Source organism: Peromyscus eremicus, chromosome 8a (assembly GCF_949786415.1).
Source record: "Peromyscus eremicus chromosome 8a, PerEre_H2_v1, whole genome shotgun sequence".
NCBI classification, from domain to species: domain Eukaryota; kingdom Metazoa; phylum Chordata; class Mammalia; order Rodentia; family Cricetidae; genus Peromyscus; species Peromyscus eremicus.
Genome location: NC_081423.1, coordinates 51,042,469 through 51,186,647, shown reverse-complemented (window position 1 = coordinate 51,186,647; position 144,179 = coordinate 51,042,469). Strand labels below are relative to the sequence as shown.

Sequence of the window (144,179 nt, the reverse complement as noted above, 5' to 3'; positions counted from 1 at the left end):
CACATTTAGAAAGAGCAGGTTAATAAAGTTACCCAAAACGTGGGCTATTCCACTTCCTGTCCCAACACCCGGAGCCAGAGGCCGGAGGGCTTGCGAGGGGCAGAAATCTCAGTGGAGGAGATGCTATGGCTTGGGGATGCTCCTAAGCAGCAAACAGGGCATGCGCTCACACCCAACCTGAGCAATGAGTGCAGCACATTCTCAGGGACAAAAAATACTTTTCCTGACTGAACACAGCTTTCCTTGGCAAACAGCAACGACAGGAAAATCCACTTGTATTAGCGCTAGGCAGTGCTCCCAGAAAGCATGGCTGCCGCAGAGCGAAGTGCTGTGTGTGAGTTGTGAACTCCGCATTACGCTGCATCGCTTTCCATCAGACACACTTCCTGTCAACACACAGCAATGGGTGAAGTACGTGAAATTAAAGGCACAGAGCGCCAGTGTTTTGTTTACTAGGTAATTTCATTGTGAAGAAGAGTTCAAAATAGAATTAGACTCCTGCTTATGGCCAAGATGGACTGACAGGAACCAGATTTCCCTCTGGCCTGGATGAACACGGAGCAGAGAAAACAGGCAAAATATTCGAATCCACTGTTTCAAGAAACACACATCAGCAGACAAGGCAAGCTCTCTGAGAGGGAGACAAATGAGATGCACACTAAGTTTGCCCAGCCTGCTGCTTGTGAATGCTCCCGTCATGGCAGGGGGGCTGGATTCCCAGGTGGAATCCAGTGGACATCTTGAATTGAGTCCAAAGGGGTGAACAGCTGAGTGCTAGCGAGGAGAAAGTTGCTCAGAGAGAGCACTGTGGTCTGGCAAGGCACGTGCACCAAGTCCTCAACGAGCGTCGCTCAGGGCTCATAAGACGCGCGAAGGAGACCCAGGGCTGAGTCACTTCAAAGGGCAGAAGGAATCGTGTTCTAAACTCAACCATGGTAAGACACTGCCTGAATTCCCATTAAGCACCATGCAGAATATTCAGAGTGGTTTAGGCTCAGTAGTGTAGTAAATTACCTCTAGACCGGAGGCAAACATGTTCTGTAGGGGCCACATAGGAAGCATTCGAGGCTTTGTTGCTCAACACGGTCCCTAAAGCAGCTATTCAGCTCTACCACTCCCAAGGGGAAAAGCATCTATGAATATTGTGTAAGTGAGTGAGCATGGCTGTGTTCCCATAAAACTGAATTTATGAGCCCTGAACTTTTAATCTCATATCATTTTTACAAGTCACAAAATATTCTTTTGATTATTTTTTTTTATCATTTAAAAAAATTTAAAGCTGTTTTTGACTTGCACACCATCACAAAAAAATAAGATTTCGTTCATAGGCCAGGGATGGCTGATCCATGCTCTGAAATATTTTAAACATCTCTTTCATCTGTCTTTAAAAAACAAACCCAGGGCCAGTGAGATGGCTCAGTTAGAAAAGGCACTCGCCTCGTGGGTCTGATGATCTGAGTTCGACTCCAGAGCCCACGCAGAGTTGGAAGGTAAAAACTGACTCCACAAAGTTGTCCTCTGACCTCCACATGGGCACCATGGCATGTATACCCCTATACATTGTACATACGTATATCCATACATATATGCAATAAAAATAAAATATTTAAAATATATAAAAATCAAAGCATGACCCAAATAATACAGCTGTATCTCACAACAACTCACAAAAAATATTTCTAGAAAATTCAAAAATATCCAATATTGGAAAAAAAAAAAACACCACAAAACTTGGATCCAAATAAACATTTCCTATTAAGAGCGAAACAAGGCAAGGATATCTATTTTCAACATTGTTCTAGGTCGCAGCAGGTACAATAAGGTAAGAAGAATAAATTAAAGGTATCTATATTAAAATTAAAAAATATAATTGTCTTACTCATAGATAATAATTATTTGTGTCAAAAAAATCTACAAGCAGGGCAGTGGTGGTGCACACCTTAATCTCAGCACTCAGGAGGCAGAGGCAGGTGGCTATCTGTGAGTTTGAGGCCAGCCTGGGCTACAGAGCGAGTTCCAGGACAGGCTCCAAAAGCTACACAGAGAAACCCTGTCTCGAAAACCAAAAAAAAAAAAAAAAAAAAAAAAAACCACACACACAAAAAAAACCATTCAACAAAAAAGCTACTAGAGCATATTGAGGAGAATAAGCAAAGTTGCACGATCCAAAAAGCAATAAAAAGATAAACAGCTGTATACATGAGTAGTAATCAGATACTGAACATTTTAAAATGCTATTTATAATAAAAGTGTCAAATATATAGGGATAAGTCTGACCAAAGGCATATAAGGTGTGCACAGTGAAAACTAAAAAGTAATGCTAAGAAAAATTAAATAAGTGAAGATTTATTTAGTGATAAGTCCATCTTATGGATTCGGAGATGCTTGTTGAGGTGATATCAGTTCTCTCCTAAATAATCTGAAAAAAATGTAACTGCAATCAAAATTACTGCAATCAAAATTACAAGTGCCATTGTTTTCAAAAACTCAAAGCTGAATTTAAAGTTCAGATAGAAGTACGAAAATCCTGGGAATACCCAAAATTACTGAGAAAAAACAAAGTCTGCTGGTCTGTGTGGCTTGGTTTAGTGATCTATCAGAAAGGCACAACACTCAAGGCCCCGTAAACACAAACTAACGGAAAAGAACAGAGCATAGAGATAGGGTTATACCTATATACCACTTGATGCTTTTTGACAAAGGTAGAGAAATTCAGTAGTGAAAGCAGTGTTTTATTTTTAAATGGCTCTAAGCCAAATAAGATATCCAACACAAAAAGAGCCTGTCTAACAATTCAACAAGATCACAGAGCTAATGTAAAAACCTAACTTCATAAAACTACTAGAAGAAAAAGCAGTAAATCTTGCGGCATTTGGCCGACTGAATGTTTTCTTAGATATAATCAGAACAGAAATCCTACAAGAAGAAACTGGTCAACTGGACTTAAGAACTTCCACAGTTTGAAAGACGCCACTGAGAGGGAAAGAGGAAGCAGAGACGCAAGGAAACATCCATAAAGCACGTGTGTGACCATGGGCCACACACTTGGTATCAGCCAGCCAGCTGCCCTTGCGGGGCCCTACGTAAACCTGTTCTCTTTCTACAAACAAAACTCAGAGGTGTCTGCCAAGGGAACTGAAAGGACCTATGAAAATATCTTCACGTTAATAAAAGAGTAAACTATTTCAAAAGACGTCTTAGGAAAAAAAATCAATGCGTGAAGATTCACGTGACAGTCCAGATGCATTAAAAAATTATCCATAGAGAAATAAGCCAGATCCCCTTCCCAAGAGAGTAAATACTGGATGAGTCTACTCACATGAAACTGTGGAAAACAGAAACCAATTAGGAGTGACAGAAAGCAGATCAGCTGTTGTCTAGGAATGGGGGAGAGACAACAGGAAGACTCTCCAAGAGACACGAAGGAGCCTTCCGAGGACTGTGTTCACTCTCTTGATTACAGCAATGTGTGTGTGCTGAAGTCCATCCAACCATGCATATCAAATATGTGCTGCTCATGATAATGCCATTTATACTTCAATAAAGCTGTCTTTAGAAAGAACGGCATACATATTGACATGGAAAAATATAAGTTAAAAACTATGAAATGGTCATATAGTAAGATAGTCATGTGTCTCATGGTTTACATAAAATATATGTATTTATACTAAATATACTCATATATGTATATACAAACAAGACTGAGGACACACATACTAATCTACTTCTAGTTTTGAGACTGGAGAAACAGCACAGAGCACTTCCCATCTTGTCTGTCCCTGATCTTGCTTTATAATGCATTACTTCTGAAATTAAAAAAAAAAAAAAACAAAAACAAAAAACAAAAAAACCAAGAAACTTAAAAATAGCACATTAAGCCGGGTGGTGGTGGCGCACGCCTTTAATCCCAGCACTCGGGAGGCAGAGCCAGGCGGATCTCTGTGAGTTCGAGGCCAGCCTGGTCTCCCAAGCGAGTTCCAGGAAAGGCGCAAAGCTACACAGAGAAACCCTGTCTCGAAAAACCAAAAAAAAAAAAAAAAAAAAAAATAGCACATTAAGCAAATGTGGTGGAACCTACAAATACAAAGGAAAAATTCTGATGGTCCAGACAGACCTGAGGGTAAAAGACAAACTGATGATGGCCAAGTCAGTGGTGCCAATGACATCTTTTCCTCAAGCATCCTGAGGCCAAAAAAGGAAAAAAAACAAAACAAAAAAAAAACCACAGGAGGTTTACAGCAACAATCATTTTGAGTCTAGTTTTCAATGGAGATAAGGAAAACAGTCGAGGCCAGGGTCAATGAGGCAGGTTGGTGACCCGCAGTCCTGGGGTGATCAGTACCTTGGATAATTTTCTGCTGCTGTTGCCGGATCTCGTCAAAACCCAAACCTCTGGTCTCCTCGGGCTCCTCGCAGAGCCAGGGGTTGGGAGTTCCTCGCTTCATTTCTTCGCTCATCAGGCTGGACCTTGGAACAATAGTAAACGCATTACATATCTCACAAAACACAGCTTGGCTGAAATCACTCCCACAAGCACGCTGGCCAGCGTGGCATGCTTCGAAAAGTCATCTCCACAATTTATTGCACTCTTAGTTTATCCTAAGAACCATGTCCAGGGCTGTAAGAGAACTGAGGCTAAACACAACATGGTCCCTAGACAATTACATGGTATGATGAAGATGGGGGAGAGCCCAGCACACTACTAATCGTCCAAATTACCCTGGACTCAAAAACCAGCCAATTGGAAGTGGTCTGTTTATTACAACAAATTTTGTTGTTTCACAGACTTGGGAACACACAAAAAAAAGGCACCAATATTATTTTTCATGCAAATATAATACGGTGCTTACAGATTATAACATAAAAAAATAAAATTTCCCATTAAAGGGTGCTTGGTTGGCTACAGAAACACATGCAGAGTTTCAAATCCAGTTTTATGAACACAATCATAACAATCACACTCTGAACTGTCAACTGTGATCAGTTCCCCCTTGAAGAACCCACATTTGGCTCTTACACAACACATACAGGTCTCCTGTTTGAGAACAAGGAATATAGTTCTTGCCACTGCCTCCCTGTCCAAAGGATGAGAGAATCATGTTGCCCAGGAAACTCCTCTGACTCCTCCAACATGGAGCTGAACACTCACACTGGTGCTCTTTAGGAACCTGGGAGAGGAGGATGGGGGCGTGGTAGGAGTATCACAGCCTAACAGCTAACTCGGATTAAGGGACTGCTATGTGCAAGCACTCTCCGGCTGATTTTGTGTGTGCTGTTCATTTCTCCATTGTTTATCAGTCTTCAAGCCCTGATGGCATCTCTTGTATTGCCTAAAAGTAACTGCTACCCTACTGCTTGGCCTTCACATAGTTAAGCCTTCTGACCTCCAGGTAGGAAGGAGGGCACGAAAACCACCTCCCTATGCTGCACCCCATTTCCCAGTGGAGAGGAATAGCCACCACCATGTCACTTAGTGGCAATATATGGGCAGTAACATCTACCCCAAGGATTAAACAGAGTAATTTATGTATTCAAAAACTATTTCCTCAGCACTTGTTATTTAGTAGGCACAACTTTAATCAATAGAGAAAATAGAAAAAAAAAACTCTTCATAATCTGACCAAAATCTTTATCCTGACAACACACAGCTTCTCCATGTAGGTGCTGTCCTCATGCCCTCATGTGTACCTGTGTATGTTTGTGTGCATGTGTCTGTACATGTATGTGTGCGTGTGTATGTGTGTGGGATGCTAACAGTGTGTTCAAAATGCTGAATGTAGTGTTTGGGAAATAACACCTTTTTCAATAAATTAACCATTTTCATTATATCAATTACTACATTGTTTATTAGGCAGCATTAAGACTATTTTAATAAGTTTATATTTAATAAGTATTAATTTCATATTTTGTCACTTTAAAACTAAAAAAAAAAATCCTTCAAGAAAACCTAGGTCAACTACAGAGACTGTTTTTTGATTCTTTGGACTAAGATTTTATGCACAGGTCTGGTCTCTTATTCAAATGTACCAATTAACATGCCAAACACAAGTATGACTTTCTTCCAGTCTGTCAAAAAGACAGACGTGTTCTTCAAGGCCTTACTTTTCATGATTGGCCCCCAGAACCTGGGATGCCGAGGCTTCAGACTCATTCCCCATGATAATCACTTAGCTTCACCCAGCTTTGAAGACAAGGAGGAAGGCAGAGAAAAAGGAAGGCAAGCAGGCAATTTGCAATCGAAGCATACTCATCAACTCCCAAGTCATCTCGCCAGCGCCACGATGAATCTCGTATAGTTGTGTGTGGCTCACTGCAAAAGCCTGGGTCAGAGACTGAAAATAAATCACCTGAGACTCACAAGTGCATCAGTGGCCAGCTTCCAACAGTCGTTCCCATGAGTGTATGCAACTGACTGATACCGCTCCAAGGTGTTAAGATGCTCTGCTTTGAGTCCTTGTGATACACACACACACACACACACACACACACACACACACACACAGACACACACACACTCACTATTAAGGTATTATTATTAAGGGACAAAACCCAACAAATGTGAGGTGTTTTTTAAACAGTCTTAATAAATGGCAAGTTAGGACTACAGCTGTGTTTATGTGTGTAGTGTGTGTGTACTTGTGTGTGTAGTGTGTGTGTGTGCTTTAAGTACCTATTGGGTAAGAGTGAAAAGGTGGACACCAGCTAATATCAACTGTAAACATGACACAGAGGAAAGACTTCCCAGTCTGACCTAATTCCCAGAGCTCCGCTGCGGCCCTGTCCCTGCTCATCTCTGAGTGGGTGTTCTTTCTTCACTGGTGTCAAAGGCCTGCCAGGAATGCACCTTAAGTATCCCAGTATGCCAAATGTCTACACGCCATTCTCCTCATGAGTGTTTCCACTCCACTTCACAGATGGCTGATATCATTAGGTAGTACTGTTCTACAGACAGCGGCCTTGGTAGAATCAAGATCAGACTCTGGAAGTCAGGGTGAAGAATGGCACATGATTAGGTAAAAAGAAACTGAGTGGCCAGCCCTGAAAGTATGTATACATACAGGTACCAATATGATAATATGGACTGAGCAGGCTGTATTTACATATTTAGGAATATATATATATTGCATTTACACACATATACATATGTGAAATAATAATTAAAGAAAAAGGTAAAGAATCTGGTGGGGATATATGGGAGAGGTTTAAGGAGGATTATTTGAATTTCAAAAAAAATTATGAAATAAATATGTTAAAAAAGGAAGCCCTTCAAAAAAGTAAAAATTAAAAAAAAAAAGGAAATCTATCAAACGAAAAATTTTTAAAAAGCAAGGCACATCTTCCGTCCCTTTACCCTGCAGGAAAACCATCACCAAGTTGAAGACTTTCTAAGGCATGGCTGCCCATGGCACTCCCCACAGGTGCTCTGCTGCCGTCTCACCTAAGAATCCTCAAGCAGTGAGCGTGTGCAAGGTCAAATTCACTCCTTTGCCCTATAGCCTGTCCCCCCCCAGTTCCTGATTCTGCTTAGCGAGCCAGACCTTCAGGGCACTGTGCTATCAGCCCTCTGCCGGGTCTCAGCAGTGACCAAGGTCTCCCTCAGAGATGGTTCCCAAGTTCCTGTCCGCACCCCCCTTTTACAGCCTAGGTGACCCTCCAGTCACCCTCATCCAATCATCTTATTTTCTGCTGCTAGAATGATTGAAGACTAAAGCCTCCCCGTATCATCTCCTGAGTTTACAACTTGACTCCCTGGAACTATAGGTTAAGTGTGAGCTTTAGAAGATGGTCCCATGGTCTCAGCTCCCAACATCCGCCTTCCATACCCTTCTGCTTGAGCCCTACATACTGCTCACTACCACTCAGACAAAGGCACAAACTTTCACACTCTCATGTTTTTGCATGAGTCTGGAGTGTCCCCACCCCCACCCCTCTGTCCATCTGGCAAAATTCTATTCATCCCTTAAGGCTCAACTCAAATGTCACTTCTGCTGCTGAGTCCTTCCTGATCCCCACTCCATCCCCCTTTCCTCAAATCAATCACTCGCAGGCGCTCCCATGGCACTCTGTTCACAACCTCTAACGTGACATTTATCAAGCAGGATTGTAGTTAGTTATTTACTCATCTGTCTCCCTTCCTAAATTATGAGCTCTGTGAGGAAAGAGGCCACAGGACAGTCATGTTTATATCCCCAACACCCAAAAGATGGAGCCCCGGAATATGCTGGAGAAGCAGCATTCAGGAAATGCTTACACAAACAGAGCTGGGAACCCACGGAGGGCTTTAGCTAGAGGGAGCCAAAATGAGAACTGTGCTTAACATTTTCGTCTTGAGAAATTAAAACAAAAACGTAATCAACAGCTACCTGCCTTCACGACTTAGCAGTGAAGACGGATGCTCTCAAGCAGATGGAGAGAATTACTTTGAAAGGGAAATCTGTCAGTAAAACACCTTCCAGCTCAACCTCACATTCTCAGTGACAAGTCAGGAGATCTCTGAAGTTAAAGAAAGGACATGCTAATTACTATGCTTCTGAGATGGAACAGGCTTGATTTTCCCTTTTCAATTACTGTGGATCAAACCCAGGGCTAGTCAAGCATTCCCACAGAGCTACAGCAACAACATCTCCTGTTGTCTTTTTTGAGCTGAAGCCAAACTGGCCTTGAATTCTTGGGCTCAAACAACCCTTTGGCTTCTACCTCTCCAGGTGCTGGGGGGAGAGGGGGTACAGGCCCACACAATGGATGGTGTGTGTGTGTGTCTTTGCTTTTTAATAAATCAATAATTTCTGTACATGTTCTTTGAAGGTAGACCTTATCTATAATAATACAAAACTAATAAACATGATAGTATATTAGAGTCCTGAAAATGTTTCATGATCACTTATAAGGACATAACATGATTGTACTTTCAGCATCCAAAGAAAATAGTGTATGTTATTAAATTATAATAACATGGGGGGGGGAGCACACAGATAATCCATCTCCCTGCTGACAAATTCAGTTGGAACCTGTCAGAGTTCACAGGGAGGGCATTCTTATCAACTGAACAGAGAGCTGAAAAGAAGTGAATTCCAAGAAGGAGCTTTTCTTAGCATTTCAAAAAGATGTCAACCCGACTAGGGAAAATGTTTGTTTTGTCTGGAAAAAAATATCAATGTTTGAGCATTCACAGACCACAGGGAGGTTTACAGTCGGGAGCAGTGAAGTTCTTTCTAGAGTGTCAGTGAACTGGGCTGTATCGACAAAGGTTTCTAGCTGGCCTTACCCACAGACGAGAAAACGCCCCTGTGGTATGAAAGGCCAATTCCTTTCTCAAAATGTTTCGTGTAGTTTTGCTCTGTGGATATAAAGATGCACAGAGGCTCAAATTTCAATCAGAAATGGACTCTGACATAATTCTTTAGAGACGCACTCTGGCAACAACGTGCAGACTGGATTACACTGACGGGGGGGGGGGGCTGCAGAGGTGGGGGGCCGAAGAGCTAGTGCGGCAACTGAGGTGGGTGGCCAAGGCGGTCAGGAGCGGGAAGGTGACAACAGGGAGCAGTGGGGACAGATAATTAGACACCCATTTAATGCCACCAGTCCAAGGGCGCAGTCTGGATGAAGGGGGTGAACATTTCCAAGTCCGCTTTCGTTGAATCAACACAACTTAGGGAAAAGGAAATGTCTCATTAGCATTCAGAGTTCAACACAGCTTCTGAAAACCACCCCCAAATCACACTGCTCATTCGAGACGAATGTGCTGGTGTGCCAGCACCAGGTGCTAATCATCTATGGGTGCCGGGTAGGTACTTCCTTCAGCCTGGTACGCCACACTGTCCTTGTTTGCCCTCTGTCCATGTACCTGCTCACACACTCATCCATCCCACAACTAATGGAAGCTCCTGTAGAGGACACTAACCTAGGGGCTGAGAAGTCAGCAGGACACATAACCCTGGTCTCACAAAGTGGACACACTAGGGATGGAGAATGCCCAATTCTGTGCCTAGCCCGAAGCTGATTCCCAAAATATTGTCATGGTTAATTTCAATAAGTAATCCCCAGTGAGTTCAAGCCCAGAATAAATAACTCATAGACAGACAATATTTCCTTACCTGTCATCAAAAGACAAGTCATCATAGTGCCCTCAAACCTACTGTAATCAACTAGTTTTCTGTTTTGTTTTGCTTTTGTTTTTCTTTTCCCCTTAGTGATGGGGATCAAACCCAGGGCCTTATGCATGTTAGGCGCCCACTCCACCATGGGGCCATATCTCTGATTGTTTCCCCCAGTTTTAAACCAATCCCATTGTTCTCCTGACGAACTGCTTGCCGAACTTAGCTGGGTGACTTGGGGGAACCGACACAGTCTAAGAAAGGGTATTTTTCCATTACTTTTCACACTTCAATACAGCCGCCATAACAACTGTGAAGTACAGTGCCGTTTTAAGATCATGATCTACGGTGGGAGGGCTCTGGCGGCCCATATACTAGACCTTCGGCTTCTTCCAGCCCAGCAATCTTCCCTAGTCTTTCTTTAAAATCCCATCAGTTGCCTTTTTAATATTAATAAAAAATTCCATATTAAATGAAAATCTTAACAGCTCACAGTAGAAGAGCCACACAGGGCATTGACAGGTCATCAGAGGACATTATTTTGGCCTCCAATCCAAATACTGGAAGTCAAAGTATTATCCCCGAGGAGAATCATCCCTGTAATCTAAAATCGGCACCAAAAGAAAGTGCTCTTTGAATGAATTGTTTGATCACCACAGGTACACAAAAACCTAAGCCTTCCGTTCGGAGTAGCAATCACAATACCAGCTTCATGGTGACTGAGCGCCTCCTGCTGGTCAGTGGGGGAAGTTCAGCTACAATAACGGGCCAACCGTCATTGTAAGCATTTGTGAGCCAACTCTGTACTTTATTAACACAAAACGTGTGCTTGTAAACACGGTTAGAAGTAGAAATGCGCAACAGTGACCAAGATGCTCACACAATATGAGGAGCCACATCTCTGTTCCTCGTTCACACAGTTCTTTATAACCCAACAGTTTCGTTATCTGGTGAGGGTCCAGATGAGATGAACAAGACGTGTTTTGCACTTAGGAATGTCACATGTCTAACATGTACAACTAACTCTGCCTCAACATTATCCTTCCCCCCCCCCCTTATTCAGAATGCTTGTTTCCACTCCATTACTTTAGAAACACTCAGTGGATTGTATACACCAGCTCCGTTCCAGGAACAAACACGCTAGGTGCAGTGTCACCAACTCCCTGGCTGGCAGGCAGCAGTGGTACAAATCTGTTTGGCAACCACTGTATAAGAATGCAAATATGGCACTAAAAGGCTAATTAAGGGTGTCAAATGGTGATGTATATACAATCAATACACACGGCCAAGGACCACCTACATGGCCATCATTGAGCCTCAACAGTTCAATTTTTATTGCACTGAACCAGCCAACTCCCGCCTAAAGATGCCAATTAGTGAGATGGAGGCCCATACGTTTAACCACGGTACCCTTTTGCTGTGGGGACACAACCCAGGAGTCTGTAAGGCACCTCGGGTGACTTTTTAAAATACCTTAATTTTATGTGCATTGGTGCGAGGGTGTCAGATCCCCTGGAACTGGAGTTACCAACAGTTGTGAGGTGCCACGTGGGTGCTGGGAATTGAACCTGGGTCCTCTGGAAGAGTAGCCAGTGCTCTTAACTGCTGAGCCATTTCTCTAGCCCCTCAGGTGACTTTATGCAACCAGATTTGCTGGACACCAATCTACAGACTGGTGCAAAAGCTACTGCTTCAGGGGCCATAGAATCCAGGAAAGCATGAAGTGGGCAGGGTGGCACACGCCTCTATCCCAGCACTTTGGAACCGAGGCAGGATTCTGCAAACCCGAGAACATACAGGTGAGCCCAGTGGCCAGCCAGGGTTATAGAGGGAGAGAGACCTGACTTAAAAAATACATTAAGAAGTTCAAAACGGAACGAGGTGCCTAGTGTATAGACTCCACTCATCTCTCAGGACTACTCAAGTCTCAAGTCTTCCAGTGCCTCCTCGGCCTCTTTCCTACTGCACCCTTCTAATTTCCTACACAGCCTTTAGGGCCCATGCCACACGATTCTGTACAACATCCTCTGCAGTGTGTTGTTCTCTGGTCACTTTGTGAAAAGACAGAAAGACCTTCGCACGGCATGCCATCGCCTCGTCTTCTGCCAACATCACTGAGAGCGAGCACTCAGTCCTGGCTACGGGGCGCTTTCCAGTTCACAAAGGGCCTTCGCATGTACCCGTCACATGTGAGCTTCACAAGCTGCAAGAGTCGTGGTCATCTTCATTTTACAGGAAATGAAATGGGAATTAAAACTCAAACCCAGGTTTTCTTATAATCATTTGTTTCCTTCACACGTGCGATGCTGACAATATGGTGCTATAGGGGTCCTACTGTCCCCAGGTGCCAACAGCAGGAGAAAGGACAAAGTACTGGAAGCCAGTGAGAAAAAGACAAACCACAACCCCTACAGGCAACGGTGGTGGGAAAGCAAGATCAAGAGAGACAGGAGACAAACCCAGAGCAAAGGATGCTGCCTCCCTCTCTCAAACTGGTTCGGCTCCGACACGGTAACATGAAACTCGGCATCTTCATCTGTAAACCCAACGAGAAAGCCTCCCTTGGCACCTCTGGAGACTGTGAAGGTAGACAAAGACTGACCGATGGACTGATCTGTCTACCTACTCACCTACCTACATTTTCATTTCTTAATTTGTATTTATTAAAAAATTGAACTTGGGAGACTGTGGAGATGGCTCATGAGGTAGAGTACTTGCCACACAAACATGAGGATCTTACTTCAATCCCTAGCAGCCATGTTAAAACAAACAAAAAAAACACAGGGTATTGCAGTACATGCCTATAATCTCAGTCCTGAGAGGGGGGTGGGGGGGTGGGGGGGAAGGACATGACTGAGGCAGGAGACTCCCTGGGGCTCCCTGGACAGGCATTCTAGCTGAATCAGTGAGATACAGGTTCAATGAGAGACCCTGTGTCAACAAAATGAGGTGGAGAGTGGTTGAGGACAACACCAGATATTGATCCATGACCTCCACATGCGCGCACTCACTCTCACTCACACACACACACACACACACACACACACACACACACACACACACACACGGGGGGGGGGGGAGAATGAGAAGAAAAGAGAAGAAAAGAGAGCAAAACTTGGAAAGTACTCAATATATTTAAAAAACAAAACAAGACAAAAAAAAAAACAGGCAATGAACTAAAATACAGTGTGCACAGTAACTCTTCTTTCTTCCTCCTGCTTTTTAATGGACTGAGATTTTTCTCCTTTTCAATTCCCAAATGACTTTTGTAATTTAAAATTAATACATGCAGCTGTAGAGATCTTTATTTTCCATGCCCAAAGTCATCACTACACCATTATAATACCAAGTACTGAAATGCAAAACAGACTTTTTTTTTTCACCCATAGATTAAGAAAACCCACCAAGTTCTGGGACACCCACTGATGACTAACAGGTTGGGAAACGGGCCCTCCCACACCCTGAAGGCAATGCAACTTTTAAGAAATACACAGGGCAGTTGGTTCCTTTAAACTCCCAACACGCATATCTTGGGGGTTCCGTGCTTTAAGAACAGAGGCCCAGTGCCCATAGCATTCGCCTCAGCCATGTATATAATCACAAAAAAGGAAACAAAACAACCCGACAACAACATATGGACAGTGGTTACAAGAATGGCTGCATGTTTATAACTGCAAAGTACTCACTGTTGCGTCGAGTGTGTTAACCCTATTGATTCAGAGGAACAACCAAACTTAAATGAAAACAGTAAATTACAGAGAAATATATATAACAATACTGTTTTCAGAAAAAAATACATTTCTAGCAATATACTTGTAAGTATAAACAACAGAAAGTGGGATCAAGAAAATTCTCCACCATTAACACTGCTGACTTTCGGAGTCTGGTGTCAGGGAAGGGAGAGACAATATTAACAACCACAGTATAACGGTGAGGTTTGGTATATCAGCTAAAAAAATACATTTAAAAAAGTGTGACAGCCTATGTGGAGACCATTAGGAAGACATATTGAAAACATTTCTCTTACTTAAAATCAAGAATATAAGAGCATCAGAGGCAGACCTGGTAACACATATGTACAATCCAGCACTTAGGAGGAAGAGGCAGGAGGATCAGGAACTCAAGGTTGTACTGTGGTTGTTAAGACCAGCCTGAGCTACTTGAGACTCTGAAGAGGGGGAGGAGAAGAACAGGGAGAAAGGGAGGAAGGGAGAGAGAAAGGAAAATGAGAAGAAGGGGAGCAGAAGGGGGTTCAGGGTGTGTGTGTGTGTGTGTGTGTCAATTTTTCCAAGGGGAAAAAAGCAATGAATGAAAAAGATACCTAAGTAAAAAAAACCAACCAAATAAACAAAAGACCAGCAATAAGCAGACTGGGCCTGGAGCAGAGTCTGGAGCCCATGAAGGAAGACATGAAAGTGACCGGCAGGCTGGCAGTCCACACAGAGGGAGGGAAAGGCTAGGGCGGGAGCAGGAGGTAGTGCGACTGCTTTCCTAGCATTCAGGAAGCACAGACAGTGTCCGAATTCTCTCCTTGCTCTGAGGGAAGGAAGCAAAGGGAAGCTGGGTGTGCTTCCTCTTCTGCTGACTTATATCCCCACCATGTGTTCTGCTCAGGACGTCGTTTTCTGCTTACATATATATGTATGTGTTAGAGCACGTATGTGAACCTGTGTGTGTGTATTATAATTTGTATTTATACACACATTTAATTCAAGTAGAACATAAAATGAAAGACTGTAAGCATATAGGTCAAAAATACTGCAGTGAATACCTTCAATTAACTGCTACTGGGGCAAGAACCAGCAGCATCCAAATCCCAGAAGCCACTTCACTGACCTATGTACTGAGTGTGGTGGGGGCAGCAAACACGGCAACTCTGCACACGGAGAGCAGAGAGGAGCCTCCGGCAGTCGGGTCTCCAACTTCCATCGTACTGGGGCAGGATTTCTTGTTTCTGCTTGCATCTCATACTCCGGGCTAGCTGGCCTGCAAGCTTCCAGAAGATTCTCCCAGCTCCACCCTCCATCTCGCTGTACTTGAGTCTTGAGATTACAGATGTGCAACACCACATCTGGCTTTTTACATGGGTTCCCAAGATCAATCTTAGGTCATCAGCCTTGCATGGCAAGCGCTTTTACCCGATGAGCAGTCTCTCTGGCCCAGAAGCCCCTGTTTGTTCCATTCCGTTCACTTCTTCCTCCAAAAGGAACCACTTACTTTTGTGACTCATAACACTATAAATTTCACCTTTATAGGAATGGCAGCATACATGTGTACTCCTGTGTCTGGCTTATGTCACTCAGCATGTTTGTGAGATCCATCCACAGTGTGGTGTGCACCTGTAGACAGTTCATCTGTAGCCGCTGTGTAATATCAATGTCTGAATACACCATTATACTACAGAGAACACTGACTGGGATGTTTCCAACAGGAACGTTTTAAGAATGGCCCTGCCGTAAACATTCTTCCCGGGTCTGTGGGACAGTTCCATTTGAGTGGGCGCACAGTTTCTAGAGAGACTGTACTTAAGCAGTCCCGCCAATAGTATATGAGAATTCCAGCAACTCCACATGCTAGAAACATTCGATAAGCCTGGCATTGTATCTGAGCTGCTCTGGTAGGTATAGTGGTATGATATCATGATTACAGTCTGCGATTTCCTGACTAACAAAAGCCTTTGCATACATTCATCACAGTCCAAGAGACTTTACATCCTCTGCTACTGCCTTTCTAAGGGACCATCTGCCTTGGAGGCTCTTTATTTATGGTCAATAGAGTTCCCATATCAGATGAGTATCTGAAGATACTGACTTCCACTCCAGTTTGTCTTAACTCTTGGTATTTTCTTTGAAAAACAGATTTTTTTCCTTTTTTCTTTATGTTTATTTGTTTGTTTCGAGATAGGGTTTCTCTGTATAGCCCTGGCTGTCCTGGAACTCACTCTGCAAATCAGACTGGCCTCAAACTCAGAGATCTACCTGCTTCTGCCTACCGAGTGCTGGGATTATAGGTATGCACCACCACCACTGGGCTTTTTTTTGGGGGGGGGAGAATAGGGGTGGGGGAAGCAGATTTAGTAGTGGCTTTGAAATCTGTGTCTATTCCATGGTCATTGTGTGACCTTACTTTTAGGTCCACAATCCCTTTGGAATGGCTTGTTACTTGGGTGACAGCAGAGGGCAAGACTCCTTTCTCCCCATGTGGACATCAGTTGACCTCATGCCATTCCCCGAAAAAGCCACCCTTCCACTGCATTGTGTCACCTCTAGGGCAAGTGAGGGGACAACCTGTGTGTGGGACTGACCCTAAGCACCCTGTGCTGTTCTCCTGGTCCACTTGTCTGTCCGTGTGTGACACCCTGCTGCAGCCGGACTTCAACACTGCCGCTGTGTCTTCTCTTCAATGCGGCCTTGGTTTGGCTGGGTTCTTCGGACTGTCATATAAACTGTGACAGAAGCCAGCTTGTCACGTGACAACACAGAAACAAAAATCCGGATGGGGACTCTAAGTGGGTTTGCTCTGGATATACAACCCAATCTAGGAAGGAAGCTGGCCTCTTACTCACACTGACCTTTTTAGTTTCTGAACACATCCAGCCCTCTACTGGATTTTCCTTAGCTTCTCTAGCTGATGTTTTATGGTATTTGGTGTGAAGTTCTCATTAGGTTTATGCCCACATATTTCAAGTAATTGGGGGCGGGGGTTGTGTGGTTGGGTGTTTTGCCTGTTTGTATATCTGTGCACCAACTGTGAGCCCAATGCCTCTGGAGGCCAGGAGAGGGCGTCGGATCCTCTGGAACTGGAATTACAGATGGTTGTGAGCCACCATGTGGGTGCTGGGACTCAAACCCAGGTCCTCTGGAAGAGCAGCTAGTGAGTGCTCTTAACTGCTGAGCCATCTCACCAGCCTCTGTTTTAAGTTATTTTAATGAACTTCGCTGCAGGGCAGTTAGAGGGCTAATACAGAGCCTTGTGGGTTATAGGCAGGAACCCTGCTACTGAGCTACACCCCTTGCTCAGTTATTTTAAATAGCAAAAAGAAGAGCAACTTTCAACGTTGCAGATTTTTGTTGTTGCTCTGTGGCCTGTAAAACCTTGAGAAAGCCCCAGGTTGCTGCTTCTAACCACCTCCTGACACACTGCTTTCTTAGATTCCCCATGTAATAATGGATACATCAATGACTTGATCAATGACCTGGAGCTGCAACAACTAAAAGTCCTTCAAAGTTCCGGGTCTTTGGTTTCACTGCTTGATCAATCATCCAAATGGATAAGGTCTCCTCATTGTTAGCCTTCCTTTGGAAGTCAACTTGACCTTGTGGGGGAAAAACTAACCCAGAGTAATGACTACAGAGAACCCTTCAAGCAACAAACAGTCTCAGAAGTACATACAGAAGCTAACCGCTGCAGACAGTTACTCTGCCACGTTCAGAGTTGGCTGCAGGACGTCAAGAGCGACTTTAAACTCTGCTTCATCCTCTCTTCAAGGCAAAAAAAGGTAACACACAATTCAGAGTGCAAAGTACACTCTGTGTGAGAAGCAGAGGTTAGAGACGGGAGCCTGGAGGCATGTGTGCAGCCCCATGTGCAGAATCTCTCCAAAAGGACACCCAGTGTTCAAAGTGGCTGCCCCAGGGAGAAACAGGAAAGTGTGTCGGGGCTGGGAACCTTCATTTTCATGGAGAGTTCTTTCTACAGCTTGACTTTTTGTCACAACACAGTGCTTTCAATTCCACATGTAAATCTAGAAGTGATGCAAACATATAAGCAATAGTATATATTTTAAAATAGTCTTCAAAAACAAATATTCCATTAAATTATCATAAGCCACCTCAATATCCCAGAGTTTCAACATTCTGGTCTAATAATCTCAACCAAACTGCTTATTTCAAAAGGGTCCCAAGGACGAGGCTGTGGCTCAGGGGTGAAGCATTTGTCTAGCAAACCTAAGGCCTTGGGTTCGAGCTCTGGTACAAGGGAGTGGAAACTATGAGTCATGAAAAGTACTTTGCCGAATGACGTATGCAATTTTCCTCCCCAGGAAAACATGGTCCCTAGCTGGGGCAGTAGCTCTGTGGCACAGTGCACTGCCTAGTGTGTGCAAGGCCCTGGACATGATTCCCAAGGGCCCAAGGCAAAATAACAAAACTGTTCACCATGTGCACTGCGTGGCTAATGTCAGACCACTGGTTACTACAGAACAACAAGAACAGGTATCCTAGGGGCAGGATGGAACTTAACTGGCTAAGTACTTGCCTAGCACATACAAAGCCATACAAAATTCCCAGAAGAGCATAAAAAACTAGGCATGGTCACATACACCTGTCATCCCAGCACTCAGGAGGCAGAGATCAGGAGTCCCAAGGCCATTATCGGCTACAGAGCAAGTAAGGCCCAAACTACATGATACCCTGTCCTGAAACAAAAGCAAAACAGAGGTACCGATCAAGGTATGTCCCAGATTTTTAAGCCCCTCCCTTTTTTCAAATACTCCTTTTTACTGTAATATTGTATCAGTCCATGCACCAAATTAATCCATTATATTTCTCCCACTTCTGAAGACAAAGTCAGAAACTGCTATTTCTCAAAACAGAGTTAAACAAGAATTAACACCCAATGCACAAGACCAGCTGTCCAAAGAAGAAACTAGCACTATGAAACTGTGTGTGTGTGTGTGTGTCTGACTGTACATGTGCATATGTGTGTGTATATGAGTGTGATTGTGTTTGTGCATGTGTGGGCATGTCTGCATGTATGTGTGTGCACATTACATGTCAGGGGTGCACATGTATGAGTGTGTTACAAGTGTGCATGTTGCATTGTACAAGTATTCATCACCTCTTGAGGAAGAGGTGGAAAGTGGAAACAGCCCAGCTTCTTATAAAGACAAATTTGGGGTGAAAAGTAAGGATCTAGCCAACAGATTTTAGTCTAAATACAATAACCCAAAGGCCAGTGAGCTACCACTTCTCCAGGACAGAGCAGCAGGAAATAAAAGTTCCTTCTGAGGCCAAAGATCGGGGATGAGCCTCTGGCTCTTCGGGAAACTTCATGTGGTTGAGAGCTGTTCCCAGGGAGCTAGGGAGAACACCCCGGAGCCACCAGAGTCCACTAATCCAGCATCCTCCCATTCCTTCCCATTTTCAGAACATCAACCCTGGTCAAGGCTCCTCCCCTGGAGAACATGACTGTCTTCATTTTCAGTTCAGAACAGCATCTACCAATCCAACCACAGCAATCTGGAGCCTTCCTGGGTTCTGTGTAATGGCTCACGGGATACAGCCGACTCTCTTTCGGGTTTAAGCTGAAGCTAATTGTGAAGCTCCCAGGAAGTGGTTTGTGACTCTTGCACTGGAGAGAGGACTCAGTGGCTAAAAGCACTTACTGCTCTTGCAGAGGAGCCGAGTTCAGTTCCCAGCGTCCATGTTAGTGATCTCACAGCTACCTGTGTATAACTCCATGGATCTAACACCCTCCGGCCTGCATGGGTTCCTGTTCACACATGGTACACGTAAAATCATCCAGGCACATACACATAAAACCTAACTAAATTTTTTTTTTTTAAATAATAAAAAGTAGGGAATAAGGTGATGGCTCCCTGGGTAAAATGTTGGTCATGGATCGTGAAGACTGGAGTTCAGATCCCCAGCACCCATATCAATGCCAGACAGGTCTGGGATTCACCTTTAATCCCAGTGCTTACTAGGCAGAGACGGGACGGAGAGGGACACACACACACACACACCCCTAGAAAATATAAGAATTAACAGAAAAACTACTAACAACAGAATTAAGAAAGTGCCCGTGGTATTAGCAGCAGACATAAGGTATCAAAGGCTTGCATGCAAACGATCACAAACCATAACTGAACAAATATCGAGTGTAAACCACAACAGAAAGATGAAGTGAGCAAGCACAGGCTCACCAGGAGCTGTAACCTTCTCTAGAGGGAATACTGCAAAAGCCCAGGAACACGGCTGGAAGGAACGAAGGGGGTCTCTGTGCTGAGGAGGGGAATTCAGCACCGAGGATGGGATTCCAAAATTTAACAGAATCTCAGAGAAAAGGAAAAGAGTTCTTTCCTCCCTTTGGGTCAGATCAGCGGATTGTAAAGTTTATTTAAAAATGAAGACATAGGGGCGGCCATGACGGCTCAGCAGATACAGGCTCCTGCGGCCAAGCCTTAAGACCTGAGTTCAATCCTCAGGGCCCACAGGGTGGAAAGAGAGGACCCATGCCTGACCGTGGTTCTCTGACCTCCACACATGCACCATGGCATGCATGCGCACGCGCACACCAACAAATAAAAAGGCAATTCTAAAAAAGCAAAGCCTTTTTAAAAGTTGCTTGATGACAGGCAACAAGCCCCACTTATTGCGTGCTGACCCTCCCTGGAAGCATCAGCGTCTGCAGAGCCGGCCCCACCAGCAGAAAGAACAGAGGTGGCTCCCAGGAACTTGTCACATAACAAAGCCACCACCTCCACCCTGAAAAGCTGCAGCCAGACACAAACACAGGACGGCCAAGTTAGAGAAGAGCGGGGTTCGAACTCTCTATCAGTAAATGCCAAATAAGCCAGACACTTAACAGTTACAATTCTTTTAAGATTATCATTATTAATTATTATTACTATTGTGTATATAATGCGGCCAGAGGACACTCTGCAGGGTCAGTTCACGCCTTCCTTCCACTTTTATGTGGATTCCAGGCTCAAACTCAGGTTGTCAGGTTGTCAAACTGACGGATGCTTTATCCACTGAGCCATCTTACCAGCTCACTTGTTTTTAAATACTAAACCGCATTTCGTTAGACCTTGGGTCATATAACTCCATGGAATATTGCATGCAACTCTACTAAGAGTATAATAAAACTCTATTGCTTTGGAGAAGAATGCAAAACAACAACTCTCCTTGGGGAAGCTAAGTGCATAGGCTAACAGGTGCAGGAACTGAGGGTACAAGTCTAAACTGGTTCTAACCCGCTGGGTGACAATTTCCAAATTATGGTATGTTTGTATGACAAAATATACTAAGACTAAAAAAATCACACACAAAAAAACCCCCACAAATCTCCTGAATGGGAAAAAAATCTAAGATACATAATCAGGTATAAGAAGTTATTGTCAGCCAGGCAGTGGTGGTGCACATCTTTAATCTCAGCACTCAAGAGGCAGAGGCAGGTAGATCTCTGTGAGTTCGAGGGCAGCCTGGGCTACAGAGTGAGTTCCAGGAAAGGTGCAAAGCTACACAGAGAAACCCTGTCTCGAAAACAAACAACAACAACAACAAAGTTACTGTCAAATGAAATATATAATATGCTCCCACCTGTATGAGAGATGGTAGATAATAAGAGCATATAGTCCTGTTTATTGGTATAAGCTTCAGAGAATCCTAGAAGGATATGCAAAAACAGTTATTACTTTGTGTGAGAGTAGGAGACAGAAGGAGAAGACCTTCCCTGAATCCTGGTAGATGAATATTTTCCTCGTGCAAAGTATCTTCTTCCTCTCCTATGGCTCTGCCCGGAGTGCGGCTAGAAGCTGCTGCATCCATCTGGAAACCATGAGAGGATTCCGGCTGAAAGGAGGGGGACACTCGGAGCAAGGCGAAGGAGACAAGCCTAAGGACGGCAGCAGCAGGCGGCTGAACTGGCCCGCGTTCTAATGTGGAGCCTCCTACATGGGACGGTTTTCTTTAAGCGGCTTTGGTAGCATTATGTTCCCTGTGGCCGAGAGAATCCTAACTGCTAGACCAGCAGAGTGAACCAAACTCATGTCCTCTGTGGGCACCTGAATTCACATGCAAACGTGTGATTTCATTTTCTTGTAAACAGCCTAATTTCATTCAACTTATGGCTTACAGTGTTTTGATATATTCTACTCACCCATAGCCACCTAGGCTGATTCCCAAACACAGCCACATGCACAGTGCTGAGATAAACTTAGGTATGCAAGCACCTAGTGTATGGCCGATTGATTCCTCTGGGTATGTACTGAAGGAGGGTACCACGGGATCAAATGGTGGCTCTATTTTTGTTGTTGTTTGGGGCACCTCTATAATGCTGTCCACGACAGCTGGAGTCATCTACCTCCCCCCAGCAGTTCCTCCCATCCTTGTTCTGTGTGCTTTCCAGATGGCAGCCATTAGGGTGAGCCTGAGTCTTAAGAATTTGATTTGCATCCCCCTGAGAACTAAGGATGAAGAACCTTCTTTTCTTCATGTTCGCTAATCAGTTGCCTTTTCTTAACGGGACTATTAACTATTAGTTCTTTCAGTATTTACATCTCTGTCAGAAGAAAAGCTGGTAGGTTCTCTCCCATTCTGTAGGCTGCACCATCACGGTCTCCCTTCCTGTGTGGGAGCTGTTTGTTTCTTTATTTGGGTGCTAGGAGCTGAACCAGGACTTCAGACTCTTATCCACACACCCAGCCACCACCAGCCCCTTATTTCAATGCGTTCCCCCTTGTCAAATTGTGCTATCTCTAAGCTATTGGAGTCCTATTTACAAAGTCCTGCCTATGCCTATATCTTGAAATGTTTTCTTCTAGATGACTCAGAGTTTGGGTTCTAAAAGTTTTCGATCCATTTTTAATTGATTTTTGGGCCGGGTGAGAGACAGACATCTAGCTTCTGTCTTTGAAAGGTGGGTATCCAGTTCTCCTAGCACCATTTGTCGAAGAGGCTGTCTTTTCTCGGGGTGGAGAATCAGATGGCTACAGCTGTGTGGGTCTGCTTCTGGACCCTCTATTCTGCTCCACGGGTCCGTGTGTCAGTTTCCGGGCAGGTCCCATGCTGGTTTGCTGGTGTGGCTCTGGAACCTAGGTCTGATATTGATACTCTGCTGACTGCTGCCTAGAACAGCAGCAGGACTGCATACTTATCTATCATCCCTCAAAATAACCAGGGAGGCACAGACAAAGTACACACTTCCTCCAGCCCCAGTTCAGTATCTTACCGAGCATCCATAGGCATTACAGTCCCCAGCTTCCCTCACAGGAGGGTCGGAGCCACCTGACTACCTCTGGCCAATGGGCAGAGTGTAAGCTATCTGCAGGTCAGATCATTGAAGAGGGTGTAAATGCTCCACATTCTCCCTCTTCTCCATCCACAGGGCACATGGAGACCTTGTGTTATAACAGCACAGCCCTGTGATTAGATGACCTGGACCTCTGAGTCGCTGTTTGAATGAACAAGTCAGCGGAATAGGAAGAAAGCACTTGTGTGAACGAACACACCTGATATTCCCCTCTGTTTAGTTCCCAAAGCATTCTATCACATCTTGGATCGGCTTTTCGATGAACAAAAATTTGCTGTGTTAAAGTGCGCCTGCTGTATACTCCACTCTAGGATAGGTCTTTGAGGAGACACACAGGGAAGCAGAGGGGTGTTCTTTCATTCAGCAGAAACTCTTTAAGCACTGTGTACTCTTTGATCCCTGTCATCAGGATACTTAAAATCCCCATCAGGAGACAAAATGCACACTTGCTAGGGGAAAGGCGGATGATGAGTGCTGAACCTGTGGCCTTGCCAGCTCAACAGACGTCCCACCGACACAAGTGCGATGCGCTTGTCTGCCGAGTTCACTCTACCGTGGGTTTCTAACTTCCTACCATGGTGTGTGTCATGTCACTGGATGGACACCCAAGGGGGCAGCTCACTGGACTGTGCCCCACTAGGCTACAGAAAGTAGGTGCTCTCTGCCTGTGCCTGCTTCAGGCTGCCACATGCCCAGGAGCAAGGATGGCACCGGGCACACACTAGGCATCGTGTGCTTTATCCTGGCATTCTTGCATCCTTACCCACTGTTTCTTACACTGCCAGGAACTTCAGTGTTCTTAGCTGCCCTTTGGAACCCTGGGCCTGTCTACCCTGGGTTTACTTAAACAGAAAAAAGCAAAGCCTCACTGAGGTCAGCACACCCTTCCAGAAAAGCTAGGGGGCTACCATATTTCTGGGCATAAATAAAAGGGGAAAATGTTCAGTTTACACACTGTCTGAGCCAGCTAGTGAAGTGAGTGCATATTCCTTAGCAACTTCCTACTGACTGATGTGTTAGCATCAGTACTATAAAGCTTAAGAAAGCAATGTACTATTGGGTACAAATCCTTCTTACAAGCCTTTAAACTGATATAAAACATTCCATGATCAAAATGAGAGCCAGGATATATTTTTCCAACCTGGGCAGGTTCACTCCTCCTTGGGCAACCTGGAGGTCCCCCACTACCAGGTCACCATAATGACGCCAAACTTAATGCAGACACTTGATTGGCAATAGCATACTCAGCCCAGAACTCCTGGACTCCAGCAATTCTCCTGTCTCAGCCTCCTAAGCAGTTGGGACTACAAGTATGTGCCATCATGCCCTGCAAGAAAGGTTTCATTCATTCATATATATATATATATATATATATATATATATATATATATATATATATATATATTTTTTTTTTTTTTTTTTTTGCTTTGTTTTGTTTTTTGTTTTTTGAGACAGGGTTTCTCTGTGGAGTTTTGGTGCCTGTCCTGGATCTCGCTCTGTAGACCAGGCTGGCCTCGAATTCAGAGATCCGCCTGGCTCTGCCTCCCAAGTGCTGGGATTAAAGGCGTGCACCACCACCACCCGGCAAAAGTTTATATTTTTAATGTAAGATTTAATGTAATTTTTCTTGTGCATACTTGGGCTGCCCACACAGTGATAGAATACATACTATATGGTCCATACATTTTTCAGTAGCTCAAGAGAAAAGTGTATGTCTAAAATTAAGGTGCTTGCACTCGAAGAAAACATGACATTTCGCTATCACTGCCTTTTGATTCTAGACGGCAGCCATCTTGTAAGTATCCCCTTCCAGACATAAAACTACCAACACAAACCCCAAATAACTTCCTATTCCCCATAATCCTCTGTATGGTTGGTGGTGTGAAGATTTAAGCTCAGCCAATTAGCCACCCACGACAGTCGAGTTAATCGCATAATCTCAGAGACGGTCCCGGCGCAGTGGAGTATGCGGTGATTCTCCTTTCTCTTCACAAAGCTCTAGCTAATTGTGAGGCTCGCGCAATGCTCCAGACGCAAAGGGCAGCGGCCTTTCAAGTCAGCAGCTGTGCCGGTGCCCAACGCCTTCCGGGGACACTGTTGCACAGAGGCTTCTTTAACAACTGCCCAAATACCTAAATTAGCCAACCATGGCTGATTTAGACCCAGGCTTACTGCTCTAGAGTAATGATGGGTAATCGGCGAGGTAAAAATGAAGACTCTGTCACATGATGGCTACACATTCAATTATGTGATCAGCAAATTAATGTCTGCTTAAAGGAAGTGTTAATCCAAACTGACATTTGACAATATGCTTCTCTCCTTAATAAGCTCTGTCTGTGAAGAGGAGAAAGGAGAGGGGCACAGTAGGAGACTCCTGGGAATGAGGGACAGGGGGTTCACAAAGCACATAGCAGCAGGGAACTGCGGCTTCAGCATCCCTTCACTCACGCGATACCCTTAAGGTTTCTACATCAGCAATGGTGCCATCTCCCTGCCTAGGCAGGGCAAGGCAACCGACCTGGGAGGTCATTTTCATGACCCTGCAGCTGAGTTCCCAGGGACTTTCCTGATAATATTGTGGAGTAGCTTCTATCTGGTATGCATTTTCTTACTGGCTGGATCTTCCCAGACTGTCTACAGGACTTGCACTTTTTGTACAGGTGGCACAGAAATACTCTCCTGCTAAGGTGGGCACCATCGAGCTAGCTAACCCCAGCCTAACAATGATTTGCCAAGGAAGTAAAATTGCTTCCTAATCCTCTACCATTCTCTTTCCTTTGTGTTTCTTCATCTCCAATGATTTTATGTTTTCATGGTCACTGGCACCTATTTGCCACATTGATTTCTTACACAAGCTGGGGGTCATGTTCTGTGAAATGGGCCACCCCTTCTTGATAGTGCTTATGTACTTTTTTTTGGTTTTTCGAGACAGGGTTTCTCTGTGTAGCTTTGCGCCTTTCCTGGAACTCGCTTTGGACTTTTTAAACACAACTTCTCTGGAAGCTTACTGAATGGAAAACTGCATGCGTGCATGTGAGCATGTGTGCATTGCCCTTGGCTCTATCAGCCAGTGACCTTAAATGTTGCAACCTCAGGAGTTCATTTACTGATGCTTCCGCTTCTTCTCGGTCTGGTCTCCCAACCATTTACCAACAAACTAACAGGTACTTACTTCAGGTCTCAGTGGATCAACCTTAATACACGAGACCAATAGGAGCCGGTCCTAACGACAGGAATTCAAAAGTCCTCAGGCAGAGGCAAGTGGATCTCTCTGAGTTCGAGGCCAGCCTGGGCTACAGAGTGAGTTCCAGGACAGGCTCCAAAGCTACAAAGAGAAACCCTGTCTTGAAAAACAAAAAACAAAACAAACAAAACAAAACAAAATGGTAAAAATAAAATTTTAAATAAAATTAAATGGTAAAAATAATTTTTTTCCTTTTTTTTTTTTTTTTTTTTTTGAGACAGGATTTCTCTGTGTAACAGCCCTGGCCATCCTGGAACTCACTTTGTAGACCAGGCTGACCTCAAACTCACAGAGATCCATCTACTTCTGCCTCCCGAGTGCTCGGATTAAAGGTGTGTGCTACCACCACCTGGCTAAACAAACCTTTAAAAAAAAAAAAAGGTTTTATATCTAAAATCCAGCCTCTCCAACAGACTGATGACCCCTCCTGCCTCCTTCTGAAGGTAATGCTGTAAAGAGCAGCGTCTGGTGCCTAGAAAGCAAACAGAATATTGTGTGTGCCATTACTGTATTCTCTGACAGGAGACAGAGGGTCTAACCTGTTACCTCCTAGATACCTCATGGAGCTTCCCCAGCCTCGCTGCCATCCAGACCTGGGTGAGCGCATGGCAGACACCTGCACTTTCCCCTTTTCCTTCTGTTTTCGGTGAGCCTTTTGGGTGGCTCTGATGCACAGTGCCACAGTTATGAATAAATGATGCAGAGCTATTAGATATGGTGGCACAGGTGCTTAATCCCAGCACTCCAGAAGGCAGAGGAAGGAGGCCAGCCTGGCCTACATAGAGTTCCAGGTCTTCGGGGACTACAGTCAGACTCTGGCTCAGAAAAATCGGGGGAGGGGAGGGCACAAAGCAGTAATTTTCAAATCACGCAAGACCCTGCGAAAACAGATACTAATCCACAAGCTGGGACCTGTGATTCTGAATGTTAACCTGTGACCAAGGTGCTGCCACTCATGCTCTGACATAGATTAGAGATACAGGGGCACAGAGATGCTGAGACATGAAGATGCAGGGACATGGAGAAGCAGAGATGCAGAAGCAAAGAGACACAGAGACAAAGAGACACTGAGACAAAGAGACACGGAGACAAAGAGACCCAGAGACACTGAGACAAAGAGACACCGGACCACATCCACCATGATGACATTGGGCTCCTTGGCCACCATTCTACATGAAACACATCTCCCACCAACTGCCTCTACTAACTTCTTGTTGAGATGGTGTCTGCCTCTGTGGCCCAGGCTGGCCGGCAAACCCCAGGGCTGCTCTTCTCCTAAGTGCAGAGATTACGGGAGTGAGAAACTCTGCCCGGCCTGTTCTCTTCCTCACAGTCAGACTCTTATTGGAAGATGCCATTTCTTCTCACCGTGAATTCCTCTGCTTACCTGTCTTGGTTGGCCCACCTGGATCAACGTCTGCATCACTTCACCCCCTTGCAGCTACAGGACTGAATCCTGCTGGAGAGCACTGAAGAGCCTAAGCTGGCCCCACAAGCTTCTGCCTGCATTTGAAAGCCTTGCCCAGGTACCACGCCTCATTCCCTAACCCAAGCTTTCGTCCTTCACAAAACCTACTTAACTTCACCTAGCTTCCTCCATTTTGTAAATTCTGTCTGACACCTCAGCTTGCCTGCTCCTGAAGGGCTGCTCCCCTCCAGCTCATCCTAGGACAGTGCTTTGCAAGCCTGGCTGTTTATGACAATCACCTGGGACCCCACCTCGACCCGCCCGCACTTGGAGTGAAGTTTGAGGTGGGGCCTGGCAGTGTGGCCCTTGGGAAGCTACATCATTCCTAAGAACTAAGCAGAAAGCGGATTCCCCCAACTCTCCAAGATGGATCCCCTGGTCGTTGCTAGAGGACAGAAAAGGAGAGTTTCTCTTCTGGGCTTGTTTCTGTCTAGGATGTTCCCAGCCATGAACTTAAGTTCCAGAAGCAGGGAGAGGCCAATGCTCAAGATGTAACAATTTCTCCTTCATTGGCCCCAGCAGTGGAGGCCGAATTCAGAGCAGCTGTCAACTATACGCAGTGCCGATCACTGGCTGGCAGAGAACCTGGAGAAGCCAGCCCTAACCCCTCTCTCTGTGGCCCCGCCCTTGTCTCACCAGGACACCGTTTTTCAACAAGCCAACTAAAATGTAGCAACTTCAACAGTTTACAAGACAGAAAACTCAAAATTACAAAAGGAAACTTCTGACTGTATTCTCCGTAAGTATGCCCCACCTAACATGAGCTTAAGCTGAACACCCAGGCTTACTAAATCTGGAAAATTAATGAAAACTAAACTCAGTAGGAAAATAGAGTCAGACACTGTAAACAAGCAGACTTTATGCGGAATGGAAGCCCTGCAGAAAACAGCTGCAGTGACGGCACGGAAGTCCTCGGGGCCGGGTGTGCCTGTAAAGGAAAGCGTCCTACCTGATCAGATCTGGCTCTGCACCCTCGCTCTTAAACGATGCCAGGAGCAGTCGCTCTCGGGTGACAAGGTCATCCAGCAGGTTCTGTCTTCGATCCCCCTCCAGTTGTGTTCTGCAGACGCTGGTTAAGGTCCAACAGTGGGTGGCTTAGCTCACGCTCCCTATGACTTTATTAACTCTGCGCATCACCTGCAGCCACTACGGGCTCCACCTGCGACCACCCAGAAGAGGCTGTTTTCTTTTCCTGACTTCCATCCTTCAGGGGAAGACTGTACCGCAGTAGATGGATGCAGAAACATGACACAGATTGCTGTCTGAGTCCTTCCACTGAAAACTACACCAGGAAAAGCTCTACTTTGTATTTCTTTTGCCAGTGAGCAGTAGACCAGGGCCAGGGCAATCCGGCTGCAGGAGTCCTTAGGCTAGAGCTACAGGTGTTAGCTTTCAGGGACATCTGCATACTCATCAGTCCCCTAAAATGGGGCCTGCTGGGATGAGGCTTGCCGAGGAGGAGTGAGGCCTCCAGTGACTGATTCCTAGTTAATCAAAAACAAACCCAAAACACCCTCCCCGAGAAGCCTAAGGTTTGGAGAGAGGGAGGGGGTCTCCACCCTGTGTAATAGCTCGGACAGAGGCTTCCTGAAGGCTGTTTTTATGCAACTGTGTTCTCTAAAAGCTGTTTCTGTCAGCTCATTAGTTTAAAAGTTAGTCTAGAAAATGTGGCAGACTGAGGGTGAGGAGGGCCGAGTTCACCGTTGGAGCCGGCTGCTCCTTAACGGTGTGCGTGTGTGCAACACACACACACACACACACACACGCACACACACACACACACACACACACACACACACACACACGCACACACGCACGCACACACACACACATATGCACACCAAAAAAAGGAAACAAAATGTGAAAGAAGAAAACACCACCACAGTTCAGGGTACAGGAAGTCAACAGTTTTGAAAGGATCTGTCTGACTTCAGACACAAACAAGCCACTTCAAATCTGTTGTATCTGGCTTTCATTTTTTTTTTTTTTTTTTTTAAACCAAATGGCTGTTTCATCAGATCTGAAGGGCTGGCCACTGATACCAATCCGAGCAACAACAGTAAACACAAGAGATGGCTGCTGGAGATTACAGAGTCTCCTCTCTTTTAAGGGGCTGGCAAGATGGTTCAACAGGGAAGGGTGCTTGCCACCAAGCCTGAGGACCCGAGTTTGATTCCTGGTACCCTATGGTAGAAGAGAACTGACCCCTTCAAGGCCTCTAACTGCCCCAGCGCACCATGCTATGAGTGTGCCCACACGGGCATATCACACTTACACAAATAAATAAATGTAATCAAAAATGTTAAAGGGGCTACAAAACGTTGTGTTCAGGCCCCCAAAGTTTCTGCGGACTTGACAGAACCAAGGATTAGACTCATTATTGCCTGTGAGGGAAACGCACCGCTCAGGGATCTACCAGTTCTGCTGTTAATTTTGTACAGAAAAGTGCTGGCTAGCTGGTGGGAACAGTAAACAAATCCAGGCGAAAAATCTCCCTCAGTAACGGAGTTATTAGAAAAACCATAAATCTCCTAAACCCGAGTCTTTGAGCCGTAGTCACTCTGCATATTAAAAAATAATAATAATAAATGAATTCTCTCAACATCCCAGCATGCCACACTTCCCTGGGTCAAACCACTTTTCCATTTTCCACTGACGGCAGTGGCAGTCACCAAGCACCCCATCTTGGAAATCATGAAGTAGCAACTGTAACTAAGAAACAGAAACCTCAAATATTCCTCTTCTTTAATAAAAAGGGCCAATATTAGCCTTTCGATCAGTGCCAATTAAGAACGAGTATCTATGTCTTTCAAATTATTGATAAACTGCCAATAAAGCAGGAAGCTTTCATTCAATTTAAACAAAGTTCCTTGGGTGACAGACAGGGCAGGGAGAAAACAGAAGCTGCAACAAGAATTATACAGAACAAGACAAAATGGAAATTCGAAATTGTAGGGCTATTGGTTGGGGCCCAGTATCAGCTAGCCTCGCCTACATGCTCTGCTCAACTACCCTGTCAACCTTTCATTTTATAGAGATTTCAGCATCCAAACACTCATGCAAACATACACTGGACATGTGCTGAACAAAAATCCAGTGTCAAAATTATGCACAAATTCAAATGGTTCTGGAATTTAAACATTAAAAGACAAAATTGTAGAAGCATTATTAGGAGGATACGTAGGGGAATATTTTAATAATCTTGAGTGAGAAAAATCTTGCCAGAAAAGAATGAAAATCTACAGATATTGAAAAAAAACCTAGACGCTAAGCTGTGACTATATAATACAAGCGAGCGAGCGAGCGAACGAGCGTGCGTGCGTGCAGTATCTTGCTGAACCCAGAGCTCACTGACTGACTCAATTGTGGAGGCTCATGTGTGAGGGCTGAGAGTCTGAACTCAAGCCCCCAAGCTTGCCCAGCAGGAGCATGGTCCACTGGGCCATCTCCCCGGTCCAATTCTATAAAAGTTGAAGTCTCTGAAAAATAAAATTACTAAGGACCAAAAGTAGGCAAAGGACATAAAAGAACACAGAAAGGGGCCCTGAAACCTCCAGGGGAAAGACGGCTGTATGTGAGTAAAAGAAACACAAACTCTAAACCACCAATTGACAGTTATGAGCTGCCAATGCTCTTAACCTCCAAGCCATCTCTCCAGCCCCCAGAAAACATAATAATAATAACAACAATAATAATAATACCTCTAAAGGTACACTCTGAAATCTAACAGACACAAGTCACAGATTTAAAGTCACGCTCAGAATGAGCCACCACTAGACACCAATGTGGAAGGCAGCATGAGCTGATGACCGGGTCTGCGGATCAGTCATTGAAGACGCCTGATATTACAGGAGCCACACGGACCCCCTAGGCCAGTTCTCGGTGTTTTCCTGCCTGCAGATGGCGAGCCACACAAACAGTCTGTCTAGGCTACAGCCCATCTTTCGGCCCTACACCAGGGCTTCCTCCTCTGCGCTTGCTGGACACTAAACATCCAGGGCTTCCTCCAGCCCAGGGTTGCTGACACTGCTCACTGCCTCTTACCACTGCGTTCAGTCCTGTTTCGATCAGTACAGCAGGTACAGCGGGAGCATCCCTAACCCCAAATCCAAACTCTCCAGCGCTCTGAAAGTCGTTAACTCTGGACCACTTCATCAGGAGACCACAGGTGGAAAATTTCACAGCATGAATCTTGGTTTCATGCACAAAATTGTTTCAAATAGTCTATAAAATTAACTCTATGAGACGTGTAAAATAAACACACATTTCATGCTTACACTTGAGTCCCCTTCCAAGATGTCTCATCATGTACAGATATTCCTAGATCTGAAACACTTCCAGTCCCATGTATTTTTGACAAGGAACACAGCCTAGTACGCCAATTCAGAATATCCCTAGAGACTTCCGCCAAACCTTGGAAAACTACACAATCAGCCACTCTGCCTCTTGGTTTAATATTTCATTTTAGCATACCTAAACAACAGGCCCCCCCAAGGAGATAGATGGAGGCTAGGTGGAAGACTGGAGAACTGTGCCATCTATGATCTACGCCGCAGACATGTGGACACGCCTGTGAGAGCTGGGTAGTGAGGAAGTGTAGACCAGCTGTGTCTAAGGCTAAGAAGGGTAAATAGAACAGAGGACCCAGTTGGGGGCTGGTGCCTCTTCCACTAACATGGTGAGTAACAAGCAAAGTCAGAGAACAGTCAGACAGGAGGACGTTAAACTAACTGCCATGGCGCTTGGCCAACGGCGAGGCTGATTGTTCACGTAATCTGGCCAACTCGTGGAAATGTAAGATCTGATCTCATTAGGACCAACCCCTACTACCCATGTGCACTACCCATGTGCCTTAAGCCCAGCTTCTCCGCTTCCCTGGGCACAGCACTGCACCTACTGGTATCCTTTAAGATACGCAACAAACGCAGACAAAGCCGTTAGAAAGTATTTTCTCAGGACTTATCTTCTGGCAACCACTAGTGTTTAGTCTTGGGATTGGCAGGATGGCTCGGTGAGTAACGGTGCCTGCTACACAGTGTGAGGACCTACACTCAATCACCAGAGCCCTCATAGTGAAAGGCAAGACCTCCATACACACACACACACACACACACACACACACACACACACACACACACGTGCGCGTGCTAAAAATGTAATTTAAAAACCGTGAGAATTTAGCCTTGATCTTGTGACTTGAGACCCCTGGAGAAGGAAGGAAGCCTGCAATTGTTCCTCCATGCTGTCACAGGGAAGCTGTGAGGAGACAGCGTAGGAATTGAGAGGCCAAGAGAGTCTCACGGCCCACTTAAAAAAAAAATAGTTTTTAGATGTATTTTACCTGTATGACCATTTTGCCAGCATGTGTGTGTATGCTCCACATGTGTCCCTGGTGCCCTTGTAGGTCAGAAGGCAGCACTGGATCTCCTGGAACTGGATCCACCACGTGGGTGCTGGGAACTAACCCAGGTCCTCTGCGAGAGCAGCAAGTGCTCTTAACCACTGAGCCAACTCTCCAGCTCCTCTTCACTGTGTTTTTGTAAGGCACTGGGAGGCTGGACTGGCCTGATTAATACTGATGAGTAGCTTGTTTTCTTACATTTATGTATTTGTGTATGTGTTGTACAAGACTAGTGTAGACGTCAGAGGGCCACCTATGGAAGACAGGTCTCTTGTTCCACCCTATGTGTCCTGGGGATCAAGCTCAGGCCATCAGGCTTGGTGGCAAGGGCCCTTATTTGCTGAGCCACTTCAACAGCCCTGAGGACTATCTCAGTGATGGAAGGGGCTAATCCCACAAGGTACTTTAAAAAGACTTCTGCAACTTTCCATAGCAGGATTAGTCCCACCTCTGAGATAATGAAACTCAAGCCCATGGAGGCTCAACTGCTCTCTGGCCTCAAGGGGCAGAGTTGGCCCTCTGCCTCAGCTCTGTGTGGTCCCCAAGACAGTGTGGATCCCTCAGCACCACGATCCCAGACTTCCAAGTGGGAGAGCAGCTACCAGTTACACATTTGGCCACGTATGGAATGGATGTTCAAAGGGGGGGGAAAAAAACAACAAACAAAACTACCTACTACTGTGGAGAAAAATGACAAGATTTTAATACCAAAACCCGCAAAGAGATCTAGTGACTGACTATAAATGATAAATCTCTCCAAACACAAGCACCATGTTCTTATTTTTCCCAGGTTCCCAGATGCCACTGAAAACTGTCACCGAGTCAGTGTTAGAGAACCCCAGCTCCACTGCAAGCCCAGCGATGCTTCCAGGATCCCCACAGCTCTCTGCTCCCACAGTCACTCAGGCTTATTACACAGTGAGTACCACATCTACCCACCCACCCATCATTTCCCCTAAAATACAGAGTTGAGGACCACTAAGAGATTTCTAAAAAATTATCTGTACAGGCCCTCTCTCCTAAGATACCGAGTATGTTTGTAAAGAGGTTGTTTTCACTCTCCTATAAAATGGTAAAGGCCCGGTCCAGAGAGATGGCTCAGCAGTTAAGAGCACTTACTGCTCTACCAGAGGACCTGAGTTCGGTTCCCAGGACCCACGTCAGGAAGCCCTCCACGGGCACTAGCACACACTCACACAGACACAGACACATTTTTTAAAAAAGGTAAAGGTGCTGGTTTTGAAAGGCTCACAAAGGACGAGCTCCATGAAAAGCCAGTAGAGAATATTTTTAGTACTACATGAAATTCCACACAAAGCCTCCCTCCCACAGCACAAGCTATTCTTGTAACCCGGTAAGGCAAGGGAAAGAAAAGCTGGAAACAGAAGTGAGTTTTGCTGCGCACGGTGGCTCACAAAGGCTGAGAAGTAGAGGGATTGCCTAAGTTTAAGGCTAGCCTGAGCTACAATCAGCACCCTGACTGCAGGTCTGTCTTATTGATCAATTACAAGCTAATGGAGTCAAAGCGCACAACTCTCCTTTTGAAAAATCAAATAACAGCAAAACCACTTTTCACAAAAGAACATGACATCTCATGCCTGAGCTCATGAATCTAGCCGTCCAGAAAGGAACTTTCAGAGGGCTTATCTTTCTGGCATCTCCTAGTAGTTTCTGGAGAACTTCATGACTACAGGAGGACAAAAACATGTTCAGGAAAGTCCCATCAATTCTCAATTATGCAGCACAGTAAGGAAACATGCTGCCCAAATATTCAAAAGTCACCAGTGCTGGGTGTGGTGGGGTTCTGTAGCTGGAGTTTTTCTGGCCCCCAGGCAACTTTATTTATTGACATACAAATAAAATCACATTCCAGTACAAATAAAATATCACCATAGTGTTCACCTTTAAATCTCAACACTCAGGAGGCAGAGGCAGGCAGATCTCTGTGAATTCTGGGGCCAGCTTGGTCTGCATGGTGAACTCAGCCAGTTTCACAGTGTCTCAAAAAAGAAAAGTCACCCAACATTAATTGTTTGCTAGAACAGCATTTAAAAGTCACCCTATCCAGGATAGAGAGATAGCTTGATGGTTAAGAGCATTCAGGTCTCTGAATATATACTAAACAGCTCACAACTGCCTCTAACTCCAGTTCTAGGGGATCCAACACCCTTTCTGGCTTTCTCAGGCACTATCACACATATACACACAAATGCAAATAAATAAAATTAAAATAATTTTAAAGAGCCATTCTATTGGTGATTTGTGGCCATTTTTAACTAAGGATCACAGTATCCTAAGATATAACTAATACGCCATGGTGAACAGAACACTGCTTCACCTCTTGATGAAGAAGGCTCTCATGGATCTGTGTGACAGCAGGAAGCAGCTGTCAAAGGCAAAGAGGACAGGTGACTATGTTACCTCTACTAAAGAAGAATTCGGCTTCGAACAAGACACTTGGGGCCAGATAGTCGTGGGTTCGAATCTGACTCTTGTATCCCTAGCTGTCGGGTCCTGGGAAAGTTACTGACGTATCCAGGATCCCCTCTATAGTATAAAACTCCCTGCTGGGATGCTGGAATCTCTCCACCTGTATCTGTGACATGAGGCGCCAAGGTTGACATGGCCAAGTTACCTTTTTTTAAAGAAGAAAAGAAGTCACCCAAACCAAGCATATGAAGTAATTAGAACTGACGAGCTTCCATCTGAAATAACTTAAATCTGGAAGAAGACTTGTGTTATTAAAAATGTGTAAGAGGAAGGATGTTGGAGAAATGGAAAACTAAAAGATGTTGCCTGGGGCTGGAGTCGTAGAGCACGTGGTTAGCATGTCCAGGGCTCTAGGTTCAATCCCCCGTCCCGAACCAGCTAACAAACAAAAAGGTTGATAATACTACCGAAGTCACCGCTACCTTTTTCAAGCTAGCAAAAGGAGGCTTCCCTGAAAACAGGTTTAGGAGCGCCCCCGTGTGGTGTATGAGCTGAATGTCGCCTTCTCTACCTGCAAAGCTCAACCATGGAGGAGGGGGGATTATTTTTAAAAGCTTTTATAATCCAGTTGAGTTTTTTTTTTTTTTTTAATTTGCCTAGGAAATATCAAATTACCAATATTCACGTTCTTACAAAACATCTTTTGGATGTTTTAAATAATGAGGCCAGCGTATTTGGTGCGTAGTGCGTATTAATACGGCAGTCTGGGACGTTATTCTGAGATCAACACAAAACCAAACGTCCATTATAACAGATGGTCAGACTGAAAGTGTTTAGGAAAATGAGGCCAAATATTACACTCTCAGTACTCTCTGTCTACTGTCTAGCAGGGGCTATTAACAGAGAACAGCTCCTGGGTTATATATGTCTCTTGTTCTACGGGTCTAGCACACATGCACACACACACACACACACACACACACACACACACACACACGTGTCTAACTGCTATAGTGTGCTCTATATACATATATACATATATATAGTGGATTATAATTCATTATCTTAATGGAAGTTAGCAAACAGGTACTAACTGCCCATGGGACAGTATTTAGCTACCTTTCTCATGCATGCGCTGTGGGTTACACTAAAATGAGTCGGTGTACCATAAGCACATGTGCAAACCTCCCAGTACTGACTTCTGAAAGGAGAGAAACGACCCCGCCCACTGGAAACCGCTCAAGGTCTAGGGATTAAGACCTGTTGACTCAGGTAAAATAAAAGCTCTTTATGTAACAGACTAACAGGGCAGTAACAAATGATACGGCATGGAGGATAAAATTACAAGCCAGAATACTCCAACTGCGTCTGAAAGAAGGCCCCCATTGTTTACTAAAATTAAACTTTTATTTGAAACCTCAGCAGATTAATAATTAAACATTTGGAAGACCATGCCACTAAGCCATGCCAACCTGCCTGCTAACAGGAAAGGGCTCATCTGGGAGAAAACGGAATTTTGAAGCACCTTTGACTGTTTTGTCAAAAACGCTGTATTCCTACATTTTCCCACATTTAAAGCCAGGATATATAATTTCCTCTGACACCCAAAATCAGGTCTTTGGCATGAATTACAGTAATTTAAAGAAACACAACTATGGGGGTCAGTTTGCAACTCTGTATAAACCAGGTTTAGAGAATTAGTTCAGGTAACAGGTCCATTGTGAATTTCTTTTTAAAATGTTTGTTTTGAGATGGGGGTGGGGTGGAGTGGGAAATGGAGTAGGGTAGGGTGTCTAATTATGTAGCTCACGTTAGCCTCAAACTCACTATGTAGCCCAGGCTGGCCTTTAATGCTCTATCTTGCTTCAGTCTCTTCAGTACTGGGGTTACAGATGTGTGCAACCACACACAGCTCAAAACCTGCTTGAGTACCTGACATCTCACCGGAGGTTAAGAAGGCCCAGCTTTCTTTAACCAAGTCCCAATACACTCTTCACCCCCAAAGCTCCCAAACTAGGGGCACTTATCTCTGTCCCTGAAAGAATGAAGCAAGCAAGCCATATCTCAGTAGTCTACAGGTGGATTTTTACAAAACAAAAAAGACAGGCAGCTTCTACTGTTATTGGCCAGAAAGCAGGTTACTAAATCTCCTGAGGGCTGAGATGTTGCTCAGCTGGTGGAGCGTTTAGCTAGCATGCACAGGGCCCTGGGTCCCATCCCTAGCACCTCACAAAACTGGGTGTACTGGAGTTCTCAGGAGGTGAGGGCAGAAGTTCAAGTCATCCTTGGCTACAAAGTAAGTTCAAGTCCAGCCTGGGCTACTGAGACCCTGTCTCAGGGGGACAAAAAAAAAAAAATTCTGGAAAATCCACCAGGGAATCACTGTTGAGGAGGATTATCATGGAAGTCCTGGGGTTAGAGCAGCGGCTAGCCATCCTCCAGGCACCAGAGCAGTGTGCAGCTCTACATACACACAGAGCTCTGACAGAGAGCGTTAGCTTCCTGCCGGGTCAGGGTTATACCCAGACAAAGTCACTCCTTAGGTGGGTCTCCCCTTGCCAGCACAGTCCCTGTAAAGCAGTGAACAGTCACTTACAACAGAATTCAAGATTATAGGCAACCATGTGGAGACCAAGTCCTCCTTGAGCTGTGGGAAACTCTGAGTGGCCCAGACTCCTTCCTCTCTTAAATAAGACTGTTTCTCCTCCCACTCCAGGGAAGGTGGACACGTTTACATGGATACATCTGACGTGTTGATACAGCTCTTAGCAGAAGGTCCTTCAAAGTGTCGATCTTTACCTTCAGGTTCTTCAACAAAGTTCTGATGGTCAGGGTAAGCTGCAAAGAAGAGAACACACCCTGAGTCCACCATCCAGAGGGGTAGCAGCATCTGCTAAATTAGGAAGGCAGGCCTGGGAGACAGGCCCAGGGTTGTCAAGTTCTCAATGGCGTCCTGGTCTAGCCACCCACCCGGACCTTGTATCCATAGTGTACCTGCCCAAGGCGACCTGGTCCACACGGGAACACAGCTACGGAATGGAAGTTGTCAGCCTGCATTCATAGTCAGCTGGAATTCTGTCCCCAGAGCTTCCACATGCTGTATTTTATCCACCCTGGAGCCATGCAGGAAATTGTGTTCCCTCAGTCCTTGCTCAACAGCAAAACCCCACGGTTCCCTCAACCATGCTTCAGATGACAAGGTGTCAAGTCCTATTACTGTTCTGACCGGTCTCAGAACACTGTGGTGTATTTATAGCTCATGTGAACACTGGAGAGTACATGCTCTTTTTCCATGAGAGGAATGTTAACCACGCATGATTCTTCTTCCAGGACTAAGGGAATTGTCTTCAGTCATCCTAAAAACCCAGAGGGAATGTCTGTCCGTGACTCTAAAGATGAAGAAGAGGTGGAGAGAGGCCCTCTCTGACATTTGAAATGTGAAGAACAAAAGTACACATTTAAATGGAAACATATTTGACCATGGATGAAATGGGAGGAATATTAAAAAGGCAGAATGCCACTGTTTTCACTGTGGCTTGCTAAAAGTAGCAGTTATACTGGGCATGGTGGGGTACGCCTGCAATCCCAGCACTGGAGAGGCAGGAGGATCGCTAGGACAAGGTCAGCATGTGTCTACAGAGTGAGTTCAAGGTCAGCCAAGGCTACATAGTGAGACCCTGCCTTAACAAAACAACAACAAAGTAGCAGTGTGTAACTCAGGGAGAGGCAGGAGGCCCTCCTCTGATGAGCAAGTTCCCCGTGTCAAGCAACTGTCCCTGTCCGATGTCAGCAGTCAGGAGAAGCCTGACCAACACCCCAAAAAACCAAAGGAGCCCCCACAGAGTTGATGGGGAGCTGAGGGGAAGCAGTCCTCCATGTATTCAAAGAACAAAGACAAGAAGAGGCAGAAAGTATAACAACCGGGCGCTGTAGTTTACACCTGTATCCTACCTGGGAGGCTTCAGCATCAGGGCCACCTGAATCCTGGAACCTGGGGAGAGGGGGGGGCTGGGCAACACAGCCCCCAAACTCTTTCAAAAAGACACCATACATCATACACACACACACACACACACACACACACGGAGAAAAAAAATGTAATTTTAAAAATTTTAAATCACGTCATAAACATCATAAAATGAAATGTCAACCAAAAAGAGAATAGTCTAGAAACTAATTTATTGTAATGCCAAAGGTAATCATTTCTTAGTATTAAGATTTCAAATTTTGTATGAAAATAATCTTTGCCAGGGCTACACGGCTTTACAGAGAAACCCTGCCTTTTTTTTTTTAAGATTTATTTGTTTATTATGTATACAGACGTATCCCTGCAGGCCAGAAGAGGGCACCAGATCTCATTACAGATGGTTGTGAGCCACCATGTGGTTGCTGGGAACTGAACTCAAGACCTCTGGAAGAGCAGCCAATGCTTTTAACCTCTGAGCCATCTCTCCAGCCCCAAAACCCTGTCTTAAAAAACAAAAAACAAGTCGGGTGGTGGTGGCGCACACCTTTAATCCCAGCACTCAGGAGGCAAAGCCAGGCGGATCTTTGTGAGTTTGAGGCCAGCCTGGGCTACCAAGTGAGTTCCAGGAAAGGCGCAAAGCTACACAGAGAAACACAGAGAAACCCTGTCTCGAAAAACCAAAAAAAGAAAAAAAAAAAAAAAACTTTGATAATCAAGAGGAAAAATTCCTTTGTTATAATTAAACATTAACTTCCAGAACAAAGAAAAACAAATGCAAAACCCAGTTCACACTTTAGCTAACATAACCCCAGACATAAGCACTGACTTAAATCACTGAAAAACAGACAAAAAACCCCCGCACACCAATCCCACTCCAGGATGACAAAGACTCTTAAAACATCAGAACTGCATTAAAAGGACAAGATGCTACCAGGAACGAGAATTTATTCTTGCAAGTTAAGAACAGTTTAGTGCTAGAAAACCTCAAAAGAAAGCGTATGGTGTTAATGACTAAAAATAGAATAAACATATGATTAATACAGTGTGGGGAAATTAAAAATAAAGCAGAAAGAAGAGCTAAGAATAGACACTACTGTCTATTTAACTGTGATCTAGAAGGCCTTACTAAAGGAACAAGACTAAGAAAACATGGAGGGCTCAAGGGAGATTCGGGTATTATTTGCAGACAGAGAATAATGGACTTGGGAAAGTTAAAAAGAATCAACTTAGTCAGCAGAGTGCTTGCCACACAAGCAGGAAGACCTGGGTTTGAATCCCAAGCACCCGTGTAAGAGGCCAGGTGTGGTGGTAATCCCAGCACTGGGGTGTAGGGACAGGAGGATTTATGGGGCTTGCTAGCCACCTAATCTACTCAAATTGGTAGATTCTAGGTTCAATGAGAAATCCTGTGTCAAAAAAAAAAAAAAAAAGTAAAAGGATTCAGTACAGTGATCAAGCCTCACGCCTACTAACTACACCAGCATTTGGGAGGTAGAAGAGGCAAGAGGGTAAGGAGCCGAAAGCCAGCCTGAGCTACAACAGGAATTCCAGACCAGCCTGGGTGTCAATGAGATCCTGGGAGTTAATTAGTAAACTAAACAAAACTTTTAAAAAACAAAAAATAGTAATAATACCAACAAAATCTAGAAAAAAACCATGTAGATTGGTTTTGGCACACGATAACTATGCCATCAACACTGCTGCAAGAGTGAATAAAAAGGAATCACTAAGTATTATTTAAAAAAGCCACGTCAGTGGTGTTGGTGCACACCTTTGATCCCACACTCGGGAGGCAGGATCTCTGTGAGTTCGAAGCCAGCCTGGTCTACAGAGCGAGTTTTCTCTGTGTAGCCAGGGCTATGTGGAGGAAACCCTGTCTTGAAGAACCTCCCCTCCCAAAAAAAAAAGAAAAAAGAAGTTAAAACTCTCCTCCTTAATCCATAAATGCACTAAACGTCTATTCAAAATTCATTTGGAATCTTGGTACTGATAATTAAAATATAACACAAATTTTTTTCTGTGATATTTCATAAAATTACCCTGAAATGTCAAACATCTGTAATCCTAGTGCTTGGGGGACTGAGACAGAAGGATCATGGTTTAAGATTAAGAACTACACAGCAAGTTCCAGGCCAGTCTGGGCTACATAGCAATACCTTGACTCAAAAATAAATAAATAGAATTACAAATGAGAATAAAAATAAGACAAATGATATGTATGCAAAATAAAGGGGTGTGCATATCATATTGTATACATGATAAAACACTTGCAGTCATTTCTTTGGTGTGTTGTTTAACCTGTTTGTTGTTGAGATAAGATCTCCCTCCCCAGCCTAAACAATTGGATAAGGAGTTACCATAAACAAAATACAAGGGGCTGGTAGTTGGTTTCGTGACATGCTTGCTGCACAAGCCTGGGAACTTGTGATTGCCTCAGCAGCCAGGCACAGCAGCATGCGTCTATGCGGCTGTAACCCCGGCACTGGAAGGGAAGGGAGACCAAAAGACCCCTGGAAAAACTGGCCAGTCTAGCCAAGTCTGTCGGTGCGGTGGGCTCCGGGTTCAATGGCAGACCCAGCCTCAAAAAGGCAAGGTGGAAAGTCTCGGAAGAAAACCACCAGTGTCAACCTCAGGCCTCCAAACACACACAAACACCCATGAACACACACACACACACACACACACACACACACACATACACACACACCCGTGAACACACACACACACACACACACACATCCAAGAGGATGACGCCAGCAGCTACCAACAGTGTGAATACTGTGGAGGGCGATGCTGGCAGCGGTCAGCAGTGTGAATACTGCAGCTGTATACAAAGTCAGTGAATGAAATATAGACCATTTTATATCTTAGGGGAGTAGTCATAATTTATCAAATGGGGAGAAAATAAAATTAGATACAACATACCAAAACACACTCCAAAGACTTATGCCCACGAACTCGCCCATGCACACACGTGTGCGCGCGCGCGCACACACACACACACACACACACACACACACAGAGCGTGCCCCAGATCTAGAAATGTTTTCAGACTTCAAAGTTCAGCGCATTAACTCTTCTGCAGAGTTACCTTAGGTGTTTTTTCACCTCTTCTTTCACATTGATTCCGTTGTTGGATTTTCTCAGCAATTTCTTGGGCAATTTGGCAAGTAGAATCGTATGTGGAGAACCTGAAATCAAAGTCATACAAAGAGAAAGAGGTTTAAATTTCTTTAGATAAAGTCCGGGCGGTGGTGGCGCACGCCTTTAATCCCAGCACTGCAGAGGCAGAGGCAGGTGGATCTCTGTGAGTTCGAGGCCAGCCAGGTCTACATTGTGAGCTCTAGACCAGGCTACATAAGAAGACCCTATCTCTAAAGGAAGGAAGGGAGGAAGGAAGGGAGGAAGGAAGGGAGGAAGGAAGGAAGGAAGGAAGGAAGGGAGGAAGAAAGAAAGAAAGAAAGAAAGAAAGAAAGAAAGAAAGAAAGAAAGAAAGAAGCAAAAAGGACTCCTAACAGCAGCATGTACTGAATGGTGCTTCCTATGTACCAGTCACCATTCGGAATACTTCACCGATGACAACTTGGTTAATCCACACAAGAACTTGTGTGGGGCAGGGAACATGACAGGCTTAGACAGGAGGAAACCAGGTACAAAGAGGCAGAGCTAACTTACTCAGAGGGAACCAAGGACAGCAGCAACCAGATGTATCTGGTCCCAGAATCTGGGCTCTTAAGGACTTTGCTATTACGCACATAAATAAAACATTTACATTTGTACCTTTGGTTTGATGTTATTTGGGTTTTTCTGTTTTTGTTTTATCAGGCTCTCCCTATGTAATCCAGGCTGGCCTTGAACTCATAATTCTCCTGCTTTCACTTCCTGAAAGCTAGGATTACAGGCCTGCAACAGTACGATGGGATCTGCATTCACTACTCTGTAAGACAGCCAGCAAACATTGCTGAAGGGCCTGTGCTAAACCCAACCTTGTTCCAGGTGCTGTCAATTCAAAAGAGCAACAAACAAAACGGACAGAATTGCTGTTTTTCAGCCTGCATTCTAGTGAAAGGAGAATGGCATACAATAAATACATGGTGTGGCAGATGTGGGTTTGACTTGTGCTGAGAAGAAACATGGGAGATGAAGGATCACAGTGACAAGAGGGTGCTATTTCAGAGCAGGAGACACTGAGGCAAGGCGAGAACTGATATGCAAATTCAGGCAGCAGGGACAGCAGGAAATGTGCATCTGCAGCAAAGTGCTCTAGCTGACACGGGGCTGACTCTCACCCTGCCACAGTTCTCTCGGAACACTGACTGGCCGTCCACTTCCCACTCAACAGTGTTAGGGGCTTTGAAAGATTCAAATGAGGGCCTAAAAGAGGGGCTGGAAAGATGGCTCAGTGATTTAGAGCACTGCTGCCCTTCCAGAGGACCTGGGTTCGATCCCAGCACCCACACAGCAGTCCACTGCTGTATCACGCCCTCTTCTGGCCTCTGTGGGTATCAGGCAAACATGATGCACAGAGAGGTATATGTGCAGGCAAAACACCCATACACATATTAAAACAGAAATAAACGAACACCCAATAGTACCCAGAGGTTTCCTTATTAAGGCACTTTCACTTCCTGTTTTTCACAAAACACTGGTGTGTACACACATTTCATCTCGTACACCAGTCTACTCCTAAGAAGCAGGGACTCTTGTGCTCACATAAACAATGTATTTTCCAGATCCGTCCATTGCAAAATATTGAAAACTGCTGTTTGCCCTAATGTCCCAGTTTTACCCATAAGAAAATAAGTAATTTATTCCTTAAAATATTCCAGTAGTGGACATGCCTATTAACCCAGCTACTTGAGGCTGAGACATGAGAGTCTTAACTTCAAGGTCAGTCTACTTGAGGCAACTTGGGTAATTTTGTGACCTGTTTCAAACTTAAAGGCATAGTTCAGTGGGAAGCACTTGTCTAGCTTGGGCAAGGCACTAGGCTCAATCACCAGCATCAGGGTCTTGGGCAAGGCACTAGGCTCAATCACCAGCATCAGGGTCTAGCTTAGGCAAGGCACTAGGCTCAATCACCAGTATCAGGGTCTAGCTTGTGCAAAGCATTAGGCTCAATCACCAGCATCAGGGTCTAGCTTGGGCAAGGCATTAGGCTCAATCATCAGCATCAGGGTCTAGCTTGGGCAAGGCATCAGGCTCAACCACCAGCATCAGGGTCTAGCTTGGGCAAGGCATCAGGCTCAACCACCAGCATCAGGGTCTAGCTTGGGCAAGGGCTCCATCACCAGCATTGGGGTGGGGGGTTGTCTAGCTTGGGCTCGGGATGTGGCTCCAGGTCCTACACAGAGACTTTATGCTGTGAGCTTCACAAGCCCTTCAGAGGCAGCGTCAGCCCCTAACCCTAGACTCAACGTATACATCAATATGCATCATTCAGTATATTCAGGAATAGGTGTGTATATGAAAAAGAGCAGATGGTTAATATATCATATTAATTATATATAATATATATGTATAAAATTTTAAACCAGTGGGGTAATAAGGAAAATAATCCTAGCCCTGGATTCCCTACATTTTACTTGTTTGCCTCCACACGATCATCTATGAAGACAGGAGCTTCAGTCTGGCTATGCAAAGGCAGATCAAACATATAAAATCCACAACAAATTCCTGTCAAATAGGAAACCTAAATTAAGTACCTCTAGAGTTAGGAGGTGGGTAGGAGACATTACTGATGTCAGAGGCGCTCAGATGGGCTGGGCCGCAAGAGGACATCTTGGGCTGACTTCCAGACTAAAGCAGATTTCTGTATGGGGAGGAGGAGTGAAATCCAAACACCATGGAAGGCACACGGCTCATACAAAGATTAAACAAAGAAAGCATGTCTGGCCAAGACGTAGCTCTGGCAGAAGGGTCCATTTAAAGAGGACAGATTAGCAGAGGTTAGTTTCTGCACAGCCTGGCCCAGGAGTCTAATGAGATGAGACTTCCAGGAGAATTTTACCCCAAGACACTGAAGCATTTGAGCTCTTTTACTGTTGGTCTCAATTGTTTGACTCAGTGGCTTTCTCATTTGACAGTGGAAAGCTTTCTTGTCCTGTTAAGGACCCAAACTCAAGGCCTTGCATATGGTAAGCCCTACCACTGAGCTAAAAGTGAAATAAGTTATGAACATTCAGATGATGTACTGACATGCATGCAAAAATCATGTTTTCAAGAATACTTAATGATAGGGAGAAATGCTTCCTGTTGTGTAAAATACAAGCAAGATACAGATTTAGACCATAAATGCATTGAAAAAAGTTAACATTGATAAGTGATAAAGATGCTATTTATTTTCTTTCCTGCAGATACTCAGTAGTCTCTAAATTGTCTACCAGGGGTGTAGACAATAGTTGAAACTTGATGGGGGGGGGTGTTAAATTCAGCAACGGGCTGGGCATGTTTGCAGAGGCCTGTGAGAACACCACTTAGGAGACTGAAGCGAGAGGATCAGGAATTTAAGGTCAGCCTGGACTCCCTGAGACACTGGAAACCAAACAGACAAAAAAAAACCCACGAAAATTTCAGCAACTAGGCCAAATAGCATAGATCCCAGGTAACTCTAACTTTGACCTTGATACCCACTCTCCCAATAGTCAAAATTGTCTGCCACCAAACATTTATAAACTGCACCAGAAACATCAACATAAGGCATATCCTCCAACAAGAACATCACAGAAATACAATGTTATAAATTATTAAATGGGAAAATCCAGACCGTACAGCAATGTGTTTCCTGTATAAAGATACTGCTCATCACTCTGTCCTTGGGGCTTCATTGCTGAATAAATGGCCTTATCGGGTGCTGACTTCTGCACTAGCTCTTGCTGACAAACGTCTTCATGATACTGACGCAGGAAAGGGTAAAAATGCCTATCCCAAGCGCAGATATCCCTCACAGATTACGAGTCTTTTTGTGAAGAGCCCATAACACCTATGCCCAGGTAACTACTAACTAGCTGGTGACCACGGAGTCTGAACGTGAGTTTCTTCCCCTTCTAGGGGTTAATGGGTGAAGGAAGGGACATCCTACCAAAAGAAGGTTGTTTCTGCTTCACTTTTACAGGACCCCAGGGGAGTCTGCACACGCAGTTATCCACAAGCAGGAGAGGCGAGAAGACCCTACAGAAGGAGGGGGAAATACTGCATTCTGCTCAGTCCCAGTCCCCCCCCCACCCCAGTCACGGTATCCCCCTCCGACCACCGAGTTAGCACCCGGAAGGCGGGATGTGGCTGAGTCCCCAAAGCAGGAGGAGGGTCTTCACCCGCTTTGCTCATCCCTAAAAGCCGCCAGCCTCAAGTTCAACTATGGCCAGGGTCTGTGCGAGTCCCTGGGAGCCACTTCCACCCCCAAGACCCGCCGTACACTACTGCCATCTCCAGCAACTCACCAGGGGTCCGGGGCCATGGTGCAATCTCCGCCCGCAGCTGGGACACTTCCTGCTCGCAGCAGCTGACTACGGCGGCCCGCGCGGCTCATTCCCCGCAGTTCGGAAGGTGCGCGACCCGAGCCCAGAGTTTGCAAAATGAAACGTGTTTTAGAAACCTTAGAACCCACGCCCCGCACTGACCAAAGCGCACCCCTGGGGGGACAGTGGATTGCAACAATCGATTTTCGTTAATTCACAAGAACTGCCGGACGCAAGGAAAATGGTTAAATTGTTGAGCAGAATCAAAACATTTTCCCAGGGATGGAAGCGCTTCAAGACCCCGGCTCTCATAGTTCTTCGCATTTTTCCCCCCTGATTCAAAAACAACAAAACGAGCCGGGTGTGATAGCTCGCGCCCCAAAGCCCAGCACTTGGAAGGTTGAAGCAGGAAATATACACACAAGCAACGCACATGCATACATAAAAATTGTTGCATACTGTACTAAAACTTTTAAAGTGGTTTTTTTTTAAAAATTCTTTTACAAGAAGGTATCAATTCAATGTTTTGTTTTGTTTATAGCAGCCTACCCATCAGAGGCAACTCTATGTTCAATTATTTTTAATAATCATCATAAGAGGCTTAATTTCATAGTAAGGCAGAAGTCACAGACTTTACACGGGAGACGAGGGAATTCATCCTGCATATTTAGTGTTCGTCTACCACCTAATTTTCTAGAATGAATGAAAAAAAATAATAAGGAAGCCCTCCCTACATTTACAAAAGTGTGAAACAACTCGAACTCAGCAGGCTGGGTTTCTGCTCCAGCGTAAACCTAGCACGCATGCGTGCGCCAGTTACCATAACGACCAGGAGACGCTGCACCCTGGTGTTGAGAAATCAATGAACTGAAATTCTCCACGATGGAAGAAGAAACTTTACCCGAGACCGACGTGGCCGAATTGGAGCTTGAGGCTGTGATCGGCTTCAATGGTGAGACCTGGAACACCCATGATACCTCAGAAACAGTGAGACGCTGACTTGGTCGCGCCTGAGAAGCAGTGGGGACAGTGGCAAGAGCCCGGCCAGGCACTGCCAACCCCAGGGTGATGGAGGATCTTGGCCTCATTTCTGAGCCTCAGAAATTGGAATGGGTATAATAGCTCAGATGAAGTGCTACATCCAGAACTAAATGTGCCTAACTCAGTAGGATGTATGAATAAGTGTCTCCCCTCCCTCCCTCCCTCCCCCTCCCTCCCTCCCTCCCTCCCTCCCTCCCTCCCTCCCTCCCTCCCTCTCTCTGTCTCTCTCTGTCTCTCTCTGTCTCTCTCTCTCTCTCTCTCTCTCTCTCTCTCTCTCTCTCTCTCTCTCTCTCACACACACACACACACACACACACACACACACACACACACCCCGCATCCCTCAATGACCTTCAACCCTGGGTAACCACTAAACCTGGGGAAAAAAACAAAACAAAATTAAAAAAAAAAAAAAACACCTTTCCATGCCCCTTGCTGATCTGCAGCTGAGGAAGGGCTGAGAGGGAACTTGTAACTGCTCTAAGGGTGCTCTGTGTCCTGTCCCAAGTAAGAACTCTCAAAGGTTTCAGACCAGGATGGGAGACCGCCAGGGAAGAAACCTTGTTGATTTTGGAGGAGCCTGCCGCTGTCATTACTTGTGACTGTCAGGGTAAACATTGCAAAAAATTGCTGTGATGGGGAAGGGGCATGTTTAGGGATTTGAAAAAGTCAAGGAATCAAATTTTGGGGGGCAAAATCAAGTTTTTAAAAAGCGCATTGTGGTGCCTGGAAGCTTTTCGGTTGGTTATAAGGATGTGGTGTGGACCGGTTACTGAGTAAAGTTTAAGGACTTCAGGCTTTAGCTCTCGAGCCTTCATCGTGCTATACAGCTCTAACTGAAAGCCTGTGTCAGAGCCAACATTGTCTTTAGAGATGGGCGGAGATGACTGATAAGGAGTGACCCCTAGTGAACTGCCAAGACATCCTGGTCAGCCAATGCAAAGACACGCAGAGATCTGTAACTGAATTCTTGCTAAGTACTGTGGTTGTTTGAAAGAAAATGGCACCCAAAAGGGGCGGCACTAATGGGAGATGTGACCTTGTTGGAGTAGGTGTAGTCTTGTTGAAGGAAGTATGTCACTGTGGAGGCTGACTTTGAGGTCTCATATATGCTCGAGCCACATCTAGTGAGTCAGACCATTTCCAGTTGCCTGCAAGATGTAGGGCTCTCAGCAACTTCTCCAGCACCATGTAATAATGGGCTGAACCTCTGGAAATGTAAGCCACCCCAGTTAAGTGTTTTTCCTTTATAAGAGTTGACATGGTCATGGTGTCTCTTCACAGCAATAGAAACCCTAAGACACATACTAACTAGCTCTACAGAAGAACGAATCTGAAAGGCTTTACCAAAGTTTGGACAAAAGGTTGCTTTTTTTTTTTTATTGTGTATGAGTGTTTTACTTGCAGTGCATGTCTGTGAGCAGTGCCCAAGAAGGCCAGAAAACAGCATCAGCCCCCCCTGGGACTAGAGTTATAGACCAGTGTGAGCCCCATGTGAGTGCTAGGGATCAAGCCTGAGGCCTTTGGAAAAGAAGCCAGTGTTCTTAACTGCTGAGCCAACTTTCCAGTTCCTTATTTTTAGTTATGTTTATGGGGTGGGAGATAGGCATGTAAGTGCAGATGCCCATGAAGGCCAGAAGGGGGCATGAGATCCCAAGAAGGTGGAGTTACAGGTGGTTGTAAGCAGCCTGGTATGTGTCCTGGGAAGTGAGTTCGGGTCCTCTGCAAGAGCAGTATGCATTCTTAACTTCTTGTTGAGACTTCTCTTGAGCTCACAGGAGAAAGCATTTATTGCAGGCTTGAAAGAAGTCAAGGAAAGAGTGACATGGAAAGCAAGCTGGGCATGGCGGCGCACACCTTTAACCCCAGCACTTGAGAGGCAGAGGCAAGTGGATCTCTGTGAGTTTGAAACCAGCCTGGTCGACAGAGTGAGTTCTAGGACAGCCAGAGCTACAAAATGAGACTGTGTCCCCCAAAATACAAGAAGTCGAAAGCAAAACAAAGTGACAGTAGCACTCATCATAACTGTTATAGTATTAACTTGAATTTGAATGCAATGATGCACATATGTAACTGTACTCTACAGTTCTAGGTATTATACTTTGACATGATTTATCATGTTAACAGACCAAATGTCACTGTGTTGGATATGAAAACATCAAGCTGTAGCTATTGAGAGTTTGGTCACAGTTAACTGACTTTCCGTTATGTCCAGAGCTCTTATAAGCTAAAAACAGCAGCAACAACAAATTGGTCAGGAATCTGCAGGCCAGATTTGTCCCACTGTGTGTTTTAGAAATAAAGTTTTATTGGAACTCAGCCATGCCCTTCGTAGCTGTCTATGATTACTTTCACACTATACTAGCAGAGATGAGTAGCAGCAACAGGGACCGTATGGTTCAAAGAGTCTAAAATATTTATTTTCTGGCTCTCTATAAAAGGCTTAACTCCTGAAATAGATAATGGCATAATAATGATAATGATAATAATAATAATAATAATAATAATAATCATAAAATGGCTATTTGCTAAAAACCTAAAAGTGTTATTAAAAGTGGCATCACTTTTTATTTCTCAAATTGGCAAAGGCTAAATATATGGATTTTACTTATGAAGGTGAGAATAAGGGGTTTTCATTTGCAATTGCTGAAAGTATAAATTGCACCACCTTTAGGAAGAGGAGTTGGCTTTGTTGGTAAGTTATTACAGTGCAGCCATAAGGACCCTGAGTTTGGTCTTCAGCAGTCACGTAAAAAGCTGGGCACAGTGATGGATATCTGTAACCCTAGGACTAGAGGGCTAGGGGAGGAGACAGGCAGATCCCCAGAGTCAGTCTAACCAATCAGTATGTTCTGGGTTCACTGAGAGCTCCTATCCTAAAAAATAAGGTGGAGAGCCATAGAAAAGAAAATATCTATTATCAACCTCAGACCTGCCTACACATACACACACACACACACACACACACACACACACACACACACACACATTTCCTCTCTTGAGGGAGCCATGCACTGTGGGTGTCAAATGTTGCCTTGACTGCCCATCATTGTGATCATCAGAGTTTAGGTTCTATGGTGAGGTCTTGCTTTCTCATTACTGCTATGAATTATATTGTGCGGGGGTGGGAGGAACAGGACCCCCAAGAGTATTCTGCATATACAGGGAAACATGCTGGGTAGATGCAGCTGTGGGCTGGGCAGATGCAGCGGCGGCCAGTAATTCACAGTCCAGACGCTGCATCCACGTGGAGAGTTTATTATAATAGAGAGATGAAGAGAAAGATAGGAGGGAGAGAGCGGGGGGAAGAGGAGGAGTTTTTCCTTAGAATGAGGCTTATAAGTCAGGATGCAGGGCAGTACCAAGGGGTGGGATTTCAAGGGGCAGATCAGAATATTAATGATTACCACTGCCCACTTTTCATGTATACTTTTCTACACTTCCTATTGATTCCTGGTCCTGAAATTATTTTTCTGCTCTATTTAGCCAGAGTTGACACTCTCTGTTTGCAACCAAGAATCATAACTCTGTGTAGTGCTTTGAAAGAAAATGGTCCTCATAGGCCCATAGGGAGTGGCACTATTAGGAGGTGTGGCCTTACTGGAGTAGATGTGGTCTTGTTGGAGGAAGTGTGTCACTGGGGGTGGGCTTTGAGGTTTCAGATGCTCAAGCTAGGCCCAGTGTGTCTCAGTCTCTTCCTGTTGCTGTCAGGTCCAGATGTAGAGCTCTCAGCTACCTCTCCAGCACCATGTCTGCCTGTGTGCCACCATGCTTCCCACCAGGATGACATTGGACTACACCTCTGAACTGTAAGCAGCCTCCATTAAATGTTTTCCTTTATATGTTTGCCATGGTCATGGTGTCTCTTCACAGCAACAGAAGCCCCAATCAAGACACTTTGTAACTAAAGACATACATCCCTTAGTTACTGCTCCATTGCTCTTAAGAGATACTGCGAACAAGGCAACTTATAAAAGTAAGCATTTAACTGTGGGCTTGCTTATAGTTTCAGAGGGTGAGTCCATGACCATCATGGTGGGGAGAATGGCAGGAGGTAGGCAGGCATGGTGCTGAAGCAGTGGCCGAGAGCTCACATCTTATCCACAAGCAATAGGCAGAGAGAGAAAGAGACTGTTCCTGGCATGGGCTTTCAAACCTCAAAGCCTACTCCCAAGTGACACATCTTCTTCAACAAGACCAACCTCCTGAATGCTCCAAGAACTGTTCCACAAACTAGGGACCAAGCATTCAAACATAAGAGCTTATGGGGCTGTTTTTCACTCAAGCCACCCCACTCCATTCTTTGGCCCCAATACTCCTGGTAGCCATATCATAGGCATTTTGTGTAACTCCAGAAGTCTCCACAGTCTTTCACAGTCTCAACACCATTTAAAAGTCCAAAGTCTCTTCTGAGCCTCGGGGCAATCTCTTGACGGTGACCCTCTGTAAAATCAAAAGCAAATTGCATACATCAACATCCAATGACACAGAGTATATATTACCATTCCAAAAGGGAGTGAAGGGAGCCTGGCAAGGAACTACCAAAGCAGGACTGAAACCCAGGAGGACTAACTCCAACTTCTGTGACTCTATGTCTGCTGTCAAAGGGCTTAGATGGCTTTTAGGATTTCCAACTCCTTCTCTCTCTCTCTCTCTCTCTCTCTCTCTCTCTCTCTCTCTCTCTCTCTCTCTCTCTCTCTCTCTTTCTCAGGCTGGTTCCATGCCCTGTTTGCATTTCTCCTTAGCAGGCATACCATGGCTCTGGCATCTCTAACATCTTGGGGTCACTTTCGAGGCTTTAAAATGTGGCCTTTCTGGGCCACCATGCAAGGACTCCCCTGCCACACGCCTGGCTTCAAGAGGGGCTTTCCTTAGCCAAGGAGGAAGATTCCACAGCTGCTTTACTCTTGTATTCATACTGATAAAGCCAGAACCAGGTGGCTGAAGCTGCCCAGCATTGCAGCCTGTTTGGGATGGAAACCAACCCCTTCCCTGCATGACGTTTTCATACGCTGTGACTTGTTGATGCTTTCCTTTGTGGTACAAGCTTTCCTTTTTGTGAGTTGCGGATTAGCTGAGTAGGATATTAGCCTGAAGGTACCACTCCCTTTATCCCATTTAGCATCAGGTCTGTCTTTAAACTTCTCATCTCCTTGAGCACAGGACTTGACTCCAACATTACTTTTCCTCGTGCTCTTTTTCTCCTCACATGTATATTTTTTATCTCTTTTTGTCCCACTTTCTCTTTTTCATTATAGATCTGTGTAAGAGTGACCACCAATAACCACATGACATAGTCAATACTAAGTTGTCTTGAAATCTCCTAGACATTATTAGTCCAGACTCTTCAATTTAGCCTCTTAGGAAGAGTCTTAGGACAAGGGTAATAAACAGCAACATTCTTTGCCAAAATGTTACAAAAATAGTCTCTAGCCCACTCGCTAAGATTACTCACCTCTGAAACCTCTTGAGCTGGGCCACCATAGTCCACATTACACTCAGCACTACTGTCTTCCATGCTCCAGAGGATGGCCCGTTAAGCCCTGCTTACAGCATTCATCCTCTGACCTACTACGAAGTCACAAAGTCCACATTCCCCTAACAAGCAGCATGAACAGGCCTGTCACAGCAATATGACACTCCCTGGCACTAACTTCTGTCTTAGTTACTATTCTATTGATATGAAGAGACATCATGACCAAAGCAACTTATACAAGAAAGCATTGAATTGGGGGCTTGCATACAGTTTCAGAAGGTGAGTCCATGACCATCCTGGGAGGGAGAATGGCAGGAGCCAGGCTGGCATGACACTGGCACAGTAGCTGAGGGTTTATATCTTTTCTTTCTTTCTTTCTTTCTTTCTTTCTTTCTTTCTTTCTTTCTTTCTTTCTTTCTTTCTTTCTTTCTGTTTGTTTGTTTTTCGAGACAGGGTTTCTCTGTGTAGCTTTGCGCCTTTCCTGGAACTCACTCTGTAGACCAGGCTGGCCTTGAACTCACAGAGATCCGCCTGCCTCTGCCTCCCAAGTGCTGGGATTAAAGGTGTGTGTGACCACCACCTGGAGGGTTTATATCTTATCCACAAGCAGTAGACACAGAGAGAAAAAGACTGTGTCTGGTGTGGGATTTTAAAACCTTGAAACCCACACCCATTAACATACCCTCTTCAACAAAGCCACACCCCCTCCAACAAACCACACCTCCTAGCCCTTCCTAAACAGTTCCACCAACTGGAAAACAAACATTCAAATATATGAACCTATGGAGATCATTCTAATTCAAATCACCAATCACCAGACCTCCACCTTAACCCCAATACTATTCCTAACCCCAAAACCGATCCAAACCCCAAAGCAACACCTACTCAAACACTAACTCCCACCCCAACCATAGCATTAACACCAACCTCAACCCTAGCCTCAACCCCAACCCTAACCCCAACTTAACCCTAATCTCAAAATAAGAGGTTACCTTTTACATGCTTATTGATTTTCAAGGTCCTTTGTTAGGAACTTCCCATTCATATTCTTTGATCATCTTTGTTGTTGTTGTTGGGAAATGTATGTTTTTCTTATCGCTTTGTAGAAGCTCTTTGTATATTAACTGAGAACCCCTTATAATCTCTGTATATTGTAAATCTCTTCTGGTTTGGGCTTTTCATTTGCCTTTTGTAGCTAGAAATATCAGATTTAAACACAACTGGATAAATAATCAACTTTTGCTGTCTTTTGTACATTTCCTACATCTGTGTAAACATTAGGTCCTGTTTTGCACATTTAGATCTTTGATCCACCTGGAATGGGAGGTGTTATTCATGTGTAGTGTGAAACAGAGATCTTATTTTACCTATACCGTATGGGTAGCCATATGAATGTTTATAAAGAGCTTGAAATTAGGAGCTGAATTTTATGGTTTTAGTAGGAATAGATGAAAGACACTAACTTTACTTTCATCAGAACTTCATAAAAAAGGATCCAGGCATGGGGGCACATACCTTTAATCCCAGCTGTGGGGAGGCAGAGGCAAGTGGCTCCCAGGGAGTTTAAGGCCAGCCTGATCTACATATCAAGTTCCAAGCCACCCAGGAACTACATAGTAAGACCCTGTCTTAAAAAAGAAAGGGAGAGAAGAGCGAGAGAGAGAGAGAGAGAGAGAGAGAGAGAGAGAGAGAGAGAGAGTGCTACCATGTGTTGTTAGGGTTATCATTGCTGTGATGAAACACCATGATCAAAAAGCAACTTGGGGCCAGGCGGTGGTGGCGCATGCCTTTAATCCCAGCACTCGGGAGGCAGAGCCAGGCGAATCTCTGTGAGTTCGAGGCCAGCCTGGGCTACCAAGTGAGTTCCAGGAGAGGCGCAAAGCTACACAGAGAAACCCTGTCTCGAAAAACCAAAAAAAAAAAAAAAAAAAAAAAAAAAAAAAAAAAAGGAACTTGGGAGGAAAGGGTTTATTCTGCTTACACTTCCGCATCACTGTTTGTCAGCCTTTTAAAAGAGGGGCACCATGCCATTTACGTAGTGATGAATAAGCCTGGAGGACATTATAATAAGTGAAATAAGCAAAACTTTGGTCTTCAAATGTTTGCTTTAAGTACTCACATTCTCCCTGCGTCTATAGGCCATCCTCTAACAAGCTGCCTGTGCCCTACACACCCATGGTTCTCAGGATTAGAGAACCTGCCGCAGGGCATTGCTCTCCAAGGCGAGGTTTCCAGACAACATCAGCATCCCTTGTATGCTGGCTGGAAATGAAGCATCGTCGCTCACTCCAAACTTGAAACTGGAATCATTTTAACTGGCCCCCTGGGGAGTTCTATCCACATCAAAGTCTGAGGAGAGTCGGGCTACACCAGTTTCCTTGTCCATGGAATAAAAGTACCTATTGCTCCATATTTGCTTCTGTTGGGTTAAGGTTTATTTCAAAAGTGTTGTCTTTTGTCCTGTGATAAAAGCAAAACAAAACCACCAGCCACATCTTCACCTGGTTATGGTTGTTTTTAATCTCTTCTAGGACACGTTCCCAGTGGTCTCAAATGCCACCCTGACCAGGAGCACCTGATCTATCCCCTGGGCTGCACTATCCTCATCCAGGCAATAAATAGTAATGAGCAGAAATTCCTACACGGCCATGGTAACAACGTCTCCTGTCTGGCCATCTCCAAGAAAGGAGATTTTATCGCCTCTGGACAAGTCACTTTCATGGGGTTCAAGGTGAATGAGATGGAGAGAATTCACTGGACGCTTACTTAGAGGTGTCTCTCTAGAAGAGCTGCCGGACTTGGGCTTCTTAGCTCTGTGTGCTCGCATGCGCGTGCCCTTCTGTCATCCCTTGTGTTCTCTTGTTTTCAGCCCATCAAGCTGCTCCTAAAAGACCCTGGTGTCTTTGCACCAGACGCCACACCTTGTGACGGCAAACCCTTAGCTTAAATCTGCTTCTGCCTTGATGCTTGTGTCTGTCATGTTTCTACCGCATGATCTGACACAGGGGAGTGGCATTATTGAGTGTGTCTCACCAAGAGAGGTTCTCCTAAAGCCTGTCTAGGATCTGACAGTGTATTCTTGCCTCTCAGGCAGACATCATTCTGTGGGACTATAAGAAGAGAGAGCTGATTGCTCGGCTGTCACTGCACAAGGGTAAAATCGAAGCCCTGAGCTTTTCGCCCAATGATTTGTACCTGGTTTCACTTGGAGGCCCAGATGATGGAAGGTAATGAATGAGACCTACTTACACGCTTTCTTTCTTCCTTTTATTGATTTTTGTTTTTTGAGGTGGAGGAGTGTTTTGCTTAGTTTTAGATAGTTTTTCTCTGTGTATCCTTGGCTGTCCTAGAACTCACTCTGTAGACCAGGCTGGCCTCGAATTCACAGAGATCTGCCTGCCTCTGCCCCAAACGCTGGGATTAAAGGCGTGCACCACCGCTGCCCAGCTACTTACATGCTTTCTACCAGGTGCTACAGATATCAAGTATATTAGCCCTTCCCAGGTCCTCTGTTGGTCTATCCATATCTGAGGGTGTGGCTATATATGAAAGGCTATGAGAAAAAGTCACTTAGAAGAGTGATCCTCAGCTCTGCTGCCAAGTGAACATCACCTGGCCAGCTCCCTGCTGCCAGGGCCCAGCTACAGAGAGACTGACTTGATTAGTCTGGGCTCTAGGAGTCATAAAACCTTCCTGGATGATACTGTGTGCACCTACATTCAAAGACCAATGCTGTCAAAGACATCATGACCACAGCCATGATAACAGTCATTATCAAAGACAAATGTGCTTTGAGTGCGTTCTGTGTGACAAGTGTGTGCTGAGAACTTTAACTGCAATAGCTCATTTGAGCCTCAGACCTATTCTTTAGAATGGAAGCCATTGGTGCCCAATGACAACTGAGCAAGTGAAGTCACTAATGGTTAAGGGGCAGTGCTGGGACACAGACTGGTGACTCTAGAGGTGATAGTTTTGTCTTGCCCCACAAGTCATGATCTTTGCCCTTGGATGGACTCGTGATGTCTGACAGAGAACATAAATAAAGAGAAACTGGAAGAAATATAGGTACATCAAAAAACATCATTCTCAGGCAGGCCTGAACTATGTAGAAAAAAAAAGATAGCATTAAATTGGGAAGGACGATCAATGAAATACATACTCCTGTTTACATGTTAAAGAACATAGGCGGTAGAGAATAATATATGATTTGTGTAGAATCTACCAGGTATATTTCCACAGCTGTCAAGTATCTGAGCCTTTCCACCCAATCCTCCCAACTCAGTGGTAGAGGGAAGACAAAAACGCCAGTTAACAGTGATGAGCATTCTCTGTTACACAATCCATACACAATTTTCTACATACACAGTTTATATTTTGCAACTAATCTATTAATTTTTTTATCAATATTATCATATTATTTTTGTTGTAATGTAGCTCAGTCTTAGTTACTTTTCTACTGCTGTGATAAAACACCACGACCAAGGCAACTTATAAAAGAAAGTGTTTAATTTGGTGCTTACAGTTTCCGAGGGTTAGAGTCATGACCATCATGGTGGGGAGCATGGCATTAGGCAGATGGGCATGGCACTGCTGCAGAGCTCACTTCTTGAGACAAAAAACACAAGGTCAAGAGGAACGCTGGGAACAGTTTGAGTCTTCTGAGACCTCAAATCCTACCCCCTAATGACCTCCTCCAACAAGACCACACCTCCCAATCCTTCCAAAACAGTTCCACCCACTGAGGACCCAATATTCGAAGATAGGAGCCTGTGGGGGCCGTGTCATTCAAACCCCCATGCGTTTTCACTCAGAACATCTATGTATATCTGTTCTTTGCAATGGCTATGGAATTATACTGAACCCATGTACCACAAATTCAGATTGGCCAACTCACTACCCATTGCAGATGTGTTCCATTTATTTAAACATTTAAACTTGTTTCTAAACAAATTAAAGCTACGTTTGACTGAGATTTATAAAGAAACTGCTGTTGGACAATGATCTATAATTAAAAAATGTGAGTTCCCTATGCCTTCCCTCTCATTCCTCTCACTATTAAGGGTTCTATTGGCTGAAGGCTTTAATTAATATTATTTATTAATTGTTTAGTTAATGCTTGAAATAATGGGTTTCATTATGACAGTTCCATATACGTATCTCATCGTACATTGTTCAAGTTCATCTCCTCACAGCCTCTCTTTTCCCTCCCTGCTATTTTTATTGCTTTACTCAAATGTGTTTCTCTCTTTTAAAAATTATTTATTTATTTGTTTGTTTGTTTATATGTCTGTGGATGTTTTGCCTGAACATATGTCTGTGCATGGCAGAGGCCAGAAGAGGGCATCAGATCTCCTGGAACTGGGGTTATAGCGAGTTGTGAGCTGCCATACGGGTACTAGGAATTGAACCCTGGTCCTTTGGAAGAGCAGCCAGTGTTCTTAACTGCTGAGCCAGCTCTCCAGCCCTGAGACATATTTCATGTAATATAAAATACATTCAGACAAGGTATACGGTTGGTTGGTTTTTAGTGTATTTACAGAATTTGAAACCCCCACTACAGGCAGTTTATTTCCAGCACCCCAGAAAGGAAGCCCACAAGCCGTTAGCAGTGATTCCACATCCTTCCTCTCTCCAGCCCCAGGCAATCACCATGCTCCCTTCTGTCCCAGTAGAGGTGTCTGCTCTGGCAATTCCACATAAATGGGATTGTACCATCCTCAGTTTTTTTGACCAAATTCTTTCCCTAAGCTCAATGTTTCCAAGGCTTGCCCACTTTGTGACATGCTATCAGTATAAATAATGTTCAAATTATATTGTATGGATAAAGCACACTTTCGTTATCCATGCAACAATTGATGGACTTTTGAATTATTTCGTGTGTGTGTGTGTGTGTGTGTGTGTATGCTGAGGGTTGAACCCAGGGCCTGAAACATGCTAAGAACATGTTCTAGCACTCCACCTCCAGCTCGTATGGCCACTTTTAAGGCATTATTGATTATATAATAATTATTAGTAATTCATAGTGCTGTGAACATTTATACATATATGCTTTTGTGTGGAAATGCATTTACATTTCTTTTGAGTATGAAGCATTTGGGTTTGTCTTGCTTAAGACAGGATCCATGTAGCCCAGGCTGGCCCCAAATTTGGTATGTAGCCGACGGGGATGACCATTATCTTCTAGGCCTCCTGTGTCCAGCTCTCAACGTCTGGAATTACAGAAGGAGGCACCTAATTTTAGTATCCCTGTTCTCTGGTTCGTCATCTAGTTTAACTTGTAAAGGGATTACCCTTCGCCTTTTCCACATTACACGACACCCATCAGTGCCCACTAGGAAAAAGAAACTATAGCTTTTACATCACTTCCTCTTCCTTGTTGCTGGTGATCTGTTATACCTGGATTTCAAGTCATGTATAAGAACAACACATTCCATATGCAGAAAATCGAAACATGCATGCAGGCCTGCTTTCGCACTGACAAAGGCCGGTAACATTTGCTTTAAATATTTCGATTCACATACTTGACACGATTCCCCTTCCTTTACTCAGCATTCTTGATATTCTCTTACAAATACTCTTCAGCTTAGGACTGAGTTGTATGATTATATCCAGGAAGATGGAAATGTCACTTCACAAAGAAGTCATACTTCTCAAAACGTGATCCCCAGACCAGTAGCCTCGGCATTATGGGAACCTGTGAGGAAAGTAAAATCCCAGCCCTTCTCCCTCAGGCCGTCTGAGTCAGATACCCCAGGAATGAGGTCCAGCTGACCTGGGTTAAATTTTTTTTTTTGTAATAAATATTTTAAAAAATTTAGAAATTGCAGCTGGGTGGTGGTGGAGCATACCTTTAATCCCAACACTCGGGAGGCTAGAGGCAAGCAGATTTCTGTGAGTTCCAGGACAGCCAAAAGTGCTTCACAGAGAAACCCTGTCTCAGAAAAAAACAAACAAACAAAAAAAATTAGAAATTGCAAGCATACCACTGTACACCTTTAATCCTAGCACTTGGGAGTGGAGGCAGGTGGATCTTTGTGAGTTCCAGGCCAGCCAAGGCTACATACATAGGGAGATCCTGTATCCTGTCTCAAATAAATAAATAAATAAATAAATAAGTAAATAAATAAATAAATAAATAAACAAATAAATAAATAAGATTAGTTGTGAAATAATTCACTATATGCAAATGGTGTACAGATGAAATCAGATCGCTGACTGTCTGGTTGATTCTGGTTCCCTTGCGTCTTTGAGTTTGGAAACACCACCTTATATCATCTCAATTACAGTCACCTTTACATTTTCTTCTTTTTATGTGCTAGAACACGTCCTCAAGGCACGAGAAGCCTTTATTGGACCTGACGTCCACACTGGAGGTGGGGTGGGGTATACAGGGGAGAGGCTTCCCAGAGCACCTCTATGAAGACCTAATAAGTCAATATTGTGGGCTTTTCAAGATTTTTAAAGATTTTAAAAGCGAGAACAATGTCTGTCTGTCTGATCTGTCCTTCTGTGTGCCACAGCGCACATGTGGACATCAGAGAACAACTTGTCCATATTCTCCTTTCCCCGTGTGGGTCCTACACATTGAGTTCAGGTCAGCCCGGGAGGCTTGTGAGCAAGCACCATCCTCCCTGAACCATCTCACAGCCTGGGGGGGAGAAAAGGTTTTTTGTTTGTCTGTTTGTTTGTTTAAGAGCCAGCGGAGGTAAGAAGAGGCCATCTCAGATCCTACAGAGTGAATGACAGGAGGTTGTAAGGCACCTGATGTGGGTGCTGGGAACCAAACTGCTGTCCTTTGGAAGAGCAGCAAGTGCTTTTAACCCCCGAACCATGTCGCCAGCCCCAAGGAAGATGTTTACATGAGATGGATACTTGATCCACTGGGATGCTTGTGCATCTGAAATGCCTTGATTGATGGGTCGGTTCACTGGCTTCCAGTCCCAGAATAATGTCCCTTCAAAGCTTTTAAAGCATCACGTTAGCCTCCCAGGGAGCAGTGTAAGCATTGAGGAGATGCTTGGGAGTGGGGAGGGAGAGGCCAAGTGTCCCCTCACTAGGACCGGTTCATTTTGTTCTTTTTCTTTCTAGAACCGTTAGGACAGTTGTTCACTAGGAAAATCTGATTTGCCCTGTTGGTGTCTTCCCGCTTCTTGTTTGGCAGTGTGGTGGTGTGGAGCGTAGCCAAGAGAGATGCCATTTGCGGCAGCCCCGCGGCGGGCCTCAATGTCGGCAACGCCACCAATGTGATCTTCTCTCGGTGCCAGGATGAGATGTTTGTCACGGCTGGGAAGTAAGTCTGTGCGGTGAGAATGTCAGACTCAGATTACCATGCCACCTGCCCAGAAAACATGTGTGTGCCAGTTCTGGGGGTGGAGATGGGGAAAGGATGTGTCTTGAGCCCCTGGACAAATACTTTACATTGTAATTTTTGTAAGCACTGAAAAAAATCCTTTCAGCCGGATGTATTTTCAGTAGGTTTCTTTGAAAATGCTGTTGGGTTCTACTGGAAAGATTCCACGGAATGGTTAAAAGCTTCTTTAAAAAAATATTTTATTACATTTATTTACATATTGTGTGTATGCGTGTCCATGCATGTGCCTCAGCAAGTATATGGAGGTCAAAGGACAACTCGTGGGAATCAGCTCTTCCCTTCCATCATATAGGTCTTGAGGATTGAACTCAGGCTTGGCCACAAGCTCCTTTATTCATGTAGCCACCTCACTGGCCCTAAACCCTTCTTAGGATTCTTTTTGTCGTTGAAAAGACATGATGACTAATCCATGCTTGCCAAGTAATTTGCACAATCGCATGGATTCACTTCCTGGGTTGGCATTTTTTGCCACCTGTTCTTGATTTAGGCCAATGAAGTGATATTTTGCAAAAGAACCATGTCATTATATTTCAAATGTTTAAGCTATTAGCCACAGGACATAACTCAGAGTCAGCTTCAGCCAGCTTAGGTGAGGGAGCTGGACATGTGAACAGAACCTGCATCTCTCCCACAGCATAAATTAATTTACAGACTGTCCATCAGAGCCCCGCTTGATGTCCTGAGGGGAAGGTGAAAGACATAAACATGTCCTTTCCCACATCACCCACTAGCTTAAAGGGAAGAAATTGGAAACTGTAAGGCAGAAGAACAAGTTGCGTGAAACTCTCTTTGCAATTCCTCTGTCGTCTTCCATCCATGAAAGGTACATACTGTTCGTTCCTTTCCCGGCCAGAGTAAATCTGTGCTGCTCAGTCTCTATCGTGTCTCCTGTCCCCACCTTGGGACACACACGCTGCATCTATTCCATGGCTGAGTGAGGATGAACTCACTGAGAGGAGGTAAATTCCTTGGCATCCATGAAAGCCCTCCCCAGCCAGGCAAACCATGTTCCGACTCTGCCCTGCTCTTTCTGCCCAGACAGCCCCAACTCAAGCTCTTCAGCCCCCTTGTGGTCTGCAGAGCAAGCTTGCCTCTTTGTTTTGCAGGGTCTGAGTTCTTTGGTTCCTAAGCGGCTGAAGGTCCGTTCTAATGTCTGTGGGCAGTGTTTTTCCAAAAGTCAAACCTTGAGTTTTATGGGAAACAATCTTTTTTGCATCATTTGTATTCCAAGCTGGCTTCAATTTCATGTGATACCTGTTCTTAAGTATCACTTAGAGTGATCCACATTTTTAAAATTTCTGTTGTGACACCAGGACACCCTGATTTCTCTATCACAATCATGGTTTCGTGTATTCCACTATACGGTGTCCTTGAGACAGTCTGGGCATCCCAGTGTTTCAGCATCTACACTCTATCTACCAGTAAGGCCACGGGCTTGCGCTCTCTCTCTCTCTCTCTCTCTCTCTCTCTCTCTCTCTCTCTCTCTCTGTCTCTCTCTCTCTTCACTTCACTTAAAAATACATTTAAATCTTACTATGTGTACAGTTCTGTAGGCTAGAAATAAAGAAAAAAATTGGCATATTCTAATTAATACTTTCTGATTGAGATGTTGGCAGATCTCTTTGCAATATTTTCTTTTTTAAATAATACTTTTACTAATTCTTTGAGAATTTCACACAATGTGTTTTGATTATATTCACTTTGGTATTGTAATTATTATTACAGAATTATCGATTCAAATGAACTCAGCACACAGTGGTAAAGTGCCAGCCACATATTACATGTCACACTAATTACCAACTTAAACTCTCACTCACTTAGTCTCATTTCTCTTTCCTTGGAGACAGGAACCCCCAAACTAAACTGTCCTGCATTAAGCAAGGAGCTTATCTGTAACCCCAGCATTTGGGAAGCAGAGGCAGGAATTTTAAGGCCAGCCTTAGTTACATAGTGAGTTTGAGGCCAGCCTGGGCTACATGAGATCCTGCCTCTAAAGGAAAAAAGATACCTTTTAAATGTTTCAACACAACTGAACACCTTGACTTATTTTTCCTGACTGAGATTTGGTGTCCCAAACAAACATCTTCCACTCTCCCTCTCCCACCCAGCCTCCAGTACATTCCATTTAGATTCCACGTGAGTGAGATCAGGCAATATCTGTCTTTGTGTGACTGGCTTATTCCAGCCAGAGTGATGTTCTCCAGATGTCCACTTTCCTTAAGGCTGAACAGTTTTCCTTTGTATAGATGCACACTTCCTTCATCCATTCATCTATGGATGGACATTTAGTTTGTATATGCTACGATGACTACGGGTCATAATAACATACACACACAGTATATATCAAATAACACTGAAAGTTGCTGGAAGTGGATTTCAAGCGTTCTTACTCCAAAAAGATAAGTGAAGTAATACATATGCTTAGTAGTTTATTTTAATCATTTCACAATGTATACACGTGTTAAAACATCATGTTCTATATCGTAAGTGTATATAATAGTACTTGTAAATAAGAGGGAAAGAATGAAAATGAAGAACCCTGATTCTTTTTCTACATTTATTTGCATGATTATTTAATTAATTAATTTATCTTTCAGTCAGGTTACACTATGTAGCCCTGGCTGTCCTGGAACTTACTACATAGACCAGGCTGACCTTAAACTCCCAGAGATCTGCCTGCCTCTGTCTTCTACTTGTTGAGAGGAAAGGCCTGTGTCATCACGCCTGGCTTGTATGCTTTATTATATACACGCTTATTTTCAGTTACAGTCGGAAGAGTATCCACCTCAGTGTCTGAGAGAGCTGGGTATGAGTCCTGTTCTGCTGTATACGAGCTCTGTCTGCATCACCTCATTTGCGGATCACAAAACCTACCTCTGAGGGTTGCTGTGAGATGGAGTGGAAAGTTCTCAAGTTGCCCAGTGGGCTATAAAAATAAAAATCCTCAAAGATGTTTATCTCTCTTCCTTTCAGCTTCTACTTCAAGCTGGAAGGGGGGGACGGGGGGCGTGGCGGCGGGACCTAAAAGATGTGAAGCAGTGTTTAAAAGGGTATCCATTTGATTGTGACTTTTCTTTGTAGTGGGACAATTCGAGTGTGGGAACTGGATCTCCCCAATAGAAAAATCTGGCCAACTGAGTGTCAAACGGGACAACAGAAAAGAATAGTCATGACAACTGGAGTAAGTGTCTCCTCAACCATGGCTACAGTAAGAAACAATGAATGCAGGCGCCTGCCAACAGTCCTGAGCTGGAGTGTGTGCGCGCTGGGCCAGGCTAGGGAGGAAGGACAGACTTGTAGAATGTTGGTGAGGAGGTATACTCAGAGGGAGCACCGCAGCTGGGAGGAGCTGGGCAGCATTAAGAGGTCCCATGATAATACTGGGACCTGAGCAGTCATCGAACATCCAAAGCCTGACCTGGCGGGAAGCAGTGCGGCCAGGTGATACTGAGAGCATGCAGCACCTCCCTCTGCAGCTGTCGCTATTTCTTCCATTGGAAATAAAGTCTCTGATAGGAATGCTTATTGTTGAAATGCAGACTTTCTCACAAAGAGATATTATTAATATGTTTGAATGTACAGCCATAATCCATCCGTAGAACCCTGTGCTCCGTTGACTTATTCTTTTTAATGCACAGTCCTTTCTATGACGTAGCCTCTGGAAACGGTGAGATAAAGCGAATGTGTGTCCTCATAGGAGAGGTACATCTTTATCCTAAGAGCCCTTTGGAGGTGACTCAGCCATTGGCTCTGGTCATGCATGTTAGCATCAGACCCAAATGAGTGTCAAGTACAATTCATAGTCCAACATCTCCTCCCGCTGCGGGTGGCACTGACTCTGCTCCTCTCACAGCTGGGCTGACCTATCCTTGAGTCTTGGGAAACAGATGTTACTGTGCACTTCTTTGTCAGTCACTACGGACTTTCATCTCCTCCCTAACGGGGCTTCATAGACCCTTGGGGAGTCTCAAGTCTTCAGGTTTCTGTTTCTGACCTCCCAGATGGCTGGTGACGACAGCTTTTTCTACCTTGGCACTACAACCGGGGACATTCTCAAAATGAACCCCAGGACCAAACTGCTGGTAGACACTGGGCCTGTGAAGGACAAGCTCAGCTTGGTGAGTAGAACCCATCGAGGTATGACATGATCCTTCTTGTCTTCATTTTCTTCCCGCCACTGATAGCAAAGCCTTTCGTTAAGGAGAAGTCTGTTGGGGACAAAAAAGGCAAATTGTCAATGGTCACGAAGCCACACCCAAGTTAGCAAACCGCACTGGCGTGCACTCCAAGCCCTACTCTCTGGTTTTCAACTTCAGGGCAAAGACATTCCTAGGTGTCACTGTAGGGTATCAATCAGTGTCTTGCCCATTTCCCCCTCTTCAAAGCACAAGATCTGTTTCTTTATGAGCTGAAACTACATTGGTTCTAGTCCAGTTGCCATCTATGAGAGAGGGAGAGAGGGGTGCTTTATGGTGTGTGTGTGTGTGTGTGTGTGTGTGTGTGTGTGTGTGTGTTCAACTCTAATAACTAGATCTTAGATGTTAGCCTCAGTGATGCTATAAGTCTTTCATGAGACCAAGAAATCATCAACAGTGCATAGTTGCAGGATTCTTAACAATTCGTATCAAAACTCCAGTAGGCAATGCTAACTAACATGTAAACAAAAGTAAAAGACCCACCACTGAATGACGACTTTCCACAGTAAGGACAGCTATCTCTCACATGCCCAGGAAGTTCCAAGCGCTGGAAAGTTTGTGTGCTAATTCCTGCACCTGCCTGTCTCGTTTCTGATATCAGAGCAGATGGTTCCCATGGAAGCACAGCTACTTTCCCACTTAACAGACATTCTCAAGAAGTGAAATACTATGCAGTCCTCTTGGGAAAATGTCAGTTTCCTTAACCATGTCATCATTTAATATTCAAGCTTTTGTGGATTAAAGAAATCCACACCAAAAAAAAAAAAAAAAATGGGAAGAAGCCATGATACAGACAATACACATCGATGAATATTTAGAAATAATTCTATAGGAGAGATCAAAGTGTGGCCTAGATTGGTGTTTTTTAGAATTATTTAGGAGAGACAGATTCCAATACTAAGCAGATAAAACAAGGCCAATCAGAGGAAAAGGAGACCTATCTCGAGCCCTGCAAGTTCCAAGGCCTGCAAGGCCTGCAAAGGCCATCTGAAGACACTACTTGAAAACTACTGATAGTTTCTGTTTGCTTGGCTGGGTTTTGTTTGTTTGTTTGTTTGGCTGGGGTTTTTTTTTTTTTTTTTTTTTTTGGTTGTTGTTGGTTCGTTTTGGTTTTATGCCTGAACAGTACTTGGGAGCAGATGCTGGTGTGGTAGTGCCCTTCAAACCGCTGGCACTTAAGCCTCCTACCAATTCTTGCATTGCTGATTCTTCCAGGACTGATGGTTAATCCCACAAAGCAGTCCTACCAGCTCAGCTTTCCTGTGGCTGGAAAGAAAAGATTGCTTGAGGGATAAAAAAAATAAGAGGGGTTACTGAAGATGCCTTGCTTGAAAACCAAATGGCCTTGGGCAGTTACTCATTTCAAACCTCTACTCAAATGTTCTCTGAAGAGTGAGACAAAGGATTCTCATGGTTTATTAGATAAATACATTAGATAGAGTATCGTGGCCTATTAGATAGATACACAGTACTACAGTGGAAGAAGTTGACCTGATGACAATGATGGTAGCAGTAATAATTACAACAGGGTGTTTGACAAGGTCTCAACGAGAAAACCACAAAACAAATGAAAATAATCAGAGAAGAAATAGTAGAGAAAGATTTCGTGTTTATGGATAGGTAAACTCACTATTGTTTATATATTAAAAACACACTGGTGGACTCATGCCTGGACTTCCAGCACCTGGGAGGTGGTGGCAGAGGGATCAGTAGTTCACAGTTATCCTTGGCTATATTGTGAGTTCAAGATCAGCCTGAGCTACATGAGAGCCTTTCTCAAAAACAAGACGAAACATAAACAAAGAAACCTAAAAGCAAACAACAACAAAACAAAACAACACACACACACACACACACACACACACACACACACACACACACTGGAAGCTAGTTCTTCTGACTGGATTTACAAATTTAATGGAATCGTGACCTAAACCCAGAGTTAATTACAGAGGCTGAGAAACTGATTCTGGCGGTGATGGGAAGCAGCAAGAGATCCAGAGCCGCCAGCAGACCATCGAAGAGCTAAGGTGGAAGGGTTAGAAGGCCCGGTTCCAAAGCTTACCATAATTCTACAGTAATAAAGACAGTGTGGTTTTAATGAAGAAGCAGAGAAGTAGCTCAGAAATAGACCTGCGTGAATATTCTTAACATTATCTGACGGAGGAACAAAGGCAGCCTGACAGAGAAAAGACAGTTCTTGCACAAATGATGCTGGTACACGTGGACACCCATACATCCCAAACATGCACCCTAAACCTGGATCGATGTCACAACGATCCAGACACTGAACTTAACCCTTTCCAGATGAGCTCAAAATGGACCACAGGGCTAAATATAAGATATATAACTTACAAAAGAGATAATTTAGGGGAAAAAAATAGCATGACCTAGGGGTTAATAATGACATTTTAAATACAACATGAAGACACAATCCAGGAAAGATGTTGTATTAGTCAGAGTTCTCTAAAGCAACAGAACTGATGATAGAATGAATATAAATATATAAAGAGGATTTATTTGTGTGACTTCCAGGCTATGGTCTGAGTACTCCAATCATGATTGTCTCCAGATAGAGAGGCTGAGGATCTGGTAGTTGTTCAGATGATGACTCTGATTGTCTCAGCAGTACCAATATGCTGCTGGAGGCCCAGGGAAGTCCCAGAGAGCTGAAAGTCTTCATTCTGCATCAGAATCCAAAGAAGTAAAGCAAAGGAATGCCTCAGGAACAGAATAGATGAACTTGCCAGCAAGAGGAAGGGCAAGCAGGCAGAAAGCGAAAGCGTCCTTCTGTCCTTTTATGTGGGCTGCTACCAGATGCGGTGGCCCAGATTCAGAGTTGGTCTTCTCATCTCAAATGACCCAATCAAGAAAATCCTTTATGGGCACCCACAGCTGTTGGTCTTAATTGATTCCAGATGTAGTCAAGTTGACAACTATCACATCCACCACAGAGTTTATAAGCGGGGCCCCAATATCATAGAGTCTAAGCTCTACAAAAGGCATCACCAAGCAGCTGAGAGGCCAAGTCACAGAGTGGGAATATATTTGGCAAAGACATGTCTACTAAAGCACATAGTTTCCACCTCTTCCTTCTCATTCTCAAGCCTTTGCTTTTCTTCTCAGACACTGTGGAATGTTTTTCAAGTCACAACAGGCAAAATCCAGCTTCGAGAAACTTGAAAGGATGTATTTATTTTTCAATATTCAAACCACTGTTTTTTTCTCTTGTGACGCTAGGAATCAAACACAGGGCTTTGTGCTTGCTATGCAAGCACTCCAATCACTGGGCTATAAACCCAGCCCTCAAAATTCTTTAAGACATAAGCTCTTGAGTCATAAACTGTAGATGTTGAATGTTTAAAAATAAAATATTAGCCATGGTCTTAGTTGGCTTTGCATAGCTATAACAAAATGCTAGAAACTAGGTGAGTTATAAACAATGGAAGTTCATTCGGTTCATGATCCCGGAGGCTGGGACTTCCAGGAGCCCAGCATTTGCATCTAGTGAAGGACAGTGGGCTACGTCATCACACAAAGGAAGACTGAATATGAAGATAGCCTACAGTGAAAAAGAAGAGTCACCTTTTACTAATTCTGGGCATCAAGTGCTCTTCCTCTCTGAGCCACCAAGTATCTAGGAGCACAGATAGGTGAGCATCTCTGTGCTGAACCACTCTCTTGTACCATCCCCGTCCATGGGAACAGAGGCTTTGTGACTTTTTTTTTTTTTTTTTTTTTGAGATAAGGTTTCCTATGGATGGCCTGGAACTCACAGAGATCCACCTGCCTCTGGCTCCCAATTGCTGGGATTAAAGGTGTGTGCCACCACAACTGGTTCCTGACCTAATCTCAAGGCTGGACTTCCCAATACTGTTGCATTGGGATGTAGGTTCCATCATAAACACTTGTTTGGGGGGGGGTACACTCAAACCATGGAAATTATGCACATTTTAAATTAGAACCTTATGGAGCATACTATGAATTGTCCATCATTCCTCTACATATTTGAAGATTGTCTGGAATCTTAAATGTATTTTCAACTGTTGGGAAGATTGTATACCATATGCCTTAGCTCAGAAAATATAGTCACTAAGAAATCTCCTGTGCTGTCTTTGGATGTCAACTTGGACCCTGCATTTATATGAGTTAAGTTCTGGTGGAAACCATGGCAACCGAAGAATTAACTTACTGAGGCCATGCTTCTGCCTCCTGCTGTAACTGAACTTGAGTGGATGGATATATGAGCATTACTATTCAGTATGTTCAAATGCACGGGCGATCCTTGAGAGGAAGGATGGCAAAGCTCGACTACTTCTTGCAGGACCGGGAAGGCTACCTCCTAAGACATGAACTTGTGGTTGGAACTGAATGGTCTTGGCCAACCTGGAGGCTCATCATGATCTTCAACCGAACAATATGTACAGCTTTGGTGTGGCCTCCACCATGCTCCCTTGTGGCAGGTGATGCATTGATTGTTAATGACAAAACCCTTTGGTCTTTTCACAGCATTGTTTCTCTCCCTAGGGAGTGTCAGCCGTCAGGTGCCTGAAGATGGGTGGTTTGTTGGTCGGCTCTGGAGCTGGTGTGCTGGTTTTCTGCAAAAGCCCCAGCTACAAACCCATCAAGTGAGTTCCGGACCCATAGAGTTGGGGTAGATAGAGCCCACGAGAGCAGCAGTTCTCAGCCTGGGTGTTGCCTAACACCAGGACATATCAGATATTTACATTGCGATTCCTAACAGTAGCAAAATTATAATTATGAAGTTGCAACAAGATAATTTTATGGTTGGGGGTCACCACAACATGAGGAACTGCATTAAAGGGTTGCAGCAATAAGAAGGCTGAGAACCACTGCCCTAGAGAGATGTTCATTCGCTTAAATCCAACAACTAAATGGTACTACTGGAAGAACCATATTTGCCAAGCATTGTGGCTCACATCCTTAATCCCATCCCTCAGGAGGCAGAGGTTGGAGGATCTCTATGAGTTCCAGGACAAACTATTCTACACAGAGTTCCAAGCCACTCAAGGCTACACAGTGAGGTCCTGTTTAAAAGAAAAGCATATCTGGTTAAAGAATTTCATCTTGCTATTAAATATGTAGCTGGAATCACAAGGGCTAGTGATTTCTTTCCTGTGAAAATGATCATGTTAAACCAAACCAAAGTCATTCACTGTGACCCAGAGGCACACCACCCTTTTGATAAGTGCATAACTTGGTTGTACACTACATTGAGGCACGGTACCAGGAATATGACATCTCCCCCTAATTGTTCAGGTTATCTTTCAGAAATGAGTGGCCTGGGACATTTGTGCCCATGAGCCTGCCTGCCTTGTACCAGCCATTTCAGACCGCATCTCCCTGATAGACCTTCTCTGACTGTTTTAGCCTACTCTGACAGCCCCTGCCTCCTGATCCCCAGTATGCTCCATTGTGAATAGCTCAGGCCTTCCGAGCTGTGTCACTTCCTTGAGGGCCCGTCCCACCCTACGTGACTAGTGTGTGTCCTCTGCAATCAGATAAGCCAGTGCTTGCTGGTTGAGTGACTCTGGTTTCGCTTTTGTGCTTCTCCCCAAAGGAAAATTCAGCTGCAAGGCGGTATCACTTCTATCACACTCCGGGGAGAGGGACACCAGTTCTTTGTAGGAACAGAGGAATCACACATCTATCGGGTTAACTTCACCGATTTCAAAGAGACTCTCATTGCGACCTGTCACTTTGAAGCCGTCCAGGACATTGTCTTTCCATTGTAAGTAGAAGAAGAATGTTAGAATGTAGAGATTTGATGCAGTGTGCAAAGGAATTTCACTTTATTCAAGTACTTTCAAGATTCGTTAATAGAATTATTTTTCTGATGAAACTTTTCTAGCGTACTGAATTATTTTATTGGACCTGGAAAGATTTATTTATTTGTATTCTAAGTGTATTAGTGTTTTGGCTGCACGTATGGATGTGTACCACACGTATGCAATACCCGCAGACTCCAGAAGAGCACATCAGATGCCCTGGAACTGGAGTTACAGACAGTTATGAGCCATCATCATGTGGCTGTCAGGAATCGAACCTGGGTCCTCTGGAAGAGCAGCCAGTGCTCTTAACTGCTGGCCATCTCTCCAGCCTTCTAATGGATGGTTTTGGTTTTATCATGTTTTGCTTTTGATTGCCTCCACGTGCAGTTACCCTGGTTCTCCTTCCTCTAGTTTGGACACTTTGTTTTGTTTTAAATGCCGGATTTAGGGCAAATAAGATGGCCTATCGGGTAAAGGCACCTGCTGCTAAGCCTGATAAACTGAGTTTAAACAATCCTTGGACCCACACAATAGAGCACCAGAACCTCTCCCACAAGTTGTCCTCCAGCCTCCACACGTCTGCTGTGGTGCAAGCACACGTGCACACAAAAATAATAAATAAAAGTAAAATGCTGACTTCCTCGGTAAATCCATCCTGGAAAGGGCACATTCCCAGGAGACCTTCTCTGTGATTTTCCAATGCCATCTGGAAAAAAAAAATCCTGGAAGTTCCTTTTCTCAAGCTGGATTTTGTTTGTTGTTTCACATATCCAAGGCTGGCCAGAATCTTGGAGTCCTGACCCCTGGGTCTTTGTCCTGTCTGCTGGGATCACGGGCAGGCACCCCCCACCCCCAGCAGCAACACCTGTTTTCATGCTTCATTCCAGTCATTTGTTGGTGTCTTCCTGATCTGGCGGGCTTTTTTATTTTTTAGGTGATGAACGTGAGGTCTCCTGGGTTGTAATGGCTGGTTTTCCTGATAATCTCACCGAAGTCAACTCTCCATCGGTAGTTCTGGTGTTAAAAAGGAGCTTGAGTCGCCATGTGGCACTACTTGCTTCTGAAGCACGTTGTTATATTTAGCAAAGTCTGTCCCATGAAGTTGGCCAGTTTTTTGCTCTGAGTTTCCTGTGTTTAGCCTGAACTGCAGACACCAACATTATTGTCCTACAGATGCAAGCTTGTTTTAGAACTCAGTCCCCGATTCGATGAGCTGCTGCTTTGGTTCCCTGAGTCCTTCGGGTTTAGGTCTGGCAGTGGTGGTGGGGAGCTGGTGCTTCCCATTGAAGTGAAAGTGGGTCACTTTCTTACCAGGTTCAATTTTCCCCTTTTCGAAGGAGTTTGGTGGAATCAATCTATTTCTGGTTTTAGTGCTTTTTCTAAGGATATACTTAAAGATTTTATTCTCTCTCCCTCTCTCTCTCTCTCTCTCTCTCTCTCTCTCTCTCTCTCTCTCTCTCTCTCTCTCTCTCGTGTGTGTGTGTGTGTGTGTGTGTGTGTGTGTGTGTGTGTGTGTGCACCCACAGAGGCCAGAAGAGGGTCAGCTGGCCCTAGAGTTAAGCCCTAGAGTTAACAGAAGGCTGTAAGCTACCCAACCTGAGTACTGGGAACCAAACTCAAGTTCTCTGGAAGAGAATCCAGTGTTCTTAACCACTGAGCCAATTCTACAGCCTCTATGAGGATATTCTTTAAAACTATATTTTCAATTCTATGTAAATGCCGATCTATTTGGTTTTTATATGGGTTTGTTTTCCACAGTTTATTTATTTGAGTGTGTGTGTGTGTGTGTGTGTGTGTACAGTTGCATGTGTGCCATGGTGTGCATGTAGAGGTCAGAGGACAACTCTCAGGTAGGTGTTTCTTTTGCCACCGAATTTCAACTCTGAGCTACTTGGTTTTTTTTTTTCCCCCTATTAATTCTAAAGTGAGTAAACTTTAAAATTGAAGAGACTCTAGCATTTTTTTGAAGCACATTTAAGATGAAATGGAGAAATTGCTTGAGGAGCGTTTAGACCAAAGGTTAGCTCTGATCTTCCCAGAGACTGAGGAGAAGTGCACACTTATAAACCAGGTGGCTTTTTCACCCTAATGCCACCCCCTTTCCTATCAAAGTTGGAGTCATCTGTAATCACCTGACACCTTGGTAATTTATATCCCATGTCAAGTGGCCCTTTCCCCCAGCCTGACTGACCAATTACTCAGGGATCCTTTTTTTTTAAATTCATAATTTCTTATTTTTTCAGAACTGAACAAAAAAAGGGTGTACATGTGAATTTTGCCATGTTGCCATTTTCGTCTGTGTGATTGTAATAAGGTTTTTCAACTTCATTGAAATTTCCTCTTTTCATAAAATATTCCATGGACATATTTATCTCAAGAAATGCTACTTGGTTAGGTGTGTACAGGCCTCCAGACTAATCCAGACACATACTTCACATACATACATACTTGTGTATGTGTGTATGTGTGTGTGTGTGTGTGTGTGAATCATATCACCCAAAAGTAGTTTAAAATAAAGAAATTCCTCCAATTTTCCAAGATTTAGAAAGATTTCAAATCGACTTTTTCTTTATAAACAACTTTGTCCCAACTCTTCCAAAAGTGAAAAGATTATAAAAGATTTTCCACAGAGGATGTGAGGAATTGACTGTCTCTCCACACAAGAAACCTCTAAATCACACCTTCAGTAATCGGTATCCAAAGGGCATCCTGCCCCACATCCTTACGAGGCACATTTGATACCAGAGACACACCGAACACTGCATCTTTGATGGCTCGCTCATCCCTCGACGGCTCTTTTGCAGTGGTACTGCTGAGCTGTTTGCTACCTGTGCCAAGAAAGACATCAGGGTGTGGCACACAGTATCCAACCGGGAGCTGCTTCGGATCACCGTGCCCAACATGACCTGCCACGGCATCGACTTCATGAGAGACGGCAGGAGCATCATCTCAGGTGACGGGATGTGCATGGTGGCACACACCTGCAAAGTGGAGGCAGGAGGGGTGGGAGTTCAAGGCTATTCTTGAGTTTTAGCGGCCAGCCTGTGCTACGTGAGATCCTGCCTCAAACCAGCAACTGAACAACAGAAAACTTGGTAGCTGCTTCCAACGGAGGTTTGGATCTAGGTTCCAGTTGAAGTTTCAGTTCTTGTCATTTTCTGTGAATGTCTGCCTGTGGATCACCAGGGACAGCCTTCTGCCATCCACGCTCCTTCCCTTAGGGTCTAGCCTCTCCTTGGTGTTCCATCTACCAAGTGGTTTCCGAGGTGGGAGGAACCATGTCTCTCAAACTATTTCACATATCAGGGACGCCTTTTTTTTTTTTTTTTTTTTTTAAAGCAAGGAGTATATTCGACACTGAACTGGATTGGAGGCATAGTATGTATAGGATTTTGGATTAGAACTCATTTGTATAATAGAGAAAAATCCAACTCGAACTAAGATGTGCCTCAAAGATTTTGTTTTGTTTTGCTCTGTTTTTCGAGGCAGGGTTTGTCTGTGTAGCCCTGGCTGTCCTGGAACTCACTCTGTAGACCAGGCTGGCCTCCAACTCAGGGATCTATCTGCCTCTGCCTCCTAAGTGCTGGGATTAAGGCATGTGCCATGACAGCCGGCCCAAAGAATTCTTTCTAATTTTATATTCATGCATACAACTCTATGTACATACATATAGTTTTGTTTTTGTTTGTGTGTTCTAAGGGGGCTCAAGTAACACACACTGGTCTTGAACTTGCTATGTAGCTGAGGATGACCTTGAGCTTCTGTTCTTCCTGACTCTACCTCATAAGTGCTGGTAAAAGGGAAAATTTTAATATCTATCTATCTATCTATCTATCTATCTATCTATCTATCTATCTATCTACCTATTTGTGTATGGGTGTTTTGCCTGCATGTATGTCTGTGTACCACATGCCTGCCTGGTGTCCACAGAGGCAGAAGAGGGCACTAGATCCTCTGGAACTGGAGGTACAGACATATAGGTACCTGGAATATGAACTCGGGTCTTCTGGAAGAGCAGCTAGTGCTCTTAACCACTGAGCCATCTCTCTAGTCCCCAAACAGAATTTTTTTTGGCATAAACACAATTTATGCCAAACTGATGTTTTAACATAAATGATAGATAGCATGAGTTGACCATGGTGGTGAACACCTAGTATTTTGGCACTTGAGAGGCAGAGGCAGGGGGATTAGGAGTTAAAGGACACTCTTGGCTATATAGCAAGATTGATGCTAGCCTGGGCTATAGGATACTCTGACTCAAGAAACTAACCCCCTCCCAAATTATAGATACCACATTATTCCTCCTCTAAATACTTCTGTATATATCTCTAAAAATACTTTCCTGTGAAGCAATAGTTTCTTAATATCACCTTATGAGTAACCTATATCAAATTTCCCCAGCAGTCAAAAATAAATGTATTGGTTTACACCAGGGGAAAGCCAAGTGGATCTGAGTGAAGCTATTAAAACAGAGGCCTAGGAGCCCATCCCCTCTTTCTGTGGCTCTGATTCCTCCTTGCCCACTCCCCTCTTGTCTTCTCCCCTGAGTGACTTACATGGTGCCCAGAACTGACAGGTCCTTGGACAAGGGAATCTTAGAGTCATCCTTGCCTCCCCTGTTTCTCTTACACCTTTATCTATGTGCTCCAATGGCTCCATCTCAAAGGACAGCCATAGGTCCATCACTGGTCATCATCCCCACCCTGGTCCCGGCCATTGCCAGCTCTTCATGATCACCCCAGTAGCTCTTACTGCTCCTGTCTACCTCCATTCTTGCCCACTAGTCTGTTCTCCACACAGAAACCAAAGGTCTATTTTAAAACATTAAATTAGGTCTTGACATTTGTTGGGCTTTTCAAGTCTCTTCCTCCACAAACGACAAAGACCCAGCAGTCACCTGCAAGGCCCTGTAGGGCCTTCTCTACTCCCCTCCTCACTTCTCATTTCTTCTTCCTGACCTGCTCACTTTCCCTGCTGTGCTTGCATCTCCCCGATTCTGCAAACACACTGGGCATACAGGTTTTACTCATGCTGTGTTGTAGCTAGTTGGCCTGGAATGTTCTTCCTCCAAACACTTCCATGGCTTGTCCCTTCTTCATTCCCTCTTACTTCCGCATGCCTTTGCTGAAATGGGATCTACCTTGAGCATCCTATTTAAAAGCTGCTAAGCTCAAGAGACAGTACAAGAGCTGACACAGACCTGGCGAAATGTATTCCAGGTAGAGGGAATAGCCGGTGCAGAGGTCCCGAGGTGGAAACCGGCTGGATGTATTTAAGGAGTAGCAAGAATGTCAGTGTGTCTGCAGCTTATTAGTTACAGGAGGGGTGGGGCCTCGGGAAGAGTGATGGCAGAGGAAGCTGAAGAGGTAGGTGGGCACCACCTACGAGGAAGTGTGCAGAATGAAGAGTTGGATTTGGGGGGCTGGGGAGAAGACCCGTGGGTAAGAGTGCATACTGGCCTTGCAGAGTTCAGTTTCCAGAAGCCACACCAGACAGCTCACAACCACTTATTAATTCAGGTCCTGGGGGTCCAGCGCTCTCTTCTGCCCTCCTCCTTGGGCACCTGCACTGACATGTACACATTCCCACAAGCATATACACATCCTTTATTTAAAAGCTGGATTTTAATTCTGGGACAGTGGGGTAAAATTTTGGGGCAGTCTTGATTGGGAAGGGGACTTGGTTTTAAAAAGTGCATCCCAACCCTTAATAGGTGACTAATTGTAAGCAGGAGTGCAGGGGTGGAGCTATTGAGAAGGCTCAGGAGAGAGGAGCTGCTGCAGCTTGAATGGGGTTGGTGCCGGCAGGGGGTGGGGAAGGAGGTCAGAGGCCGGATGCTTGTAACAGTGGAGCTGAGGGGACTTCCAGATGGATTGACTGTTGAGTTGTCTGCTTGGAACAGAAAGGGCTCAAGACTTAATGGTGACTCTGAGGTTCTTGGCTTGAGGAATGTGATGGTGGTGATGGCCTTTTTTGAGGTGGCAAGATGGTGACAACCAGGGAAGGGGTATCAGACTTAAAGGTGGGGGGAAGCGGGGCGTGGACTTGAGAGGCTGAGGCAGGAGGACTGAAGAGTTTGAACATTCCAGGCTACGGGGTGAAATCCTGTCTTAAATAACAATAAAAATGGGTGGATGAGAAGGAAGAGGGTATTTGGAATTGGGAACTGATGCATCCTGGGTGTGGTAACAATTACTTGGGTGATGGGCGGTGGTGGCACACGCCTTTAATCCCGGCACTCAGGAGGAAGAAGCAGGAGGATCTCTGTGAGTTTGAGGCCAGCTTGGTCTACAGAGTGAGTTCCGGGACAGCCAGGGCTACAAAGAGAAACCCTGTCTGGAAAAACAAAAACAAAACAAAAAAAATCCCCTAAATAATAATAATAGTAATAAATAATAATAATAATAATAATAATAATAATAATGAGCAATTACATGGATGAGGGTGGAGGTCTACAGCTCACAGTGAAGTGAAAACAGGCCTCCTTCACTTGCCATGAGATCCACCTATAGGCAGGTGCATCCCGGACAAACTTCTTCCTCCCCTTTCCAGGTGTGACTGGTCTGGGAGGTCGGGGGAGAAGGGCACAAGGGTATTGGTAGTTGCTGGGGCTAGCCTCTTCTTCCACTCCTACCCTTTCTTCCAGTTTTCACTCTCATTGGTGATTCTGGAGATTGTCAGTCTCCAGAGAAAGGTGCTGAATATACTGACCGTGTGCCTTCTGTCTCCTTGTGCCAGCATGGGATGATGGGAAAATCCGAGCCTTTGCTCCAGAGACGGGCCGGCTGATCTACGCCATCAACAGTGCTCACAGGATTGGAGTGACCGCCATTGCCACCACCAGTGACTGTAAACGGATCATCAGTGGTGGAGGAGAAGGGGAGGTACAGTTCTAAAGTGACGTTTAAAAAAAGTCTTTACTTCAGAGCAACTAACTCATAGGAGGGTATCCATTTTTCATTTTTCTTTTCTTTTTTTTAGTTTTAAATTTTATTTTATTTTTTATGTGTATGGGTGTTTGCATGCATGTATGCCATGTGTGTGCAGTGCCCCCAGAGGCCAGACAAAGGCATAGGATCCCCTGGGACCGGAGTCACAGAGTTAGCTGCTGTTCCAGCCATGGGAATCAAGCCCAGGTCCCCTGGAAAAGCAGTCAGTGTTCTTAACCTCTGAGCCATTTCTCCAGCCCAAAATTTTCTTTCTTTCTTCTTTCTTCTTTTTTTTTTTTTTGGTTTTTCGAGACAGGGTTTCTCCGTGTAGTTTTGGTGCCTGTTCTGAATCTTGCTCTGTAGACCAGGCTAGCCTCGAACTCAGAGAGATCCTCCTGGCTCTGCCTCCCAAGTGCTGGGATTAAAGTGCCACCGCCACATGGCACTCTTTTTTAAATATGTATCTGTACTAGAATTCAGGAAGGGCCTATTCAAGATTTTGATGAGATCGTAAAATACATCATAAAGTCAAGTTCTAATGCTTTAAACAGACATTAAATCTACCTGTTTACAGAAAGGATGTTTAAGGTACAGATGTGAAAACAGCCTGTTTGGAACCAAGCTGTGAATCCAAGTTAATGTGTTTCCGGTTTGACTCAGTCTTTTCCTCCAAGAACCACAGCTGAGTCAATTGTCTTTCTTGTGATAGCAGGTGATAAAGAATCAATTCTTTAACAGAGGCAATTTTTTTTGCTGTATTATTTTTATTAATTTTAACTTTTAGACAAGACTTCACTATGTAGCCTGGAACTTGCAATGTAAACCAGAACAGCCTCGAACTCACAGAGATCCGCCTGACTCTGCTTCCTAAATGCTGGGTCTAAAGGTGTGTGGCACCATGCCAGCCTTGGCTATCATGTTAATGTTGCTACATTCAACTTTTTCTTCGAGCCATTTAGAAGATCCTGAAAACATTTCACTCACAGGTTTTATTTGGGGTCTTATTTTCTCTATGCCCGTTTTTGTTTGTTTGAATCCCAAAGCCTTGCTTTTGTTCACATGGGGTGGGGAAGGGACACCCTCCTTTCTCTTCTCAGCTATCATAGGAAGAGCTTTTCAGAGTGGAGAAAAGACCCAGCTTCTTGGGGAAACCCTTGGCAGAATCTAGGCAATTGAGGTGAATGGCTGGGCTGAAATGTCCCTCTGCCTCTTCCAGCATGTGATACATGCTGTAACCTCTCTGCACTTTGGAGTCCTGAAGTATATAGTGAAAATAGCAATACTCTTATGGAAAAAAAATTCCTCTCTTTAAAATGTGTGTATGCATGTGCCATGAGGACCCTCTCCACCTGACCAGCCACATCCACCCCTAGCCCATGTCTCTCCCCTGCTCTGGGCCTTTGGAAGCCTACTACTCACTGGCTTTGGTCCAGTCCCTTATCACTTCCACCATACTCTTGTCGACATCTCCACATGCTCACTCGCTCCCTCATACTTCAGGAGCATTTGTCTTGCTGATGCCCAAACCTGTCTAGACCATGTGAATTCTAGGCATCTGAGCTCACTTTGGGAGGAAGAAATGACACTTTACACTTGCACTGTGTTTGGTCTGCTTGCCAGACTTTCCAAGCCTCTCCCTCAACTCCTCCCCTGCCCCCCAGCTGCCATTCAGCCATTGTAGATCCCCCTCATATAGTTTCCCCAGACTTTTAATTTTTTTAATTCTAAAATACATTTTTTTTCTTATTCTTTGAGACAGGATTCCTCTGTGTAGCCCTGGCTGTCCTGAAACTCTCTCTGTAGACCAGGCTGGCCTCAGACTTAGAGACCTGCCTGCCTCTGCCTCCTAAGTTCAGGGATTAAAGGCCTGCCCCACCATGCCCAGCCTCTGTACTGATTTTCTAAAATTTTTTCATTTTTAAGATTAATATAATTACATCATTCTCCTCCCCTCTTCCCTTTCTCCCCTCAAAACTCTCCCAGATCTGCCTCCTTGTTCTTTTTCAAATTACTGGCTTCTCTTTTCAGTAATTGTTGCTATATGCGTATATGTATATGTATATACATATTCCTAAATTTTAAAACTGTGTGTGGAGGCAATTGTATTACTTATGGATTTCATTTCAGGAGAATAAACAGGCATTGGAAAATATCTGCCATAGAAAATGGATATTGGGTTCCAGTGCAGTATGGCCCACACCTACCAACACCCAGGAGTTCACCCCAAGTCCAAGGAGCAGTGAAGGCTATATAAGGAGCAGTGAGACTCTTTCTTAATATATAAAAGACAATGGCTATTAGAGTCTCTGAGGCTGAATAACATTGGTTTCCAATGATTAAAGCTGAAGAGCTGATGTGAAAGTTTAAATATGGCTTTGGGTAGCCTGAACTGTCCTGACAGCATGAGAAATTTGAGAGCAATGCTCAGCAGAAGTGAGGAGACAGGTTCTTTCTCTAGGCTTAGCAAAAAGCCCTTGCAATATTGATTCTCATAGTGGGAGCCTGATCATTTTCTCAGTCTGGAAGTAGGAGCAGGTCTGAGATTGGTACCAGCACCATCCACATTCGTCGGGATGATGGCCACATCTTGTACACGTCCCTGCCCTGAGGTGTTGCAATCCCGCCCTGCCTGCCTGAGATGGGAGCAGGGGATGAAACAGTCATACCCAGCAGAGACGGAAACACTCCGTGTCTTTCTTGCTCCCTTCCCAAGTCCCAGGGTTGTGTGGCTAGCCTGTGCTTTGGGGCCCGCAGGTAAGGGTGTGGCAGGTAGGCTGCCAGACCCAGAAGCTGGAGGAGGCCCTAAAGGAGCACAAGTCTTCCGTGTCCTGCATCAGGGTGAAGAAGAACAATGAGGAGTGTGTCACTGCCAGCACCGATGGGACATGCATCATTTGGGACCTTGTGTAGGTACCTGGGATGGACAGGGAGGCTCACACAGCACTTACAAGACCCAAACATGCCAGCGTCCTGCCGAACACAGCAAAGATCCTCAAGGGGGTTGTGTTAGTTTCCTTACTCATCATTGTGACAAAGTATTTAACAAAAGCTACTCAAGGAGTTATAAAGTAAAGGGTTTATTTTGGCTCATGGTTTGAGAATACAGTCCTTTATGGTGGGGAGGCATGACACCAGGGTGCGAGGTGGCTGGTCATATTGTGTCTGAAGTGCATGTGGTACTTGGCTTACCTTCTCTCTTAGAGATTTTTTTGTGGTGGGGGGGACACGACTGTATTTTTATTTTATGTGTACGGGTGTTTTGGCTTCATGTAGGTCTATGTACCACACTCATTCCTGGTGCCTGTAGAGACCAGAAGAGGGCATCAGATCCCCTGCAGTTGGAGTTACAGACAGTTGTGAACCACCATGTAGGTGCTAGGAACTGAACCCCCTGGTTCTCTTGCAGAGCAGCCAGTCCTCTATAACTGGAGTCATAGCTCCAGTTCCTCGCCCTCCTTTTTATATAGTTCAGGATCTCAACTCATGGAATAGTGCATCCAGGGTGGTCCTTCCTACTCAGTTGACCCTCTCTGGAAACATTCTCACAGACATGCCCAAATGTGTATCTCCTAGGTGGTTCTAAATTCAATCAACCTTCAAGATTAACCATCACTAGTAAAAGGTTCTTAGAAGGCCTTGGGCTCCCTGGCTGTCCAAGGGTTCTAGGTGCCAGTGGGGAAGATATGGTCTCCAGGAAGAACTAAATACCAGAAGTTTCTGTGCAGACAGGGAAGTAGTTTTCCAGATACATGCATTGAAGCATGATTTAATGTGAACCCATTCAACCTAAACGTTGCACATTAACAAGGCAAGTTACATGGTAGGCAGTTCTCCGTGTTATCTTCTAGGTCATGAGCCTGCCCTGGGAGGGACAGGCATCCCCTCAGTTGGCCACATTTCCCAGAGACTGCTTACATTATGAGTAAATCACAGACCCATAGATGATGGCAACGCCAAACTATGTAGGCCAAAACCTGTGAACTTCATCACAGGAGCATTCAGAGGATTTTCAAAGATGATTTTTTTTTTTTTTTTTTGGCTCTTGGAATTTTTACTGTGTTTTTATTTTGGAACCAAACTTCACCCCTCCCACATCCCCACCCCAACCTTCCTTCAACCCACCACACTTTTATCACTCCTGAGATTCATAGCCTTTGCATAGATTGTCTAAAGAGGTTGAAATAAGTACAGAGGGACAAAGGAGGGTCAAAGACTATGCCCTCTCCTTTCTTGAGATGGGGTACCATTGTGATGTCCAGGCTGGTCTTGAATTCTTGGGCTCAAGAGATCCTTTCGTGTCAGCCTCTCAAGTGGCTGTGGGTAAAGGTGTGTGTCACCATGCCCAGCTGAAATGTTCCCGCCTAGAGAGGGGAGTGAGAACGGAAGGCAAGGCAGAACACTTTAAAATAATATACTAAAAGCTAAAAGCAGGGCTATGGATACAGACTAGCTGGTGGACCCGGTTTCAAATCCCCAGAACCCATGTAAAAGCCAGGCATGGTGGTACACGCCCGTAATCTCAGCACTTGGGAGGTAGAGACAGAGGGTCCCCAGGGCTTTCTCTAGCTGAGCCAATGAGCCCTACAGTCAGTGAGAGAGCCTGCCTCAAAAAAGCATAAGGTGGAGAGTGACTGAGGAAGACACCAATGTCAACTTCTGGCCCCTACATGCACATACACACACCTGCATGCACACCTACATACGCGCACGCGCACGCGCGCGCGCACACACACACACACACACACGCACACGCACACGCACACGCACACGCACACACACACACACACACACACACACACACACACACACACACGCACACAAAGCTAAACAAAACAAAATCCCAAAGCACAGCAAACCCTGTTTTCTAGATGGGCCTGACTCTCAGCTTGGATCTCTAGTCACTGGGAGATCTTGTTTGCGTGTAGATTTTGATTTCCCTTTTTCTTTTTCTTTCTTTCTTTCTTTCTTTTTTTTTTTTGAGACAGGGTCTCGCTATGCAACTCTGGCTGTCCTGGAATCCACGTTTTAAACCAGGCTGGCCTCTGCCTCCCAAGTGCTGACATTAAAGGCATGCACCACTGTGCCTAACTCTGTATATAGCCTTCCACTGAATAGATTTAGATAGCACCTGTGTTTCTGCATGTCTAGTCAGTTCCCATGTGGTGTTGCTGGTCCAAGGCCTGAACCCACAGACACACGACCTTCCCATTGGGAAAATGGGTATCGAGAAGGGGTATCTGAGTTTATTTCAGTGGCTGGTTTTGTGACTGCCTCAAATCTTTAACACCTTCCTTCCCTTTGTGTGGCAGGAATATTTAATTTGTGCCAAAATCTTTAAAAATCCTCAGCTCGAACACTGTGTTTGAAAGCTTCCATTATGAGAAGAAACTGCAGAAGGTGCATTTTCAGCCAGGAGCTGGGTCTGTGAAACAGCCACCAGCACACCAACTCCGGAAGAGGCAATACAGCCGTGCTTCTTGTACAGGCTTAGCATCCCTAATCTTAAGATCCCAAACCTCTAAAACCCAAAACTTTTATTTTTTTGCATCATGTTAGTACTGACAAAAGTTTCAGATTTTAGAACATTTTAGATTTCTATTTTTCCAGATTAGGGATGTTTAGCTGCAAAGTCTGTGCATATTCCTGAATTCACAAAAGTCTATGAAATATCCTAAGCTTGTCTATGGTGTCTAAGGCAGGGGTTCTTTTTTTTTTTTAAATGTATTTATTTTATCTTTATGTGCATTTGTGGTTTTGCCATGGGTGTCACTGTCCCCTGAAACTGGAGTTACAGACAGGTGTGAGCTGCCATGTGGTTGCTGGGAATTGAACTCGGGTCCTCAGGAAGAAGAGTCAGCACTCTTAACCCCTGAGCCATCTCTCCAGCCCTAAGGCAGGGGTTCTAAACTTGTGTGCCCATAACTATCAGTGGGAAGGCTGGTTTCAAACACAGATAAACCTCTGGGCCTCCATTGCAAACTTCTGACTCCAGAACCTTTGGGGTGAGCACAATAATGTCCATTAAAAGTCTTTCCCCACACTTTGCCACTCAGTTTCCAGGGAGTGCCACTTGGCTCCAATGGTGGCCTTGAGAATCAAGATTATTATGAGAGGTAGTAGGTTGGCTCTGAATTCAACATCTTCTACTTCTTTCTCCCTGGAACTTAGAGTTTCTCTAGTTTCACACTCTGTCTCTAGAAAGGGGTTCCACCACTTGCCCATGTCTTCTAACCCTTGCTGACAGAGGTGGTGGGAGGAGATATAAGAACAGAGTACAGTGATGGTTTTTTTAGCAGTGCCCTTGCCCCCAAGGAAAAGTCACGACACAGGACAGAATCCACCAACAAGAGTTTTATCAAGACAAAGAGAAAGGGATAGATGTGATCAAGCCTGTGGAAGGACATGTGTGGAAAAAGAGGGTGGGGGAACACGGGGCCTGTCTTATAAAGGCCAGGACGCACCTGCGCACACAGGCCCACGTGGCTATTCCACACATGCACATAGATCACATGGTCACATCCACGCGACCATGGGGCATGGGTCACACAGGACGTATGAACCAGAAATGACTAGGCAGCGATGACTTAAGTGTCCCGCCGGGCATGTACGACCATGGGGGCGTGGTTGGAATTCCTATCATAGAGTAGCCAGGAGTCTATTTTAAAATTAAAAAAGAAGCCAAACATTTAAAAAAAATTATGTGTGTGTACATGTGAAGCCAAAAGAGGGCATCAGATTTCCTGGAGCTAGATTTATAGGCAGTTGTGAGTGGCCTGATGCCAGTTCTAGGAATCAAACTCAGCACATGCTCTTAAAAACTGAACCACCTCTCCAGTTCCCCAGATGTCTGTTTTGACAAAAACAAAACAAAACAAAAACCCCAAGCACTGTTGTATGACCAGCATAAGAAGTTTGAGAAAAACCAACCCCATCCAAGCTTGCCCAACTGTACACTGCATAATAAATACGTTTTTATGTTTATGCATAATAAATACGTTTTATGGGGGGGGGGGAGTCGAGATCCAGAGTGTTTGAATCTACTTTTCAGGCGACTTAGGAGGAATCAGATGATCCTGTCCAACACCCTATTCCAGTGTGTGTGTTATCACCCCGAGGAATTCCAGATCATCACCAGTGGCACAGACAGGAAGGTAAGCACAGATGGCCGGCCCTCCACAGCCCAGAGTTTCATGTCTGCAGATTCAATCAACTGTGAATGCCTGCAAATGCTTGAATAGGGGTAAGGGGTGGATTGCATCTTTACTGAACAATTTATTAAAGTGTATAGATACAGGATGTGCATAGGTTACATGTAAACAGTGTGCCATTTTAGATAGGGGCTAGAGCTTGTTTGCATTTTGACCCCCATGGGTGATACTGTGGCCTTACATTGACAGTCCAGAGGAACGTCTCCCCTTCTTAGCACCCGTCTCTCCCAACTTGGTTTCCCATTTCTAGACAGGGATCAAGGTTAGGTGTTCAGTTTCTTTAAATCCCACCCTATGGAATATGATGTTGCTTTGGGCCAGAAAGGCAAGTTAGGGTCCAGTGGTGGATAAAGATGAGGTGAAGATGAACTAGGGTCCTGTCAGACTAGTGCAACACCCCGTCCCCCAAACCCTGCCAGAAAGAACTCTCCCTCCCACCAGGCTTGCAGCTTGGCTCTCCTCCTCAGCGCGCAGAAGCAGATTCCCCCAGTGGCTCTTCCCGTCTTTATTTTACATGTTGCAGCAGACTCAATCTGCTTTGCCTTATCAAAAAATCTCTTTCTGTCACCATCCAGGTTTATCGCATATCAACATCTCTTTAAATAGCATGCAAATTTCAAAACCAATACTAAAAATAATAAAATGGTTCCTCCACCCCCTCGCCACGGCCTATTTATAATTCCAACTAGTCCCCCTCCCATGGTGTATTTTTGCTAGCTTCTATATAAAGTGGAGGGATCTTTTGTTAGCATGTGTGTGGATGATTCCACTGCACGGACTCCTGTCTAATGCCTTTCTCCTGCATTCCAGATTGCTTACTGGGAAGTATTTGATGGGTCCGTAATCAGAGAGTTGGAAGGTTCCTTGTCGGGATCAATCAACGGTATGGACATCACTCTGGAAGGGGGACACTTTGTCACAGGTTAGTCCCAGTCCCAGGTAAGATAAGAAAAACCACCAGGGGTCCTGATTTTGGAGGACAAGGAACTCTTAGGTGGGAGGCAATTAGAAGAGCTAGTAGAGGGTCTCAAGGACACCTTGGTTAACACTCAGCCCAGAATAGCCCACCACCACCACAGCTGGAAAAGTCCCAAAGTCACACTTCAGTGCGGGAAGACATGTACAGGGCAAAGAGAAAAGCCAAGCTTGACATCACAAGGTCTGCTCTCTGGGGTAGAAATGAGCCTTCCAATGTCTTCTAGTTGCTTTCCTCTGTACTTTCAGTTGTTTTTGTTTTGAGATAGGGTCTTGCTATAAGTAGCTCCCGCTGGCCATGAATTTGTGATCCTCCTGCCTCGGACTCCTGAGTGCTAGGATACTAGGTAGGCCATCCTTCCTGGCTCCTCTGCTGTCTTTTTTACTTAACTATGAAGCACCAGTTTTGTTGTTGAAGAACGTGACATCTCGACTCCTTCCCATGAATGAACTAGTCAACGTTTTCTGGGGGCATCTACCACGGGTCACGGCCACTAGACCAGCATTAACACAATTTCCTGCCAGGCTTTTTGATTCTTCAGGACATTAATAAGTGCTTCAAAATAAATCAAAGTTCCATAAACACACTGACTTAAAAAAAGATATCAAACTATACACAGTGGGATGCCAATCACATACACAGATGTGTGCATACACCTCTACATTGGTGAAGAGCGAAAGGGGAAAAAAATTAGGGTATGTTTAGTGGTTAATTCTGGGTGGTATTTTCCTTTCCACTCTACATTTACTAAAACATACATAGATTTTTTTTTTAGATAAAAAAAAAAAGCTTTATATAATATGGATTTTTCTTTCTTCAAGTTGGCACATGGGGGAATGTGTTGAAAATGAAGCAGTTATGTGAGGTCAGGGCTGTTTCACTGTTCTATGTGAGTCATGTCATGTAATCGTTTTTCAGGTGGACATGACCATCTGGTCAAAGTTTGGGATTATAATGAGGGTGAAGTGACTCACGTTGGGGTAGGACACAGTGGCAACATCATGGGCATCCGGGTAAGTCCAGGAAACCGGTACATCATCAGCGTGAGTGCAGATGGAGCCATCTTGAGATGGAAGTACCCATTTGCTTCGTGAAGCATGCAGGATCCCTCCAGCCTCCACCCTGTACTGAGCAGAGGCCTGCCCGAGACCAAGTATGGAGAACTCCAGCACCAGTCTTGATTCCTCACATCTATTTTTGTTCTGTAGTCAAAATACTTTATCTTGATGTTTCTCTTTTCCTCTATATAATACATTTTACAATCTTAAATTGTATGTTGAAACTGAACTATGTTATAGAAAAAATTTTGTCCAGAATATAATTTTTTTTGAGTTTTTATTAATAAATTTGAAGGTGCTGTCTTCTGGCCATGACCTTTTTTCTATGTCTCCCCAAATCAACAGGCATTTCTCCTGATCTGTTCCCAGAGAGGAATGCTATTTTCTTATAAAAATAAGATGAAGTGGCCTGGCGATGGTGGCGCACGCCTTTAATCCCAGCACTCGGGAGGCAGAGCCAGGCGGATCTCTGTGAGTTCGAGGCCAGCCTGGGCTACCAAGTGAGTTCCAGCAAAGGTACAAAGCTACACAGAGAAACCCTGTCTCGAAAAAACAAAAAAAAAAAAAAAAAAGATGAAGTGAGTTTACCTATGTGTGTGTGGTTATGGGGATGGGACTAGGGCCTCACGCATGGCTAGGTAAGTGCTGTTCCACTGGGCTACCTCCCCAGCTCAAACTTACCTTTTAAATTATCAGTTTATTGGTGAATCGGCATAGACAGTTAGGTTTGAACCCAGATCTTCGGGCAGGTATACAGCTGTGTCCACACACCCCATAGAAACAACATAAAGAGGAATGATTTATTCTGACTCAGTGTTTCACAGGGTTTGATCCACGCCGGCTTTGTCCCAGGCCCTTGAGCAGAACCTTATGGTGAAGCTTATAGGTGCCCATCATGGCAGGCGGGAAGGAGAGAGGAAGCCAGTGCAGGGGGCTGGCTCCTCACCCTCTTTATTCACTCCAGGTTCCTGGTCCATATGATAGTACCACTCATATGTAGAGTGAGTCTTTACCATATGATAGTACCACTCATATGTAGAGTGAGTCTTTACCATATGATATGATAGTACCACTCATATGGAGAGTGAGTCTTTACCAACTTAATCCTCTCAAGAACCACCCTTACAGTCTCACCCAGAGGTACCCTTCAATCTCCAAGGTGATCTTTAAAAATTATATTTACTTATTTATTTATTGTGTGTGTGTGTGTGCCCATGCTACAGCATATATATAGAGGCCAGAGGACAATCTGGGTGGTCAGTTCTTTCTTTCCATCAGGTGGTTCACAAAGTTCAAGCTCAGGTCCTCAGGCTTGGTAGCAAGCACCTTTACCTGCTGTACCATCCCAAAGGCTCTCCTACGTGATTTCTTAATGATCAAACTGGATATCAAAATTAGCCTTTACAAAAAGCTCATAAAACAATTTTAGCTTCAGTTTTCTACTTTGCCAAGTAAGAATAAATTTCCACTCAGACGTTTATTGTGAGACTTGAGTGAGCTGAAGTGGTAATGCATCAGCCGCCAGCTGCATTCCAGACAGAGTTAAACACCAATGCTTCCTTAAGTTATATTAGCCAGGCATGGAGGCACACACCCAGGATTCCAGCACTCAGGAGGTTAAGGTTGAAAGACAGCGTTCCAGACCAACTTGGGCTACACAAGTGAGATAGAATCCATCTCACCAACCACCCCTACCCCAGCCAAAACAAAACCAACAAAACCCCTAAACTGTTACCAAACACCAACCAACGCCCCCCCCCCCCAAAAAAAAATCCCTGTGTGTTACTGAGGATCTTGGAATGATCTCAAAGGTGAAATTCGGGAGATGATTCATCAGAGTCAGCCAAGACCACGGCATCTTCAGTACTTACCAAGAGGAGGGTGATGAAATGAACCTTATGAATTAATCAACCCCGTGGGTATCTTTTCCGGGGAGGGTAAATGGTGGCCTTTTACGCTTCAAGCCTCGGACGCTACAGTTTATCCTTTATCCTTAACTTCTGCATCTTTTTGGCACCAGGGAACTGCTGCAATCCTATGTGAGAGATTTAATAAATGATGACCACTTATTAAATAGCAAGTCACATTTCTGGGTACTGACGTAATACTGACTCCAGAAAGCTGCTGATCTCTTTTTGAGCTAGAAACTGATGAGAAATTCATTTTGCAAGACCTTGCCTGATTAATTATAAACCTGACAGTTATAGGATAAAAGGAGCAGAGGCCTCCAGGGTTACCCAGGGAATAAAGGGCGGGGCAAGGCCAAATTAATTCTGATTGGATAACGATACCAGGATTTTACATAGAAGAGTGAAACTGCAACCGAGTAGGGGGCGCGCCTGAGAACCGGAAAACTTCCTGCCTAGCAAATTCTAGGGTTGTAAAGGGCTGGAACTCGACAGGGCAACCAGCGGGGGTCGAGTTCCGGTTTCTCTCCTTTCTTTGCCTTAACCTCTCCGAGCTCCCTTCACCAATGAAAACCAGGACGATCAAGTCTCCCAAGTTTTTGGAAAATGACTGTAACCTAGTGTGAAAAAACGAACAGCCGCAACAACAATAAAAACCCAGTAAGAAAAAGAAAAAACAAACCCCTAACCCACTAGTACTCCCAGTTCAGGTCCTGGGGTGACTGGTGCAGGCAAAGCCTTGCAAGGAAGTGGCGCCACCTGACCGCACACACCTGAGCCTGGGCTCCCCACCTGCACAGCTGCCAGCGCGCACGCCTCTCTGCACACCCGAGTCACCGAGGACACCGCTCGCCGGTCCTTTTTCGTAGTCTTCAGCTGGCTTCTACGACCAGAAAACTTAGCCATAGCCAGGGCTTGGCTTTCCATCCCCGTGTTATCCTCGCAGCTTAGGGATGGGCGGAGAAGGCGAATAGAGGTGAAAGGCCTGTTCCAAGGCGGGAAGGAAGGGCGGGGAAGTCCACTAGGCGGGCTCCCGGGGATTGCATTCCCAGCCCGGGCCGCTGGGGCGGGAACCTTGCGGCGGACACTGCCCCAGGACTGGATTCCCGCGCGGGGCGTGGCGTGGCGGCCCCGCCCCTGGCTCCGCCCTCGCCCGGTGCCCGCACACCTGGCTCTCAGGTAGCCGGCGCCCCACGCCTCTAAGAGGCGGTGAGTGTCGGGGAGCTGCCGGTCCGCTTCGGGCCCCGGGGACTGTGCTCCCGGACCACCGTGCTCGGCCAGCATGGATCCCGGCGTGGGGGACGCGCTGGGAGAGGGGCCGCCCGCGCCCCGGCCCCGCCGCCGCCGTTCCCTGCGCCGCCTGCTCAGCCGCTTCCTGCTAGCTCTGGGCAGCCGCTCCCGCTCAGGGGACTCGCCACCCCGGCCCCGGCCCCAGGGCCAGCCCGACCCATACGATGGCGATGGAGACGGGGGCTTCGCTTGTGCCCCGGGCCCGGCACCAGTCGCTCCCGGGAGCCCAGGACCGGATCGTCCTCCGGGACCCCAGCCCCAACTGTCTGTGGGCGACGGGGCGCGTCCGCCCGGAGCGCAGGGCTTGAAGAACCACGGCAACACCTGTTTCATGAACGCCGTGGTGCAGTGTCTCAGCAACACCGACCTGCTGGCCGAGTTCCTAGCACTGGGGCGCTACCGGGCGGCGCCGGGCCGCGCCGAGGTCACCGAGCAGCTGGCGGCGCTGGTGCGCGCGCTCTGGACGCGCGAATACACGCCCCAACTTTCCGCAGAGTTCAAGGTAGGCAAGCGCCCGCCGCCGTCCGCAGCCTCCTCCGACCCTTCTGGTTGCGGTTACTGAAAAGCGTGTGAACCACCAGCCGAGCCGGGTTCTGAGGGGGGTCCTCTGTAGATACCACTTAGCTAGTCCAGCCTCGGGTTATCGCCTTTGTTTTGAGGTGACGTGTTACATTGTCACTTGCAAATGCTTTCCTTTGAAATGAGTTTCTCCCTGGTGTTTTGAGGTGGGGTGGAGAGAGCTGGCAGCCTTAAGTGTATCCAGTAGCAGTTTTGTGTCTAACAAGCAGTTGTTGAAGGAGTGAGGCTTGCCCAACAGGGTGAGTTAGAGCTTCGGATCTGGAAGGGTGCAGAGGGGAAGTCAGTCCTTGAAGACCAAGGCTTGGAGAAGGAGGTGATACAGGCGTGGAGAACAGAATATCGAGAAGGACGCAGACAGGCCAATATCTAGGAATAATCCAGGCAGAATGATCAGTCAGGCAGGCGAGGTTCTTCAGATCATGTACGACTGTGGACGAGGTGGCTTTGGATGATTTAAGCCCAATAGCTGCTGAGAAACAGTGGGTCAGGTACTGTGACAAGTTGGGGGAGGGAGCCAGAGATTGCTAATTTAGAGATGACGTCCCTTAATTTAATTCATATTAAATTCTGACAGTATGTGTGCAGGAGATAGCATTTGTTATTACAAATGCTATTACAGTCCTCTTGCTGGGGACGCTGCGGGGTCATGAGAATGGGTTAAAGTAAGGGTGTGGGGTCCCAGTCGGAGGAAAGTGTTCCTGATAATTGATGCATAGGGCTTGCTTCCTGCTGCAAAACCGCAGCTCTGGACAGAGAGCTGAAGTGCCCCGAGGACGAATGATTGTTATTGAGGCGAGGGCGAACATGACTGTCAGTGTTCATTCCATAAACATCTTGAGTTTCAACCCGAGAAAGCAGTCTTTGTTGTGTTAACCAGCAAGGATGCTGACCACTGCCTTCCTCTCCCACCTCGATTCCTGAAGAAGCACTGTGTTGCAATAGTCACACGATGTCATTGGTGTCACTTTGGGGCCACATTTGCTTTTCAAATGGGATAGGCAGTGTAGTATGGTGGTCGAGAGCAAGATCTTGTAGACAATGACTCAGTGCTTAACAAAGTCATGCAAAGCCTTGAGGATGTGAGTTCTGGCTCCAGAACCCAGGTCAAAAGGAACGAGGCCGGGTGCCCCAGTACAGGTCTATAATTTCACCATGGGCCTGTAGTCCCAGCGCTAGCGGGACTGAAGCAGGTGGATCCTTAGGGCTTGCTGGCTAGACAGTCTAGCCGATGTGTGAGCTTCTAGATTCAGCGATAGAACCTGTCTGAGAAAAGGCAGAGAGTGACTGAGGAACACACTTGGTTGGTGCTCACGTATGCATGAATGCACTGGTGGGCACACATGCAGAAAGAGCAAGGTCTCTGGGGCTTTATGATTTTCATGCAGATTAATCTTTTCTCATCTGTGAGATTGAACTCTATGACAATTACTTCATTATAAGGTAGTTGTGTTTAGTGGGTTATATATAGAACACTGAGAACATGCCTGGCTCCTGTGAAATGTTTATTCTAGAAGTACACTTCCTTCCTGCAGAGAGACCTAGAGGAGGAAGGGACGTGATCTTTGAGGAAGCTTTCATTTACCAGACGTATTCCCACCCGATTACTACTGCAGTGAGAGTGGCAAGTGGTTTGGAAGAAACTCTTAAATTCGTCATCACTGCCAGTGACTCACCAGGATTTCCTCTCTTCTGCTGTCTGAATGCCCGGGTCCTGGGAGCTCCCAGCGCCTTGGGGAGCTGACTGATAACCAAGTTAGTGAGGGGGATGTAATCTGGGGTTTCCTTGGGACTTTCAGGTGACCAGACTTGGAGGATAGAGTGGATTTCAGAATCCTGGCTTTTAAATCTTAGGGATGGAAATCCAGGTGGGCTCTTATGGTTACTGAAACTTTCACGGAGTCAACACGTGTTTATTGACTGTGGAGACATTCGACTAGGAACATGGACTGTGTGATGAGTGGCAAGTGCAAACCCAGATCCTGGGACTGAGGGCCAAGTCTGAGTCCAGATCCAGGGACTGCTCTCCAGGAGTTTACTATCTGGAGGAGAAATGGACGTCAGCACAGCGGTCACGCAGGCCCTCAATCAGAACTGGTGACGAGATGGAAAGGAAAAACACAGGTGCTCTGAAAGTTGTGGCAAGAGGGTATGGCTTGTTCGGAGGAGCAGCCCAGCCTTCCCGGTTGAGGTCCCTACGCCCTGGGTTGGGTTGTGAAAGATGAGGTGTCGACTAAGGACATGGAAGATGGGATATCGTGACTGCAGGCCTGGGAAGGGAAATGACAGCCCAGGAGAGGGGTGGAGCAGGAGTGGGAGTAAGGCCCAGAATCCTTTGGACAAATCCATCCTTGAAGGATGTGGCTGGGGAGGAGAGTGGAGAATTAGAGATCTGATCATGTTAAGGAGATGGCCTTTTAAGATGAATAGCTAGCTTCAGACCCAGGAAGGGTCCAGCAGGTGGGGCTTGACCCCACCCCTGCAAATAGGATGGATTTACAATGTTTTCCCTTCTTGAGCCCAGAGTTACCAGTTTCCCACATATAGCAGGACCAAGTTTTGTTTTAACAGAAAATGGATTAAATACACTTAAAAAAATCCTCTCATAGTCTGTACTTATTTGATTTTCTAATGATATAGTTTATGTGTATTGCAAAAAATTAGGAAGTATAAGAAAAATCTGTAACTCCTCAGATATAAACCATTGTAAACTTGCTGTGTGTTGTAAACAATTAGAAATTCTAGTTCTGGCTAGGCCGTGGTGGAGCACGCCTTTGATCACAGCGCTCAGGAGGCAGAAGCAGGTGGATCTCTGTGATTTCAAGGCCAGCCTGGTCTACAAGTGAGTTCCAGGACAACCAGGACTGTTTCACAGAGAAACCCTGTCTCGTAAAAACCAAATCAAACCAAACAAAACGTCCCCCCCCCCCCGCCCCCACACACACTCTAGTGTAGCCAGAAGGTTTCTCCTGTCCCGCTTAGCCCTGCAGTCCTGCAGCCACTTATAAAATAATCACTCAGAGGCTTAATATTGTTTACAAACTGTATGGCCTATGGTAGGCCTCTTGCTGTCCAGTTCTTATATCTTAAATTAACCCATGTCTATTAATCTGTGTTTTGCCACATGTTTCATGGCTTTACAGGTCTGCTGGCATGTTGCTCCTTGGGCGGCAGGCTGGCCTCTTTCCAGACTCTGCCTCTCCTTTTCCTGTCTCTCTCCTTGGATTTCCCGCCTGCCTCTAAGCTGCCTTGCCATAGGCCAAAGCAGCTTTATTTATCAACTAATCAGAGCAACACATATTCACAGCATACAGAAAGACATCCCACAGCACTCTAGTTTTGCATTGTGTTTGCTTGTTTGATTTTGAGCTAGGGCTACATGGCTGAGCTAGCCTGGAACTTGCTATGTAGACCAGACTGGCCTGGAACTCAGATCTACCTGAATCTTCACCCAAGTGCTAGGGTTAATGGTGCACTGCACTCTACACCCTGCTGCACTCTTTCTTTCTTTTTAATCATGTAAGTATTATTACAAGAGCTTTTGGCATTAGAATAATGTACAGAACTTGACTTTTAGTGATTGAATGTGTCAACAAATGGGCCAGTCTTTTGTGGAGAAACTGTTGTTATTAGGTTTTCCAGTTAATACACTGTACTGAAACTCCCTGTATTTTTTTTACTTTTTAAAAATTTCTATTTCTTTCCTATTATGTAAATGAGTCCTTTGCCTGCATATATGTCTGTGCACCACATGGCACCTAAGAGGGCCTTGGATCCCTGAGAATGGAGTTACAGATGGTTGTGAGCCATTATATGGGTGCTGGGAACCACACCCGAGTCCTGGAAGACAGCCTTAACCACTGAGCCATCTCCAGCCTCAATTTCACTGTATTTAAGATTTGTTCTCAGCTTATTTCCAATGTCTAATTCCATGAGTAGAATCATGTTTTCAAAACAAAAGAAACAACTGTTTTTAATACCTTTCTGGTTTTACTTTTAACGTAAACCTTTTTGAGGTGTAAGTTATGTAATGGGGTGCATCCATTTCAAGTGCTGAATTAATTTTAGCAAGCGCAGGTACCTGGGTAATCATCATCCTATCTTAAATATTTGCCCGCCCTCCCTCCCTTCCTTCCTTTTTTCCTTCCTTCCTTCCTTCCTTCCTTCCTTCCTTCCTTCCTTCCATTTTTCTTTAGTTTTTGAGACAGGACCTATGTAGCCTTGGTTGGCCTAGAACTCACAGAAACAGTCTGCCTCTGCCTCCTGAGTGCTGGGATTAAAGGTGTGTGCCACCAGACCTGGTACCTTTTTTTTTCCTTTCTAAATTAACTCCATTGGTTTTGATTATTATTATTATTTCATTTACAATCCTCATCGATTATATCTTTCCAAATAATAATGCCAGGTGACAGATACACATGTAAGAAATCTCCAAGAGGAGGGCTGGGCAGTGGTGGCTCACACCTTTAATCCCAGCACTTAGGAAGCAGAGGCAGAGAGCAGGCAGATCTCTGAGTTTGAGGCCAGCCTGGTCTATAGATGATTGAGTTCCAGGACAGGCTCCAAAGTTACACAGTGAAACCCTGTCTTGAAAAAAACCAAAAACAGAAAAAAAAGAAAGAAAGGAAGAAAGAAAGAAGGAAAAAGAAAGAAAAGAAAAATAAATCTCCAAGAGGAGATTGGATATTCTTGTCTCATGAACCCAGTCGCCCCAGCTTTATGAGGCTTACAATTTACAAGAAAAACTGTGTATATAGTGCATAGCAGGATGCTTTGAGGTATGTATACAGGGTAAGATGGTTAACTCAGAATAATTACATAATCACTAACATCATGTACTTAACCCCTTTTAGAGGTGAGAACACATACGACCAGTTCTCTTTGCAGTCCCCAATCCCTAGGACCTCATTACTGTTTCAGCGGCCAGGCTTTGTAATGGACCTCTCTGACTTACTTGGTGCAAGGTCCGGCTGGTTTTCACCTCTCTTCTTTGATTGGGAGTAAGGTGGAAGTACTTCCCTGTGTCTTGTCTGGTCTATTCTTGGAACTGTCTCCTCCACTGTTTGTGTATCCATTCGGCTTTGTTCTTAACATTCTGTTTGCTTCCCTGTGTTCTCCGTATTCTCTATAAATATTTTATCCAAATTGTTTCTTTTTCTCCTACCTCAATGCTAGAAGCTTTAGATTTGTTTACGCTATGTCTTTTTGTAAATTTTTTTTTTTTTTTAAACAGTCTTAGTGTGCAGTCCTGGCTGGTCTGGAACTCAGTGTTCTCCTGTCTCAGTCTCCTGCCTGCTGGGATCAGGGGCATGCACCACCACACCCAGCTATATCATAGTTTTTCATATGTATTCTATTTTATGGCATACTAGTTTTTCTATGGTTATAATAAGGGTTTCAGCCATCTGGAATTTCTCTTAGCTTATGTGCTTTAAATCAAATTTAGATATACAACGATGTACTAGAGGCATTTTCTTTTATTTATTTTAACTTTTCTGGTTTATTTTATTTTTATTGATTTGTTAGAGAGAGGTCTCAAATATCCCAGGCTGGCCTCCAGCTCACTAAGTAGACAAGATGACCTTGAACTTCTGATGTTCCTGTAGCGGTGCCTCTTCCTTGAAACAAAGATTCATTCTTTGTTTCTCTTTTTTTTCCTTCCTTTTGTTACTCTTTTTTTTCTCCTCCCATGGTACTGTGGTACTAAGGATTGAACTCAGGGCCTCTCACAGTAGGGAAGCACTTTACTACTGAGCTATATCCCAAGTTTCTTCACTTTTGTCTTGAAAGTTACGGACAAAACAGTAAGAGGAGAAATGGAAACAGTAAAAACTATTGGGCAGGAAAAAAAACCCTCTAGATAGAACTATTAAATAAGTAGAAGAAATGTTGAAATCACCAGTGTTTGGGAGAGAACACACATATACTCTCTCATATACACACACTCAAACACATACACACTCACACTCTCATATACACAGGCACTCTCACACATACTTTCACACACACACACACACACACACTAACTCTCATATACTAACTCTTACACACACACTTGCACACACACTCACATGCACACAGAAGTGTAGATGTAATTCTGAATGGTTTTATTAAATAAGAAACACAGAGCCAAATACAGAGTTAAAAGCCCAAGAGGTCAGAGCAGTAGCCTTTAGCTTACCAGCTGCTGCCATCCTTCCCCTCAGAAAGAGACCTACTTCCTGTGTGTCTGTCTTTTTATTGACTTTCTGTTCTGCCTTCTCATTGGTTGTAAACCCAACCACATGACCTCCTCATCACTGCCTGTCTGTACAGACCTCCAGGTCTCTATGGTTGGTATTGAGATTAAAGGTGTGTGTCTCCATGCTGGTGGTGTCCTTGAACACACAGAGATCTGCCTGTCATGTGATCGGGATTAAGGGCGTGTGCTACCACTGCCAGACTTCTGCTAAATGGCTTGTTATTAGCTCTGACCCCCCAGGCACTTTTATTTATTAACATACAAATAAAATCACATTTCAGCACAAATAAAATATCACCATACAGAAGACCAAGCTATGGTGTGCTGCAGGATAGACACACCAACTATCATGCTCGTCTTTTGAGTATTTTACACATACACTTACACTCACACTCACATGCACACAGAAGGCCAAGCTATGCTGTGCTGCAGGATAGACACACCAACTATCATGCTAGACTTTTGAGTATTTTAGCTCCTGTGCATTCTGCGGTGCTTGGGATCCAACCTTGGGCCTTTCACAGGCTGGGCAAACTCTCCACATTGAGCTACACCCCCAACCCTTGGTCTCTTGAGAAAGAGGTCTTGCTGTGTAGCCCAGGCTAGCCTGGAATTTAAGATCATCCTGCCTTGGCCTTTCAGGGTACGGGTGTGAGGCTCCACAACTAGCTTTCTCTTGGATAATTTTGGTCCATAGAAATATCTTTGCTTGTGTCTCTTATTTCTCTGAGTTACATTCTCCAAAGTGGAATTACTGTGTGTATGCGGAGAGACATTCGCTTTTTAAATTTGATTTTTACTTATCATTAATTGTGTGTGTGTGTGTGTGTGTGTGTGTGTGTGTGTGTGTGTGTATGGTGGTGGTGGGGACTGGGTATGCGCACACATGCATGTGAGTGTCAGCCTGCCATAGAACTTGTATGGGGATTAAAAGACAGCTTGCAGGTTCTCTTCGTCCACCATGGGCCCTGGGGATTGAGTTCAGGTTGTCACGATTGGCGGCGGCAAGGGCCAGGTCCCCAGCCCTACACAGTTTTGTTGTTAAGATCCCGTCTTATCGGTTTTCTTGAAGTTGTCGAATTTTTTTGTGAGACTTTGATTGTGATGCAGCCTGGCTATGAGGAAGAGAATTCACAGCGAACTGAAGGGGACAGAACCCATGGGAGCCTAGACAAAAGTGCTGGCGCAGACCAGGCTTGGAAACAGGGAGGAGGTAGACATGATGGCACACATCTGTAATCCTGGAGCTAGGGAGGTGGAGACAGGAGGATCGGAAGTTCAAGGTCATCCTTGACTATATAGTGAGTTTGAGGTCTGGACGACTGCAGGGGAGATCTTGGTGGTGGTGAGGAAGGAGGAGAGAGGAGAGAGAGACTAGATAAAGATGGGAGTTTGGGACATAAGGAGTGAAGGCGTTTGGGCTGTTTTGTGCTGAATAGTAGGATAAGGGAGGATTTGCTACCTTCGCTGTGCTGCAGGAAGACTGGTCTGGTCTATCATGAACCCAGTGGGCTAGTGGGGAAGGGGTGTGGTCCCTACTTAGATGTGGGCCGATCAACCCACACTGCTGAGTTCTGACTATTTCTGTTCACCTAGATGAGAAGATCTGCCCTACTTGGTTGGAGGGGAGAGGCAGAGGCATTTGTGGGGAGCAAATCCAATCCTAGGCTGCTCCTGGGAGGGAGGTTCTGAGAGATGGCATCAGTGCTAAGAGAAAGGACAGGTTTTAAAGCTTCAGAGTCGAGGGTCTGGCTGCAGAACAGAAAGAAAGGTTGGTACTATGAGACAGATTTGTGGGTGGCTTAAGGGTAGGGTAGGGACGCCCTGTTAATATGTTAATATGTCTATAGATAAACAAGGAGTAACTTTTTAGTATAGTGTCTTCTTCCTTTTCTTCTTCCTCCTCCTCCTTCAGCAGTTGTGGGGATTGAACCCAGGGCTTTGTGTATTCTAGGCAAGCATGCTATCCCTGACCTACACTGCCGGCCCGTACGCTTTCTGTTTTGTTTGCTAAGTCAGGCAGGCTTACCTAGGTGGGTGGTTCAGCTACAGGGAACCTTAGGGGAAGACGCCAACTAACGGGATCAGAAGGAAGCCCCAGCGTTTGATGAGGGACCTACACACATTGTATCTTAGCAAGCCAGTTTCGCTGTCTGTATGGTCCTTAGCGAAGAGAGTGGAAGCCGTGGGAGTTAATGCAGTCAGCCAAGGAGAGTAGAGTGAGAAGGGTATTTTCCTGTGAGGTGACTTGAGAGAGTGTGTGGAAGTAGATGATGAAGGGAAGGTCAGTGGTGCATGGGATCCCAGTGATGAGAGAACAAGAGCTTCAGGGAAAACAGATGGTCCATCGACACTGTGGAAGGATTTAGCAAAGAACCTGACCCAGTAAAGTGCTTGCGAGTGAGCGCAAGACCTGAGTTTAGATTTCCAGCACTTGCATGGACGCACACACAGACACATGCACACAAACACACACACACACACACACACACACACACACACCACACACACACACACACACTATTCTGCAGAGACAGCCTCATGGACCTGCCTTCTATTTGGCAGACCCATATACTAGCTGGAGGCGGGAAAGACTATGCCTGCCTATGTTGTTTCCATGTTGTTATTTCAGGTCAAGGCTGAAAGAGGACCTCTTGATAGCTGGATGCTTTCATTTGTGTCAAGGCCCAAGGTAACTCTTGTCTTTGTTGCCTTTCAGAATGCTGTTTCCAAATATGGCTCCCAGTTCCAAGGCAATTCCCAACACGATGCCCTGGAGTTCCTGCTCTGGCTGCTGGACCGTGTCCACGAGGACTTGGAGGGCTCGGCTCATGGACTGGTGTCTGAGCAGGTTAGCCAATCTCTAAAAAGCAAATGTTGATCTTCCCTTTCCTGTGGGTATTTCCTCAGCTCCTTGGATCCCAGTGTATTCCGGTCACTGTGTATACCTTCTGGTTTTAGACAGGCATTCCCGCCTCTTACAGTATTTCTTGTCTTCCTTCATCCCAGTGGTAATTGTGAATAGGATTTCATTATGCCTCTTAATTTGGAAAACATTTTTCTTTGTATGTATGTGTGCAGGTGCAAATGTGAAATGTCAGAGACTGACGCCAAGTGTCTTCTTGGATCATGCTCCACCATATTTTTTTGAGACAGGATCTCTCGATAAACTGGGAGCTTGCTGATTTGGCTAAACTGTCCGGGCAATAAGCCCTAGGGATCCTCTGGCCTCTCCTTCCCCAGTGCTGAGATTGCAGGGGCACACTGCCACGCCTGGCTCCTGCTTGGGGGCTTGGATTTACTTCCTTATGCTTATGTGGCAGGCACTTTTCTCATTGAGCCATCTCCCCATCTCCCCAAAATATTTCCCTTAAATTTTTTCCTGCCTATTCTATGCAATTGTCTGGGCATCTGGAGCCACGAGAGTCATTCTTTGTTATTTTTAGACAGTTCTGGTTCAATCGACTCTTCTATGGCTCTCTCGGTTAGTGTATCTCACAGAGCAGGCATTTCTGTTTTTCTTAAGACATGGGTGGGTAATTTCTGATTTTGATGAAGCCCCAGACCTTGGGACAAAGAAAGCATTGTAACCCTGTGGGTCTGTTTCTGTTGTTGTTGGCTTTTGTTTTGTTTTGTTGAGATGGAGTTTTGTTATGTAGCTCAGGCTTGAACTTGGGGCATTCCTCCTAGCTCATTCAGTCTCTGTAACGCTGGAGGCTGCAGCTTGGTCAGAGAGTCCAAGCTGGTTTTAAACTCTCAAACTCAAACTCCCCTGCCTCTGCTTCTCTAAGGGCTGGAATGACAGTTGGGTGCCACCACACCCAGCCACACTATAATTGTAAAATTGTATAATTTGTAAAAGTCGCAGTTAATTGCCATATCAACTGTGTTCATTATGAGCTTTCCTAAATTAAGACCAATAGTGGCTTGCACTTTACTGTGATCTCTTTACTGCTCAAGGAAAAGTGAATGAAGTTAACACTACGAGTGAGCCAAGTTTAAGTAGCCAGAGCCTTAAATAGTAAGTATCTTATGCACCTTGGTAATTAGCCAGGAAGCAACACATTTTTGGTGGGTTTCACAGACAGCTCAGACCCAGCTCCCAGAATTGCTTTATCAGCTTTTTTTTTCTTCCCCTCCCCCGCCCCATGGTACTGAGAATTGAACTTCAGCCTCAGGCCTGGTGGGCAAGTGCTCTACCACGGGAACTATGTTCTCAGCCCTTTCGTTTTGTTTTATATCTGGACACCTGATTGCCCATCCTCATGAATCCACTAACAGTAACAACAAACCCCTTGGGAAGCCAGACTTGATGGTGCATGTCTATAATCCCAGCACAACAGTTAAGGAAGGGTCGGTCACGAGGCTGGAGAGATGTTTCAGTGGTTAGGAATCAGTACTGCTCTACAGTGGACAAGAGTTCGGTTCCTTGTTCAACAGCAGGCAGCCCACAAATGCCTGTAAATCAGCTCCAACGGATCTCCTCCTTCTGACCTCTGGGCACCTACACACACACACACACACACACACACACACACACACACACACATGCACACACACACAGACAAGCACAGAGGCATAACTCAAATTAATCCTAAATAAAGGGGAGGAGATTAGGCAAGATTCTAGCCCAAGAGACTCTGGCTTGAAAGCCCATTCTCTTGTTTTAAAAGCAATCACTCCAGTGACTGGAGGACACCAGGAAAACAAAAGCAGAGGTCACCCTAACAAAGCTCCAGGTGGAAGCCAGGTGTGGTGATGTACGTCTTTAATCCCAACACTTGGGAGGCAGAGGCAGATGGATCTCTGTGAGTTTGAGGCCAGCCTGGTCTACAGAGTGAGTTTCAGGCTGACCAGGGCTACACAGTGAGACCCTGTCTCAAAATGAAACAAAACAAAACAAAACAAAACAAAAAAACCCCAGGGAACTACACACCAACGTGGTACTGTTTCTGGGTTGGGAGGGGAATGGGTGATTTTTTTTTTCTTCTTATTTATAATCATTTTTCTCTGGACCTTACTCAAATCTTTTTGTTTTTATATGATAGAAATTTAACTTCATCTGGCTTAAGGAAAGGGCATTTGTTGTTCTTTATAACTTGCAATTCTGGTTGAAGCAGCTTTGGGTGGGACTGCATCCAAGGTCCCGGGTGATGTCACCGTGTCTCTGATGCTGTCTCTTCATTCTCTTTCTGGCTCTGCCCACATGGTAGCAAGAGGGCCTTCTGCATTGCTCACAGAGTCTCCAGAGCCTGGCATGCCAGAGCAAACATTGATTGTCCCAGCAGAGTTGGCATGCTCATTCCTGGGCATGTGGTCAGAAGAATAGAACAGTCTGATTAGACTCCTCAGAGTCACATGCCTGTGGGGAGAACATGGGCCGAGGAAGGCTTTTACAGAGTCAGAATTAATTGCTAGCCCAAAGAATACACCACTGGGCAGATACATGTTGTCTACTTCTGTGCCTTCCATAAATTCAAAGAACATAGTTTGAAATGGGAAATGTATACACACACACACACACACACACACACACATACACACACACTAAGGATACCATTTACTGAATGTCTATATTGTATATCAAATTTGATGATTTTCATTACTTATTTTATTGCCTAGTATATAGTAGACACTCAGTAAACTTATTAAATGGTTGTCTTATTTTAATATTTATAATGATAACTCATATTCTATAATTAGGGGAAACATAGGTTAAGGCATTTCCCAGGGTCACTCACTCTTTGATAGTCTCATATAGCTTAGATTGAACTTGAACTCACTATGTAGCTAAGGGTGATCTCAAAGGCTTGATTGTCTTGTTTTGCCTTCATGCCCCTTGGTGGGACATCTGCTGTGGGATGTTCTGCATGTCAAATTGCTCTGATTGGTCAATAAATAAAATACTGATTGGCCAGTGGCTAGGCAGGAAGTATAGGTGGGACTAACAGAGAGGAGAAAAGAAAGAACAGGAAGGCAGAAAGAGACACTGCCAGCCACCACGATGACAAAAAGCATGTGAAGATGCCGGTAAGCCACGAGCCACGTGGCAAGGTATAGATTTATAGAAATGGATTAATTTAAGATATAAGAACAGTTAGCAAGAAGCCTGGTACGGCCATACAGTTTGTAAGCAATATAAGTCTCTGTGTTTACTTGGTTGGGTCTGAGCGGCTGTGGGACTGGCAGGTGAGAGAGATTTGTCCTGACTGTGGGCCACGCAGGAAAACTCTAGCTACAGACATCATCTTCGACCTGGTGGAAATAGGATTGAGTCTGGACCATCTATTTCAAATCCAGGGTGCTGGACCTCCTTTCTTGGAAGCATCTGTGTCTTAGTTCCCCAGTAAAAGAGAGGTATGGAGGCCGGGCAGTGGTGGCGCACGCCTTTAATCCCAGCGCTCGGGAGGCAGAGCCAGGTGGATCTCTGAGTTCGAGGCCAGCCTGGTCTACAGAGTGAGATCCAGGATAGGCACCAAAACTACACAGAGAAACCCTGTCTTGAAAAAAAAGAGAGGTATGGACGGGTGTCTTCAGTTCTTGCTGCTATATAAACAAGGACTCTCCTGTTCTCTCTTTTCTCCTTCTGTACTGGGAAGTTCTTCCTGCCTGGATAGGTGGGATAGATAGCTGGGTTAGTTTCCTGTGACTGGCACAAAATGGCTGTGGTAACCACTTGCGAAGAAGAAACGTTTACATTGGCTTTGGGAGTTTTCAGTCTGGTCAGGTGGACCCATTGCATTTGGGGGGTGATGAGGGAGCACTTCATGGTGGGAGCTGTTTATCCCGTGGTGGCTGAGAAGGGGCTGGATTCCCACGGTTCCCTTTCAGGGCATGCCCATGGTGACCTAAGACTTGCCCCTAGGCCCTGTCTCTTAAAGGTTCTACCAGCTCCTAATAGTGAAAGCCTGGGACAAAGCCTTAACCCATGGGCCTTTGAGTGACATCCAGACTTCAGCGGCAGTCTTCCAAACTGCCTTTCACTTTCCCTCTCCATCCCTTTGATAGCAGGAAAAATCATTTGGCCTAAGGACAGAGAGGGTAAGCTATGTGTGTCCGAGTCCCAGAGCTAGTGAGTGGGAGGGCCCGTACACAAATAAGGAAATGACACTCTATATCAGGATTTCTGAACCTGAGCACTTTGGCATCTGGGGCCGGATAATTTTTCCTGTGTGGCGCTGACTGGTGTGTCATAGCGTTAGCACTGTCTTTCTGGCTAGGTGCCAGGGTCAGTACTGACTTGTGCTAAATGTGTGTGCAAACACTGCCAAATGTCCCCTGCATGGGAACCCAAATCACCCTCTAATTGAGAAGCTCTGCGCTAAAATCTTTGTTCCCGATGAATATGTGCCACCCCTGAATGGTTCTTTAAAACATTTAAGTTTATTTACGTCATGAGGGCCTGCTAATCATTCTTCATAACTTCAAGATCCAGGAAAAGTGGCCATGATTGAAAGTTAGTCTTTCGACTTACTTCTTTCCCTCCCTCCCTCCCTCCCTCCCTCCCTCCCTCCCTCCCTCCCTCCCTCCCTCCTTCCCTCCCTCCCTCCCTCCCTCCTCCCCTCCCTCTCTCCCTCCCTCCTTCTATTTCTCCTCTTCCTCCCTTCTCTCTTTCTTTTGGGCTGGGGATAGACCCCAGGGCCTTGTGCTTGCTAAGCAGATGTCTACCCCTCCAGCGACACTCCCAGCTCCCAGTACTGCTCTCTGTGACATTCTCCACACCGAAGCCAGATCTCTTCAGAAAGGGAACAAGGTGATGTCATCTCCTGCTTGCCTTGCTCTGATGGCTTCCTACAGACCTGGAACCAAATCCTTGCTGACCGGGCCTGCTAACCAACCACTCAGCCTGATTCCTCTCCCACTCACTCTCTGTCTTTACCGTATCAGCGTTCTGTCTGTGGAACAGGTGTGTTAGAAGCAGGGCATCCCTGGGCAAGCTGTGGAGGTGGCTGCTGGCCAGAGCAAGGGACTTACTCAGCCTCACTCAGACCCTATGTGTGACACCAGCAGTGCCTCTTTCTCTGTCCCCCTGAAGTTACTTCTGGAAGGTGGGCTGCCTTGAGGCTTGGCCGTGTATCTTTGGCAGAGCCTTTGTGGTTACTTAGCAGGAAACTTCATTTTTTCCTTCAACAAAGAAAGCTCCTGCCCTCTGTGTAACTCTGAGTGATTTTCCCTTCTGAAGTTATTTCTGTACTGAGGACACAGGAAAGCCATACAACGAGATTCATTTGTAACTGGAATAGAAAACGTAAGGGCCGCTCTCTTTTCCATTACTTTAACGACTCTCAAATACTTCCATCCTGCGAAGACTGTATTTTCACTGCCCTCTAAACACCAACACATAAACAATCTTTTTGATGGGTTTCCAGAAAATTCTACTTTTGCAGAATAAAGGTGGGAATGAGTCTAGGGAGGAAACACAGCCAGCATGTATTAAGAACCTACTGTGTGCCAGTCAAGAGTCCTCCCTCTCTCCCTCCCTTCTTACTTTCTGAGACAGAGTTTCCCTCTGTAGCTTAACCTAGCCTCAAACTCACGCCATAGCCCAGGCTGGCCTCAAAATTCAAAATGTAGCGCAAGGTGCCTTTCAAGCAGTGATCGTCCAGTTTCAGCCCCCCCCCCCCCCCCCCCCCCCCCGGGCGATGGGATTACAGGTGTGAACCTCCATGGCTGGTGTGTACCTCATCTCTTGATTTGCACCCAGCTGCATGCCAGGGGACGCTGCTGAAGTATACACTGTAGCTCTGAGAGGTATCAAGGTTTGCTCACCTAGCAGACCAGATTCACGTGCCTCTGACCTCATAGTCCATGCTTTGTGAATGACTTCCTGCTGCCCGTCCTTCTGTCTGGCTCAACATTTTCTTTCCTTACTCCATCCCATGGTGACCCCATCTACTGTCATGCCCAGTGTCTCAGCTTGTCATCTCTATATGGAACTCCCCTGCATCATTCTAAGTTCCTGGTTCCAAGCAACTTGAGCCTCTCTAAGCAGAGAATGGAGATGGTCAGCTAGGGAGAAGCACACGGGATTAAATGGAGAGCTTGTCTAGAATGAGACAGCTCTGGGTTGACACGGAGCCTCGATGGCGGGAACTTTCTTGTTTAGTCATGACAGCTGGAATCGGTGTTCTCAGCTTAGGTCACTCTGCTCATGTCCTGGCAGGGACATCTGAGTGCAGCTTGGGTCATGGACCTGTCTCTTGGTAGGGAATTGAGCTTTTCTTGGGGAGACTTAAGCAAATACATCTTTATCCTAGATAGGTCACCAGTGACCAACCAAATTAACCATCCCATCCATGGTGAACCAATGACCTTATTGGGCTTAATCACAGGAACGTGGTTGAGGGGCTTAGAGCTGTGTGTGACCTCAAAATAGCCATATCACTAGAAGGTCCCATTCCAGTGTGGGTGGTGATCCCTAAAGCCACACACATGGAGTTCTCTACTTTTCAGGAAACTTCTGGCTTCCTCTATACTTCCTCTATTCCTCTATACTCTAGAACCTCCTGAGAGCACTCGCAATTGGGTTGGGATTACAGACAGCTGACAGGGCATAGGAAGAGGGTCTAATACCCTTCCTAGGTCCTCTTTTATGAGGGAGCATCAACAAGCTGGGGGTATGGAGAGTCTCATGTGGGTAATCACAGCTGTGCTCCACTCAGAGGAAAACATCCCGCATATTCCCATCTAGGAACTGGACAAGGTCTCAAGAATTATAAATCCTGGGCTGCCAGAACATTCCCGTATCTGCACAATGCAAGTTCATACCTCCTGGCTCTTGCAAATATTTGCCACTCCTCTGTCTGGCTGTTGAGTCACCCTTGAACTTGGCATGTCTTTCCCAAGCCCCATCTCCTTTGACTTCTGTTAATGACACCCGTGTCCAGCCACCCCTGAGTGGGAACCTTGGAGGTGGTGTGTTCCTCCCTTCCTTTCTTCTCCCTGGTTCTGCTGAACTGAGAACTCCTCACACAGGGTCTCTTGAAATCCCCCTCCCACCCCTTTTCATCTTCATGGCTTCTGCTCAGGTCACCTGCTTGTTACTTAGACCCTTAAACCTTCTCATGTCCTTCTTTTCTTGGGAATGGTTGTTGAGTTAAAGCATCCCTATAAGCATGGATCTACCACTCTGGTTAACAAACAAACAAAAACAAAACTATCAGATATCTCTAATATGTAACACCCACCACCTGTTAATATTCAGTATGTGCCAGGCTAAGTATGGATCATCTGTCTGTCTATCTATCTATCTATCTATCTATCTATCTATCTATCTATCTGCTAGACTTTTTTTTTTTTTGTCAACACAAACTAAATTTGTCTGAGAGGAGAGAACCTCAACTGAGAAACTGCCTCCATAAGATCAGGCTTTGGGCAAATATATAGGATATTTTCTTAATGATTGATAGGAAAGGGCCTAGCCTATTATGGGTGCCACCCATAGTGCCACCTCTGGGCTGGTGGTCCTGAGTGCTATAAGACAGCAGGCTGAGCAAGCCACAAGGAGCAGGCTAGAAAGCAGCACCCTTCCCTGGCCTCTGCATCAGCTCCTGCCTCTAGGTTCCCACCTGGTTTGAGTTCCTGCCTTGGCTTTCCTCAGCGGACTGTGACTTTGGATATGTAAAACAAATAACCCCTTTCCTTCCCAAGTTGCTTTTGGTCATGGTGTTTCATCACAGCAGTAGTAACCCTGACTAATACACTATCTATAAACGACTCTTTAACTCCTTAAAACGTGCCTTCTGTCAGATGGGTGCCATCATCTATATTAGAATTAGGGAACTGTTCGTATGCCGGAGACGTAATCCCCACACTTGTGTATTAATGGTATCTTGCAGTGCTGGCAATGGATCCCAGGGCCTCACACATGCTAGGTAAGCAGCTTCCTACCACTCAGCTCCAGCCTCAGCTTTGTTAATGGTGTTTGGAAATAAGCCGGGCACTTTGGAGGGTAATTGAGACAGATGAGATCATGAGAGCGGGGTGTGCCCATGACGGGATTGGTAGCTTCGTAAGAGAGATGTCTGCTTTGTTGTGAGCCCCGAGGCCCTTGCCAGGTGCTGAGAAGATGCTAGTGCCATCTTCTAGTTCGTAGAACTGTGAGCTAAACCAGTTTTTCTCAGTTTGCCCAGCGTAGCGGTGCATGCCTGTAATCCCAGCATTTGAGAGGTATGAGCCAGAAAATCAGGAGTCTTAAAGTTGGTCTTGGATCTATAGTGAGTTTGAGGCCAACCAGAGCTACACAACCTGCCCCAACCCTCCTACCCCTCCCCCCGTGAGACCCTACCTAAACAAACAAACAAAAACAACAACACAAAACAAGGAAGAATAAATTCCTCAGTTTGAGTACTTTATTATAGCAACAGAAAATGGATTAAGATTAAAAACTACAAAGCAAGTAAATACGATTTAACTGGGTTAGGAAAATACTAGCCACTCACGTCATCACTGTTAGAAATGCCCAACAGAAACAATTTCAGAGAACACAGACTGCTCATGGTGACACAGGGGCCAAGAGGACGTGCCCAAGGCCCTCAAATGCCAAAAGCTGGCCTGGGAGCTAGATATGCACAGAACACACGGATGCGTGCACAGTGCTATAGTATAGCTTTGTGTTGGAGGTGTTTTGAAAACTGTGCCTACTTGGAGATGAAGCTCAGTGGTGTAGCCCTTGTCTAATGTGTGTGAGGCCCTGGGTGTAATCCCCAGACCTCCAAGTATGCGAGTGGGAAGGGAAAGATGTCTAAAATGACTCCTTAGGGTAGTCAGGATAAAAAAGAAAAACTGAGAAATTGAAATACAGTGCTGTCAGGCAAATTATATGTCTGGCCTTATATGGATGCTCAGATAGTTACTAAACAGCTTTGTATTATGAGGAGCTGTGATTGGAACGGCCCCCTGGACAGCCTTCTCTAGCAGTGTGGGTCTTGTGTATCAGGGACTTCTAATTGTGTAATTGTATCCCCAGTGTGGTGTAGAGTGGGCTGAGAATAAGGATAATTAGGGAACCTGGAGAGCTAGAGCTGTTCATCCTGGGAGTGATAGCCTTCCAGAGGAGACTGGGGACATTGGGGTGGGCCAGAGCCCTGAGGGAGGAGAGGTGAAAGATGACCCAGAAAGATACATATTAAGGATGCAGGGATTTGGATCTGATGTTTGCAGATGTGATTAAGAATGTTGAATTAGGGTAATTAACTTGGATTATCCAGGTAGTCCCTTAGCATAATATTGAGTGTTGTTATAACAGAGGCAGAGGGAGTTTGGAGGCCACAGAAGACAAAACAACATAAATAGAGAGCTAAGAGAGATTTGAAGATGCTGGCCCTGAGGACAGAAAGGTGTGGCCGCAAGGCAAGCAATTCCAGCAGCCACCAAATCTGGAAGAGGCTAGGAGAAGATTCCTGCCTAGAACCTCTGGAGGGGGTGGCACCTGTCAACACCTTCCTTTTGGACTATTGATACTGATTTTTGGGTGCCATCAGCCCCAGGGTGGGGTTGGGGCTGGGAGTGTGTGTGAGCTCTCGCTATGATCATCCTTTAGTTCTGCTTTCAGCACATATATGCATATACCCTTTCTCAGGGATTCGGGGGAAACGGTGAGATTGAAAGGACATTGAGTAATCGTAAAGGCAGTATTGAAGATCACTGCTCCACAAGCCTCAGGAAGGGATGATGTGGGCATTGTGGGGGTGCGGGTAATGGGCTTCATGGTCTGGAAGCAGCTGTATGACATAATGTGGACAGGATGTCATCGGATTTCTTTCCTGTTCCTTTGCAGCTGCCCCCAGATGCGAGTAAGGCCTTGGAGGACCTCCGGCCATCTGCAGCTCCTCCCTCCTTAGGCCCCAGCTTTGTGCAGAGCCACTTTCAAGCCCAGTACAGGTAAGAAGGGGCATGTTCTTAGAATGTGCTCTCCAGGAGCTCTGCACCCTGGTCATCTGCATCCCATTGCCCTTAACCCTGCACAACAAAACAACACAACACACAAGGACCCTTCCCATTCCTTTCACAGCCGCAGTTAGTCAGTCTCCTGTGGTCTCCAGCCTTGAGGATTTCTTCTTTCCCTTCTTGGCTTCTTGGAATGGCCTTCTGCCCTCCCTGAAAGGAAAGGAGTGGCTGGAGGATGGTTCTTTAGAACAGGGATGTGGAAACCAGAATATCCCCAGCTGAAGTCATACTGAAGCTGGGGAGACTCTTCCTGTTTGCTGGGCATGGCCGGAGAGCTCACTTTGAGTTAGTCATTTTGTGAGCTCAACACAGCATGGGGGATATAGAAATCATCACATGGCCTTTCACTTCAGGAAACAGGCACCGTGGGTATTTCTATATGAGAGTATGGATGTTTTAAGAATTATGGTGTTTAGTAAAAGATACCTGCAGCAATGAGACTTCAAAGAGGAGACCCTAGCCCCAGACTGCTTGGCCACATGTGTCTTTTCATGGGCTTTGATAGCCGATAGGATCAAATGGGTGGGAACACACTCAGCGGGGATGACTACAAGCTTCAAGATGGGAATGAGCACAGAGGCCAAGGCTTACAGAAAACCATTGGATATGGAAAACCTCTTAGGTGGGACTCCTACATCTGTGTATCTCAAACATCAGTTTTTAAGATCCATTTTGTTAAGGCTGGAACAAAATCAAAATTGAACATGTGAATAGCATGATGACATGTGTCTGTAATATCTAATGTCATGTTAAATATATGTGTATCCTTAAACCTTCATCATTAATTTATGGTAAAAATCATATAAAATCCTACTGGTAGTTTGTTAATGTATAATATTTAGTCATCTCTAATGATTTCACCTATATGGTTGAACCCAGGACTTCTTGCTACCTATGAGTTAATGCCCGTTGGTCAGCATTTCCCCATCCCTTCTCCCTGATCTCTGGTAATTGCCATTCTGTTCTCAACTTCTGTGACAGAGTTTTTTTTTACAGTCAATGTGTATTATTTACATATAATTTGATAATACATTTTATATTTTATATACTATTAAAGTATAGTGCTTATGCTGTATATGAAATTAGAATGAGGCTATAGTTCAGTGGTAGAGTACATGCTTGGCATATGCAAGTTCATATTCTTGAACCAGTTGGATATGATACAAGTGGATGAAGTTTGATCCAATACAACTCTATGGGTTCAATTCTTACCACCATAAGATCCAACCATCCATCCATCCATCCATCCATCCATACATACATACATACACACATACATACATAAAAATAATTAGCCAGTTACTTAGAAATTGTTATTTTTTTCCCGAATCACTCATATCTTGCTATCTGAAATAAGTTCAGGGCTAATCTAAAGGTCAGGTTGGGACAGGAGATGTGGCTCAGCTGTTAAGAACACTTACTGCTCTTTCAGAGGACGAGTTTGGATCCCAGCCCCCACATCAGGCAGCTCACAAACGCTCATAGTTCCTGTTCCAAAGAATCCAAGAGCCCCTCTGGCCTCTGCAGGCATCTGCATATGCTCACATGCACAGACACATATAAATAAATTTAAGGAAAAAAAATCAAGGTCATCTTCTTGAAGGAGTTTGATACGATGTAACTCTATGAAAGAAAACGTGCTCCTGGTTTTGTTTTGTGGAGGCTAAAAAGAATCAAAGAGTGAAGCAGGGATCAGGAAGCTTTCCAAACACAAGAATATATCCCGTGGCCTGTTCTGCACCCCAGCACACAGTGATCTGAAGAGGTGGGGGGATCTGAAGAGACACTGGGTAGCATAGGGAACCCCACAATGCCGTATCCAGTGGCCGGCAAATGCTGTGGGACACACTGCTTTTTATCAAAACACTGCCTTGTTTCCCCCAGGTGAATTCACCAGTGGTGTACGCTGGAGTCCATGTTAAACAGAAAGGACTGGGCACTGGGGTGTGGTGGGCCTAGCAGCATGCCTAGCAGCCTTGAGGCTGGCTGTGTGCTCCGGTACTCCCACCAGCAAGCAAGGAAACAAAAGGACAACTGGGGACTTTTTCCTAAATCACTGCTATCCTTCTGGTAACTTCTATCTACTTAAATAACTTGTATCCCCAAGATCTAGCAATGAGCAGATGCCTCAGGTGAATCCATGGGTTTATCTTCCTGCTTGCCTATATTATTATTATTATTATTATTATTATTATTATTATTATTACAATTATTATATTATTTTCTTTGAGATAGTGTTTTGCTATATAGCTCAGGCTGGCCTGGAACTTCTACCTCAGCTTCTCAAATGCTAAGATTATAGCTGTGAAACAACACATCTGGCTCCTGGGAAGTTTTTAAATTTAAGGTGCCAGAGTCTCTCCTTCCTCTCATTGAAATAGAATCCAAGCCAGGCGGTGGTGGCGCACGCCTGTAATCCCAGCACTCGGGAGGCAGAGGCAGGTGGATCTCTGTGAGTTTGAGGCCAGCCTGGTCTACAGAGCTAGTCTAGGACAGGCTCCAAAGCTACAGAGAAACCCTGTCTCAAAAAAAATCAAAAAAAAAAAAAAAAGAAAAAAGAAAAATACAAACAAACAAATAGAATTCATGGCAGAAAGTCCTGGAAGTCTGGGCCTTTGAAAAGCTGCTTGTGGGCTAGTGAGATGGCTCAGAGGGTAAAGGTACTCGCTGCCAAGGCTGATGACCTGAGTTCCATGCCAGAACCCACGTGGTGGAAGTAGAGGACTTACCCCCACAGGCTATTCTCTAACCTGACATGCGTACCGTAGCATGCACACCCACCCCCTATGAAATAAATACATGCAATTTACAAAAATGCTTTTTGTGTGTTTTGGGGGTTCAGGGAAGCTAAGCACCAGGGATAAAGGGTCCCTGAGACCCCCTTGACTTGAAAGTTGGCGTGCAGTGTGTTTTCCCATCCTTTGTATGCTGAGACATGAGACTAAACTCCCCTCCTCTCCTCCCTTCCAAAGGGAAAACATAAAATGAACCATCTTACTTCAACAGTTATCCATTTAAGTTTGTTGTTTGACACAAGGTTCCCTCTGTTGCCTATCCTGTCCTCAAACGTCTGGGCTCAGACGCTCTTCCTGCCTCAGCACCGGTACCCAGCTCAACTATACATATAAAATGTACAACCCAGCACCATGTATGCTCACGGTGCTGGGTAGCCATCATCTCTTCCTGGCTCCTGAACACTTTCATCACGCAAAGAGAAAATCTGGTACCCAGTAAGTAGTCACCTTCCACTTCCCTTTCTCCCAGCTTCTAGAAACCATCACTTTGTATTGTGTCTGTTTGGCTTTCCTATTTTAGATATTTCATATCAATAGAATGATACAATAGGTAGCCTTGTGTGTCCGGGTCTTTCTTGGTACTTGACATGTTATTTTCAGGGAATCAGGGCTCTGTTTCTTTTTTATGGCTGAGTTGTATTCCATGGCATGGATGTACCACATTTTTATTTTCCTCTTATCGATTGCTAGGTAGCCTGGTTGTTTCCCCTCTGACTCTCGTGAACAAGGCTGCAAGGAACGTTTGCATATAAGTTATGAGCTGAACACCTGTTTTCAATTCTTCTGCGTGGAATTGCTGGGAAGGAAATGCTGTAGTAATCTAGTATCTAGGTTTTCCAGGGACTATCTATCAAGCTATTGGAGTGTGATGATGGTTCCTCTTGTTCTTTGCCCTCACAGATCTTCTTTGACGTGTCCTCACTGCCTGAAACAGAGCAACACCTTCGATCCTTTCCTGTGTGTGTCCCTTCCCATCCCCTTACGCCAGACGAGGTACGTGAGTGTCCTGAGTCTTGTGGCATGCCCGCTATGCTTGACCTTCCCTCCTCTTTCCTGGGGACCTTCTGGCCCTGCGTCTGCCACTTTTCACATAGCATTTCTCTAGAGACCAGTCCTGCAATCAAGTGACGCTCAGTTATCAAATGGGTAATTAAAGAGAAAGGAGTGTCCATTCTTTAGCTGAGGAAGGAACATGAACAGGATGCTTGTGTGTGTCCATGCTGTGTCCTGACTTAGGTCTCTGGCCCACTCAGGAGCTGGCACAGGCCCTACTTCAATCAGACAAGGGCATCATGTTGCTACATGCTTTTCCCTGCTGTACCTCAAAATCCTATTCCTTCTTTATAAAGACATGGGAAAATTTTATTTCTTTCATTTTGTTTTTAAGGCAGAGTCTCATTCTGTAGCTCAAGCTGGCCATCCCTCTGCCTTAGCCTCCCAAGTGCTACGTCTATAGGTGTGAGCTACCATACATACTTGACTATAGGAAAATGATTTCATGAAGGAGCAGAGAAAGAAAAAAAGGCTTGTTTGGTACAGATGAGAAGAAATACGGTGGTGGGGTGAGCGAGCAGTGGGCTGCAGTGTCTTAAATGCCAGGAGCTAGCAGTGCAGTCCCTTTACCAGAAGCCCATTTTACCTCCAACGCAGATGGCCAGGCCAGTGTTGTGGAAGGTTGGTGAATTTGAATGGGGGAGCCAGTGCCGGCATGGAGATGGAGGTGCTTCTGCATTGTGCTCCCACCGACCTCAGTCTTGTGCCTCCTTTCTATTCTGCATGTTTAGGATCTAGCAGAACACAGGACCCCTTCCCCAAGCCTCGCCTCCTCTGCTCAGAACTGCTGTGCTGTCTGTACCATAAATACCCTAAACAGAACTGTTGTCTTAAGTGGTAACGTGGGTTATACCGCCACTGGCAACGTTGGAAAATGTAGGCTGTGACTGAGGACCCCTGGTAGCACAGTGGTTGAACAGTGACCCTGAGTCAGACTTCCCAGGTTCTAATCCCAGCTTGTGGCTTGGCTAATTACCACAGCACAGCAGTCTACCCCAGGAGTGGGCTATGGGGGTTCTGAGGGGAAGTGAAAGCAGAGATTGGCAAGGGAACTTTTCACCAAGGAGAAAGTCACCAATACGGTTGATTTCTTCTAAAAGAAGCAGCTTGGCTGTTTTGTTTTACAAAATACAGGTTTTTTTGTTTTGTTTTGTTTTGTTTTTGTTTTTGTTGTTTCTTGAGACAGGATTTCTTTGTATAGCCTTGGCTGTTCTAGAACTAACTCTGTAGACTACGCTGGACCTCGAACTCACAGAGATCCTCCTGCCCCGTCCTCTCAAGTGCCGGGATTAAAGGCGTGCACCACCACTGTCTGGCCTTGTTTGTTTTTAATGCTAGCTGTTTAACTGTCACAGTCAGAGGGTCAGAGATCTATATGCTTTGATTTCCACTCAAAACCCTTTTATGGTCAACCCTCTGAAAAGCAGTCTGGGAGATTTGGCTCTTTTCTGCCACCTACTGGAAGGGCACCTAACGTGCAGGAACCCAACTCGCAAATGGTGTTTAAGCGCTAAGCCTGTTCCCATGGTCCGTGGTGTTGGTGACCATTTCTGTCAGTCTTTTAAGGATTTGGGGTCCCTTTCTGTTTTTCAGGTTCCTGAGTGTCACTTTGGTCTTCCCCTCTAAGAGCCAGCGGTTCCTGCGGGTTGGCCTGGCCGTGCCGATCCTCAGCACAGTGGCGGCCTTGAGGAAGATGGTTGCAGAGGAAGGGGGCGTCCCTGCCGAGGAGGTGTGCTGAAGCTGCTGGGCCTGGCCACTGGGTGACAGAATGCTGACTGGGCCAGCTGCCCAGACTCATGTGTGGTTCCCAGATGACTCTAGCATGACTCACTCACTAGCTTCTGTTTGATTAGTTGTCCCCCCGGGTACTTGTGGTGACCCGGCCTTGACTTCTCCCTGCATTATTAATTGCTAAGGGTGACCGCAACAGGACACTTTGCCGTTCAGAAGGTGATGGGGATTGTGATGCAAGAGCAGCTAACCAGTCATACTTACTAAGTGTGGCACGTGGTCTTACAGTTGTATCCTCCCTCCCTCCCTCCCTCCCTCCCTCTTTCCCCCCCTCCCTCCCTCCTTCCCTCCTTCCCTCCCTCCCTCCCTCCCTCCCTCTCTCCTTCCTGAGATAGAGTCTCACTATATGGTTCTGGCTAGCCTGGAACTCCTATATACAGTTCGGAGTGGCGTTAAATTTGTAGCCACCCTTCTGCCTCAGTCTCCCCAGTGTTGAGATAATAGGCATGCACCACTGTGCTCAGCGGACCCCAGGGGTTAATCCTGTCCACTCTTGTGAAGAACGAATTACAAAGGTCTTCATCTGGGAAAGTGAGGAGAAGGGTTCGGAGGGGTAAAGTGAATTGTCCAAGGTCACACAAACGAGGAGGCGGCTGAGCTGGGGTCTGAGTGCGTGTGGTTTTATGCTTTTCCTCTTCTGACGAAAACAGCCAGGTACTGAAGGGCCATGAAACTCACTCTGAAGCCCAGGCTGGCCTCAGACTCATGGCAATTCTCTTCCCTCCACCTCCCGAGTGCTGGTTGTTACACGTGTGAGCTGTCACACTCGGCTGGATTTTGCTTTCTAAGGAGTCCTGGTGATGAACTGGCTTTACTGTGCCTGGAGGACCCCTGTGACGTGGTGGGATAAAAGTGATCCAATGGGCACCGGGCGGTGGTGGTGCATGCCTTTATTCCCAGCACTTGGGAGGCAGAGGCAGGTGGATCTCGGTGAGTTCGAGGCCAGCCTGGTCTACAGAGCGAGTTCCAGGACAGGTTCCAAAGCTACACAGAGAAACCCTGTCTGGAAAAACAAACAAACAAAAAAGTGATCCAGGGACAAGCAGTGTGGCAAGATGAGAGAGCGCATGAGTGTCCTAGTTGCTGTGACTGAATATGTGGAAAAGGCAACTTCCGGGAGGAGTTTATTTCAGCTCCCAGTTTGAGGGGGACAGCCGGTCCTGGCGGGGTGGTGTGGTGGCAGCAGTGTGAGGTGGCTGCTCGCATTTCTGTCTGCAGTCAGGAAGCAGAGAGAGATCAAGGCTGGTGTTCCGCTTGCCTTCTTTGCGTTCAGTCTGGCCTCCGGCCATAGAAAGATGCTGCTTACCTTCCTCGCGAGCTTTTGTCTTCAGTTAAACCTTTCTAGAAACACATTCGTGGGCACTGGCAGGTGTGCTTCTGCTCTCCAGCTCCCTGACTTGGGCCCTGCGAGTGGTTGATCAGCCTTCTGTTTCTTTAACTATAAAATGGGAAATTTATGCTTCCCAGGTAACCTGGTAGAACCTTTTTAAAATTAACAAACAAAAACCCATGTGTAACCTTTCTGCTAAGTAATAATGCACATACAGCAAAGTATACATATCTTAAGGTTGTGGCCGTTTGTATATTTGTATAATCACCCTGGTCACCAAGGCTTCCATCACTCCACTGGCTCCCTCCTACCCCTACCTGAGTAGTCCTGACCTCCATCTCTACCTGTGGCGTTTTTATGAAACTCTCACACAGGGGAAAATAATGCACATTTTCATTGTAAACTCTAAAGTGGAGCTAACGCCATGGCTCAGAGGGTCATGGTACTTGCCACCAAGCCTGAAGACCCAAGTTCGATCCCTAGAGCCTACAAGGAAGAAGGAGAGAACTGACTCTGGAAAGTTGCCTTCTGACTTTTAAACACATGCCATGGTTTGCACACAACAGCCCCTCCCAGCAGGGGTGTGTGTGTGTGTGTGTGTGTGTGTGTGTGTGTGTGTGTGTGTGTACTTGAAAGAGAAAGAGGGAGAGCACATTTGGGTGAGTTACAGTAATGAAAAGATCAAAAAGGACAATGTGGTAGGGGCAGAGGTTGAGCAGCAGGACTGTCAGGAATGTGAAGCATCAGATGCATTTGTGAGGGGGATGGAACTAACATGTGTCAGTACAGGATGGATAGTCTGATTGGAACTTGAACATTCCTCCTGATGTTTTGATTTCTTTGATTGGCATGCTTGTCTATGGGGATGGAAGTGTCTGGGTGTATTTATTCTATGGCTTGTGATTTGGGATACATAAATTGATTTATTTTTTATTTACTAAAAGCCAGTGTGACTAACGAGCAAAGCCTAATGTTAAAACTTCTCGAAACAACACAAAGATCTTGGTATGCTTTGATTCCCTTAGACCTTTTTGATTTAGATATTATTGCAGATAGTAGCCGGGTATTGGTGGCTCATGCCTATAATCCAGCATTTGAGAGGATTGCTGCAGATTCTAGGCCAGGCCAGCCAGGGATATGTACTTGTCTTGACTTTGATCCCCTCAAAAATAAGTTATCATAGATAGTAAGATAGTAGTTGTTATTCTATAATATAATATTTTCTCCCTCTCCCTACTTGTAGTTAAATATAGTTTCATTTGGCCTTATGGTTTGAATGGACAGTGAAGACTTAAACTTAATATGTACTATTTTCTTTGGTTTTTTTGTTTTTTGGTTTTTCAAGACAGGATTTCTCTGTGTAGTTTTCTTACCTGTCCTGGATCTCGCTCTGTAGACCAGGCTGGCCTTGAGTGCTGGGATTAAAGGTGTGTGCCACCACCGCCCGGCTGATTTGTTTCTTTTTCACAACTCAAATTTTTCTTCTGATTCAGCTTTTTTTCTTTTAAGCCTGAAATATATCTTTTGTAAGAGAGCTTCCCAGCCAGTATGTCTCAAATGGACTCTGTGAGATGTGTGTATTGAGGTGGTTTCTGGAGCAGCCTAGTCTCTTTCCTGTAGTGTGAAAACCAGCTCCTTCTTCCTGTGTTTCATGAATATGTTTTTCAGGCATGGCATTATGTGAGAAAAATTACACCATTTCGAGCCCCTCTTAATGGAACACTATTTATGGAAAACACTTTTTATTTATCCAGAGTGTTTTTATTCTACTTGTGCTGTGGTAGGTTAGCTAGGTATAAAACTCTCTATTTAAAAAAAATGTGTGTTTGCAGTTAAGATGTCTTTGATTAATCTAATGATTATGTTTGCTATATTTTCTGATTTAAAATATGTGGGTACTTGGAAGGAAAAGAGAAATGAGTTTTAAGACTCTGAGTTATTTATTTTTTAATTTTATGTTTATTTGATGTGCGTGTGTGTGTGTGTGTGTGTGTGTGTGTGTGTGTGTGTGTAGGCACACATATGGAGTCCAGAGGACAACTTGCAGGAGTCAGTTCTTTCCTTCTGTGGGTTCCAAGGATCAAACAGTTCATCAGGCTTGGCGACAAGTACCTTTCCCCACTGAGCCATCTCTCTGGCCCTGTTTTTGAATTCTTATCTGTTGGATTCCTTTTGAGAAAATGATCCTTCTCATTTCAGGTGATCTTGGTTGAACTGTATCCCAATGGATTCCAGCGGTCATTCTTTGATGAAGAGGACCTGAATACCATTGCAGAGGGTGATAATGTGTATGCTTTCCAAGTCCCTCCCTCACCTGGTCCAGGGACACTCTCAGGTACAGTAGTGTGTGGAATAATTTGTTTTGTATGAGTTATGGGTTTGAGTGGGTCTTCTCAGGATGCTGAGGTTGCAAACCGTTAGCTTTAACCCTTTGAATCCTTAGGCTCATTTCCTCTGTAATTTGATCTACAGATGATGGATATTAAAATCTCAGTGAGTACTAGAATTACTGGGACGGTTACTTAAAGCAGACTTCTGGGCCCCTTACTCAGAGTTTCTGATTTAAAGACCGCCCGGCAAGCTGGAGAATCTGCATGTCAATCATGTTTCCTGAAGATGCTGAATATGCAGGTCCAGGAACCACACTGAGAATCACGGCTTAGCAGGAGGTGCTGGTGTTATCTTTGTTTCAGGACTGTTACAATTCACAGTCCTTATCTGGAGTCAGATTCCTACCTAAGACAGACAGACACACACACACACACACACACACACACACACACACATACACACACTACTGTTGTTAACAGTTCTCACTTCCTAATGCTTGCAATTTTCCAGAACCTCTGACTAGTGAATATGGTCATTTTTTTTCTTTTTTAGCTGACTTTCATTGTACATCAGTGTACATTTTAGCACAGTTAGCCGGTTTAGAAGACCATGTTTAAAGATTCTGTTGCAGCATGCAGCAGCCCCCACCTACCTGCAGATTCTCTTTCTGAAGTTTCTGTTACCTGCACCCCCATGCCCTAAAAAGTTTAAAAGAATAATTTTGGGAATATCCATTGCTAATACGTGTGTTTGTTTTGTGGTACTGGAGAATCAAACCCAGGGATTTAGACATGCTGGTCGAGTACTCGCACGACCACTGAGCTATGCCCCAGCCTCACAACTGATGAACATTAAATATCCTTGATGATAGTAACTTGTTATCATTTTTCTATTTTATCACTTTTTGTTATTATTCTCTTATTGTACCTAATTTACAAATGAATATTTATCATAGGTAAAAATGGTAGGAAAAGGCATACTATTTGTAGGGTTGGTAATATGATGGTAACTGCCACACCTCAGATGAATCCTGTGCTCTGAGCCCACGTCCTTAGATAGCCTAGGCAGTGAGCTGTGGGAAGCAGATGTTTTGATGTTCTCCGAGTCAACAGGAGAATTCTGGCCTGTGTAATCTGGAACAAAACACTGATTGACCTTGACTGTTCTACAACCCAGGGAAATAAGCCCTAACTTCAAATTCAATCATGGCTAACACATATTTTCCTTGAAAAAAAAATCAGTATTTCAGAATTGATTGGAACCTCTCCTTTGTCCCTGTGAGTAGATGCTCTAAGGTTCTCTTGGATGAACACATAAAAGCAACCCAGGTAATTCTGGGGTATTTTTCAGGTTGCTTTTGCAAATTGCTAATTAAACCCAGACCCATCTTTTGAAATTACTGGCTGACTACAACTACCAAATCCTATCATGTGTATATGAATTGTGTGTGCCAGGTGCTAAGCGACCCAGTGCTGAGAGCCTCTCCGTCTCCCCTCAGAGCTTTGTCTGAATAGATGCTCTGGTGTCATTCTCTCCTCCAGCTCATCCATCTGGGCCGTCAATGTCACCTCGCCTGGCTGTCCGTGATAGCCAGCGCTTCTCCAAGCCTCTCCACAGTGAGAGGGTGCTCATCCTCTTCTGTAACCTGGTGGGGTCGGGGCAGCAGGCAAGCAGGTATGTGAGTCTGTTTTCATGTGCTACGTGGGGTTTGTAGACCTGTGCTTGGCATTCCCTCCTCCCTCCCTCTCTCCTTCCCTCTCTTTCTTCATCTTGCATAGCCCAGGCTGGCCTCAAACTCACTACATAACCAAGATGGGCTTAGAACTTCCGGTCTTCACGTCTCAATCACTCCAGTGCTGGGATTGGAGGGGTAGACCACCACCCTGGGCTCTGTACTTGGATTCCATCTGGGATAATTTTAACTTGATAAAATAAGTATCTATTCCCAGTGTTAATAAAGTAGAAGATGAGAGCACCGTGCTTCTGAGCAAGAGGATTAGCTATAATTGCCACGAGCAGATGGCCGCCACCATCCTTAATTAAGCATCAGAGGTTTCCTGTTAACTGCAGGAGCAATTGTGATTGCCTGTACTGCTACTGCTTCATAGCATGTCATGAGAGCTAGCAGCAGCCATCCAGTGCGGAAAATGGGCTACAAGAGGCAAGTGAGGCATGGCCGTGCACACCTGTAATCTCAGTTCATCAAGAGGCTGAGGCAGGAGGATTGTGAGTCCAGCCTGGGCTATGTAGTAAGTTATGAGCCAGCCTGGGCTGCATAGTAAGTAGACCCATCACTGGGGGAGCAAAAGGGCGGGAGAAGTAAAGGAAGTGAAAACCGTCACTGTTTGTAGTCTGTCGAGAAGACATGAGCCTGAAACTGATTCAAATGTTTAAAGTGTTCAGGAAAGTGGTTGGTTATATTATAAATATTTAAAAAAAAATAGACAGCTTTCTACTATAACCAGACAAAGTGTTTTAAAGGAGATTGTGACTGTTTGGGGTGATGGCTAGTATCCTGATTTGATCATTCTGCAATGAATGCATGTACTGAAACACTGCATTGTGCCCTATACAGATGTATATTTATCATCTGCCAACTAAAAGGCAAATAAAATGTTTGAAGAATTCTGGGGGCTGGAGAGATGCTCAGTGGTTAAGAGCACTTGCTGCTCTTGAAGAGGACCCAGTTTGGTTCCCAGCACCCCCTGGTGGCTCACAACCATTCATAACTCCATTTCAAGGGGATCTGACACTGGCCTATGCAGACACTAGGCATGCATGTGGTACTCATACATGCATCCAGGCAGAATATTTATACACACAAAATAATATAATGAGAGAGAGAGAGAGAGAGAGAGAGAGAATGAATTCTAGTGTGGCTCAGTGATATAGCGTGTGCTTAGCATGTACAAGGCCTCCAGCACTACATAAGCAATACAAAACAAAACAAAACAAAAACAAGGTGGAATTCTAGTGATATAGGTTTACCAAGGTTGATAAAATAGTTCCAAAGTTTATCTGGGATCATAAGGTGATAGGAATAGCCAGGAAATATTGGGGGGGGGGAGGTAGCGACAGTCACAAGGACACCGATTGTGGATTTTAGAGATTAGGGTCTTCCTCTGTAGCCCAGGCTGGTCTGGCACTCCCTGTGTAGCTCAGGCTGGCCCCAAACTCATGATCCTTCTGCCTCAGTCTCCTAGCTCCTAGAAACATAGGTGTGTAGTGTGATATACAGCTCAGTAAAATCTTAATTGTTAAAATATTATGATAGGGGTAAAAGAATATGGAATTAATCAACAGAACCAAATAGGCCAAAGTGTCTTTAGGTATTTATTATTTGATAAAATGACATATATTTCATAGTCCTAGGGATGGATGCATTATCCAATAATTAAGGATTAGCAAATCACTTCTTTTTATGTGAAATTATTCTTTCCTCTTGCCATAAATTTGTACATATAAATTCCATATTAATTAAAAAGGTAGCCACAGAAAAATTGCCATAAAGTACCTGATAAGCAGCATAGGAGGCATGCTGGCCCTCCTCTGATGGAGTCCCTTTCTCAACAAAGCAAACAAAACTGAAAACCAACATAGGATATTTCTGTCTTTGGGTAGAAGAGGCTCTTTTTTGAAACACATAAAATAAGGGACCAAGAAGGAGGAGATGTAAGTTTCAAACAAATTTAACATTTTAATCTGAAACCAAATGTAAAAACTTAAAGGCAAAAGAAAAGGGGGGAACGTACATATGCCTTGTGAGAGGTGAAGGATTCACATATATCACAGAAAACCTAGCTGTCACTCGAATGAGATAGCGTAGTTCATAGTAAAATGAGTTCACAGAAGTACATGCATAGGGTAAGAGATTCAGTGTCATTGGCATGAGAGAAGCCTTACTGCGCTGGCAAGATTCTATTCCTAGCCCTTCAGATTGCTAAGGAAATCTGGACTACTCATTCTGAACAAGAATAAAGGCACTTATGGGATAAGATGATTAAAAAAAACACCCAGCTCTTTGTCCAGGGACCTGAATAAAGGCACTTGCTTTTCCAGTGGACTGATAGGCTTTTTTTGTATGGCATTTTGGCGGTAAGTAGCATTGGCTTTGCCTTTCTACTTATAGAACCTCCTTCCTGGAAGAACAATTGGTCACATGTAGCTGAGGGTCTGTCCCTAGGCTATGTAGTCTCTGCTGTAAAGCAGCATTGTTTAAACCATAACGAACTGGAAGCAACTCAAACTGCATAACAACACGGGGTAGGTTGATGAGCTGATCTGTCCATTCAGTGGCTGCACAGTGCCCTTCCCCATCCAGACAGGTCCCCTCATTGATGCTCAGTTTTAGCAATGTTGATTCAACAGTTTTGTGTTATCCGGTCAGATCTTCCCACAGCCGGGGTGCCTGTGGCAGAGCAGGGGCTGGTGGGTACATCCTGTGCTCACTGACAAGCCCATTGCTGGACATTCAGTGGTTTGGGAGATGGGAAACTTCAGAGTAATGAGAATATTTCTGAGATAGGACAGTGTGTCATATAGGTGCTTTGCTCTGGTTCCCACACCCCCTTCCCCTCCTCTCTGCTGTGGGAGCCAATCCCTTGGAACAGTCTTTCAAGGCAGCTTATATGTGCAATATATATATATAAGCACCTGGCAACTCCATGTAGTACTTGGCTCTTAACTGTTCACTAATCCATTGGAGAGGAACCAAAGCTAAGCAAACATACATGACTCTTGTTGGATTTTCCTCTGCAGAAATAACTTATTTCCTTGGATTTTCAGGTTTGGGCCACCGTTCCTGATACGGGAAGACAGAACGATCTCCTGGGCCCAGCTACAACAGTGTATTCTCAGCAAGGTTCGATGCCTCATGAGGAGTGAGGTCCCTGTACAGGTCTGTGTGTGTCAGTTTCAAAGTGTGTGCATTTGTATGTGTGTATGTGTGTGTGTGTGTGTGTGTGTGTGTATGTGTGTGTGTGTATGTGATTTTGTGTGCAAGGAAGTTACCATTTTATGGCTTGTGAAATAAATAGTAATAAATAAAGAGTAGCATTTGTGTTATTATTCTCAATTTTGTGTTTTTATGGTTTTCCATAGTTTTTTGCTAGAGGCTGGCACATAATAAGTTGTAGCTTATACATATAGATCAAAATTTGAAGATACTTGTTAAAGTTTCCTTTTCTCCTCTCCTTCCCCAACCTTCTCTCTTGAGACGAGGTCTTGCTCCACAGTCTAGGTTGGCCTTGAATTTGTGACTGTCCTCCTGCCTCAACCTCCCCGAGTGCTGAGGTTACAGGCACTGGTTACCACACCTGGCTTGAGATAGAATTTCTTTTTTTTGTTTGTTTGTTTTTATTTTTAAAAAAATTGCAATTCCATTCATGTCTTTATTTATTACGTGTGTTTGTGTGCCTGTTCATGCCATGATGCACACGTGGGGGTTGTTTCTCTTCTGCCATTGAGTGAGTCTGGGCGGGATTGAACTCAGGTGTCAGGTTTGGCAGCAAGTGCTGTTGCCCATTGAACCACCTTGCCAGCCCTTGATATGTAATTTCTGTGGAAAATGAGTGGTTGATCATGATGATGATGATGTCCTCGAGTGAAAATCTAGATGATAAAATAATTTCGTTTTGAGAAACCGAGTTGAAAAACTCAAGGGAAAAATACTTGCTTGTCTTGTTCCAAAAATTTAAGAAAGTTTAAAACTCATTGACTTCCACCATAAAACCATTATTTTTTCATTTCTGTGCCATGAGCTGCTCTGGCAGGGAAGGTATTGGGATCTTCAGGGTTGCATCAGTAGTCTTGAGAATCTTATTTCAGAAGCTGTTTAATTTTCTTTCAAGGGGGTTATACCAAACTATTTCATAGATAATCTGTCACAATGGCTATTTCCTTCTATCAAAGACAGCCCTCTACATTTGATTTAGGGTTCATACCAAAAAGCAACTTGTTAAAGACCTTCACTATATTTGTCCAAACTTTTATGTCTAAAGGATTTTGTTCGATGTACCACAGAGCCTGAATTAGAAGCTAGATTCTCCACAAGTAGGTCAGGCTATCTAGTAATAGTGGTGACTATCCCCCAGACTGTGTGCTAGGGACTGTTGAAAGGGGACGAAACCACTTTCATGTGAGCATTTATTTCAGCTGCCTCCTCCTTCCCCACCTGTCCTTCCTTCTTACCTCGTCACATGCATATACTTTTGCTCCTGTGTCCTTACAGTGTTAGGAACTAATCAAACCATCCGTAAGGCCAGTCGGATTCAAATGCAGGCAGCCTCAACCTGGCCCTGGATAGTTTTCCTTGTTGGTAAATGTGCAGCTGGGCATGATCTGCACAAGAATCACGTGCTCAGAATGGTTACAAGGCTCTCAGGATAGCCCTCCTAATTAACTTAGACTCTGCTTTAAAATTTGTATCTATTTACTTATGTATATGTGTGTGCCTCCTTATCTATATGTACACCATATATGTGCACTGCCTGGGGAGGCCAGAAGAGGGAGTCTTATCCCCTGAACTGGAGTTCTGGGTAGTTGTGAGCTGTCTCATGTGGGTGCTAAGAACGGAATCTGGAACCTATGCAAGGGCAGCAAGTGCTCTTCATCACCGAGCCATCTCTCTAGCCCTATCCTTAATTCTTTCAATACTGTATTAAAGATTGGCTCCGAGTGGCAATAATTGGAAAAAGATCTATTCAGAGTTCTCAAAACGGAGCTGACGAGATTAAGCATAGTGAACATACATTGAAGGCTCTAAAATGAATCTGCTTAGCCTAGAATAGAGGACAGGAAAGTGTTCCTTGCAAAAAAGGAACCATTTGCTGGAGAGAATTAATTTGCATGAATTATGAAGAAAAAGACTTATCACTGCAGAAACATTTTTTTTTTTTTATGGTCACCATATAAACTTGGGTGTGTGAGCCCAGCACTACTGCCTTATGCAGGGTTGGCTGCCTCCACATGGATCTTGGGATCTGGTTAGTGGATGGCCTCCCTGTGCAAACAGCAAGGCTCAGTCAGTTAGGAGTGACAAAGGAAAACTGTGTCTCTCAGACTGAAATTTACATTCTTAGAAAGTGTACACCCTTCCATGGCCAACCTGAATCAAAGCCCCTGAGGTTAGCAGGCTTCCAGCCATTGATTTGATCTTGTCAAAACCATAGATCGGGCTGGAGAGATGGCTCAGAGGTTAAGAGCACTGTTTGTTCTTCCAAAGGTCCTGAGTTCAATTCCCAGCAACCACATGGTGACTCACGACCATCTGTAATGAGATCTGGCGCCCTCTTCTGGCCTGCAGGGACACATGCAGACAGAACACTGTATACATAATAAATAAATAAATCTTTAAAAAAAAAAAATAAAATAAAATAAAAAAAATAAAAAACCATAGATCAACCACACACTGTACATTTATTGTTGGAGGATACGTGAGGGTTTTGTTTTTTTTTTTTTTTTTTTTTTGGTCTTTTGATCATAGTCTAGGAACTGAGCAAATTCCCTTGAAGTTCACTGTCTAGACCAGTGGTTCTCAACCTTCTTAATGCTGTGACCCCTGAATACAGTTCCTCATGTTGTGGTGACCCCCAACCATAAAAAATATTTTCATTGATACTTTATAACTGTAATTTTGTGACTGTTACAAATTGTAATGTAAATATCTGATATGCAGGTAGTCTTAAGCGACCTCTGTGAAAGCATCATTTAACACCCAAAGGGGTCAGGCCCCACAGATTGAAAACCATTGGTCTAGGCTCTTGTGCTAATCAGTGTCACATCACTGCATTTAAATCCCACAGAAACTGGGATTTAAATACCTCAGAATATTGGGGATTCACAGTCATGGCACTTACATGGATTCAGATGCCATGAGCATGACAGGTGGTGACATGTGATGGCAGGAACATTTATGGAACAAAACCATCGCATCTCGAGTGTAGCATGGGATGGGAGAGTTGGAGAGTCTGAAGTTCCCTTTGTGGATGCCTCAATGACCTAAGGGCCTCTCACAAGACTACCTCCTAATTGGCTGCTGTATAGACCAAATGTTCAGTGAAGACAATTAAATGGCATTCAACCAGAGTGACCCTCTACAGCATGACCCTAGCTTATCCCCGGCCCTGACTGCCCTTACACATGGCTGCTGCCACAGCCACAGGAGCCCCTCACAACTGTCTCAATGAGTTTTGGACCTTTTGGTCTTCTGAAGTGCTGGTCGTTACTGGAGTTCTAAAGCTTTCCTCCTCTTCTCTTGCCAACCTTACCCATGATTTTAAGGAAAGATGTCTGCCATCAGCTTTAATTTAGAAGGAAATTTTAGTTTTTTACTCACTGTAGCCAAGTTCTTAAGTGATAGCTTTAAAAACTATATTTCCTTTATTTGAATGAAGACTGTGTTGATTTTTTTGGCAAAATATATAAGTTAATCATTCATAAGTATATGTTAATTACATCTGCCATGCTATGTAACTATTATTACCATACTCTCAGTTTTTAAAACAATCCTCTACAAAAACTCTATACCCATTTAATAGCAAAATACCCTATTCCCTCCCCACTAGCCCTGTAAACCAATGGCATATGTTTGATTTCCTCCCACCACCCAGTGTGCCTGAGATGGACCCCAGGGCCTTGCACACAATGAAGCTCTCTCAAGCTTAGAAGTCGTTCAGGCTGAAGATAAGGGTGCTGAACATAGGTGGTAGATTTCTTGCTTCTTTACTTGTTCTATTATGATATGTGTATGTGTGTGTGTTTGTGTGTGTGTGTGTTTGTGCACACATGTGTGTACATGTGAGTGCCAGACCCAGAGCCTGCTTAGAATGTGCTCTACCACCAAACTACATCTCCATCCTCCTCCTTCATTTGTAAGCCTGGGTGAAATTGAGCTGTGCCTATCTACTGCATTTCACTTACCCATTTATCTGTCACCAATAGTGAGTTGTTCCCATCTTTTGACTATAGGGAACAATGTTGGAACCATGAGTATCCAAACATCTCTTGAAGTCCCCAGCTTAGAGTGGTTTTAGGAGTAAAGTTAATGGATGAGATGGTAGCTGTGGGTACAACCTTGTGAGAAACTCAGAGTTGATTTCCACAGCACTGTTTTACATTCTCACCAACCATGCATGTGCATTCCGATTTCTCCACATCCTCGCCAACACATACTCCTCTCCCCTTTTAAAATTAGAATGTAGTTAGAAATATAGTTGTTATGGCGGGTTTAAGTGACAGCTCATTATGGCCTTGGTTCATTGGTTATTTATAAATGGTAGTAACCGTCTTCTGTTGTGCTTTTGTTATCTGCATGTGTTTGGAGAAACATGTATTCAGGTCCTCTGGCCACTTTTGAATCGGGTTATTTGTTCCACTGGTTTTTTTTGAGGCACCTATAATGTAAGCATATCTCTGTAAGACTTGCTTCAATTTCAGAAATGCTAGACTATTGTAGCATGTGTATATGAACTTGTTTTTACACAGCTGTCTCATTGTGGTGATGGTAATCATGTCCATAAAAAAGGTTGAACTACATATCAATAATTAATTAAAAATCGATCTTACGTTCCACTTACTGTATCAGTATCTGCTCCAGTTGTTTAACTTGTTTTTACATATGCTGTGTTCATTGTGTGAGGGGTTGTGTTCAGTATAGCAAGCATGGCATTCGGTTACTATATTAAGAGACTGACTGAATCTTCAAAACAGTGGAGCCTTTGTAGCTCTCCATTTTAAATACCAGCTATTAAGAGACTATTCAAAATACTATGGGGAAAAAAGTGCTTGCTCTTTTGATTCATTTATGTGTCACAGAGTCAGTTGCTCAGCACTGGGACTATGTGATGAACTCTGTCGCCTCTGGTTTTGTCATGGCAGGACCTGGGGACTCTGTTCTCCATCCGGGTTGTGGGGCTTTCCTTGGCCTGCAGCTACTTATCTCCACAGGACAGCCGGCCCCTCTGTCACTGGGCAGTTGACAGGTAAGGGAAGGGATGGCTCATGCTCTTCCTGAGCTAGGCTTCCTAAAGAAGACTACGGAACAGTATAATTACTGACAATACTAGCCATTCTTGATCGGTTCCTCTCTAGTACCAGCCACCTTGTTGGGTCCTTAGACACATTTTGCTCCTTTATTCTTGTTTTTAAACCCTGTGTCCAAGAATGGCCACTTCAAAGATGAGGGAGCAATGACATCACTAGAGATTGACTTGCTCATACTTACCCAGCTGGTGAGTGGAGAAGCCTGAGTTTGCACCCAGACTGGTCGAACAGATGCACCATGTGGTACAGGTCATGCTCCAGACCCCAGTGGGAATGAGTGTCCCCTTTGAAGTGGATGACAAGGCCACAACTGGATCATCACTCCTAAACTGTAAAAGATTGTGGACTACAGCTAGGGGCTAAAGCCACTATGGCTGACTCTTCTGTGCCTCTGACTTCATGATGCTCCCAATGTCTGTTCAATAGCTTGTCACAGCGCAGCCTTGTCTAGACTTCTTCAGGGCTGGCACAATATCCCCAGGGTGATTTTTGCTCTGTGCATCAGTAATCTGATACCTTTGCTGATGTTCCCACAGAGCTCAGTCCACAGGAAGGGTCTCTGGTTTCCTGACTTGGTCAGATTGAGGTGCTGAGTCTAGAATGTAGAGGCAGACCAGAAGGCTCCCCAGAATACCCTATTTATACCCTCCTTAGCTGGTAAGTTAGGAAGAGAGGAGCCATGTCAGCCAGGACCTGCTTTGGTCTGACAGGAAAAGGAAACCCTGGGGAAGAAGGGCCCCAAGTGGCATTTGGTGTTGGAGCTGACAGTCATATTCCTTAGTGTGTGCTCTGCAGGCTGGAACCAGCCTCTCGCGAGTTGTTACCAGGCCATGACAGGGACGTGAGAGGAAGTACCTAAGTACATGAAAGCAGTAGGACCAAGTCATGCAAAACTCTATTGAAAATAAGGAATGGAAGCTGTACTTGGCGTGTGCACTCTTACCAAGTGTGTGCAATCTCATCTCACTTTGTGTCTTCTGTGAGTCCGGAACTTTCTATTGAATCATCTTGGTGACAGGCTTGTCACAAATCCTAAACAATATTTTGGGTGTAAACTTGACGACTACTTGCTTTTCTTGATTCAGGATAAGACTTCCTACCCTCCACTTTCTTCCTTCACTTCTCCTGCCTTTTCTGAAATGGATGGAGCCACAGAAGTTGGGAGGGGCTGTAGTTTGACTCACTGAGATTTTCTACACATTGGAGGGTTTGGAAGCCTTTGAGTGGTGTGGGTGGGTTTACAGAGATCCTTCTGCATTGTTTTTTGGGGGAATGTTAGCTCTCCTGGGGTGCCATCAGTCCTGGCTCTTTGTGTAAAGTGCTCATTTGGGTGTTTGTGATGCTGTGACCAAGTACCTGCCAGGAACACCTTGAGGGAAGGAAAGATTTGCTCTGCCTCATGATTTCAGTCCACGGCCACCTCTGCTGTTCTGGGGCCTGTGGTGAGGCAGAGCATTGCATACTCAAGGAACTTCTTTACCTCGTGTTTGCTAGGAAACAGAGAGAGACACAGGAAGAAATTAGAGATGAGATACACCAGTGACCCACTCCCTATGACCTACTCCAGCTAAGTTTCCCTTTTAAAGAATAATGTCACTAGCTGTGGGAGATATTTTATATTCAAATCTTGGCAATGTGTAACTTCCCTGTAGATACTAAAAAGTTGGCTGGGCCTTCAGTGGAACAGTTAATTGTGTCCTAGTGGCTGGAAGGACACAACTCCTACCTAGAGCTCCCACCTCCTGAGAGTATCAGGAGTATTAAGTAGAGAGCATTAAGGGGTAGGGAAAGAGCGAGGCCTTCAGCAGACTTAGAGCCCTTCAGTGTGGTTTTAGTCAGTTTAGGGTCTTTTTGTGTGGAACATTTCTCCAGGGAAGAGTGGGGAAGCTGACTGTGGAGCCCTGAGAACTGTGGGAAGGAAGCTCTGTTTTCTGACAGGTTTCCTCATTCTCTCCTCAGGGCTTTGCACCTCAGGAGGCCAGGAGGCCCTCCTCATGTCAAGCTGGCTGTGGAGTGGGATAGCTCTGTCATGGAGCGGTGAGTTAATGGAATTTTACTCCTACAGAGCTGGGCTAGGGCGTGCCTCTGCCCACAAACCTTTCCGGGACCTCGTTTCCCGTAGCTAGAGTGTAAGATCCTGCGGACACACACCTTTAATATGGTGGACCCCATTCCTCTGAGAGAACTTAGAGCTGTCTGTGTAAATAGCTACAATGGGCATGGTGATTGTGATGGGGGTCAGTGGAGTGTTAGGAGTAGTAAATGCTCATGTAACCCCAGCCTGGGCCATGCACTACTCAGAACACTTATTTCCTAGGAGCTATTGGATTCATCTCCATCACACTCTATGTGGGAAGACTAGGAATTTATCACTACCATTGCCCAGAGGTTGAAACTGAGAAGCACTGAGGTTAAGCGATGCATAAGTCACATGGCTCATACATACAGAGCTGGGATTTGAACCCAGGCTGCCTGGCTTGAATCTAGGTTCATCACTCTACTTGGCTACCTGTCATAGCTCCTCAGCATGTCAGCTAGACTCTGTAAGAGGACATATTTCAATCCATCAAGTACTTATTCATCTCTTGCCAGGTACTCTGACTGGTGCTAAGTTGAGTAAGCCTATAATTTGGTCCTTTGAGGAGCTGGTGGGGGAGACCAGTGATTCTCTAAGAGTGAGTTGCAAAGTCAGGGGTGTGAGTGGTTTCAGGAACCCACAGGAAAGGTAGCTTTGCCTGTCCAGTGCCCCTGCCTGGGTTTTCTGTGTGTGTGGAGTTAGATCCTTCTGGGAGGGAGAGCTCTGAATGTTGTGCCTTCTCCTTCCATCCAGCCTGTTTGGGAGCCTCCAGGAGGAGCGGGTCCAGGATGCAGACAGTGTGTGGCAGCAGCAGCAGGCGCACCAGCAGCCCAGCTGTACCCTGGACGAATGTTTTCAGTCCTATACCAAGGAGGAACAGGTCCTGCCCTGGATTCCACTCCCCGGCTGGGAGGTGGGCTGGCTGCCTTGTGCCGGGTTGGTTGTGCCTTGGGGTGGCCTTACAGTCCCGATGGCTTCCTTTCCAGCTGGCCCAGGATGATGCATGGAAGTGCCCTCACTGCCAAGTCCTCCAGCAGGGTGTGGTAAAGCTGAGTTTGTGGACCCTGCCTGACATCCTGATCATCCATCTGAAACGGTTCTGTCAGGTAGGAGAGAGAAGGAACAAACTCTCCACGCTGGTGAAGTTCCCACTGTCTGGGCTCAACATGGCTCCTCATGTAGCCCGGAGGAGCACCAACTCCAAGGCAGGGCCTGGACCCTGGTCCTCCTGGAAGCAGCCGATCTGCCTGCCCACCACCTACCCAATGGACTTCCTCTATGACTTGTATGCGGTCTGCAACCACCATGGGAGTCTGCAAGGTGGGCATTACACAGGTGAGCCTTGCCATGCCACTCTGTGGGCATCAGCCATGGCCATGTGACTTGGCTGTAGCCAGAGCCTCAAGATGTCCCCCCACACTGGTGCTTCTTGAAGGCCAGCACTCTTCCCATTCACCGTGCTTGGTTTACCACACCACCGCACACAGGAGAAAAGAGAGACGGTGCCTGGTCCTCTGGGAAGCTGGTGTTGACTTGGGAAGATGCTGGCACTGTGATGTTGGTAACTCCTTGTATTTTCAGGCACATCAAACATGGGAGGGTAAGTACCAGAACCAAGATGCCATGTTTGCCTTCCTAGATGATTCAGCACAGAGAGTCTTACTTACCAGGTTTTGCATCCCTTTATTCTGTGGGATGCTTTTCATTTCTAGTTGCCTGGGGGAATTTAGAAGCAGGAGACAACGGGAGAGAAACAAACTGCCAAGCAGTTCCCTCAGTGGTTTAAAGTTGGCCCTCTAAGTATTCTCAGACATAGCGTGACAGACCCCCTTCTCAACCCATGGCATTCCTTCTAGCCCATCTTGGCGGTCACAGAAGCCTGTAGGAGAGCTGTTGGCAGCATCGGTTCAGGGTCCAGTGGGTACACAGTTGTGGAGGCGGATCCCTGGGAGCCTCAGGAGAGGTGTGGGATGTGCTCTCTGATGGCACAAACATGGCTGGTACAGTGCCCGCGGGGAGAAAGAGAGAAACAAGGACCTCGTGGGTGAACAGAGGGAGGCTGCAGGATGGGTCTTGGCTGATCATAGGAAGGTGATAGTGGGCGCCAGGTGACTCTTGTGCCACTCTGCTGTGCCACCCCACCCATCCTGCACCAGGTGAGAGAGGCCACCAGTTTCAGTCTGGAGCACCCTGTCCAGTCAGATCCCCAGTCTTTTTCCTCCGGGCTAAAAATAGCTCAGCACAGATCCCTTGAAACCTGTGTGGATATGCATTTTGGGGAGGCATCTTTTCTGCTGTATTTACCTGGGATTTAAAAAATTTTTTTTTTTTACTTTTTTGAAATTAAAATATTATTATATCATTTATCCCCTTTTAGTCTTCCAAACCCCTCTCATGTACCCCTGCCTTGCTCTCTCAAATTCATGGCATCTTTTTCTTTAATTATAATGTGTGTGTGTACACATATATATCCCTAAACATGTCAATACAACTCAGGCTGTATAAGGTTAAGTATACATATGATTTCAGGCCTGATCACTTGGTATTAGATGACCAATGGTACAGGCAGGAGTGTCTTCCCTAGGAAAGACTATTCCTTCTGATCTCAGCTTTCCTTGGTTGCTTGAAGTTCTTTGTCTAGGGTTGGGGCCCTGTGAGAGTTCCTTGCTCTCTTGGTGTTCCTGTTCAGGTCTTGTTCAGGCAGCCGTGTGGTTGAGACTTGCTGTAGCTTCCCTGACATTTCTGGGAGACACACTCTCACGGGAGACTTCCTGTTTCTCAGGCTCTTACAGTCTTCCCACCCCCTCTTCCTCAATGTTCCCCGAGCCTTCAATGCAGAAGATGTGTTGTGGATGTGCCAGTGGAAGCTGGGTATCACGTGGTCTCTGCAGCTTGATCATCTGTGGTTTTCTAGACTGGTCTCTGTCTATTGCAAAGAGTAGTTTCTTAGACAAGAACTTATGAGAGCAACTTATGTATGGGTCTAAGAATAACTATTGAGAATGTAGTTAGGAATTACGCTGGTTTAGTAAGGTGGCAGTAGTAGGTTCTCCATATAGGGTACCATAGAAGATCACCATCTCCTTCATTTTTTTTGGTTTTTTTTTTTTTTTTTTTTTTTTTTTTTTTTTTTTTTTTTTTTTCAAGACAGGGTTTCTCTGTGTAGTTTTGCGCCTTTCCTGGAACTCACTCTGTAGACCAGGCTGGCCTCGAACTCACAGAGATCCACCTGGCTCTGTCTCCCAAGTGCTGGGATTAAATGCATACGCCACCACTACCTGGTTACCATCTCCTTCATTTAGAGGAGCACACCTTCTAGCTTCCTAAAAGAGGGCAATGGAAGTGTGACATTCTGAGTCACTGCATGTCTTGAAATGCCTTTACTGCGCCCCTTGACTGGCAGCCTGGGTGGACATAGAATTCTAGGTTGATGATGGTCATTGTCTCATAGTCTTTGGAGAGGGATGCTCCACAGAGAATGGAGGTGAGGAATATTTGGAGATGGAGCCGGCCAGTTTTCTTTTCTTTGTCTGAGATCTAACTTGCTTTTTGGAAGACTTTAGGTCCTTTATCACTGGCGCCCTGGAATTTCCTAGGCTGCCCTCTGTGTGGGTCTTTTCACAGGACTCGGGAGGCACTGTGCTTGCTCTTCAGTTCTGGAAATTTCCTTGTATCTTTTTTTTTAGTTGAAAAATATCTTTAAATTGACAACATAAAGAGAGACCCTTAAGTTTTTACCCTGTCACCCATTTTTAAGCACAAGAGTCGAATACTGTGTATACAATTCTGTAGCTGGGTTTTTTTTACCTAGTAATCTAGTTTAGAGGTTTCCACACTGGTATACGGAGGATTAGGGCATACACTGCTCATTCTTTGACTTGGCAGTATTGCTTCTATAACCTTTGACATGTGTCATTTCCTACATGACAAGCTTATGATAGAGTGAAATCCCAGAATGGAGATAGCTAGGTAGCTAGTGTGTGTGTGCTCGTGTGTGCACGTCAAAACCAGGGCCTTAAGCATTGTAGGCAGGCACCCTACCATTGAACAGGACCCCCCCCCCCCCAGCCCTGGGTGTGCATTTTGACAAATGCTGTGACACTGCCCTGTAGAAGGGGCTTGTAGGACTTTTGTCTTCCTACCAGCCGTAAGTGTTTGCTTCTGGCTGCTAAGATAGCTCAGCAGCTGAAAGGGATTGCAACCAGTTCTGACCACCTGGGTTCAATCCCCAGGACCTATATGGTAAAAGAGAATTCCTCAAGTTGTCCTCTAACCTTGACATGTGTGTTGTGGTATGGGTGTGTCTACATGCACACACTAAAAAAATAAAAAATAATAAAAAAAATTAAAGTGTAAAGCTGGGTATGGTGGCTCACGCCTTTAATCCCACAACTCGGGAGGCAGAGGCAGGTGGATCTCTGTGAGTTGGAGACCAGCCTGGTCTACAGAGCAAGTTCCAGGACAGCCAGGGCTGTTAAACAGAGAAACACTGTCTCAGAGCGATAGGGGGAGAGAGAGAGAGAGAGAGAGAGAGAGAGAGAGAGAGAGAGAGAGAGAGAGAGAAAGAGAGAGAAAGAGATTGAGAGTATACTTCCCTTGTAGGAGAGCTCACCCCAGCCTGCACAGAAACACCTTTAAAGTTTTACCCGTCAAATGAGAAGATGACATCTCAGCTTTAGCCTCTTCCATATTGGAGAACCTTGTGTGCCTAGTCTGTGAATGTCCCATCTGTGTCCTTGACCCTTTCCCACATGGCTGTTGTTAGCAGTCTCCTGTAGCATCTGTCCCAACAGTGCCTTAGGTTGCTTGTCTTGCAGAAGGCTTACATTTTGTTACTCCAGGTAGCGAAATGATCAATCGCTCTTTTATGACTTCTGGATTTTGAGGTGTGGCCAGAAAGCCCTTTTCACTGTAGGGCTATGAATTGTTTTTGCTATGCTATCTCCCAGCGCTTTTGAAGTTTTAGATTTTCACATTTAAGTCTGTGATCTGAAGTTTCTTGATGCCCCCCCACACCCCCACCTCCATGTACCAAGTGCTACAAGACCATTACTAATTGGAAAGTCCACTTAATTCCATGATGCTACATTTTTGTGTTTGGGTCTATTTCTGGTCTTTGGCTTTTTCTTCTCTCAGTTGCCCAAAAAGTCCCAACCTGTGGATGCTTCCTTGGTCTCCTGGTGACTGACCACACCCTGAAGTCACTAGGAGGCCACAGCCATCACACAGATCACCAGCACAGACAAAGACACGTTGGAGCATCCAAGAGTTTCAGGAACCATTTTACTGTGTCACAGTGGCCAACTCCAGGTCTCATGTTGAGGAATAAAAACGTCACCTAGTGTACTTTTCAAAATGGCTCTTCTGTGGAGACTGGTAGAATGCAATGCGATTGAGAATTTCAGTTCAAGGTGGTTCTGAGCCTCAAGTGAGAGTTCACACTGGGTATTGACAAAGTAGTCTAGACGTATTTTGGAGTACCATTAGTAAGAATGGCTTTGGGATGGGGTGTGGCAGGAGGGAAAAGAAGAACAAAGGTGAACTCCTGGGTGTTGCGCTGGGATGAGTGTAAAGGTCAGCAAACTAGGGCCCATGGGACCTGTCCAACCCAGAGCCCAATAATTTAAAAGGTTGTGTTTCTTTCTTTCTTTTTAAAATAACATTTTAAAGGTGGCAACAAGAAAAGTAAGACACAGCTGTAGCCACATGTGTCCTGTAAGGCCTGGAGTATTTGCTGGACGGACCAATCACGAAAAGATGGCTAACTTCAGGACCAGTGGGTTCCAGTGCTGCACACTGGGCTTGAGGGCCAGGTGCAGGGTATTTGTAGCTGGTTGGAGGTAGTTGGGATCATGTTTCATCTTTCTGTAAATGTTGGGCTCCAGTCCTTAGGTAGGAAAAGGTATACCAGAGTCCCAACCAGGAGTCTCATTTTCTCTTCCATGGCCATTTAGAGATGAGTGAGCCATGGGTGGCATTACTGCCTGGCCTTGTAACGTGAGGCTCTGTGTTAGGGATGACTGCCTGATAGGATGGCAGTGTGAGCACTCACTTTCCAGTGAGCACTCCTGAGCAAGATCCTGCTAGTTGTGAAACTGTTGTCTTCTTCTGGTGTCAAAGAAATCAATTCTAGCTAAAAACAGGCATTTTTGTCATCCTGCTTTAAGAATATCCATTTTTGAGTTTTGCGAGAGGGGAGCATCTTCATGCCTTGGGGCTCTAAGCATTGGAGTTTGAACCTTTACAGCCTATTGCCGGAACTCTCTGGATGGCCAGTGGTACAGCTATGACGACAGCACGGTGGAGCCCCTTCGAGAGGATGAGGTCAACACCAGGGGAGCCTACATCCTCTTCTATCAGAAGCGGAACAGCATCCCTCCCTGGTCAGCCAGCAGCTCCATGAGAGGTGTGTGCCAGAGCTCAGTGGGGCGTGGGGTGTGGAGGTCACATTGAGAGTTGGGATGCTCTGGGCCAGTGAGATGACTCAGTTGTAAGGATGCTTGCCACCAAGCCTTGGCAACTTGAGTTTGATCCTTGGAACCTTTTCCTGCAAGTTCTCCTCTGACCTCCACACATGTGCTATGGCACATGTGTGCACAGGCGCACACACACACACACACACACACACACACACACACAAAAAAAAAAAACAACCCACTCCTCTCTCTCTCTCTCTCTCTCTTGCTCTCTCAGTGGTTTGTTTTTTGAAGGAACTAGAATGCTCACTTGAGCATCTAGGAAGGTGAACAAGGATCAAAAAAGAACTCTGTCTGCCAGTGTGAAAATAGGAGTTTTCTATTCCCCTAGCTAGTTGCCCATACCAAGAAATAGGGAAACAGTACATTTGTGTGTGTGTGTGTGTGTGTGTGTGTGTGTGTGTGTGTGTGTAAATATGGGGCAGCTGATGCATGTGAGAGTCTCATATTGAGCCACAAATGATTAAGTGTGGGCCATGTAAACCTGTGTTAATGCTATTGGGAAAGGAGAGGCAGGTAAAAGCATAAGACCTTTCTAGAAAATGCACCTGCTTAGTGGCTTCCCAGTAATTGATTTATGAGCTTCCAAATTGAAAGTACAGGGGAAACCATGTAACACTATTACGTGACTTGAACCGCACTAGAAAATAGCCATCCTTATTTTGGGGACAAAAGAGCATTACAGAAATTCATCGGGACTGGAGGGATGGCCCCATGGGTAAGAGCACTTGCTGTGTAAGCATGAGATTTGATTTTAAAAAGAAAGCTGGGCGTGCCTACCTGTGTTCCTCTGATCCCAGCACTGTCAGCCGTGGAGAGCAGAGGAGCCAGCCTACCTCCAGGTTCACTAATTCACTCTGCTTAAAGGAACAAGGAGGAGAGTGATGGATCAGGGCACCCAATGGCTTCCCCTGGAGGAGAATGATAGATCAGGGTACCCAATCTTCCCCTGAAGGAGAGTGATAGATCCAGGGCATCCAATGGCTTCCCCTGGAGGAGAGTGATAGATCAGGGTACCCAATGGCTTCCCCTGGAGGAGAGTAATGGATCCTGCCTGCGCCTGTTTCAAATAAACAACAGAGGCTTAATATTAATTATAAATGCTCGGCCAATAGCCCAGGCTTGTTATTAGCTAACCCCTACATTTATGCTAACCCATATTTCTTGTCTATGCTTTGCCATGTAGCCCATGGCATATTATCTCATTTTAAACATCTTGCTTCCTCTGTGTCTGGCTGGCCTCTCCTCCAACTCCCCCCTTTTCCTTCTCAGCAGTCTCAGTTTGGCTCTCCTGCCTAACCTTATTCTGTTCAGCTATTGGCCAGTCAGCTTCTTTATTAAACCAATCACACTGACATATATTCGCACAGTATATCGGAATATTCCACATTTCCTCCTTTTTGTCTAATTAAAAAGAAAGGTTTTAACTTTAACACAGTAAAATTATATACAACAAAAACAGTTATCAAGTAAGAATTACAGTTACAATATCTAGTTCATTTGAATTTGGCAAAATTAGAGAAAATATTCTATTATCTATTTTATCTTTGTGATACTAAAATTTTATACCTAATTTATCTTTTATCGTATCATCTAAGGAGAACTTTACCTGACTATCTAGTCTTCAACTCTGTCAAAGACCCCAGAAGGATGAAATGTTACCTAATGACAGGGACATCAGGCTGCCTGGACAGTCACCCTAAGTTCCTCTGTAATGTTGGGGCATCTATCTTTGGCCTATAAACCTAGAATGTCTGACAGACTTTTCTCTGAAGCAGGGCATTTTGAAGGATTGTCCCACCTTGTCTTGGCAAAGTCTGGCAGTTGCTTTCTTTTATGTCCTGCTGATCCAGTTTGGACAGCATACTGTCAGCAATGAGGCAAAGGCAGTTTCTTTGCCCAAATGGCTAGCTTTGCCAAAAAGAATGCAAACTGCATATGGAGTTTCTTTGATGCCCATTATCTTCTCTGAAATAAATTGGTGCTGCCAGGAGCAGACATGTCTTGCTATCATGAAGTGCCTTAGGTTATTAAACATATTAAATGCCATATTTTGTAGGTCTTTGAAGTGTTTGAAGACCATCTATCTATCTAAATATATCTGTGTTTGACCTTGAAAACATACCTAATATGACTATAAGTTTGACTATTATAGATGACTATTAATTTGTATTTCTTAATTATACATTACATTTTAAATGAGCTTCATAAACAGAAACAAACAAGAGTAGAAATATACATACAGCATAACAAAATTAACTTTTTAAAAAAAAAATTTTTTTTTAAGATTTATTTATTTATTATCTATACACAGTGTTCTGCTTGTTTGCATGTACCTGAATACCAGAAGAGGGCACCAGATCTCATTATGGATGGTTGTGAGCCACCATGTGGTTGCTGGGAATCGAACTCGGGACCTCTGGAAGAGCAGCCAGTGCTCTTAACCTCTGAGCCATCTCTCCAGCCCCACAAAATTAACTTTTAATTTGTATCAATATACTAAAATACATACCAGTGTGAAATATTTAAGACTAGTAGTCTCTTTTTTTTTTTTTTTTTTTTTGGTTTAAAAGTAGATTCAATAATCTACCCTTTTATCCTATCATTTCTTTACCCCTCCTTTCTTTTCAGAAGGAGATCCCTGAGATCTAATCTCTTTTGTTTAGTTGTTTTGTTTTTATTAGAAAATAGCCAAAGAAAATAAAGAGTCCTTCAGGTTTGAATCAAAGCTAACACAAGCCTCCTTCCTTTTATAAAAGGCAGATATTGAAAGAAGAATAAAACACTTAGATCCAGGCATGATGACCACACATCTATGATCTCATCACAGGGGAAGCTGAGGCAGGAGAATCATGAGTTTGGGGCCATCCTGAGCTATACAATTAGACCCCCCCAAGTAATATGCAGTTTAATAATAATAAACCTATCAGAGAAGGTTAGAGGGAAGGTATTCTTAATGTCCTCTTGAAAATTTGGCCCTCTTGAACTTGGGGTATGTTCACTATATGTTGTTCTATAGGATCTGGTGCTATAGGTCCTGGGGATAAATGTTATCACTCTGACAATACTTTTTCTGTGACTACTAAAATCCTATATATTTGGCTCTGGAAAAATAATCACATTTAGGAAGTCAGAGCTGGCAGCAAGTAATTTCATGGGGAACATTTGAATGCACCAAGGAATCATCTTTCCTGTGCTCACTAAATACCATGGTTCCAAGGATGTCCCATTGCAGGAAATCTCACCTAAACACCATGGTTCTGAGGATGTCCCATTTGCAGGCTTCTCTGGCCAGCCACTTTTTTTTTTTTTCTCAAGACAATGTTTTTCTGTGTAACAGCCTTGGCTGTTCTGGAACTCACTTTGCAGACCAAGCTGGCCTTGAACTCAGAGATCCACTTGCCTCTGCCCCAGGGGCTGGGATTAAAGGTGTGCGCCACCACTGCCTGACTACTTTTGTTTCTGTAGTTCCCCTTCTGGTTCTTTTAGTCCAGGGCTGAGGGACTAGGGTCATTTTGGGAATCTTAGGGCTGGCCTGGAACTGGGAGTGGAAGAACTCTCTGCCCCTACCTGCAGGCTCCTTGGGGATGCGCCAGGTCCAGCTCTCTCCTTTGCGTCTTCTGCAGGCTCCACCAGCTCCTCCTTGTCTGATCATTGGCTCATGAGGCTTGGAAGCCACAACAACAGCACGAGGGGAAGCCTGCTGTCCTGGAGCTCTGCTCCCTGCCCCTCCGTGGCCCGGGTACCCGACTCTCCTGTCTTCACCAACGGTGTCTGCCACCAGGACAAGGGTATGTGCTTAGATTGACTGTGTTTTCTTTTCCTACACTTCTTCATTATGAAAGTGTTGGCGCCTCATAGACATGAACAGAAAGAGCTGATTCTGACAAGAGGTGTGTCATCTCTTGGGGTCTTCCTGACACTCCCCTGCCTCTTCTCTGCCCATCCATGACCCTCCACCCACAGACACAGGGGGCCCTTTTGACCCACAAGTTGGACATCAGTAGAGTCAATCAATCGTTGATGGAAAATAGAAAAAAATTCACACCTGTACTAAACACATGCAGACTTTTTTCTCATCATTCCTTAACAATACCAACATTTACACTGCATCAGGTATTCTAGGCAATTGATGGTGACTTAAAGCATACAGGAGTATAAAATACACAGGAGGGTGTGTGTCAGTTACATACAAACACTACAATATTTTCTACGAGGGATTTGAGCATCTGCAGGAGCTGAGCATCTGCAGGAGCTGATCCCCACGGGCTCCGAGGAACGACTCTGCATCCCTTTTCTGTTCCCACAGAGCTTACTACAGCATGGGGCAGACGGTAAATTAAGGCAGCAATGAGGTTTAAAGCAGGGACAGAGGCAAAGAGGTAAAATGTCAGGGAAGGAGATAGCAGAGACTGGGGACGGAGGGAGGTACAGAGAGCCCTATAGGGTACAGCAGGGGACGTGACATTGAGTAGAGACCTGAGCAGGGACAGAGGACTCATGCTGTGCAGAAGGCTGGGAATGTGTTCATCTTGGGTGCTATGAAAGATGAGCGTGGCATGGTGTGAGGAGTAGAAGAAACCACAGTCTTAGAACAGAGTGGGTGAGGAGGAGGGTGATGGAAGTGGATGGGACAGCCTCTGATATGCCATTTGGACTTGACCTCAAGTGGATAGTGAGGGCGAATGTGGAGTGGGGCAGTGATCAACAGGGTTTGCATGTTCACTCTTTGTAACCTTTATTTTTATGTGTGAGTTTTCACCTTCATGTTTGTCTGTGCATCACATGTGTGCAGCACCCTCAGACTAGAAGAGGGTGTCGGACCTCCCAGGACTAAAGTCACAAACAGTTGTGAGTCACCTAGGTAGGTACCACCCAGGTCCTCTAGAAGCGCAACCACTGCTCTTAACCACTGTGGTGTCTCTCCAGCCCATGCTTTATTTTTCAAGTCTACCCCACCTACTGCATGAAGAATCCACCCCCAGGGGTGGGCATGTGGTCAGGTGGAAGGTCCATCAGGAGCGTGTCTATGGCTGTAAGGTTTGGACAGATGTGATGAGGACCAGATGGTCAGATTGTAGAGAGAACTAACAGACTTTGCTGGTGTTGGATGCAGCATGTAAAAGAAGGAAACGATCCAAGATGCCTTGGCCCTTGTTTAAGGTGTAACTAACAAG

At 45.0% G+C, this 144,179-nt stretch overlaps 3 protein-coding genes across 3 annotated transcripts in view; 2 read left to right on the top strand and 1 right to left on the bottom strand.

Moving 5' to 3' along the window:
• Positions 1–47,190, bottom strand: part of Stx8 (syntaxin 8) — a 251,618-nt gene extending 204,428 nt beyond the window's left edge. The window contains exons 1-5 of the mRNA XM_059270937.1: positions 47,082–47,190; positions 42,734–42,833; positions 38,419–38,513; positions 28,794–28,904; positions 4,343–4,467 (exon numbers count right to left, since the gene is read on the bottom strand). Coding sequence (XP_059126920.1) covers positions 4,343–4,467; positions 28,794–28,904; positions 38,419–38,513; positions 42,734–42,833; positions 47,082–47,170 — 520 coding nt within the window. The 5' untranslated portion in view covers positions 47,171–47,190. The remainder of the gene's footprint in view (positions 1–4,342; positions 4,468–28,793; positions 28,905–38,418; positions 38,514–42,733; positions 42,834–47,081) is intronic.
• Positions 47,191–47,909: 719 nt separating this feature from the next.
• Cfap52 (cilia and flagella associated protein 52) lies at positions 47,910–88,454 on the top strand. Its single transcript, XM_059270936.1, has 14 exons — positions 47,910–48,051; positions 56,148–56,347; positions 56,707–56,843; positions 61,778–61,906; positions 65,069–65,168; positions 65,989–66,105; positions 70,711–70,811; positions 71,765–71,935; positions 74,780–74,928; positions 78,714–78,859; positions 81,659–81,810; positions 85,953–86,055; positions 86,923–87,034; positions 88,007–88,454. Exons 1-14 carry the CDS (start codon positions 47,982–47,984, stop codon positions 88,180–88,182), a joined length of 1,863 nt encoding a protein of 620 aa, XP_059126919.1. The 5' UTR covers positions 47,910–47,981; the 3' UTR covers positions 88,183–88,454.
• Positions 88,455–91,235: 2,781 nt separating this feature from the next.
• On the top strand, positions 91,236–143,009 carry Usp43 (ubiquitin specific peptidase 43). The gene is made up of 15 exons (XM_059270653.1): positions 91,236–91,845; positions 100,880–101,011; positions 110,939–111,042; positions 114,804–114,896; positions 116,550–116,685; positions 120,277–120,412; positions 121,950–122,082; positions 125,194–125,305; positions 130,285–130,388; positions 132,409–132,486; positions 133,280–133,406; positions 133,513–133,861; positions 138,774–138,932; positions 142,629–142,793; positions 142,969–143,009. Exons 1-15 carry the CDS (start codon positions 91,336–91,338, stop codon positions 143,007–143,009), a joined length of 2,379 nt encoding a protein of 792 aa, XP_059126636.1. The 5' UTR covers positions 91,236–91,335.
• The last annotated feature ends 1,170 nt before the right edge of the window (positions 143,010–144,179 follow it).

What these genes read in the sequence shown, in the direction of transcription:
- Cfap52 (XM_059270936.1), top strand. Translation starts at nt 47,982, where the DNA reads ATGGAAGAAGAAACTTTACCCGAGACCGACGTGGCCGAATTGGAGCTT. An exon ending in GGAGGCCCAGATGATGGAAG is followed by an intron (nt 56,844 to 61,777) that starts GTAATGAATGAG and finishes CTTGTTTGGCAG; the next exon opens with TGTGGTGGTGTGGAGCGTAG. An exon ending in TGCATCATTTGGGACCTTGT is followed by an intron (nt 81,811 to 85,952) that starts GTAGGTACCTGG and finishes TCTACTTTTCAG; the next exon opens with GCGACTTAGGAGGAATCAGA.
- Usp43 (XM_059270653.1), top strand. Translation starts at nt 91,336, where the DNA reads ATGGATCCCGGCGTGGGGGACGCGCTGGGAGAGGGGCCGCCCGCGCCC. An exon ending in ATCCCCTTACGCCAGACGAG is followed by an intron (nt 114,897 to 116,549) that starts GTACGTGAGTGT and finishes TCTGTTTTTCAG; the next exon opens with GTTCCTGAGTGTCACTTTGG. An exon ending in TGGTCCAGGGACACTCTCAG is followed by an intron (nt 120,413 to 121,949) that starts GTACAGTAGTGT and finishes TCTCTCCTCCAG; the next exon opens with CTCATCCATCTGGGCCGTCA.